The sequence below is a fragment of the Athene noctua genome, unplaced genomic scaffold (genome assembly GCF_965140245.1).
Source record: "Athene noctua unplaced genomic scaffold, bAthNoc1.hap1.1 HAP1_HAP1_scaffold_146, whole genome shotgun sequence".
NCBI lineage: Eukaryota > Metazoa > Chordata > Aves > Strigiformes > Strigidae > Athene > Athene noctua.
The window spans coordinates 17,284-158,649 of NW_027437618.1; the positions used below are offsets into that span (position 1 = coordinate 17,284).

The window sequence follows — 141,366 nt, forward strand, 5'->3', positions numbered from 1 at the left end:
ATTAAAGTTCCTAATCAGATAAAAATCTGCAGGAAATTAAGTAGTAAACACTTTATGCACCTTTTTTTCTGTTACAAAAACTTAACAACAAAATGTACCACATCCTCCCTTTTGTAATGACCGTTCTTGCTTGGGGTTTGTTCTTGCAAGGTGTTGATTGCTCTGGCTGTCATCCAGCAAGACTTAAGCATGTAATTTAAGTTTAAGGATGTAAGTAGTCCCACTTTATTGAAACCATTTGAGTGATTAAAGGTACACAGGTGGATAAGTGCTTTGCTGGATGGAAGCCAGAATGCACAGAATCTTCCAAGATCAAATCCTTAATTATTAAATTGATTTAGAGCAGTTCTTGTATCCAAGGCAACAGGGACAATGAGATGGTCATGTATTAAACTCTCTATACATCTCAGAGGAATTTTGTTAGTTAAATTATGCTCAAATATGGGTGGACATGGTCTGCTGTAGTATGTTCTCCTCAAACAGGCAAAATCTGGCTCGATAATAGCGTGCTGGTGAATACAAATGGAGTAAATCAGTCATGCTATAGGTCCTCTATGTAAATGTGTATGGAGTCTTTTTGTTTGCTGACTGACTTAACTCAAAAACCAGTCTTCATATTACCTCTTCTCTCAATCATTAGGTAATTTGTCTGGATGATTAGCAGGTTTTTTTCATCAGATAGACGTTGCTCACCCTCATATGTTATCTGAGAGCTTTTGAAATACGTGTTTCTTTTGTCTCTCCTTCGTGGATTTCATTTAAATGGGGAAGACTGTTTTCTAGCTCTTTTATTCCACAATTTCATTTACCTGTTAATATGCTAAACTATTAAGTAGTCCAGAACTCTTAAGATATTGAAAGACGAGTAAAAAACCCTACCCCTCCTTGTTCTATTTATGTTTAAAGAAGCTCTTGATTCTGGAACCTGTCTCATTAATTTTTTTCAATACCTAAAACTAGGATATCACTAACATCATAGCTCAGACAAACCAGTTCAGACTGAATCAGTTCTTCAGTATTTTCATTCAAAAACTCAGTTGCTTTACAACAGCTGAAACACAGTTTACATCAATGGCCGAGGCACAGAAGAATGCATCCCAGGGTCTTTCATAGGGAAGGAAAGATGGGGGGAAAATTGACGTTTTCCGCAGTCCTGTTTGGTTTTGCATGGTCTTTCCACCATCAGTAAGATGAAGAATAATCTTGTTTAGGGTGAATACGTTGCAAGAATTTACTGTATCTTCTGAGGTTTCTGTAGTGCCAGGTAGCTGTTGATTTACATCAGTGATGGGTCATTTGTAATCATACACTATGATCTGTGTTTATTTCCAGTTTGCTTTGATACTGTGTTGTATCTTGTGTGACTACATGTGCTGTAGAAATAGCAGACCTATATTTTTTTAAAAAACTAGTAGTGAAGAGAGCAATCGGTTTCCAGTAAGAATGTCCTTTTGTGTCATTTTGTGATTTTAGGAAACAGAAAAAACGTGAACTTCAGAATACCTCATTTGTGATGCCACAGGGGAGTTCACAGTTTGAGAAACCTGGGCATCAGTTAAAACAGTGCAGATACTATCAGACTGTAAGCTTCTGGAAAACTCCAGGTGGTAAAGGTGTGATGAATTCTTCATCATGTGAAGATAAGTTCAAAGATAAAGCTATTTTTCCATGTTTGTGGTCCTACATCACCCTAATTTTAAATTCATTTTTGGTTTAATAGAATATATTCCTACAGAACTTCTACAAACTGTCTTCACTTTGTAGCACTTACTTTGCAAGTAAACCCTGAAGTCCTCATTCTTCCATGCTTTGCACATGGAGCAATGATTCCTGTCGCTGCAGAGGAAAGGCATTTAACCCACACTGGTGTAAATGGTCAGTGTCATGGACAAGGAGGCTGGTTTCTTGCATCTTCCTCTTTGTGTTGGTTCTGCCTGTTTATTGCAAACTTTATAAGAATCGTCTCCCACTTTGAACTGCTGCAAACTTGATTGCACCCAGGTTTCACCAATGAGAGGGGACCATTAGCAAATTTAAGGCGCAGATGCATATAAAGTAGTTCTGCTTGGGGGCTAATGTAAATACAGTTGAATAATATGAAGCAAGTGTGGTGTTCCTTATCTCTAGCAAATGTTGTGATTTGGTCTGGGCTTAAAATGTTTTGTAGATTAGCTGTCAGCTAGAAATATGCTAAAAACCAAAACAACCTCCCACATCATGAATGAAGAGAGCTGTGTTGGTAGAAGTTCTTGAACGGACATAATTATATTGGCAAAGGGAAGGAGGAAAGATCCCTTTGGTATCATCTGGTCCATCTGCGGAGCTGGCAAAAGAATTAGAGGTGTAGATCACACCTGTATAAACTCCCTCTCCCAGTTTGCCAGTAAACTGGATGGGTAAAACTCAATGTTTGTCAGTGTGGGCTCTTCCGCAGTTATTTATTATCTGATAAAACCCAGCATGTGATCCTTGCACAGCGTTTTGCAAGCTGGCAGTGTTAGGACCGTTCTGTCCATAGCTGTGTGTCTCACACCCCAGATCTGTCTGATGCACTGCTGCTATCGCAGGGCAGCAGGATTTTCTCTTGGAAGCCTGGCACAGTGGCCATGCTGCCGATGCCGCCTGCTGTGGTGGGCGGAGGAAGCAAGCAGTCAATTCAATGTGAATGATAGAGCAAGCTTCAATTCTATTGAAAGAAATCACACCTTATATAAGCACTAACTATAATTATACACACTAATCATAAATCTATTGGATACCTCTAAAAGGTTACATTATAATATCCCAGCCCCTTGTGACATTTCAGGTATGTCACAACATCCTCCTTCTTCTGGCCTATTTCCTTCCCAAAGCTGTTTACCATCGTAATCAAGGCCGTTCTGTACCTCAGTTTCTCCCTTTGTTAACATAACAGTCCTTTGTTAGCATAACTGTACCCTGGGTTTTTCCTTTGTTTACCTCAGATGGCTGCAGTCAGCTCCTGCACAGACCCATGGCCTTGTTCTGCAAGCCATTCTCCAACAATTCTCCCTTCTTCTTTTTGTGCAGGCTGCACAAGCATAAATTTACTAATATTTCTCATTATACAACTATATGCTATTTTAATAATTACTACAATCAATAATACTATTCCTAGTCACTGCAATAAATTGTCAAAGGTACCCTATGAAGTACAAAGCATCCCATACTATCCACATGCAAGGGATATGACTAAATACTACAAAATAAACAGTAAGGAAAATACGGTACTAACATTCAGATCCGCAATTGCTAGGGAACCCCGAATGCAGTGAGAATTCAGAGTGCCCTTCCTCACAAACTGGAAGTCCTACGCGATGGGTCCATCCGTAGGTGAGGCATCCAACATGGCTGCAAGCAGGTCCGGCCTCTAAATCAACAGGCCAAAATAACTGGCACTTTTCTTTGAGCGGAAACATCTGATTTCATCCTCCTGTTGGGTTCCACCCAGAGCCTGGCCAGCACTCCAGGGGGAAAACCAAGGGAGTTTCTAAATAAGGTTAAATACTTGAGCTCTTAATTCTTAATATTGCTAAACAAAGAAAGTTGAATACACACATTCTTACAGCATTTCATCCTTATTAATAACTATATTTCATCTAAACTACATCTTTCACTAGTGACTAGTAAGCCTAGATATTTCATTAAGGAGTTGCAATTACTGTTAGCATTTTCTCTTAAAAGAATTGGCAACTGTAGTGTAGTTTGTTCTGTTGCAGTAGCAAACATTACCCAGACATTCTGCTTAAATGATCAGTCGAAGAGATCACAAACAGTTGGTACAGGGGCACCCACAGCACCCACAGCTGGATCCTGAGTGCTGGCTGCCTCTCACCCTCAGGTGTGGTTGCACACACCTTGCTGGTGACCATTGGAGACTGAGACCTGTGGAGACACAAGCATAACCTCTTCCCCAGGTTATTAAAGGAAATGGTCCTTCCCAGTTACCCCTTTCTAGGTTTTTGTTCACTTGAGCTTTACTTTGGACTTCTTGTTGATCTGGTATCTGTGATGAAAGACAACACAATATTGGTGACACCTGTAACACAGGGGAGATGTTTAAAACGTTTGAAGAGATGGAGTCTGTCTGGTATTCAGGGCAAGTTTTAAAGAAAATTGGTTTTGTATTGCCCTGTCATTCTGGTGGAAAAAAGGCATGTGTTTTTCATCCCACTGAAACAGCAGAGCATATGGCTGACCTGGAGCCAAGATCTCTCCCCCCTTTTTGTTTTTGCAAAAGCACTTGTGCTCTTTCTACAATGGCTTGTCCTGTGGGGGAATGCAGTGTACTTGTGATGCTTGTTAGCTATGCGGTGAAGATCTTGTTTTGCTTTCTCTGTAAGTACTCTGGGTGATGTCAGTGAAGGATCTTTTCACAAAATATCAAATAAGCTATGCAGATCATCATGAGTTAGGCCCACAACGGCTGTATCTAATTTATGGTTCCTAACAGTGCCTGTAAATCTTTTAAAGTCTTAATAACAGTTTTAAGTTGTTGCAGGACAATACACACAGGTGATTCGGTTCACAAGGTGAGTGTCAGGGTGGGTTTCAGGGTGGGTTGTGCTACAGTGGTGATTGAGACAAATTTGATCCAATTTGAGTTCCCCATTGAGTCATACAGTCATGACCCAAAAATGCAATAGGGGTTTCCAATATAAATGGGTGAATATTTGCTACCCAGCTTTCTGGGCCTCTTACATGAATGAGATCCTTGCTTTAAATTGTTACAGCATGACACCAACCCTGAAAAGCATTTGAGTTACCGGAGCTAACAGCCAGTCTGCTCACAGATATTATGGTCACATCTGCACCAGTATCTAAAATGCCTGTCAGCTCGACAGATTTTTTAGTTTTAATGAGAGTGCATTTTACCAGAAGTTAACCTTGTGTCACATATAAGCCCAAAAAATATTTAAGGGGTACCTGCTGATCCAAATCCTGAGTAACTGCGGCTTCTTGGTATACTGTTAGGGGGAGCCACAGTAAAATTAACAAGTACAGACCATAATTTTGATTTTTCTCTTCATAATCAGCATCTACGACCCCTGGTAAAACAAACAACCCCTGTAAGGTTGCAGATGATTTTTTAACAATATTTCCATTGGGCAGATGGTTCAGAGGTGCACTCTCCCCGCAGAGTATGCACCTAAATTCAAAACAACAATCAACACAGAATTACTGCCTCCCGTTAGAGGAGGTATTTCACCTGTAACTCTGAGAACACTGAGCCCAAACCAACCGCCGCACCGATGCCCCAGCGGGCGGGCACTAGGACCCTGCAGTTCCTGGCCGGCCGCTTCCCTGGCCGGAGAACTCCGCGGCTGCAGCGGCCGGCGCGCTCTCTCTTCTCTCTCTCTCTCTCTCTCTCACTCACAATCACACTCGCTCACAATCACACTCGCTCACAATCACACTCGCTCACAATCACACTCGCTCACAATCACACTCGCTCACAATCACACTCGCTCACAATCACACTCGCTCACAATCACACTCGCTCACAATCACACTCGCTCACAATCACACAACTGCACAAAGGAGCTCCTGACACTCATCACTCACAGCATAAAGTGACAGCTATTACCAATACGAGGACTCCGTTAAGAACACTAAAGCCTGTGCCGCATCCCCCTGCCGCTTTTGGCGGGGGGTGCCGAGCGCGCAGTGCCGGGCTCAGCCGCAGGCGGCCGCTCCGCGGGGGGGTCGGGGAGGCCCCGGGCCGCCGCCGCCAGCTCCGAACGCCGAGCACGGAAATGTACACATTTGGTTTTTCAGATAGAGTACTGTGCCAGCGTGAATGCCGTTTTTTTCTTAAAAGTGTTAGCCAATTCTTATGGGGCCAATCGATATCCCTGAGCCATCGCCTCCAGTACAGCTGTTGTAGTCTGAGTTTTTGCAGCCCGTTCTTATTAATGCTTTTCTCTAAATCTTTAATAACAGAAAAATTCCGTTTTTCCCGATGTGGCTGATGACCCAGCTCATAGCTCACAGGAGTAAGAATCTTTCTTGCCATGTCCATATTCCGTTGTGCCAAGGTTTTTTCGCCTCACTTTTACCTACGGATCATCCTCAGTTAAGGGAGGACAGAGGACAGATTCTTTTTCAGGATTTACAGTGTCAGGGTCTAAAAGATTATCACACCATTCTGCTTCTTCAAACAATAAATTTGGCTCTTTAAAGTGTCCCTTAGCCTTGCCTAGACTAATCAGCGCAGCTAAGTCTTTTATCAGACCTATTCCTCGCTTTTCTAAAAAGCAAAAAGTTTTTGGGCTACCTCACGTGTAATATTCCTGCCTGGGCAAATTTCCTTAATTTCCTGTCCTGAATTGTGTAGCTTGACGACCTTCTTTAATATCCGATCAAGTAGCTACCGACCAGTGCTGGCTTTTCCTAGGTTTCCCCAAATTCAGCCTTATTCCTGTAATTCCTTGTGGCCTTTCCTGGTTATCCCACTGCGGCCTTTCCGGGGTAGCCCTTCTCGGGTGGCAATATCTCCTGAAGCAATAATTTGGATCAGCTGCTCCGATGTCAGTCTTATGACCCTGGCGCTTTGGAGATGGCACACATCTGCTGCTCTTTCTCAGCGATCTTGTCGCCTTCCTGCTCCGAGTCCGTCCGCCGCTTCCCGGGTTCCGTGTTCGGTGTGCCACTTGCGGAGGAAGCAAGCAGCCGATTCAATGTGAATGATAGAGCAAGCTTCAACTTTATTAAAAGAAATCACACTTATATAAGCACTCTACAATAATCGTGCATACTACTCGCAAATCTATTGGATACATGTAAAAGGTTACATTATAATATCCCAACGCTTTGTGGCATTTCAGGTATGTCACAACATCCTCCTTCTTCTAACTTGCTTTCTTTCCCAAGGTTGTTTACCATCATATTCAAGGCTGTTGTGTACCTCAGTTTCTCTCTTTGTTAACATAACAGTCCTTGTTAGTGTAACTGTACCCTGAGTTTTTTCCTTTGTTTACCTCAGGTGGCTGCAGTCAGCTCCTGCACAGACCCATGGCCTTGCTCTCTGCAAGCCGTTCTCCAACACCACGCATCCCTCTGTTTGTTTTTGAGCGATCCAGACCCCTTTTATTGTTCGGTCCATCGTTTTCACAAAACACATCCACACAGAGCTTAACATCATTAAAAGATTACAATGACAATCAAAACTGTGATTCCATATAAAACCCAACCGTTTAACCATCTAGTAATTGGTAACCTTTTAGACAAATCATTATTAAATACTCTTCCTTCTTCAAGATGTAAACTCATTGTGTAAGCATCACTACAAGTGATTACTTTACAAAGTGTCATTTACTGGTACTGCTGAAGGAGTCACATTTTGCCATCCTAGCTAGACTGTCTGATTATACCAGCCATGTGTCAGAGTTGTATAAGGCCAATGCCTCCCAGATCTCCCCTTTCTTGGTTTTGTGGTGGCACCTGCAAGGCTTGTTTGAGAGCTGTATCAATCAGGGCTTAGACAAACTTCAAAACATAGCGTACTTAGAATAGTTCCACAGAAGGCTAAAACAATACAGCAGTTACAATTACTAGTTAAAAAGAGTAGGCTAATTTCACTACCCATAATTAAGGGTTATGACTAAATACTACAAAAAATAAACAGTAAGGAAAATACAGAGTAGCACACTTAATTATTAGGAGTACTAACATTCAGATCTGCAATTGCTAGGGAACCCCAAATGCAGTGAGAATTCAGAGTGCCCTTCCTCACAAACTGGAAACCCTACACGATGCGTCCATCCGTAGGTGAGGCATCCAACATGGCTGCAAGCAGGTCCAGCCTCTAAATCAACAGGCCAAAATAACTGGCAACTTTCTTTGAGTGGAAACATCTGATTTCATCCTCCTGTTGGGTTCCACCCAGAGCCTGGCCAGCACTCCAGGGGGAAAACCAAGGGAGTTTCTAATAAGGTTAAACACCTGAGTTCTTAATATTGCTAAACAAAGAAAGTTGAATACACACATTCTTACAGCATTTCATCCTTATTAATAACTACATTTCATCTAAACTACATCTTTCACTAGTGACTAGTAAGCCTAGATATTTCATTAAGGAGTTACAATTACTGTTAGCATTTTCTCTTAAAAGAATTGGCAACTGTAGTGTAGTTTGTCCTGTTGCCGTAGCAAACATTACCCAGACATTCTGCTTAAATAATCAGTCGAGGAGATTACAAACAGTTGGTACAGGGGCACCCACAGCACCCACAGCTGGATCCTGAGTGCTGGCTGCCTCTCACCCTCAGGTGTGGTTGCACACACCTTGCTGGTGACCATTGGAGACTGAGACCTGTGGAGACACAAGCATAACCTCTTCCCCAGGTTATTAAAGGAAATGGTCCTTCCCAGTTACCCCTTTCTACTTTTTTGTTACCACTTGAGCTTTGCTTTGGACTTCTTGTTGATCTGGTATCTGTGATGAGAAATGACGCAATATTGGTGGCACCTGTGAGACAGAGGAATGTTTAAAAGGTTCATGACATATAATGCCTTATTTAGCCTTTCGTGAGGTGTAGATTGATACTGTGCATCTCCCCTTTTTTGTTGTTCTAACAGATGCTTTAGCTTTAGTGAGAGTACATTTTACTAGTAGTCAATCGTGTCACTTTCTGAGCCCAAAATATTTAAGGAATAGCTGCTGATCCAAATCCTGAGTAATTGCGGCTTTTCGGCATACTATTAGGGGGAGCTGCAGTAAAGTAAGCAAGCTGAACAATTTTTGACCCTTTTGTTACAGAACACAGGGGTTCAGCCCATAATTCTCATTTCCCTCTTCATAACCAGCATCTACGACCCATGTAAGATTGTAGATGAACTTTTGACAATATTTCCATCAGGCAGATGGTTCAGAGGTGCACTCTCCCCGCAGAGCACGCACCTGAATTCAAGACAACAGTTAACACGGAATGACTGCCTCCTGCTAGAGGAGGTATTTCACCTGTAACACTGAGAACACTGAGCCCGAACAGACAGCAGCACCGATGACTCTCTGCAGCTGGGTCGCGTCTCACACACACGGAACAATCACACCCCCACACCAAGAGGCCCCTGACACTTATTACTGACACAACATAAAATGACAAGTACTACAATCTTGAGAACATCCTTAAGAATATTTAAAGCCGTTGCTGCATGACAGCGTCAGCACCTTCTCTGTGGAAAAACTGCCGCTTTAGTCGGGGGTGGGGGGGCCGAGTGCGCGGTGCCGGGCTGGGCCGCAGGCGGTCACTCCGCGGCGGGGGGGCCCGGGGGAGCCTCGGGCTGCCGCCACCAGCTCCATACTGCGCACCCCAACCACTGCCAGACCCCCGCGGACTCCTCTGATGCCGCCTCATTCCCCTTCTGACGGCATCAGGTGCCCTTCTGGTGTGCTCAGCTCTGGCCGCGCAGCTTTTGGTTTCGCCCCCGCTGCCCGCCACGGATCCGGCGGCGTGACTGGCAAAGTAAACAGGTTTTTCCTGAGCTAACGCGACGGGAGCCGCTAGGGGCGCAGGCATCGGAGGCGGATTGTCAGAATGAGATGCCGCTGCGATCCCTAAAGTCTCATGGATTTGTTTCCAGAGTGTGCTGTAGCTGCTCACTTCTTTTGCTGACCTTCCTCCATCACGGATCGAATCCCAAAGCTGTTTCCCTATAGATTCCCAAGTAGATACAAGTCCCTTTTCTAGGCTCCACCTTAAACCTTCCAGAGTGAATATTTTCCCCCTCATAGAGAGGACACACTGGAGGAGTTTCACCACTGCCTGTTTGTCCTTGGCAAGGTAGCCCCATTGCTCCCCGGCCGCCGCCTTTCGCGGGTCTGTTATCTTCAATCTCTCCCTCTATCTCTCCCTTTTAAAGTTAGAGTGTGCTGCTTCTCACCTTCAGACACCGGGGCAGTGTCTGGATATGTCAACCGGCTTTCTCCCCCTCAGACTGCACTCCGACGAGTCCTCCTCAGTGAAGACTTTGTGCCAATCTTGAGGCCCCCACCCAGGGACGCCACTTGCGGGAGAGCTGAGCACGCACACGACCAGTGTGATCAAGCAATGCCCGTTTATTACAACTCAGAAAGCCCTTTTATAATGTTCTCCCGCACACGTGAGTAACATGCAGTACAAGTCCTCAAGACTGGACAGGTAACTTAGCCCGCGCTTTAAACCTTCTTACGATTGGATAAAAAGTGCCACATCAGCCTTGCCAGGCTGCCTGCCTTGTGGAACCTCCTCTTCCATCCCAACCCCTGCCGGGAGTTGTTTGTCTCATCGAGTTTCTCCCCCCTCATTCAGGGTCACATCCTTATCGCATTCTTGCTCGGCTGAGGCTCTTATCGATCTTGTTCTCACGCAGGATTGCTCACATGGCCATTCTCTCGCAGAAAGTCCTCTAGAATCCCAACAGTACCTGATTTTCCTGGAAACTGACAGCAGTCCAGGAGGCTCTCTAGGTCTTAGAATAGAATTGTTACAATAGGTGGTACTTGCAAAGTAAGTCCAACAAACATGACTTCTTTTAAGTGCACTCTATTCTCCGCTGGATGGTATGAAATCTATTTTCTTTATTCATACAAGATATTTTATAAATTGAAACATATTTAATGTAGTAATTCCATGTATCTGATGCAATTAATTAAAAAAAAATCCACACCTTTCAGATAACTCAGCAACATACTTGTTTTGTCCACCTAGCTGAATAACTTGGCATGCCAAGGGCTATCTAGTTGTTCTGGAGTGTAAAGGAAGACTCGTTACTATAGGTTTTGCGGGTCTAGAATCAAAGCTTCAGTTACGAAACTTGTATCCTTTTCAGTAACAAGCGCCTTTTGTTTGACATACTCTTTTCTCAAGGAATCATTCACCCTTTCTAAATCTCCAAAATAGTAAGAAATACAAAGTCATTTTTATTTCCAGCTCAGTACAGGAACTGCCCTAACTGTAATGCTTGGATCCACTACTCTTGGATCACACTGTTGTGAGCGCCCAATTTTCACTCATCTTTAGAGTCAAAGTTTTTGTATTTATCTTACGTCTGCCTTGGGTGGGTATGCTTTGTGATAGATACAGTAGAATAACTGTTGTGTCTGTAGTAAGCTAGACTATTCAGTTCATCTCCCTTTGAGTCCAGTGCCATGTGTCTCAGACTGTGGCTTGTGCTGACTGCATAGCGCAACCCAGGGATCAATAAAACACCGCAGGAAATAAACACATTTCTACTAACAGCTGTAGTTAAATATACAGGCAAATGAGTACAACGTTTTTCTGACAAATCAAAAGGTGAAAATGATACCCAGTTTCTCACTGTAATTCAAACACAACAGAATAAATGTGATTGTGTGACCAAAGCTTTTTAACAGGAGTTCACTGGAGGACAGGGACTACTGAGGTCTTGATCAGACAAGAAAGGCCCCGTATCTCTCCTTATGACCATCACAAAAAGCTTCAAGATTCCTTTGATAAAAGTATTTCTGAGCCTCAGTGTGGACCCACTCTCAGTGAAAGCATTTTGTTCTTAGCTTCTGTCCTGTTCAGCGTACGCTTTTGTTTCAGCTTACTTGTATGCCTTTCATCAACTAATTGAGGGAATCTAGTTAGAATAGGTTGATACTTGGAAGTTAGTTTGCTTGAGCAGGTTGAACTAGATGACCTCAACCAATTTCTTCCAACATGAATTACCTTGTGATACTAACTTTGGTGAAAGAAATCATGGCCCAGTCATCTTTTCAGACAGCTCCGATTATTACTTATGCAGTCATTTGCAAGAACAAAAATAGGAACTGTTGCTATTAAAAAAAATCCCAGCAACAAATTGCATTTACTTTCTTCAGTAACATCTGAATGTAAATCACATACAGTTAACTATGCTGACTGAAACCTCTCTCACTGAAAATTAATTCTGAGACCAAAATTCTAACCCAGTTATGTTTTAACTCTGCTAACAAAAAAAAAAAAAAAAAGTGTACAAATGGTAGTTGCTTTGTTACCCCTTACCCACATTTGGCAGTTTGGTTTTAAATCTAGACTTGACAGCTAACAGCATGCTAGAAACAGACCTAACTCGTTAAAATATTATTCAGAAACTTTCACAGCTGCTATGACAACAGAGAAACACCCAGAAGTCATCTAACCCAACATATTATTTAGTTCAATTTAGAGATGTTACCATCTGCACAGCACTGTTTCTGTTCTACATAGATATGTGCCAAATTCAGCCACACGTCACTGGTATCTGCTGTTGCCTCTCTCACTTGGGCAAAAACTTCATGAGCTTCACAGAAATATCCTTTATGTGCCAAGACAGCTCCTAAGGGGAGGGTAATATTTACAGTGTAAGCTTCCAGGTTCATGTACTATGTACTCTTACCAAAGAAAACAAAATATTGACTGAATGAGGTTCCCCATTAAAAACTAAGTGGCATAAGTTGCACATGAAAGCCATTTTTTCCTGTGCTCCACTACATAGCATTCAGGCCCTGCAAAAACAATTCTGTACTAAAGCATGAAACATAAGAATATCATCACCTCTGAAGGAAAATTAGTCTAATATTCACGTATGCCATCAGCAGCATACACATTCGTTGGATCACTTCTGAGTACTTGTGTGTAGATCTCTAATGCACCATCTTGATGACGCTTCTCCTGCAGAATGAAGTACCTCAGTTGATCCCTCATGTCTATAATGGGGTATTAAAAGATCTACCCAGAAGTTTGACAGCCTACAAGATGCCAAACAGGCATCAAGGAAAGGCTCTGAGTAGCTAAGAGCCTGCAAAAGTTAAATAAATAAAACCACACACAGGGCAGACAGACGCCCATTACCTTTTCTCTGTCCCTTGTGGGTTGATGTAGCGTCTGGAACCAGATGTTGCCAAGAGCCAGCATGGCGTAAGTATCATTTTGTGTGGAGGGCTGTTTCAATATCATTTCAAATTCCTTCTGTACTGGACTCCATTCTTGTTTAGCCAGATGAAGATTGCCAATGAGAGACCAAGCATCTGGATGGTCCTAAATAAAAATGCAATTTGCAAAAGTATTATTTTCCCTTGCAAGGTTACTTTTTCAAGAATAAAATGCTGTTTTCTTAACTAGAATTTTAGAAAAGAACAACAAAACACACAGACAGCAGATTGCAGTGGTTTTTTCTTCTTCCCCTAGTTTATGTGAACAAAATCAAAACGTAACAAAAGGAAAACAAAATTTGAAGGTAGTATTTCAAGTGTTTTAACTGTAAACACTTAAAGGGTTACAAACCAGATTTATCCAAAGTACTTCTTTAAACCACTCAGAAGCCTCATAAAAATTCCCTTTATCCCTAGCCATAGCTCCCAAGCGCAAGTAGCCTAAAAATAGAAAGGGAAAAGAAAATAAGAATCAGGAAACAGGTTAAAGTTATCTCAAACAAAGAAAATATTGGCCATGCATGAATTTCAAAAGCAGTCTTTTTCTTGGTGTGCCAAGGACAGCAAACATCGAGACACCATTCATACCCTATTCACCATGAGACACACCCTGTGAAGAGGAATGTCCATCCACAGTGCTGATACAGAAATTGTAGATTTCTGACAGTTAAAGTAATGTGAATGTTTTTCATTAGTTTCATAACTTAAAGACGACTGAGAAACCTCAAAGAATGGAGGAACTCTCTCTTATCACTTTAAACGGCTCTCCCATCTCCACAGTCTTTAGGAAGAGTATCAGTCAGCAGGCAACAACAGAAAACAAACAGGGAAAAGGCTGTAGATGAGGCTGGGGCATGCTGTGTGCTGCAGCTTGCTGAGCGAGGGCTACCACCCTGCCTTTGCAGCAAATACCACAGGTCAGCTACTTGAGGGCAAGAGGAAAAGCAATGTTTTGCGGAGAAATCACTCTATAACTTTTGGAGTTATAAAGTGGGTATGTTTATTCAGCGCCGGGCGCATGGGGGATCGCTCCACCACCAGCATGCGCATCGTTTGCAGCTCCCGTCCGGCTTATATGTTACAGAACAGTGCATGTTCATAGAACGCCTGTACATATACAGAGTCTACCCCGCCCCCCCTCGCTTCTCATGGCAATCAGGTCTCCTCCCCTTGCGCCTGCGCAGTGAGCTCCTTTGGCCTTGTTCGGTGGTCGCAGATTTACGGGCGAGGGTCACATAGATGAAGTATCTCCTCTTCCTCGCTGATGAACTTTTCACCTCGTCGTTCTGCGCAGTCTCAGTTGTTTCCCTGGGCCCTGGCCAAACCGCCAGGCCCGTTTGTGCTAGAATCTAGGATGATTTGTTGCTGGAACATAAAACTTCAAGGACCATAAGAAACTTCTCTTTGGGCTAGGGGATAGTCGCCTAGCAACATTATCAGCACCTGGTATGTCTTTTGTGAACAGTCCCATACACCTCCCCTTGTTTTTGTGCAGGCCTTGCACCATCAGTTTAAGATTGTTTAGACTCCCTGTCTCAGCAGAATGAGGAAGAAAACCAGGATGTGCCATAGAAGCTGTGCTAACACCCTCAACAGCTCTTCTTCCCTGGAGGAGGGCCAAGGTCCAAGACAAAATGATTCTCCCAGAGGGTCTCTACTTCCACCCACACAGGCAGGGTTGCAAAGCCTGGGTGTATCAAGTGGATGGCCTTGATTGCACCCGAGGGCTGAGGTACTAAGGCTTTGTTAGGGGTGGGGCGCAAGTAAGCAAAGGCATGCAAGTCTAGATAAGCTAATTTTGCTAGAGTTTTGGAGTACAGTATGATTTACCAAGAATTAGAAGGCTTAAAGCTGAATATTAGACTATAAGGATGATGCAGGCCTTCAAAAAAGGAAAAGGTAGGGAAATAGCATGTAGGTAAGCCCCAAAACTACTCTGAAAAGAAGCAAAGACAGATATAAGGTGACCTGAAGACACTAAATGGGAAGAATTTTTGATATTAAAAGGAGGACTGTGAAACTAAAGTACCAAATGTTTCTTACAATCAGCGTAATTGGGATGGTCTCTTAAAATGTTTTTATAGAGATTTTCTGCTTCATGAAATTCAGACATCACCTCATAGATTCTGGCAAGGTTATAGTTCGCTGTTACAGTGATAGCGTTGTAATAATGCTCATCATGTTCAGCTTCTGCTTTTGCACGATCCGGCAATGCCAAAAAGTATTTCTAAAGTATAAAAAGAAAAAAGGAATAAAGCACTCCAGAATATTCTTAAAGGCAACCTTCTAGGTGATCGAGAAACTCAGTTCAGACTTTGAGTAGTTACATACCTTTGCTTCTCCTAGGTTTCCCAGCCTGAAGTGCAGGGGTTGCAGGGGGGATCTGAGATTCCTGGGGGTCCCAGGGGTACCTGTCCTCCCCCTGCAGGTGCTGCTGCCCCAGGGGTACCCCGAGAGCCTCAGCCCCGACCCCCTCCAGTACCAGTGCTGGGACGCCGTGGGGGTGGGGGACGGTGCCTCCACATCACTGGGGCCACCCTCACCTGGGTGCTGCAGGGTGAGTTCCCCCAATCCCAAACCCCCCCTTTTCACCCCAAAATGGCCCTTGGTCTCCAGATCAATGTTTGACCACCGAATTCCCCAGTTTTACGCCAGAATTTCTGTTTGACCTGATTCGCGGAAACAGACTACAACTCAGAGAGATTCATAAAGCACCAGTCTGCCGCCGGGGTGCAAGGGGATTTCTCCACAAAGCTTGCACCATAACAGCACATTTTACCTAAAACTTATGGAGTGTGGATATCCATATTCATTGGGTTACATAACACACACATCCATATGCATGAGTGAGGCTGGGTGAGGTCTAGAGGCTGGTGTCAGCAGCTGATGTTCTCTTTGCACCTGCCCATTGCCTCCTGGTGGGTGTCTCTGGGGGTCTGTTGGAGGAAGGCTCACAGTCCTTCTCACCTTGTACTTTTCCCCGGAGCATGCGCAGATTCTCTTGACCATTTTCTTGAATAATTAGTGTTTTCCAGCTGGTTTATTCATTCTGTCTTAACTAAGAGAACCAGTGGGACTTCTGTCGTCCGTACCTGGCTATCTTTACTCATTACCAGGACCCGACAAGTTAGAGCACTCCTGTTCCCCAAGGACAAAACCATAATATTTTGCTGAACACTGCAGTTCTTGGTAGATTTTCACAGTTTTGATGGACGCAGTAGTCCTTGGGAAAATTCCACAGAACAGTCAGGGCAAGCAGGATTCTTAGTAATATTCAAAAATACTATAAGTAATACTATAACTTGCTATAAGTAAATAAATAAACTGCTAAGCATTGTGCTATAAGTAAATAAGTCTCAAAGCAAGTAATCATTTCTCTGTATCCATTGAGCCAACTTTATTCCCTTCTTTCTCAGAAGAAAACAAGTACAAACCCTGCTTGGATTAGAGAGGATTATGAGCTGCCTATTCGGGAATTCATGATTGGGACTTCATGATGATGCAGCTGGGTAAGTGATCTCACTGCAGTTATTTGGTAGGAAACCTTTTGACAGCATCTAAAAGGCTTTGAGTGTTGCAGTCAGTCCCTTCGCTGAACGCTGGAGTTCTTCCTTCATGGGTTAAAACGGGGGAAGGGAACGCTCCCATGGACAGTGTAAGGTGTCTGTGCCAGCACTGCCCTCCTCGCCCTGGGGCCTCACTGCAGCCCTTGTCTTTGCCTTTGCTGCAGCTCCGTGTCCCCTGCAAGACACCAGCTGTGCCCAGTTACTCTGTGGGTTTGATCTGGTGAGTGCAGCGCTTGATGCCAGGACCGATGTTTCTGATGTGCCTGTGTCACCCCCAGGGCTCTGGTCCTGGTGTCCAGAAGCTGGCAGTGCCTGTGCTGGGGCTTTGTGATCCCCTCTCCACGCCCTGGGCTGCCCCACATGTGTCCTCTTGGAGTCAGAAACGCAGGCAGCCAGCAGAGAGCCAAGTGTGAGCTGGGAATGATGGCTCCAAGCTGAGCTTACTGGTGACAGCTGGATATTGTGCAGGAAAGCAGAGGGAGGTCATGGGGCAGGGAGAGTGTTGGCAAGGGAAGAGGGGCTTGTGGGTCCCTGAGGGAGGAGAGGTGGGTATGTCCCAGCCCAGGAATGGAGAGGGGGCAGCGATATAAACCCCATAGCTCCTCTGACTCCATGGTCCTGAGCATCCACAGTGGTGAAATTTCAGCTTCTGGGCTCTCTTTTTGAAAGCGTGGGTGTTCCCTGGGGGCGATGGCTGATGCTTCATTTTGTGGCTGGCTTGAAAGTCTTCTTGGAACCGATGAGGCCGGTCACTGCGAAGGAGCCTGTAGGAGACTTGGTCCTCCTGCACTTCCCTGTCTCAGCTGCACCTGTGTACCTGGGCAGGGAGCTCCATGAGAGAGGGGTCTATCTGAGGACTTTTCCATCTCCAGGCATGGTGAGGCCCAGGAGTGGGTCAGAGAGTGGAACGGGGTCAGCGAGGGACTGTCTGTAGCCGCTGCTGCGAGCCGGGGTGACGTACCCGGGGCTGTGGCTGTGCTGGAGCCGGGCGGTGTGCTGGAGGCGGTCTCAGGGCCTTGGCTGTGCTCACTGGGGGCTTTGGGCACTGAGCATCCCTGTGCCCTCTGCCCCCATGTCACAGAGCTGCCCCCCCAGCCCCCATCCCTGCCGTTGCCATGGTGGTGTTGGGGCTGGCTGTGATGCCCAGTTGCCCTGGCAACGGGGGCAACAGCCAGTCTGGCAGTGGGGATACCAGCCAGTCTGGCAGTGGGGATCCTCCCGTGAGTGTGTCCCCACAGCCCCCGCGGAGTGAGAGAGGTGAGGGATGCTGCGGGGCGGTGTCTGCGTCCCCTCCACGGCCAAAAGCCGGAGGGTGGCTCTGGGTGCCGGTGCTGCCCGGGTGGCTCAGCTGCGGGCGGGGCGGCTTGGGAGCTTGGCGGAGCAGGGACCGGGGCTGCGGGGGAGCTCAGGGAGGCACTGACACCCCCTGCCCCACGCCACGGGGCTGGGGGCATCCCTTGTGCGAGAGGGGGGTACCTGGGGCAGGGGAGTGCCCGGGGCAGGGGCCCTCGGTCCTGCATTTGAAATCTGTAGGTGATTTTCTGAGCAGCAGCTCCTGCGTACATCCAGGGAAAGGACCGGTGGGCTTGGCAGTGCTGGGTCTACAGCTGCCCTCGATGATCTTAAAGGTCTTTTCCAGCTTAAACGGTTCTTTGAACTGTGGTCCGGATGCCAGAAAAAGAGTAAATAAAAAGGGAGATGCAAAGTTGCCAAGCCAGAAAAGCAGAGATCGGATGCTGGGAAGGGGAAAATGGTACTGTAATGACTTAAGGCAGGAGCCACAGCAGTAAATGATAGTATGTGGAGCTGGGGACTCTCCATCAGGATCCTGGAAGGGACCCTTGGTGCATCTCACTGTCAGATGACAGCTGAAGTTCATTAAATGACAGGAAGGTGTAACACTGGGTTCCTATTCATCCTCTCAACTATGGCAGAGCTTTTGTAATAAATTGCAGGATGACAGTACCAAAGTGATAAAATTTAGAGGGTCTGGAATATCAAGGTGACAGGTGAGGCTTCCTGGGTAGCGAGATTTGATTTAGAAAGCACTCAGCCACTTAGTAGTGGGCTGGAGGGCCAAGAGATTCATCCTGGAAATCCTCCTCCTTTCCTGGCTCCCTTGAGATGCTGTTTATATGGTAATTATAGCTAAGCAGGGGATTCCTAGGCAAGAAACGTGACCTTTCTGCTTAATCCTGAACAGGGCAAGATGATGTAACTGAACAAAATTGTTCAACAGCATCCTGAGTCTCACTTGTAACAGATCTCGTGTCTTCCTCTTCCAGCAAAGTGTAGTAGAAAGGCAAATTAACCAACTACTCCAGAGGGAGATGGTTGATCTTTGTGGAAGGAAGAAGACAGAGGATTGATTGTGCATACTGAAGCAAGATTCAGACACACCCAGTCTGTGATCCCACAAGAGCAGCTGGGTGTAGTGTATTGTAGGGCAGAGTGTGCCCATCTATCCCCAGCCTTTAAGTTTGGAGGGCGATCAGTTGGTACCAGACAGCTCTGAGGCTGGCGCTGCTGCTCCGGCACGAGTGACGTGGGGTCCCTTGAAACGAGAGCTCTGGCACGTGGCACAGTGAGAGGCACAGGGTCTGTCCAGGCCTGGAGCTGTGCCTCCGCATGGAACTGGCCTTTTTGTTCTTCATGTCCTTTAAGCACTTTGCTGTTTATTCTTAATTTCCCGTCCCTGTCAGCACAGTCTCATCAGAGCTCTGTTCAGTTTTATTGTACTAAGGGAAGCTGTCAGACACATGCACAAAGGATTTGGGTGCCTTAGGGCCATATCAAAGTGCTCACATCAGCTGCATCCTCAGCACAGCTTTTTGCCAAGCTCCTGGGGGCCCTGAAGGCCTTTAATCCCAGCTCTTGCTGCAGCATGGCCTTGTGTCCATAGGACAGGGCTGTGCTCTGGGGTTTCTTGCAAACACAAAAGGAACTGGCAGCCTTGTCCTTTCCTGGAACTGTAAAGGTCCCAGTCCTTCGGACATGTGCAACACTGCAGCTGTTCTGGAGTAAAGGAGTGAAGTTACTGCCTTGCTTGCAGGGTGTGTGTAAAACTCGAGGGCAAGGGAATGTTAATCATTGCATAGGTGGTGTGGAACAGAAGGAAGCAGGAGGGAATATGATCTGTGATTCTACTCAATGTCAGGATGTAAAAAATTGTAGAGCTGTGTTTGAGAGTGCTGGACTTTCACGTCCCAGAAAATAAGTGGGAAAATCCATCTGTTCCTTGATCCAGTTAGCCAGAAAGGGAGGGAAAATGATTTCTAGTCCAGAGTAGTGTTTACTAAATGTGGTACGTGTTTATCTCTGATTTTTGTTGGTTTGCAAAGTAGGAAAGTGGTCTGATTTTGTTAACACTGGGCACAGCAGCGATCCCTGGGTTTAAGGCTGTTCATAATATTCTGAGCACTTCGTAAAGTCCGGCACAAAGTCACGTCGGGTCAGCTGCTCTCGTGAAGTGAAGCAGCTGAGTGACGTTTATCTTCCTTCTGTTCCCACCAAAAAAATGTCAAGAGTAACAAAGGAGAGTTTGGCTATTAATAGCGATTTAGTTCATCATCCCTGTAAATGGGGTTCCAAAAGTCATGGAAGCGGGGGGAAGGTGAGAAGTGCCAGCAGGCCCTGGTGTGTGTTTGTGGCCCGACCGTGGCTCATTTTCCTCTGTGCTCTTGCCAGGCAGCCAAGCCGTCCTGTTTGCCTGGTTGCAGAAGCATCTCTGGCCTTGAAATGAACACAAGGGATTTGAGCCAAGCTCAGCAAGGCCTGACCTCCTCTTATCCCCGAGCCAGCCCCTGCACAAGGGCACTGGGCAGAGGCACTGGGGTGCAGTGCATCTGCCTGAGCAGAGCCCAGGGGGCTGGAGCTGCTGGGTGAGGGCGTGGGGGGAGCCGGGGTCCAGTCAGGAGTTAGTGCTGTGCCTGTCGGGCTGCGCTTCGCAGGGTTAATTTATGACACGGCGTCCCCGAGAGGGACAGGGGTGGTTGTGCTGGTTTGTGCATCGGTGTTTGCCTGTGGCAGGGCTAGGGGCAGGCTGGGAGCTGTGAGGTGGCAGCAAAGCAGCTGAGCTGATGGAACTGGGATCCGGGTTAGGAGCAAGCGTGGGGAGAGGGAAGCAGCTCCTCCCTACGGAGGGGGGTGCTGGCACTGCTGTGGGTTGTGTGTGAGTGGCTTTGCAGGCACTTTTGCCCCCCTGAGCGTTCCCCAGTGGTATGTGGCTCTCTCCGCAGCAGAGTTAATTAACCCTACACTGCCCGTGGGCTCACTCTCTTCAGGCTGGGAGAAGCCCTTTGGGTTCTGCCGGGACTGTCTGTAGCCGCTGCTGCGAGCCGGGGTGACGCATCCGGGGCTGTGGCTGTGCTGGAGCTGGGCGGTGTGCTGGAGGCGGTCTCAGGGCCTTGGCTGTGCTCACTGGGGGCTTTGGGCACTGAGCATCCCTGTGCCCTCTGCCCCCATGTCACAGAGCTGCCCCCCCAGCCCCCATCCCTGCCGTTGCCATGGTGGTGTTGGGGCTGGCTGTGATGCCCAGTTGCCCTGGCAACGGGGGCAACAGCCAGTCTGGCAGTGGGGATACCAGCCAGTCTGGCAGTGGGGATCCTCCCGTGAGTGTGTCCCCACAGCCCCCGTGGAGTGAGAGAGGTGAGGGATGCTGCGGGGCGGTGTCTGCGTCCCCTCCACAGCCAAAAGCCGGAGGGTGGCTCTGGGTGCCGGTGCTGCCCGGGTGGCTCAGCTGCGGGTGGGGCGGCTTGGGAGCTTGGTGGAGCAGGGACCGGGGCTGCGGGGGAGCTCAGGGAGGCACTGACACCCCCTGCCCCACGCCACGGGGCTGGGGGCATCCCTTGTGCGAGAGGGAGGTACCTGGGGCAGGGGAGTGCCTGGGGCAGGGGCCCTCGGTCCTGCATTTGAAACCTGTAGGTGATTTTCTGAGCAGCAGCTCCTGCGTACATCCAGGGAAAGGACCGGTGGGCTTGGCAGTGCTGGGTCTACAGCTGCCCTCGATGATCTTAAAGGTCTTTTCCAGCTTAAATGGTTCTTTGAACTGTGGTCCGGATGCCAGAAAAAGAGTAAATAAAAAGGGAGATGCAAAGTTGCCAAGCCAGAATAGCAGAGATCGGATGCTGGGAAGGGGAAAATGGTACTGTAATGACTTAAGGCAGGAGCCACAGCAGTAAATGATAGTATGTGGAGCTGGGGACTCTCCATCAGGCTCCTGGAAGGGACCCTTGGTGCATCTCACTGTCAGCTGACAGCTGAAGTTCATGAAAACAAATAGTTGTGGCTCTTGGGACTGCACCCACAGCTAAAGTCTGTTTTGGCTCAGGGAGTTTTTTTATGGAGTTTGACTTCTATGAATCTTAACTCTGCCACTTACCTATGGTCTAATCACGAAACAGTGTGAGGCAGCCTTACGTTCTCCACTTAGGAAGGATGCCACAGCCTGGAGACACAGGTGTATCCTTTGGGTCTGCCGTGAATGGGATTCTGGATTTTTAAAGTCTCACTGTTACTCCTTCCAGATTTTCCTAGTCGTGGCCACTGGCAAGATTCATCAGTCCATGGGATCCCCCAAAATGGCTGATGGACTCCAGAGAAAGGTGGCAGTACGCTGTTATCCGAAGCTGGTCAGAGAGGCAGAGCGGCGTGTGCCTGTAAGTACCTGCTGGGGGCCGGGTAGGAGCTGGGCTAAGGCTCCTTAGGGAAGCTGCCCCTGCCCCTCCTCTGCCTTCCCCTCCCGTTGTCAGGGCGCTGTGGAGCCAGGCACCACTCCCCACCTCTTTGCTGCCGTGCTTCTGTTGGAGGGGGCTGTCATGGTGCGGGGGGGTGGGCTGTGTTGCTTCAGGGGAAGTCCAGGGTCTTGCCTGAAGGTGCCAGTGGAGCCGAGATAAAGGAATGTACTGGGCCTTGCACGGGAACAGCTGAAGCACAAATGTGCTGCCTTCCCTCCTCTTTGCTGTGTGGGCAGTAACATCTCCTGTCACAGGGGCATACCTGCCAGTGCTGCCCTGGCCACACCGCTGGGCTGCTGGGCATGTGGTGGGCTGCTCAAACCTCCTGGAGCCTTGAGAGGACACGGCTGTCCCAGATAGAATAGCTTCCAAAAGAGTTGTTTTATGGCATCCCGTGTCCTGTGTGGAGCACAGATGCAGCCCTGCAAACAGCAGTGGGGATTCAGGGCGATTCCTCCTTGCCACCCACAACTGTCCCATTTGCTGGCTGGAGCTCCCTTCACTGGAGGTGACCCAGTGCTGAGGCTCTGTCAAGGAGACATCTCTGTATCCTCCTGTGGAGGGGTCTGTGAGGCCAGAACAGAGAGGAAGCAAGTGCTGATGGAAAAGAAATAACGAAAACTTGGACCCATTCCTCTCCACCTCTGTCTTGGCACAACACTGCTCTTCTGCTTTCCTCTGACTCACCCAGCAGTGCCATCTCCACCTGCGAGTTGGTGTGAGCACTGTGCAAGGGTGGAGTTAGGGGATTTCTGATAACTCCTCCCCGCTCTCTTCAAAGGTCTCTGGCTCAATCCAGCAAAACTCAAGAGGGGACAAATACCCAAAAAGCAGAAATCCCCGAACATGTCACATCACCTCATGAAGGAGATGCTAAAGGGACAGAGCCACTTGCTTGGAGCGTGTGTATTCAGCTCTATATCATTAACTTACTGATGTTAAATATTTCAGCAGGTAGTTTACAGGACTTCCAGGACTATCCTAGTGGCTGTGATCACAAATTATTGATCAGTGGTACTTGAACACAAAAATCCTTCCTGCAGAAAAGAAAAAAAAGTAAATCCTTTCTGCTGGTGTTTTGCATTTCAGCTGACTCCCTCTGCCTTCCTGAAGGAGATGTCTCTGACCACCCAGCAGAGGCTGGCCAGCACCCGGGAGATGAGGCGGCCCCGGATTACCCAGCTTCTAGACATGGGAGAAGCCTCCCATCACAAGGTAGCCTTTTCCTGCCCTTTTCCGTGCTGTTTGATGTGACATTTGAAGAGGGTGTGTGTTTGTGACAGGCGTGCCTCTGGCTCATCTGAATACCTCAGCGCCTAGGGCCTGTTGTCTTTTCAAACTGCTGGTGGTGGTGGAGTTCCTTCTGCTGGGGAAAGGTAGAACGTTTTTCCCTGGTGAGAGGTTGGAAGTCCTGATCTGTGCTAAATCAATATAAATAACCTCTGCTGAAGTTGGTGGGTTTTGCTGGAGTTTAGCTGATACTGGGGGAAGGCAGGGGCAGGCCACAAGGGCCCGAGCTTCCCATTTTCCATCCTCCTGGTGAAATAGCCACCTCGTGCTTTGGTGTAGTCACTGTCAAATGCTTGGGGTCATGGGACTCCTTTGACGGTGGCAGCATTGGCCTTTGAAGGCTGAGGGCCTATAGTGATTACTTGTTTTGCTTTGTAAAAAGATTTAACAAAACCAAGTGCATGAATGTTTTGGGTTGGAACAATGCGTGGGACCTTTACAGGGTGTGAGATTTTGCAGGCTGCCAGATATACAGATATCTCCTGTAAATTCTTGGGTTTCGCTTGCTCCATGAGTGCTGGTGGCTCTTCAGGAAGGGCTCAGGAGCTGTGTGACCACGTCAGCACAGGGCTCTGCTGGCAGTAAGCGCTGCCTTGCCTTCTGGAGAAGGAAACCTGGAGGAACACCTGCCAAAAGAGCTTCTTAGCTTGAGCCTGCTTAGTGTGGTCCAGAAACTTTTGATCAGCTCAGAACAGAGGTGGGGGGCTGTTTCCCTAGCGTGAGCTGTGCGGATGTACTCACCGAGAGACTGTACTCCACTGGAGATCGGTGTAGGATTCTGTCGTGAATCTTTCTGCCAGCAGCTGACCCTCCTCTCACCGCTCTGTCTTGCCTCTCCAGTTCTCAGCAGTTGACCTGGACCAGAGCTTGTTTCAGCCTTTTCCTTCAGAGGTGGTATTTCAGAACTACGTCCCCTTCGAGGTCTATGAAGTGCCAGTGATTCTGAGGAACACTGACAAGGTAAGTGCTGGGATGCAGAGGTTTAACACTGTGCTGGGAGAGCCGTGTAATTCCTGTGGTTTACAGCATAACAAGTTATCTGCTGCAGCACAGCACACCCAGAATAACATGTCTCACCACCTTTATTTTGCAAGACGGTGGAAGTCTTCCCATGCTGGGAATCCTCCCCCTGATTTTGGCCACGCATCGGTGGTATCTAACGTAAAGGAGCTTTTCTAGTCAGCGTCCTTCCCCTTGAAAGCCCTGCATTGATGGGGATGTTGGGGGTTGTACAGTTGTTACCTTCTCTCCTGCTTTCTCTCGAGTGTGCACCATGTGCTGGTGGCTCCCTGGTTAGTCTCGGTTTCTGGCAGGGCACCTCTGCCTCTCACAGCCTGTTCAGCTGCCTCTGTGCAGCTCGCTGTCAAAGCCCAGGGCTTGAGCCTTCTCCACTTCATGCTGGAGGAGGTTATGGTTAGTGGCATTAGCACTCCAGGAAGGGTGTTTTGAAGCAGCAGGGGAAACGGACTGATCTAGCAGAAGCGGTGGGAGGCCTTCGGCGTCACTTTAGGCTCCTGCTAAGCTTAATGCAGTTCTGCTCAGTTTTCTCTTAGCAGCGTGGCTCTCTGCTTTCCCTTTGGAGAACCGCAGCACATCCAGAGTAATATTCTCTTGAAGGTCTCCACCTTTACTTGAAAAAGTTGTGATCATTTTGAGATTTCCCAGAAAAGTTGAGAAGGGAGAAGTTGAAAAATGTCAGCCATGTTGTTGCACTATAAGGAGGAAAATTTGAATTTCAGCAGGGGAAATGTTTGCTTGAATGAGGCACGTTCCAAGAGCAGCTAGTGGGAAAAGACAGGAGAGAGGAAAGGAGCTGAGTGGGAAAGTGCTCTGGGAGAGAGCATCGTACACACAAGGGTTTCTCTTGACACGTAAGAGTGAGTGTGCTGGAAGCAGAGAAAGTTCCGAAAAAGAAAGGTGTAATTAAAGATACTGTTCTGTAATGAAGAAGAAGATGTGTATGTGAGAGGAGGGCAGGATGGGCAGATGGACGTGTACTTGAGAGCACGTGAATTAATCCCCCTCCAAATCTACCAGTCTTGTGTGAAAACAAACAAGGGGACAAAAAAATCTGTCAGGGCATGTTGCAGGTGGGGGAACAGCAAGAGAAGTCAAAGTATATTCCGAGGTAACGGGTTTTGACAGGGACATGGTTGAAAATGGAAGACCCTTTGGCAAAGACAGTTTCAGGGTGGTCCGTCAGTTATTCCTGGAGAGTCCTGCCCCGTTCCTGGCCTGGTTTAGCTTGGGAGTACTGGAAAGAGCAGCGTGGGTGCCCCTGTCCAAGGGACACCCTTCATGGGGTCCACACTGATTCTGGGCACTCTTTGCTGTAGGTATCCTCTTTCCTAGTTTAAATGTGCCTCAGTTTCTCTTGGTTCCTATGGCTCTGCTTTGTTCCCATTAAGTTTTTGGGCTTCAGCTGCTCCGTTATCCAGAGGCACTTCAAAATATTTGTCGTTGCCAAGTACCAGCCAACAGGCAAACAGTCAGTTTGCTCTGTTCATGCTTCCTCAAGTGGAAAACAACATCTGCATCCGCATTTCTGCTATTCCCAGTAAAAAATAATAAACTTGTGCAGCTGTACCTTGTGATTTGTATGCCGTGTAAAGGGGAGGCAATGTGTGAGCTGTTGATTTTTTCCAAAAGGAATTAGTTTTGAAGCTAGTAAGTCCTCAGCCATTGGACAGCTCTGGTGGAAAAGCAAGATCAGCTTTAAGGGAAATCCTTGGCGTATTGAAGTACACAAACATAGAGATGATAATCCCAAGAGAGGTGCTTATATTCTAATTTTGTTGGCTTTTGGTGATGTCCAGCAACACTGTACTCTGTCTCAAAGTTTTCTCACCGGTTTCACAGATCCCTCCAAATCACGCTGACCTGTACTGCATGGTCGCCTGAGGTTGTCTGATCCATAAAAATCCAGCTAACAGCAAAGTGTATATTCCAGATAGAGGCTCTGTAGTCATTCAAATAGAGAAGTGCTCTGCTGTATAGTGACTGCTCTTCCCTGTGTGTTGTAAAATTGCTTTTCTGTCTTCAGGCTGCTCCTCACCACTCTCAGCAATGTTCTCGGTGGCTTTTGCTGAAGGTCTTAGCTCATCTCCCAAGGGTCTTGGTGACCAAAATGTTTGTCTGCAGTGTAAAATGTTCTCCTGGGTCTTGCTGTCCCAGGGCACTGCTGGGAGCAAAGGGTGTTTGGAGATGTCAGGACTGCCTTGGCCGTGGGTTATCGGGCTCGAGCGGGTGGTGAAGAAAGAACCTCCATTTTGCCCAGGCCTCACATGGGTTATTTATCAGTGAAGCTGCTTGTCAGTCAAAATTGCCTGTTTTAGACTTCCTGAGATGAGATTTGGTGCTCAGGCGTTGTCATCAGTGTGCTAGAAAACACCTCTTTGCTGTGTCTGTGCTTGTGGTATCCCAGAGGGCAGAAACCTGCAGCAGGGTACCTGCCTGGACTCCTGGCTGTGGGGAGGAGTGCCCAGAAATCTGCCTTGCCTGCACTGGCAGCTGCCTGGCTACAGGCACCAGGCAGCAAGAGCCTCCAGAGAGCCAAGAGTGGCTTTTAACAAAGAAACCACACCGTGAGTCAGTGCTGGTCACGTATCTCAAGGCAGAAAATGCCTCTGAAGGCCATAATTGATAGGCCCAGCCTGGGGGGCTGTGCGGCTTTCCATCATTTTTGGCAAGTTGACCGCTCTCTTCTTCTGCATCAGCCTTTCCCTGTAGTGTATTTGGCTTCTCCCTTGCTTCTTTACAGCCCACTCTAAGTTCCCTTAAGCCATCTCCTTGTTTCTTGTCTCGTTGTCTTCCTATGTTCCTCCTTTTGCTCTCCAGGTTTCCTTTTATTCCCAGTAAGGCCACAGTGTCTGTGGTCTCCTCTTGCTGGTCTGCCTGCGTGACTGTAGCAGTGCAGCTTGACTGCCCCACTCAAACCCAGTATGTTAGAAGTGAATTTCTTCCTCCCCCCAGTATAGCAGGTGCTGTTTTGCCTTCGGGTATTTCATCCCCCTCCAGAGGCGTGACTGCTTGGGTGTGTGCAGGCAGAAGCCCGCAGGTTCTTTGGGCTGGTTGATATGCTATTGTGCCCTGGCAGAATGGATTCCATCCCGGTGTATTCCTCTGTAAGGAACTGAAGGCATTGATGCCTCAAACATTCATCGACACAGAAAACCTCCAGGACCAGCTGTGGCCTTTGGATTAGTCTAAGGAATGTCACCTGAGGGAGCGGGAGTGTATGGAAGGCCGCACCCCCCCACTCCCTTGTAGTTGTGTTGACAAATGCCTTATGTGGACCTCAGAGGGGGGAAACTGAGTGAAACCAAAAGTTTCCCCTCGAGCACCAAGACCGCTCATCACTGGCCGCACTGTGTAAGCCCGGTACTGTGTGGCTCCATTGTGTCAGCCAGACACCATGCTGGCCTTGCTAACGGCCTCGTGCCGTCGCCATTGAAGAGGCGGCAAGGCCTGACAAGAGGTGAGCATTTCTGCCCCAGAAGCAGAAGTGTGCTAACCAGCTGGTAAGATGAACTGAAAAGGGGACAGAAACTTTGTTGCGTCTGCACCCACCAGCCAAGACGGTCGGACCTGAGACAGTGCTGGATCCAGGGGTGCTGATCCGCATTCCTCTCCCTCTCCCTCTCCCTCTCCCTTTGTAAGACACCACATTGTTTATTATCCTTTTCCAAGTTTAAATTGTTTTCTACCGCAAGTAAAACATTTTAACCGGTCGCTTGGTGTCGTTTCACCTTAATTTAACCCAAGGGGATCACAGAACTGTTGCGACTCTCTGGGCTTCCAGTCTGGGTTGTGACAACCTTAAGAGTTAGAAGTGCTTTGGAAAAGTGGTTAAGGAGGGATGTCCCCAGGGCACGGCCAGGTATTTTCTCCTCATGTGTCCGTATGAGTGGCAAAATCATAGTTTCCTGTCTTCCCTGCAGGTTCCTCGGCTGGTGAAGGTTGTCTTGGAGCCGTCGCCTTACTTCAAGTTGACCAGCCCCAGTGGTGTGTGCTGTAAAGTAGCACCTGGCATGTGCTCAACTTTCCGCGTCCTGTTCACCCCGGAGGAGAACAAGGTGAGACTGGAGGTCCAGAGAGGTCGGTGCCTTCAGTGTAAGCTGAACCTGCTGGGCTGGATTCAGAACAGGGCATCTGCTGTGGGTTTTGAGGACTGTCCTGGATCTAGAACCAGGGGAAACTCCTTCCCCATGGGGAAGATTATGCTCTCATAGGCTGGAGGCTCTTACGTGTTTCAGATCACTTTTGTCCTTCAGTGATGGAACATTTAATGTCATGTCTGCTGGTTTGAGAGAAAAGAGAGTGCCGTCTGTAGTGGGGCGGCCTCCCGAGGTGTTGGTTTCTGGTATCTGTCCACTGCTGTGTGATTATGGGTTTGCTCCACTAACGGTAGATACAGAGGTGTGTTTAAAAGTGACTTGTTACTTGGAGGACCTAAAGTGAGCCTGATCAGAGTGAGGACTGCCACCCGTGGAAACTGGAGTCACCTTAATGCCTCGCGTGTTGGCCATGGTAGCGAGACAGCAGAACATTATGTCTGAAGTCATGGCGGATTTTACGCACTGGTTATAGCCCACAGCCTGCTGTGGGGTCTGCTCCAGGCTGTGGTCGGGCAGTCTGCAGCTGGTCTGTTAGGATGCTGTTAGCTGCTGCAGCAGGGACTGACGGGCTGTGCTTTCCCTCCCTGCGCTTCCTTGAGTGTTCCTGAGGGAAGATGCATGTGGAACTATAGGAAAATGGCAGGGTGGGGTATTGATGTTTGACCATCTCATCCCAACAGTAGGGGTTTAATTATTGTGGAAAATACTAGAGGAACAAATAGATCCAGAGAGCTTTTCTGTTTCCCATCGGGCAGCCACTTCCCTGCCTCACCCTGGACTGGAGCAAAGATGGTGCTTTTCCATCCCCTCTGTTTTCAAGCCTTGCAGCTGGGCTGTCCCTGAGGACACTTGTCTGTCTGCGATGCAGCTGGGACGCTGGGGCAGAGGGACCGCTGTGCAGGTGGCAGGGAGCCAGCCTGGCACAGGCACACTGAGCTCTAGATGTCCCTAACTCGGCAGGAGGCTGTTGGGCTGCAGGTGGCTTTGAGACATCTGCCTGAACGAGCACACAGGGGAATAAACGGGCAGGTACAAGCTGCAGGCAGACACGTTACCCAGAGCCTGCGCTGTGGCCGTCACGCGTGTTACTGTGGCTGCTCTGTCAGCTGGCACCTCTTCCATGCCAAACACGCCGTGCCTTTGCTTAGAGGTTTGCACATCAGTGCTGTGGCCCTGGCAGGTCTGATTCTCAGTGCTGTGATGTGAAGGGTCAATGCTGTTATCTGGAGGCTTGTTAGTGCAGAAGAATTTAATACCTGGCATGGACAGGAGGAAGCACTGCAGGGAAACAAGGACAGGCATGCTGAGTCCTTTCACCACCATCCTGCTACCTCTTAGCACTGTCCTTCGCATGGCTTTTTTGGAGAGACGAGGCCAGGGGACAGCTTTGAGCCAGCAGATGTTTCTGCACCGGGCCAGCGGTGCAAGATCTCTTTGGGCGTACCTGCTTCTTCATCTTTCACTTGCTACTTAGATATAATTTAACACTTTGTCCTATCCTCAAACAGCACGGATATAGAAAACTGAAGAGAAAATGCCCTGTGGTCCCTAGCTCCCCATGCTTGTGAAATAATCTGTTCCTTTGGAGGGATGAGAAATTATTTCACATCGTTAATATTTAGGGTTAAAATTCTGTTGTCCTAGGGCAGTTCTCCAAACTACTCAAGTGACACAAGAGCTTAATCTCATTGAGGTAGGCTTTGCAAAGTACACCGGTGTCTTCAAACTCTGATTTATTCATATTAATTAGCTTACTTTTGGGGGGTGGCAGAGGTATATTGGTGCCCGTGAAGGGCAAAGTGCTGCTCTTCGAGTTTAGAGAGGCAGCAGAGCAACACGTGAACATCACCACAAATACAAGTGGGGTGAGAGAGCCCTCAAGAACCCCCATGTCCAATACTTTGTCCCTTGTCTTGCCCTTGAACTGGCGAGTGTATGGAGCAGGGAGCTCTGCCAGCAGAGCTTCAGCGACACTCCGGTGGTTTCTGGTGCACTGGGGGTTGTGCAGGGCATGGGGAGAGGGATGCCTGCTGCTCAGCGAGGAGCACGTGGGGATTTATACAGCTGAATCAGAATTTTGTACGAATTGAGCATTTTGTCTCATACTTGATGGAGTGTGGGGCCAGCGAAGCACCAGAGTGCCGTAGCTCAGCTAGAAACGCATCAACAGCGCAGCCAGGAGGTGCACGGCGCCTTGAAAACCCCTCAGCAAAGAGGCTTTGGGAAATGGTTCTGCAGAGCCGCCTGCGTTGGGCTGGCAGTGGCTTGCACGCAGAACACCTGTGTGTTAGTTGTGGAAGGCTGACGAGCGCTGCCTTTGAAGAGGCTCTGCCCCTCTGCTGCTCCATCACCTGCAGGGAGGGTGGATAACCCCGTGAGCTGGGACGCAGGTACAAACCCCTCTGCCAGGGCTGGGCACTCCTGCTGTGGAGCTGGTTTGAATCTGTTCTTCCCCGGGGTAAGTCTGACTTCAGCAAAGTCACTCCTGATTCAAGGGAGTAAAATTGCAGCTAAGCCCTAAATAAAAGGACCACGTGAGTTGTTAGTGGCTGAAATGCCACGTGCCATATAGCGCTTGCTTGAAAAATGAGCAATTTCCTATTGTCTTGCAGTCATTTGGGAATGTGCCACAGGATGGGACTGTCAGAAGGTAAATAAAGAGCTGACATGTCTCTGTTTATTGGCACTCTCCTTAGAAATAAGAAATGCTAATTTTTCTGTGGGTCAGCGTTTCCAGGTAGTTACTCTTGCTGCTTCTGTCGTACACATTTCGGGTTTAGGGCTTCAGCTGCGTTATGGTCTGACAGTCTCTGCCTAATTGGAAACCATCGTGGAACTGACTGGCAATAGACAGGAATACCTACCTTTGTGTGTGTCCTTTGGCTTATTAATAGGTTATCTTAAAGGAAGAAGGAAGCAAGAAGCATATGAATACATAGCACAGCTTATTCTGTTTTGTCCTCTCGCTCTTTTTGCTGTAGCAATACAATATATTCAAGCAATACACGTTCAGTCTGTAAGGTTTGCCAAATTCACTACTGTTGCTCAGTGGAGACTGAATTAATGCTCGTTAATGTGAATTATGACAGGCTGATGAGTTATTGCATTACTGAAATTAGAATTCAGTCGGGCGCTGTTAGATGTTTGGTAGCACACTGAAGCTATTCCAAGTATCCTTTTAAGATGACTTTTGAGGGGAGGAAAGGGGCAGAAAATCAAGGCAAATGGCCCTGTGCAAAATGAACCTGGAGCCAAGTGACCGATTTCAAAGCCTGCTGTGAATTGGTGGCTGAGGAAGGCAGGAGAAGGGCCACCCCTTCTCATGGGAAGCTGTCTTCATCCTCCAGTCTCTCCTCTCTTAATGGCCCTTCTTTTCCAGCCTTCATGATATCCTGGTTTCAGCAGGGAGCTTTCCCTGCTCGACTTGCTACGTTACTTTGTGCTACAAGGATCTCTTCTTTGCAGTTGTCTGATGCAATGGGTTCAGTGAGGTATTTAGGGTTGGTTTCACAGCAAAACCGCCCCCTGCGTTTGCTGGTGTGCTGGGCAGTGAAGGTTGCTGTCACTGTGACAGTAATTAATGTTAACCTGAGCTTGCAAAGAGCCTGAACTGACACCTCTGAGACACAAGCAGTTCTTTAATTTCATTGGGTGAAATTCAAATGCCAGTGGTGATACTTCGCAGGCCAGAGCTTATAACTTATTGCTTCTCGAAGGTGAATAGGAGAAGAGGAACCATTGCACAGTGACAGGTGTTTTCCTTGAAACTGGGAGAGGAGTTGTATGAAGGATGAAGTTGTATTTTCATGAAAATCTGTAGACTGAAGCTGGTGGGTCTAAAAAGAAACTTTAAAGTGTGGAAGCGATGCAACCCCTCTCTCACCCAGGCATGTTTGTTTAGAAACCTGGGTTGAAACCGTCTAAGGGTTTGCAGTTGCAAAGTAAAACAAGGCTGTGAATTGGTTCCAGCTGTACCCGTAGACTGTAAGTAAATGCCTAGCAGAGCTGGTAAGGCAGGGCAGTGCTGCAGTGGAGATCTGCAGCCCCCATCTCCTCCCACGGGAGGGTTATTCAGCTTGTAGATGCTCACAGGACTGTGGGTTCACAGCAGCCTGCACAGCCAGCTTCTGCCTGGCACCCCTCTTCCCTTGGCTTTCCCCCGGTTTGGCCTGAGGCTTTGTTCAGCTTGGTGCAAGGTCCCATTCTGGTGGGTCACGGAGCGTGGCTGAAGGTCAGGGCACTCTGAAGAGCTGAGTCCAGCCTTGTACGGGATGCAGCGTCCCAGGGCGTCCCTGGAGAGGGGGCTCGGCACGCAACGTGCCTGTGCATGAATGGCGAGAGGCAGTTTGCTCTCTCAAGGTCATGGTTGTCTCTGAGGCCAAATCCTTGTTGCTTTAGCCTTGCCTTCATGTACCTGAGATTAGTCACAGGAAGAACTCTTTAAGTCTAGTGTAGAGCTGGAATAGGCTGCTGAGGGCAGGGGTTGAATTGTTAGTGCTTTTAAGTACTTGTCAGACATCTTGCAGGAGTAGATTGGGTGTAGAGCTGAGCCAGTTCTGCGGTTGGGAGATGGATCAGCTAGCTTTTTAAGGGTGTGTGACCCCAGCCTTGTCCCTATATTGCTCTGGGAAAGGGTAGGAATTACACACTTACCCTAAACTCACCTGACATTAAAACAATTCCCATGTCCAGCTTGTTAAATATTTCACCAAAGACTGAGTGTTGGTCGTGCACGTGGCAAAGTCCTTTTGAAAAGGCACCTGAGCATCCCCTCCCTGGCCAGCATCAGTGAGGTCACTGTGTTGCTGGGATTGGAGTTAGTACTGTGGCACAGTGGGTGCTTAGTGGAGCCTTTGATCATCTGCGGTGGGGATGATCACGGGTTCTTGTTACTGCTGTAATCCCTTCCATGAAATTGCTCTATGTTGGTGCCTCACATGAATCAAAGTATCAGAAAATTTCGTCAGGTTCTGCCAGCTTGCTGTGAAAGCAGGCGAATCAATGGGATTGTTTCTTCTTTGCAAGTTAGCAGCCTTGTTCACACTACAGGAATGAAATGTCCCTAAGGTAAAAAGCCCTTTGACGTTACTGTATGCTACTGTTAGAGTCATAGAAACCAGCAGTTTTTCTTCTGCCATGGGATGGTACAAAATGCACTGTGCTGAGATTGTTTCTTTCCCTGCAGGATTATTTCCACCAGCTCACCTGCATCACAGAAAGGGAAAAGTTTATTGTGCCAATCCGAGCTGTAGGTGCCCGAGCTATCCTGGACTTCCCTGACCAGCTGAACTTCTCCGTCTGTCCAGTCAAGTACAGCTCCCAGAAAACTCTGCTGGTTCGCAACGTGGGTAACCGGGAGGCTCGCTACCGCATCAGCACTGAGAGGTAAAGGAGCTCATCTTCTTTGTGCAAAACACTGTTGCATGATAACACGGTTGGTAACAACAAGGAACCAGAGCATCTGAGCTGCTGTATTGCGGCTGTAGCTGCAAACGGGCAGGACATGTGGGTTTTGCTGTTGCTTGTAGTGTTTTAAGTATGATGGAACCTGTGATAAAACTCTGCGTGCTGCAGCGAGGTTTTGTACTGCAGTGGTGTCTCCAACAGAGCATCTCGCAAGACCGATTCCATTAGACTGAAAGAGCACATGACAGAAGGCAACCTGGCTGCCCTTGGGCTGTGTAAGGTGCTGCGTGGCAGGCAACAGCTCTAGGAGCTCGGTTCCTGTAGACCGAACACAGTGTTAAGAGATGGGCAAGCTGTCAGCTGGTGAGAGAGACATTTACGAATTTACCAGCAGCTGTGTCTTTATATGCAAGTGCCATTAGAAATCGTAGATCAAAGCAATTGGTATTGAGGCCCTGACAAAGGCCAGGAACTTTGTTTTCCAGTGGGTTTGGTCTGGTCCGTGAGACCAAATATTAAGTAGAATGAGCTTTTAGGTGGAGATGAGCAGACACTGGCTTAAAAACTGCACCACAGCCCCAAAGCAGCATGCTAATGAGGGCACAGGCAAAAGATGCAGCAAGTGTCTGGTGCATGGGTTGGGGGCCTTTTCTTTTAGAGCTTTATCTCTCCCAGATTTCCTGGAGAGTGCTCCAATCTGTAAGTATCCAGCTTGCAACCTCCTGATCCCGAGTGCCTTCTGAAGTGGTTCCATACCAGTGTCGGCCAAAGACAGCCATGCTCTGGGAGGCTGCAAGCGCGTGGTGTTCCGGTGGTCCCGAATCAAATGCCTGACATGAGTTGTGTTATGGACAGCCTGTCCTGCTCCTTCTGGTCTCAGAAGACAGTCACTGGTTTCCCAGTTGGCTGAATGGGAGAGGGTGATGCAGCTGCAGGGAAACTGGTTGAGTTGGCTGGTAATTCGTGGTGAGTTGCTTGGTTCCGGAGGTCTTGGTGTAGGAGCTGAGGTCAAGAATGCAGCAAAGACCAGCGGTCTGACTTGGTGCACCTGAGCTGCTTCAACTTCTTCTCCAGGAAAACAGGGCTCAAAAGGCCAGTCTTTACTTTTCTCTTGTGAAACATGAGGGTTCAAGAGGAGCTTCCACCAAACCCTGGCAAGGCTATTTAAGCAGACTTCTAGGATGCTATTTAAGGAGGCTGCTTCTTTTCCCTGTGGAAACACGTAGGCAGGAACTTGTAAATCACTGCACAGTTTTCCTCTGGGATTTCCAGATCTAGCTGTTGTCACCAAAATAAATACTCAGTAAAATCTCAGTAATCATCTTTTTGCAATGGACTCTCCAACTCTCCTATTGAGTGATACAGCACGTCGAGTCCTCCTTGATACGGATTTTAAGAGTTTCTGAGCTTGAGCAAATATTTCCGCCCAGATTTGCAATAAAGAAATGGGAGGCATTGCAAATGTTTTATTTCAAACTACACACAAAAAAGTTCTGAACAACTGGACTGCATGTGTACAGGGATGGGAAGCTGATATGATTTCCCTTGTCAGCTGAGGGCATCTGCCATCTCTTCCATTTCATGATAAACTTTTGAAAGCTGCTTTGAAATTTCAAACAGATGATTTAAATCTTTGAATATAAGTAGCATTTTATTCTAATTAAGTTGCCCTGACTTTCATTCAGATTTCTTTTTAAATACTCTTAAAAGAGTATTTAAAAATACATGCTTGCATGTGAGAGGAGGAGGAGGAGGATTAGTGGAGTAGAAGGGAGTGAGAGATCTGTCTAAGCTTATAGATCCATCAAGTGACCTCTGTGTCCTTTATTCTCTATCTAAACAATTTAAACTTGTGTTTTCTGGCCTGAGCATATTCAGGCTCTTGCCCATTCACAAGTCATTTGCAGATGCCACCATTTCCTAGTCCATCGTGCTGCTCATATCACGTTTCCTCGCAGCTTTTCTCTGGATTTCCTTCTCTGTGGCATCAAGCATAATCTGTCTGCCTTCACCTTCAGTGCATTTTTCAGCCCATCTCCAGTCCTAACCTTTCCCCTCAGCTCTTGCATCTGGTCACTTCATGATGACTTTCCCTGCCTGTTACTCATTTATCTAAAGGCTTTGATGTTTTCTGTTGTGCATTTCCCTCCAGGGAAGAGCTCTTAAGTGAAGCCATGGGGCCAATTCAGCATCCTTCTGCTGTTCCCGTTTGGAGCTCTCCCTTGCCATGGTTTCTACCAGAAGCATGGCCGCATATTTGATCACTTTTCATGGAGGGAGAAAACCACCAAAGCACTCCCTGTTATGCAGTCTGGCTTCGTGCCTCTCCTCCCTCTGCATGTCCATACCCAGCTCTTAGCTGCATAGCATGGTAATAGAAAGTAATAATAGTATAAATAGAGAAAGTCTCTTCCTGTTGTCTCATTGTTAAGGCAGGATAACCAGTTTCTGCTTCATGACATTCACAGAGATAAATGTCATTCCAGTACATCCGAGTTGAAAAGGGTGTCTGGAAGCAGATCTCAGTGCAGCACTGCCTTCTCCTGACATTGCTGACGTTGTGCTGTGCCATGCTATGGGGCTAGAGGGGATCAGTCTGAGATAAGATCCATTTAGGAATGTCCCCACCAAGCTCTGAAGGCTCAGGAAATTATCCTGCGAGGCACAGTGCCTCGAGCCCCGTTGTATCCCTCCCTGTAGTACCCATACGCTACATGGAGGCGTGAGACTGGCGAGTTCCCGTAGGACGTGCAAAGACCATCCAAGGACATGAAAATTGAGCCTAGGTGCAGTGAAAGAGGGAAATACAGACCTTGCGTGATGCTGACAGGATTTTTTAGCACAGAGATGGAGTCTTGGATGCTTTGACTGTAGCAGACTGGGTTTACTGGAAAAGATACATTGCTTGAGTTTGGTTGTTATACCGTTACTGTAAAATAATATATGCCAAGATGAAACTACCAAACTACCTTTTTTTTTTTTTTTTTTTTTTTCCCCTGCAATAGATCTTAGTAGACAGAAGAGGCAATTCAATCACCAGTAATTTTACTGTCTTCCTTGGGTTTGGAGGTAGCTTGTAATGAAATCTATTTTCCCAAACTCAAATGATTTTATAAGGCCCCAGTAGACCAAAGAAAGGTTGGCTGCAGGAGATAAACATGCCACGGCACTTGAAGTATATTGCGGCCTCCTTGCACACTGCGTGTGCCAAAGGTGTGGTTCAGGAGAACAGGCAGCATGGTAGTTTGAGAGCCTGGGCCACAGAACTGCCAGCTTTATTCACTTGTCAGTCGTATTTCTCAGTTCTGTCAGGAGTATTTGGCCTTTGGTATCATCACGGGATGCCCAGCTGTCAAGATGGGGAGCTGTTGCCTGGTGAAAGTAAGCAAGATGTAAATGCCAAAACATATCATGATGAAATTGCTTACGAATCTAGTGTTGCTTTCTTTCTGAAGGGCAATAACAGGCAAGATCTCGGCAAGTACTGATGGGCAGGTCTCTCCTAAGTTGGTGTGGCTAGATGTGTTTATACAAGCTGCATAAGGGACTGCAAGGTGCCATTGGGAGATCTGGACATGTGAAAGTCTAGATGTCGTACAACAAAGCAAACCTACAAATGGACATAGTTACAAAGCATGTCAGAAGAAAACGAGCTATTAAAAAGCCTCCAAACCTTACCTTTTCTGTCTTTCAGGAGCAGTAGTGATTCATTAAAAGGGTAGATCTAACAGGATGCAAATTATCCCAAAGAACAGCTCACATTTAATGGGTAAAAAGCCAGTGTCTATCCCGCTAGTGCCATCTCTCAGCAGTGGTTTTCATTTGGCTGTGACAGTGTGTCAGGGATGTCTCCTTAGCATCTCGTCTGTAGGCTGCAGACAACAGCTTAGTGATGGTGACTGAAATTCAGGGGAGTTAAGTTAAACCATGGAGCTTACATCTTTGAGTCTTGGAGAACCAGGTCCATGTGAGGGGTAATGAGCTCCCACTACAGCAGGAAGAGTTGTCTCATGGGTACGGCGTGGGGTAGGATGTAGGACAGGCAGTATCTGATTTGTGCTCCATTTCTCAGCCCTGAGAACTGAGTCCTGAACTTGGCTGGATCCTCCTTTCACAATTTGAAAAGATGAAGGTATCTTTGGGAGGGTTATTCCCATCCATCTGAGGGCAGGAGTATGTAGACATGGGGAAGGAGCAGGAAGGTGATAGGATGGGAGGTAGTGCTGAAGTGTTGCCCAGGATCCCCCTTAACTGGCAGCTTTTCTGTTCTGGCAATATTTCTGAAAGAAAAAGAAACAAAAAACAAAACCAAAGAAACTCCAAAATCTCTGCCTTTCTCACACCAGGCAATGATCCCACCCAAGCCCTGGCAGAGACCTGCAGCAGTCCTGTCAGTGACCATCAGTGCGGGTGCAGGACCGTGTAGAACAGCCCAGTTCTGAGGCTGGTGGTGCCTTGTCTTTCCTCCTCTCTCCAGAGTCTCAGGCCCAGCACACAAACATTGCAGGCCCCGTGCTTCGGTGGCAATGCTCCCGTGGTTGTAATGGGAGCAGGTCAGGCCCCTAATTGCAGTGACATCTCCTTAATGAGCAGAAACTCCAGCAATTTCATCAGCTGTCACTACTTACATGAACAAAGTTCAGCTTGCGCATGGCTCCAGTTGTTCTCAGTATTTTTGTGTGTGTTGCATTCTCTAATGATGGTAAAACTCTCCAGAGCATGTTTTTAAGGTGACAAATTGACCACCAGCAAAGCACTAAAAGCAATAACTTTTGTTTTCTAAGTGGGGCTGTAGAAGAGCCATGAAGCCCAGCTGCAGAAGCATGTTACACCTGGCTTGTCCCTTTGCATTAAAGCACTGAGTTTTGTGTCTGTCAGCCAAGAGCCGTTTATCTGGTGACAAATCATAATTGCTCATATTAAATCCAAAGTACCCCAACACATTTTCATAATTCTTTCCAATGCATTGCACAGAACTTGCCTGGTGGGCCAAGCAAACAGTTACCGAGCTTGGATGACAACCCCGAGTCCCAGATTGCAGTGCTTGTGAATACACAGAAAAACCCCTGTTAAACCCGCCTTGATGTGCTCCTGGTAATGGCACTTCATGTAGCCGGGGGTTTAACGGTTCAGGCTGTACAAGGGATCCTCCTGCCGTGTCTTGTTTCCACGTCCTTGTATCGCTCTAATCCGCGTTTGCACTTATTCAGCTTTTTCTGATTGTTCCTTTTCTTAGAGCAGCTTTCACTGTAATGCTGACGAAATGCACCCTTTCTTAGGCTAAACTAGGATGTTTTCAAGGTAAAAAATTGAATTCTGCAAATTAAATCATATTTATTCTGTGGTCTTCAGAAAGACACTTATTCTCCCTCCTGTCTGATTGCTAGGCTGCAGTCTCACTGGGACAGGTAGTGCCCTGACATTTGCATCTCCTGAGGTGGAGTTTATAGGTGGCAGGAAAAGAGAGATTCCTGCGGAAGTCAGTGTCAGGTTGTGCAGGCAGATCGCTCTCACCCTCTCTGTGCTCCTCAGAACCCATCCTCTGGCTGTGCTGCCAGCAGTCGGACTCCTGAGCCTCCCTGCAGAGATGGGGATGCAGAGTATGGGGGAGGTGAGGTCGTTTGACACCACAGGATGTTCGGAGAGCCGGATCTCTTCAGAAGTGAGAGTCTGTAGCGCCATTTCTGATCCTCTATGTTCTGTTTTTTCTGCTGGCTGTGGTTTGTTTGCTTCCTGCTTGCCCAATGAGCTGAAGTGGAGTAGGCTGCAAAAGGAGTGTAGTCCCCGGATCGCCCACAATAGCCCTGATGTGTCTCTTTCTCTGTGTTGCAGCCCCTTCTCTGTGGATCCCTCCATCGGGACTCTTGGGATTGGTGATGCCGTGCAAGTGACAGTGGAGTTTCACCCGCTGAAGACCGGGGATCATTCCGGTTCCCTGGTAGTTCACTATGACACAGGTAAGTGCTGGGCACTGCGTGGTGCACGCTCTCTGCATCCTTCAGAACAGAGCCCCTTCTAGGCAGAATAACGTTAAACTTTCTTTGCAAACTACTTCTAAAAGTTTTTCTTTCAAAACCTCTGCACGTCTCAGTGCTTAGAAGGGAGCAGTTAAAGGGCAAAGGCTGAGCCTGTTCTGTGTGTCCTGTGTGGCTGTGTGCTGGTCCATCCCTGCTGTCAGCACGGTGTTCTCCCCCCAGCACGCCCCATGACAGTCATCTACCATCATTGCCCGATGTTGCAGCCACCTTAATTCCCTCTCCAGGTGTACCTCCCCTGTCCTTTACCTCGGGGAAAAAGTGACAGTGTCACTTTAAGAGTAGGTGGGAAAAACTCAAGAAAAGGTGTGATGTTAAAAGGCTTCTGTCTGCCTTGGTTCAGCAGAGGTATCTCGTGATGCTGTTCAAAACACTTCTTCAGTTGCCTGAACGCATTTGGTGTGCATTTTCTCTTGCCTGAAAGAGAGGTTTGTTTTGTCCCTGTTCCTGAACTTCATTCCTGGGAAGTGTGATGTCCTCACCTAGGTGCGACTGCGATGCTTTAGCCCAGCAATGAGCGTTTTATTGTCTTGAGTTTGTAGAAGTTCTGTAAATTCTCTTATATCTTCCAAATGCTCTTTGCAGCCTTCTGAGTTATCACAGCTTTGTTTAATATTTTTCAGTCAATGACACATTCACAGAAAATTTATGCTCACTCAGAGAAGCTCATTGGTTTGGGTAACACTTTCTTGACAGAACAACTGACATTTCAGAGAACGACAAAAGGTGCCTCATTTGTATGCGTTTAGGGAACCTATAGGATAAACTTCAGAGGGATAGATCTTTTCCTGGGTTGGATGAGGGCTAACAGGTCGGTGGGGTTTATACCATGTGAAATGGAAAGTGCAATTGAAGAATCCAGGGCCGGGATCTTCACAGCTTGCTTGGAAAACCTGAGCCTTGTTCTTAACACCTGATCCCTCCATGGGTAATCTTTGCCAAAGTGATTTTCATGGACAGGCCACGGGGACCAAACTATCTGCTGGCTCTGGGGTGGGCAACCTCCCCGTAACATGGTGCAGCTGCCTGGGAGATGAAGGCAGGATTTGTTCCTGCCTGTCAGTACGGCGCTGCAGTTATTTTTTAATAAACCACAGACTGAGAAGGAGAGCAAGGAATAATTAAGGGATTATTTCTCACACTTTGCAGCATACAAAGAAGTAAAAGGCTGCTGAGATTAATTGCTGAAGTGAAACCAAAGCATTTAATCAATCGGTCTTAAAAGCCGCTTGTTTTAGGCGTAGTGCAGAGCACCAGACCGTGTTACCCAGCCTGGCGGGGAGAGCCCTGGCTGCTTTGTCCTGCGCTGTCAGACTCCCTGCGACTCGCATACAAAAAGCAGCTGGGCTGCTCTTTCAGAGTTGCCAACAGACTGTTTCTTATGAAGCGGAGGCACTAAGAGCAAAATATCAGTGTAGGGTGTTGGGAGGCGTTTTCCTTGCCTTACTGTGTGTCTGTATGGACTTGCTCACAAGTGGCAGTAGTTCTCAGTGAATCCCACTGGTTTTAGTGTGACTGATGCAGGATCAGGTGCGTGTTGCCTGGCTTTAATTTTAATTCAAATCTGTCCCTAGCATTGCTTAAGGAGACACGAAGCTCTTCCCTTTGCCTGCTATTTGGCTGATTAGAATTGTGCCTCCTTTACACTGTCCTGGTTAGGAGTGCAGGTGCTGTCCCCTGGACAGGCTGTCCGCGTGGTGGTAATTGTGTTGCTACAAACTTTACAGGTGAGTGTGAAGAAAATGTCTTTGCTGCTAAGAGCATAATGATTTACAGTGAAAATTTGATCTTCACTGCTTTACATGTCCCAACTCCTCCATTTCCCCCATGTACATGGGTCTGGGTGTGAAAAAGTCCAGCTCATACTCCATCTGGGAACGTAAACATGTTGGGATGCTGAATCCTTTTCCTTGGCTGAGCAGGCTTACTTCGGTAACGAGGCCACCCATGCAGGGGCTTGGCGCTGTGTTAGTGGTTCCTGTACACATGCAGGACACTCATGAAATCCCAGCCCTGGCTGTTTATTGCTGTTTGAGGCTGAACAAGTAATGGTAGCGTGGATGTGCCAGCACCTCTGAACATCTCAGCTACCACGAGGATAAAGCATCTGAGAAAACACTGCCTTGTTGTGATAGTCATCTGTGGTTTGGCTTTGGAGAAAGCAACCACCTTTGCAGAGCTCTGTTCTCTTTCCTCTAAGAACCCCCTTTCGACCAAGGGTCTTGTCATCTGTCTTGCAAGGCTGGCATTGCAGTCACTGAGTTCTAGGAACTCGTTTGAAAATGAAATGAAAATCCTATTGATTTAGTCTGTAGACCAAGTCTTTTCCTTCCTCTTTTTTCTCCTTTGTAAATTCACTGATGCATGTGGACAGGCAGCAGGGTTTAACTGAGGTTTAGCCCTTGTTGTGCTGCATTTTCTGTTCCTGAGATCACTCAGACAAGTTGCTGAGTGTTCTCAATTTGAACTGACTGCAGCCGGAATGGAGGAGGCTCAGTACTTGTCTGAGCAAACTCCCTACCTCAGTACATCCTTGACTCGTCCCTGTATTGTGCAGGATACCAGGGTGGGAATACTAAAACCAGTTTCTGGCTTTAATCTTAGTCTTGTGCCAGTGTTTACAGGGGCTCTGGTGCTTCTGTGAGTAGCGTTAAGCTACTGTTGAGCTAAATTCATGGCAACAGACCGTGAGCTTCTGACGCCCACCGCTGTGTGCCACTGCCACTCCAGTCTGCAGCTGTTCATCTTCATGCACTTCTCCGTTCCTTCCACACCAGGAAGATTTACGGTAGCTGCTTAGAGGTGCTAAGAGGTGGGGAAATCTTCCGCTTCCTAAGCAACAGCCCCTTTTGAATCCAAAGCTTCCCTGTAGTGCTCTAACTGCTGCAATTCTTTTTTATTTTGTGTTTAGTGCTGGCAGATGGTTAGAAACTGACATTATTCTGTGAGTTTTTAAAGAAGATCTTGTTTCCCATGTTAGATCCTAAGGTGTAAGCCAGACTGATGCTGTACAAGAGGCTTCTCTAGATTTTCCTTGGGCTATGAGGCATTAAAAAACTTTGCAAGGGGATTTTTCTTTCCGCCTGTCGTAGGTGGTGAGTGCATGTTGTGCTTTTTTTTCCTTCTCTTGTGAGAATTCCCAGCAGTATGGCTGGTTTCTGTCAGACTTTTATGTTCTCGTACATCTGCTTCAAAGTGAGTGGAGGGAGTCGTATATTGTAGGCAAAAAAGGTGTAAATAGGAGTTTGTGCAATTATATGTTGACTTTGCATCCTAACAGTAGCAGCACTGCAACAGACCGAGGGTTGGTAACTATACAGCCGATTGGTTATATGCTCTTATAGTTCAAATCACTTAGATTGATGGGTGAGTCTAGTTGGTCTCCAGAGTGTTTGTCTCTATCAAAACAGGTAATAGGTAACAACTGTTTCCTGTCTTTGTTTCCCCTTTCCTAGAGCTGCTTGTAATAATGAATTTTTCTCATGCTGTTTTTGGTAAGGTTGTTCTGCTCCTTGCAGAGTATGGCCCCTCTCCAGGGCCTTGTGTTTCAGGAGAGCTGATTTGTCACTTTGAGGGTAGATGAAGGGGAATGAAGTTTGTGCTTCATTTGCTTGAGGTTTCTTTGCACAGCTTTGTAGCTCCACAACTACATAACACCCCTCTGAAGAAAACCCCTGCTCCAGCAACCCATGGAGCTGACTGCGTGAGCACAGACTGGGATGTATGTACTAGGAGGGTGGCTTGGAAGTTAGAAATCTCCTTCTGGCTGTTTTGTTCATCCTCAGGCATGCACAGAAACAGACATCTGCGTGACGCTGCATCCCCCATTTTTAGCACGTGAAAGATTTCTGGAAGAATGTGGTTTTCATCTCTCTGCAGGTCATCCTTGACCACAGCTTGTCTACTCTTATCATCAGTGGAAATCACTGACGTGTTCTAAGTGTCATTACCGGTGGAGGTGTTTCAGGACAGAACTGAACATTCATTAGCCTCCTTTCCTTGTGGATCGATCAGCATCTGCTGAGAAGCAGAAGCACAGCTTGAAGGGTGACTGATTTATTAGGTGGTCTATTGAGCATGTCTTTGCCAGGCAATCAGAATGAAAGTTCCTGCACCATTTTCTCCATGGCCAAAAGCAATGTTTCAGCCAGTCGGGTACCCCAGCGTGTCGTTACTGTGGTAGCAATAACAATTAAAAATAGTCCGCGGCATCCTGGGTACGTGGCAGTGGTCTTCCATCCTCTGACGGTTTCATCGTCCTTTTCAAAACATTCTGCAAAGCTCCTTCATGCTGGGCAGGACAAAGCCTCCGTGCTGGCTTCTGGATATTCCTGTGCCGGAGTATTTCATCCTGGAACCAGGCAAACAGTTCTTGCTAAGCACAGTGCAGAGGGGTGCTGGGGAATGCGGTGGGTGCTCGGTCACAGAAGGATGCACGGCGGGAGCCTGACTGCAGGGAGATGGCTCAGCGTGCAGGAGAGCTGTCTGAAGAGCCTGCAGCCTGTCCTGTAGAGCACTGCTGCCTGGTCACTGCTTTCCACCTCCCTTTTCATCCCCATCTGTTGTCTTATGGCTCCTTGTAGGGCCTCTGGGGTAGAGACCCTCTGCTTTCACTGTGCTGCGTGGGCTCAGTGGGTGCTTTGCTGAGGTCGGGGCCACGCTGGGGACTCTGGCCGTTACAGCAACAACTGTGGGCACGGTCATGAGGAGGATGCTCTGAGCTTCGTTGTAGCCTGGGAGTGGTTCTTTAGAGACACCTGTGTTGCCAGCAGCAGTTTTTTAGTGGTGAGGTTTATAAAGGAGGTCTGGAGTAAATAACGTGATGGTTTAATGATGTCTGAAGGCAGCTCCTGAACACCGCCTCGGAGAAGCACTTGCAAATGACTGTCGCTGCTCCATGCTTCGCTCTGGGGCTGGAGATACAGGCGTGGGGACAGACAGACGCCTTTCTCAGGCCGGCGGAGACTCGGCGCATCCTGTAGGTGAAGCCATCAGCTTCCCAAGAGCGAAACAGCTCAGAGGAGCGCTCCTGACTCTGATCTGGTGGTAGCTCTGTGGGAGACGCAGCAAAAGGCACATGGTGGGGCGGCTGGATCAGGCTGTAGGTGACTTCTCCAGCTTTCCAGAGATCGCTCGGCCTGGTGAGGTGACTCGCTTCTCCGGCGGTGAAGCGGTAACAGAGACCTCTGCACGCTGCTTGAAAAACAAGAATATGCCGGCAGTGGAGGCAGCTGGGTATGATAGCAGGAGCAAAAGAATTACTTCTCATAGGTCGATATGGGGGTACAGTCACATCCTTTTGAGTGAAGAGCTCTCCTTTCATTGCTTGCTTGTATTTTCAGTGAAAAAGCAGCAGCAGGAAGGCACTGTCTTCTGACAGACTGGGCAAATGAAATTACACTTGCTTTCCATGCTACCTAAATATTCCAAATGTGACTGTCATTCACTCCTAAAAGATTTTCAATCCAAATTCAGAGAGAGAATCTCAGAGAGAAACCCAGGGATAGAGGAAGAATATGTCGTGGCGAAGACAAAATGCATCAGGGTGCTGTTTTGTTTCTCTTCAGTCTAATCGACCTGGCTACCAGCTTCCCAATGTTTAGAGCAGTAATCAATGAAGGAAAGTACCAGCTCTTGGACACTAGGAATGTGTTCTTCATCAAACCTGAAATTTGTTTTGAAATCTTGTTCAAGGGCTTGCTCATCTATCCTTTCTGTTCAAGATCAGTTTGTACTGCTCTGAAAATTACTCCCTCTTGTACCAGGATGCTTGTGTAGTATTAGAAGAATTCAGAAAGATGCTTTAGCTCTTCTGTAAATTCTCTCTTTGTCTGTTTTCCTGCACAACAGGAGTCCCACAGATTTCTCACTTCAAGATAGTGAAAAGTTACCGTGGTGTGCTGATACCTGTGTCTGTAGCCATGTGGATGGATGCTGGGATAAAACACAGAGGTGTTTCTGCTGTGTCAAAGAGCACCACTCAGGAGTGCACAACCCGAAGCATCTGTTCTGCTGCTCTGTAAAAAGTCTAGCGTTTAATTTCAAGTTCAGGCATTGCTTTGTTCAGGTTGCAGAGTGAAAGCTGTGTCCTGCCACCTGTAGGAAATGTATCAAAAGCATGTAAGAATGAGAGAGTTGACAGTCTGCAATAAGATCACGTTGTGTAAATAATGATAGGGCAGACACATCTAGATTCAGTAGATGCGCTTTCATGGCAGCCAAGCATCCCAAACCACACGCCATGGACACTGCCCTGCCAAGTGAAATGCCTAGTGCTATGTCGCTGTTACAGTACAGAGGGGTTTATTGAAAAACAGCCAAGAGTCTTAAATGAAACGTCACATCTGATTTTGACACCCAAGACATGAAGCCTGCAGCCGCCCGTGGCCGACCCTGGCCGGTCCGCTCTCCGTGTCAGCTCATGGGCCTGGCAGACAGATCCGTGGCTTCCTCCTGGCTCGCTGGCAGCTGTGCGCACTCTCCTGGACCCGGCGATTTGTGGGTGTCTGTATTCAGCACGATGCCAAATGCTCTCGGTGGTAGAAGGTGCTCCGGCAAACCCTCCAGCCTTCAGAAGAGTCCTCAGTGCCTGCAGCCAGGAGCGCAAGGGTGACTGCATCCCCAGCAACTCCCCGCGAGAGCAGCAGTAGGGGATGTTTAGCAAATTGTGTAGAAACAGGCGGTGCACATGCTTTCTCCCTCGCGGGCTCCGGAGTTAGCATTTTTCTGTGCTGGAGGCTTTATTCTCATCTCTGTTGAATAGCTTCTGATGCCTTTATCTTCTAAGAATTTGTCCGGTTTCTCCCTGGATTTGCAGCTGTTAGCCTCTACAGCCTCCTGTGGCAGTGTGTTCCAAAGGAAGGAATACTCCCTGGAAAAGTACTGCCACTTTTGTGTAATTTCTGTCTAATAACATTATTTCAGGCCCTCAGGTTCCTGTTTTATGACAAATAGTGACAATTTTTTCCTTATTCACATTTCCCAGGCCATCCATGCTTTTACAAACCTCTCCCATCTATTGCCCATATGATTTCTAGGATGAGGAGTCATAGTCAATCTTCTTATAAAAGCTGCTTCATACTTTAAATTGTTCTTTCTGTCCTTCTCTATTTAGCTTGAGATGCTTCAGCTTGTTTTTTTGAGATCAGAACTATACCCAGTATTTCGAGACGCACGTGGCCATGGGTTTAGGCAGGGAGACGATGATAATTTTCATGGTGTTTATTTTGCAGTAGTTTGTCATCTTGATCGTTGTAGAGCGCTGGCTCGTGTTTCCATAAACCCAAGCTCGAGGCACTGTGCATGTCTCCCATTTCTTGGCTCCTGGCTCCTTTGCTTGCCAATATATGCCAAGGATTCAGTGGAGGGAGAGGCAGTGCTCATAAAGCATACCCGCCTCTGTAACTCTCCTGAACATCAGTCATTTCTGTATGCCAAGTTGTCCATTATAGAAAGCAGATTGTCAAGTCACTGTAAACATTGCTGCTGTCCTTGCAGCATAACTCTCATCTCTGACCACAAATCCCTACCACTCCATACTCCCTTAAGAGCGGAGAAATTGAGGCTATACAGGCATGAAGGCTGGGTTCTCTGTGTGTGGAGATGAGTGAATGACTCTGGAGAACTAGTGTTTTAAGGGTGAGTCAATCCCCAGTGCCCCCCCAAAAGAGGGGGCTCCTTTTTTTTTTTTTTTTTTTTCCCTGGAATGAATGTGATTCTGCTGTGTTGTGTCTGGCTTCGGATTTCAGGAGTGCACCCAGCACACATCCAGCGCTCTCCCTGTGTTGTTGCATGGTAGCGCTTTAAAGGCAGGTCCATTGGCTGGCTGCCTTGCTGTGACCTGTGCAGAGAGGAGGAGGCTCTGCCTTTGCAGAGGGATGCTCTCCAGGCTACGGCCAGGCTGCTGCACTTGTCCGTTGGGGGTGGCTCTGAGGCTTTAAGCACCACTCCACAGAAATGCCGTTTCTAGAGAGCATGTCTGATGTTGGCTGTTTGAGTCTCACCTGGGAAACACTTGCCTGCAAGAGGAAGAGTGAGCTTGGTACTGAAGTTTGATCTCAGTTGACTGCCCGGAGTTACTTGGCTGGGAAGAAGGAAGGTTTGAAAACTCTGGAAAGGAGGGAGCCTTTGGGAGTCTGTTTGGGAGGGTGACGTGCTGGCAGGTCCTCCAGCAAGGCCCCAGTCGTTGGTCAGTTGATGTGCACAGCCAGGGACACTCTCCTCTTCAGCGGGCTCTGAGGTGGAAAGCAAAGATGCCCTCGCTCTGGTCGTTGAACGGCTTGGGAAGACGCAGCGTAGACTTGCAGACTCGGGCATAAGCAGCAGGGTCCCGGCTGAGGAAATGGGCTTGCAGGGCTGTAATGGGCAGGTCGGGGTGGGCCGTGCCCCACCAGTCTCTTCTTGACACGTGTTCACAAACCCACAGCAAGTGAGGGCGCTGCTTCTGCAACACAGTGAAGCTCTCTTCTGTGTCCCATCCTGCCCTGGGCTGTCACTTGTTCCTCTGAACCTCCCTTTCCTGCCTGCGTGCCCCCAGGCATCTTTGGGTGTCAGCAACAAGGGATCAGGAGAGACACAACGCTGGGCAAGCCCTGACTGAGGTGGGACTCCTCAGAGTCACCTGAATGACTTGGATGCAGAATTCTCTATGACTCGAGTGGGATGGCAACCCAAAGGCCACCTGGGCACATCGGAAAAATCTCACTGTAAATACTGTCACCTTGGGGATAGATCTCTACAAATGCACCCAGAAATAAGGTGCTGACGGTGGTGCCATCCTCATTCTGTACATGGGCAGCTGTCAGGATGTGATGAGTGTGCTGATCTGTGGAACTGCCAATACAGCTAAAAGCTGTAAGAGTTTATTCTGTTACTGGTGGTTTGCTTTGTTCCTCGTACTTCCATCAGCAAGTGAGATGAGCAAAGACTCCCCTGTGCTTTTTTCCAGGTGAAGATATTCACACAAGCCTCTCTGGGGCAGCTGTAGATGTCAACATCGGTCTGGCCAGGAGCTCCCTGACAGTTGAGAAGACTTACCTCACACTGTCAAACCACAGATCTGTAGTCATTCACAATCGGAGTGAAATCAAGGTTCACTTCCAGTGGAAGGCTTTTTCAACTCAGGAAGAGGAGGATCATCAGAGGCTGAGGTTCGTTTGAAAGATTCATTTCAGTAAGATACACTGCCCAAGGGTAAAACTAACATGTGGCCTCAAGAGGTGTGGTGCATTGAATGGTTTAGGGCAAGTAAACCATCTATGGCATCAGGTTAGGTGTCCCTGGGCTTTAGGGTAATGGAGCTCAGTGCCTCGCATTCCAGCTCCATCCATGGTCCAGCTGAGGATGGTGTTTTGTGGAGGAAAGGTTGATTGCAGTGACTGGATTCCCTCAGAGAGCAAATTTGCATTTTAGGGAGCCCCAAACCACTGATATCCAGAGACCCCTGGGTTATGGGGGGTCCATGAGGCTGAGGAAAGTGTCAGCACTCGTTCCCTGGGACTGCACTGAGTAGCAGCACTTAACATAGCTGCAGGTAGCATAACTGTTGTGATATTCACTGCAGCTTCTTCCACTCCAGCTTTGATAAGGTGGCAGGCTCCTTCTCCAGGAATGTGCAGGGTCAGGTGCTGTGTTGGCCCAGCAAGTTGAGGCCGTCCTGCTGTAGGATGTTGAATTGCCTTGCACTGTCCCGGTTTCCAGCACAACGAGGTGTTTCTACCCTTCCTCAGAGACTGGGGAGAATTTGGAGGTGAAGGGTTCTGCAGGGAAGGCAGGGCAGCACGGGACAGAGCGCGTTTGGGCTGCAGCAGCCTGTGTCTTCATGGTGCTGAGAGATGGGGCAGGTTCTTCCAAGGGTGTCTGTGGTGAAGCTTTGACATTCCCCTTTCAGGCAGCAGAGACACACTTATAGCCCGGGGGGATGAACTGGAAATGACACTTAAAAGTTTGGGTGATTAAGGGAATCCTTGTGGGACTTTCCAGACTTGCGTGGATGTAGGTGTATAGGAGTTAGCTCACAGCTGATCAGGAAAGTGCCTTAAACTGGAGCACTTTTTAAAGGCTTCTGAGCCAATAAAGTTCAACATAATTAGGTCAGAAATGCCTTGAAGGCCAAAACTAGTTTTTCACTGTTCTCTATTTTTAATTACACAGTGTGTGACTTCCATGCAAGCTGAATGTGTTAAAAGAAAACCTCATTGCCTTCTCTGGGCACTTGCCTGGACCCTTCCTTTACCGCTCTCTCCTCACCTGCCTGTCTCAGATTGGACCCTGAGTGATCCTCTTTCCCCTCAGAAGCAACCGGGCTTCCCCACAGTTCACTTCAACCTGATTCATTTCCAATTACATTTGATCTCATGCCAGTTTATGTCCTGAGTCTGACCAGGACGTTCTGTTCTTCCTCCTTGCAATCCCAGGGGTGGTCATAGCTCCAGGGCCACTGTCCTGCTGCTAGAGAAGCTTTAGAGATCTCAGAGCAGAGAGGACTTTTTCCATGAGAGGAGGCAGTGCAGGACCCTGCTCTGGGCTGTGACCCCAGAAGACCTGGATCCTTAGGTGGTGTATCCAGGGGTTTGCTGTGTCTCCCTCCTGTAGGACTTTCTGGGATGTAATGGTGGAATTATTGTCCGCTGATGGAGGTTGAGCTGGGGGTTGCTCATCGGAGGCGGGAAGCCCTCCTCACGCGCAGAGCTGTAGGTCAGCCGTGGAGAAACATTCCCCCCTGCACTCCAGGGGGGGCGAGCCAAAGCAAGTGCTTTTGGTGCTGGTGCCAGCCTTTGCCCCAGGCTCTGTCTGTGTACAGCTAGTAACATCCGTGACCGTATTTCCGTTGGAACTGTATTTGAATTTAGCTGGGTGATGATTGCTATCCTGGTTTTACTACATTGCCTTGATCTGCTGCTACACATGGAGCCTTCCACTCATCCCCCCAGAGTTGTCACCTGCTGGTTCTTCATGGCCGGGGACTGGAGTGTGCAGAGGGGACAGCGATATGCCAGCTAGGAAGCAACTGCTCTGTAGCAGTGCTCCCTTATCTCTTGGTTGTGATCTTTAAACTCTAGAATGATTTCTGCTACAGCTGCCAAGTAAGGGAGAGATGAACTGCGTCATAGCCCTACAGAGATGGCCAAAAAGAGGAAAAAGATAAGGTGGTTCAAGGCCAGACGCAAGGGTTTGGATTCAGAGATGCTGGTCCAGACTTCTTTAGTGGGTGATGCCAGGAAAAGTGCCTTCCCCTCTCAGGGCCTCTGTTTCCATGCACATATAGACATTGGTGTCACCGAAGTGATGCAATGCCTGAATTCATTGGTTTGCTTTTACAGTGCTCTGGGATCCTCTGGTGAGAAGTGGTATAGGGCACAGAGAGCACATTTAGCTTGCTTACCCCTGCAGGTCCAAAGGGGAAGGAAAAAGGAGTGATGCCAGTAGCCTGCAGCTGAAACCCAGCTGCGTCTCCCCCTGCCAGTGAAGCCCTGCAGTGGGTGCTCCTTCGTCTTGATCTGGCTCCCCCAGGCAGCTCTGTGGTAGGAAAAGCCAGTTGGGGTGGTCGGTGGATTCTCCATCAGTTGTGGCAGAGGCTTTGAGCCAGGAGGCTCTCGAGGGCTGCCGGCTTTCAGAAACCTCTTCTGAGCTTGTAAGCGTGGAGTAAACCTGCGTGCCGTGGTGGCGGCCAGCAAGTGATAATCTGACCCATGGGGGACCCCGTGGCTTGGGGTCAGCCCCTCGCTGAGCTGCTGCTGATCCTCCCCGAGCGCTTTGCTGCCCCTGCGCTCACACGAGTCTCTGCAAATATGTTGCTCATTAAATTATCTGCTTGGTTTGTCTCTCCCCGTGGCTGCAGGCTGCAGAGGTGGAAAGGGGGCAAGATGGACCGTTGTCTGAGGGAGTGCAGGGTGGACTCTGCTCTTGGAGAACACCTTCCCCTTCTCTCCCGCCCCTTCCAGAACCAGCGGGCAAAAGTGCAAGGAGACTCCATGCTTTTCTCCGACGATGTGTTCAGCCTTGAGCCAATGGTAAGTGATAGCTGAGAACCTCCCTTCCTTCTCCTCCCTGGCTGAGGTCACTTGGCAGGTCCCTGTGTCAGCTGGCTTGATGGGCCAAGAGATAACACCAGGTTTCTAGGGAGGCTGCGAGAGCTTGTTGGAAAAAGCATCTCTGTGGGCTCCTGGCAGAGCGAGAGGCTGCCTAAAGCTGAGCTCTGCTGCAAGGGCTATAAATTAAGGGCGCTTGGTAAGTGTCCTTACACTGTTGAGAGCCATCAATAACGATGAGTGAGGGCACAGCTTACACATAGTGTGTGGGGATTAACAAAGGACATTAGAGCGCTCTCAGTTCACATATTGACCTGAGGAATGAAATGATCCTCTGTGGAAAGGAGGCCAAGTTCAACCCAAGTTTGATCAGAGAGATACCAATCTCTTCATATAACCTGGATGGATACCACGGCTCAATCTCCCTTCCAGTGTCATCTGTGAGCCTGGACACAAGGCTGGCAGGTTTAAACGGACTTCCTGAGTTTCATGGCGCATAGGTACAGACATTTTATTGCCTCTTCTGTTTATGCAAGCAAAACCCCATATCCTGCAATCGGCCAGATCCCTGGTTCTGAGTATTTGCATGGTCTGAGATGAAGAATGCCCACTGTCCGAGCAATGTAAAATCCCTTTTCATCTTGGAGTAAATCCTAGGATAATCTCAACCTCTTCTTCCTTTTAAAATAGGTGAAACTAATTTTTTTATTTTTTTTTTCAAGGAAGGGGATCATCTCCTCTTCTTAGTTGTTCCTATATCCCATATAAGGCTGAGAGCCACCAATGTTGGCACAGCGGCAGTTTCACACCACTGTAGCTGACAGCAGCATGATGTGACCAAGAGATTGTGTCAGAGCAGTGGGAATGTTGTAGAGAGAGGGAGCTGATCAGCTGAGCATTAAGACCAGCCTGTGGTGTGTCAGAGCTGATTTTGGAGTGTGCCGCAGGGCTCCTGCTGCTTTACAGTCAGACTGTCTCTACAAGTAGCTTAACCTGCTCTTAAGCTCCTGAATGCTTTGAGGTGAGGTCCAGAAGTCTGGCTGCCCACAGCGCCGAGTCCTGGCGCTCCATGTAGTGACATACAGACATAAAGTGTAGCCTGGCCTCAAGTCTCGAGGGGAAACCTTTCCTGAATGGAATGTTACACAGGTTGCTCTAGGACTGACTATAAGTGGGCTACCACATGAGTCTCTCCCCTTCTGTTTTGTCCAGCATTATCAACCTTTTGATTTCCATGAATTCCATTATTGATGGAACAATCAATTTCACATTCACTTTTGCTCATGCCTGTCTTTCCCCCTGGCATATGGGTGTCTTTACATCAAATGGTAGTAAGCATTTTCTACTTTTATTAAATGTAGAATCTAAAACTCTACTGCTGCTGGCTTCCACAACCTTCTTTGCGGTGACAGCCCTGTAACTTTTAGCCTGGACAGACACCCTTCGTGCACTGCCATGTAAAATCTGCTGGAGAGGCCCCCCAGAGATGGGACCTTATGTCAGTGGACCGTTAGCTGCCAGTATTTTCAGGTGCTGCAGTCTGTAGAAGCTGCAGCAGGTCACTTCAGTCTGTATAGGGTTTACTCGCTGATGGAAATAACAGAAAAGAGGAGGTGTGATTTTGGAATTACCATGTGGATGAGAACATTCTGAGCAGTTGCCCAAGCTTGTGGGAAACAAGCTGATACGCAGCTCTGACTTTCTGAGCACATCTCAAATTTGGTTTATTTTTGCATCTACACATGATGTGTCAGCAGGGGCAGCTGTGGTAGAGGCCCAGGTGGCTCCCAAGGGACAAAGTCCTTGCTGTTTGCTGCATCCTCCCTGCCCCAGCTTGTCTGTAAGTCCCATTGGAGACCTGTGGGAGCTGACTCCTTGGAAATGGCAACCAGAGGAGAGGGAGGACGAGGACTTACTGCTACACTGACCTTGACAAGTCCTCACTGTCCTGTCCTTGCCTGGTAGTGACTCCTCAGTGCCACGTGTGAACTCTGAGCTGATGGAGGTGGTCGACAACATGTCCAGGTTACGAAGGTGCTACTGTTGTTGATCCAGAGGTTGGGCCAGGAGGTGACAGTGGTGTTTGTTGCTGCAAACCTGCACCTCAGCTGGGGAACCAAGCTGGTCCCCATCCACATGAGAAGCTACTGCAGAGCACTTTGTTTTTTGGCGGAAGGCACCATCTCCAGTGGGAGCTGTGGTCCATCCCACAGTTCCCTGTGGGCTCTGTTATTTATGGAAAGAGGCAGATGTTAGCTGTGGCACTGCCTTTCTCCTAAGTGCCCTGAGCTGAGAGGATGCACTTTGAGTGTCATTTTAGTACTTCTGTTGCCAGCTCTGTCTTGTTTTCTTTGACTGCTTTGAGTGTGATTTCCTTCCATGGATTGCCTTCCCCCTCTGCAAAGCAAAGCAGGTGATTTGACCAGCAGTTGGTGCCTGGCTTTTCAAGACCAGCTTTTTCTGACTCCGACTGGTGGAGATCTAGCAGATCCTCATTATTTAGGGGCTGAGGGAGGAGAGATAGGATCTGCCATGTATTTACGGTTGGGCTCTTGCAGAGAGATCACTTGTGTAGCTGTGAGTCCCGGTGTGCCATCCCCTCCTGTATCACCGTGCTTTATGCTGTAGCAAAGCCAGGGTAGGACAGCTGGAGTGGTGGTGCTGTACCATCGTACATCCACCGTCTGTATTTTATGCCACCTGCCAGTTGCAGCCTGTCTGAGGCCAGAAGTGTTTCAGCCAGAAGTGTTGCAATACCATGTTCACAGCACTGCATAGTTTTACATCTGTCCTGGTTACCATCCACGGTGGCTCTCCATGCTCTGACTCCGCTGCCCTCCTATAGAGAACACGTCGCCCAGGCACGGGGCTCGCTCCTGAGGTGCCCCGAGGCTCGGACGCGTGTAGCAGTAGCCTGCAAGGGTGGGTAATGAAGCATTTCCTTCCAAGCAGCAGTTCTTTTTTCCCCTGTGGGGTAGCAGGAATGCAAGGAACCTCTTCAACAGCCCATTTTCATTTCCCAGGAGAAATAACTCACAGTATTTTCTGTGAGTTATTTCACAGTTCTTCCCTCTGTTCTGTTGACTCTGAGCAGGCTGTGCCTTCGGGAATTCTTTGCAGCTGCAGCCCAATAACTCCCCATGTCATAGCTCTTCCATTGTTGTGGGGGCTGTCCTTTGAGCTATAAGGGCTAATTCGATGGGAAGTATTATAGTTACTTAATATTTATGCTGCAGGAGTGCCAGAGGCTCCACTCCGTTCAAGGCTCTTCTGGACAAAGCAGCGAGGATACCCAGCAGCATGCAGAATCAAAGCCTCGCTTTGCTGATAGAAAAAGAACTCTGTTCGTCTCCTTCTATAAGCTGATATTTTCCTTCCTTTGTGGAGTGTTATCACAGTTGTCAGAGGTGCCTCTATTTATGTCAACAAACACACAAGGAACATTGGTAATGCTAGGGGTTCAGGGGATGTAAGTGGTGTCTCACTTGCAAGAAGTGAGAGCCTTTAGAACCCAGGCATGCCTCCGAAACTGTGCGACAAGGCTCCCTGGGACTGAGCGCCAGTGCCAGGACTCTCTGGGCGAGAAGCAGAGAGAGAAGACCCCGAGGAAGCAGCAGAGAGCTGCAGACACACTGGTAGCATGGCCCAGACTTAAATCCCTGAGCAAGAGCATGACACGGAAAAGAGCCTGTTGGTTGAAAGAGGTGTGGAGCTGTAAGCAAATCCCATCTCTTCTTCTTTGAGCCTGTGTTCAGGGACACAGGAGCGTGTGCACCTCGCGGAGAGAAACAGGGTGCATCTGTCTCTCAACTCCTTTCCCAGATCATCCGTCAGCTGGAGGAGCCTGCGTGCTGGCTGGCTGCTCACGGCTCGGGGCAGAAGCAGCCGCCAGCGAGCAGGAGCCTGTTCTTCTTCTATCCCCAGGCAGGAGGGCTCGTTTTGCTTGGTGCTGCGTGCCCCACTCACCGCAGTACGTTAAATACTTAGGGGCATGTACAGGTGAAGGCTATAAGAGGCAGCACCTTTGTAACTAAGAATGGGAAATTCTCTTTGATTTGTTAAATCTCTCCTGACCTGAGTAAAAGTCGTCATGTAGCCATAGTGCTACAGAGATACATGGGAAGGTTTGGAGGTGAGAGGGACCTTTTTCTTAAACTGGCTGGCACCTCTGGAGAAATCCTGCTGGATTCACTGGAGCGTGAGCCAGTTTGGTGGCTTCATTATAGCCCTAATTTAACAAAATGCCTCTACCAGATGCCAGTAAAGGTAAGAGACTTAGAAAGTTCTTTTGAAGCTGCTTCCAAACCCCCCTAAATTTTGTTGATAAGTGTTGCTTGTTCCCTGCTCTTCACTGATGCTCTACATAAAGGCTACAGGGCTGTGGTTGAAAACAAGAAATGTGACATTTGAACCTAAGTGGTTTGCTGTCTTCTTCTGTTTCAGGAGGGAGATATCTGGCCAAATTCTTCAGCTGAAGTTAACGTGATCTTTAGACCCCGAGAAGCCAGAGTCTATCAACAAACGGTCTACTGCGACATCTCAGGTACGGCTCCTTTCTCCTGCTTCTGTTCCCCACCGTGGAGGCGCAAGTAGTCTTGCAGCCCCCTCGGTTCTCGTCTAGTTGGTAGGAAGGGTCAGTGGTCAGCAGGGTGCTGGCACGTGCCCACTGCCCCTGCGGTTTCCAGGCGGTCTCCTGTCCAAGGCCAGCCCTCAGGATGTGTGGCTACAAGCCTGGGTCACTGATCCCAGAACAACCAAGGCAGTGAAGGGATAAGTTCTCATACCGTGAGTTTGCCAGCATTTGCTCTGCTGCCAGGTGCCTGTAGAGGCCAAAGAGCTCCAGAGCTAAACAGCTTCAGTGGGCGAGCACCACGTCCCTGTAGACCATTTGCCTCCAGGAGGAGTCTTTATTACACGGATGCATCATCAGACTCCTGAGGCGGTAGGAGCTGAGTTACAAATGTGCTTCCAGAGCCTGGATCCCCTCTCACTACCCCGACACTGCCAGACCTTGGGTGGCTGAGCCCTGCTGAGCACGGGCTGTCTGCAGAAGGACACCTCTGGCCAGCACGTGAGAATTGTCACCTTGTGGCTCTGAGTCTGTGGTGCCTCCGGGTACGCTGCGCAGGGCTTGCTGTGCTCAGCGGGGTGAGCGCCCTCCCTGGAAATCAGAGTCCGAGCAGTCTGCTAGGCAAGCTTTATGCTCATCCTGTCTGACAGAAGTGCCGTCGCGTCTTTTGCTGGGAGCAGTTATCTCTGGCCCACGTGAGCTGCACCTTCTGTGCCCTGGGAGAGGTGATGGCTTTGCTGTGCTAGCACGGGGCAGGGAGTGCCTGCAGCAGGCTGCGGGGTTCGGGTCACCTCATCCTTCCTCTCTGTCTCTGCGTGGTGCTGCTTAAGGTGTTTTTCAAGACTGGGAGAGTGCTGTCAGGCTTCCATCCAGGGAATGTGATGGTTTTTCCCTGTCTGAGAGGAAGAGGTGTGAGGCCCGTGGTCCTCCAGCAGCCAGGCGCCTGTTCTGGAGTGTGCTGAAGTCACTAACCCAGCTGCTTTGTCGCTTTACTTACTGCCCTAAGCTGGGGGATACAAATGTCACAAAACAGCTTTTTATTTATACTGTAATTGTGCAGGGTTTACTTGGCAAATGCCCCCTACAGTCATTACCCAGGGCTTGTGTTCACAAAGTGTCTTCCTGCCTCCCAGCTGCAGCTGCTAGAGCTGTGGAAGGAAAGGATCGATTTAAAAAGTTGCGCCTCAGGGATTCCTCGCTCAGTGCTGTGCTTCTGGCTCTGGGATTTTTGCTCTTGTGATGGGGGTGTCCATCATTTTGCTGCAGGCATCTCCAGGGGTTGTGCCAGGAGAGCGTTTTTGTTGCAGAGAAATAGGAAGACTACTTACATGCAACCCTTGAGCTGGTCTGAGAGTTACAGGAAACAGAGATGAGCAAATGATCTGTTTAGAAAGAGAAGCCTGCTCTTGAAAAGGTCCTGATGGACCCTTGGGAGAACTGAACTCCCCCACTGGCTCCTTGGAAGAGAACCTCAAGGAGGTCATTGAAATGATGCACCTAGCCCCCTCCCTTACAAACCAGAGCTGACCCCCTGTATTATCAGGGTGGAAACTGTCCCAGAGTCAAGGTCCCTGAGTGCAAGAAGAGTTTAAAGAAGAGAACAGTGATCTTTAACTAGAGAGTCAGTTACCTTTGCTTCTTGATTCCTCTAAGAAGCGTGACTGCCTTCCTCATGCACTGGCATGCCAGTCACAACGCCTTTGGAGGATGGTTTGCAGAGGGTGTGTGTCCCTTGCTGGGAACGCTTGGGAGCTTTTCCCAGTGCAGCCCCATGAGTTGTGCAGCTGGATCTCATGCCCCTCTGGAAAGGGGCTTTGCTGGCCTCCACTTTTTTGCAGGTGCCTCCTTGAATTGCCAAGCAGATGCTTCTGCATGCAGTGATTTACAGAACTAATCAGCACTGTGCAACTTGCCAAGCTGGCAGTTAAGAAGTGGTTTGAAATTTGCCCTCGTCAAATATTGAATCTCAAAATGAACTTTCTTAGTTATTCATGCAAATAAAGCTGTGGCTCTTGAGTGCTGGAAGGAAGCATATAGGGGGGTGCTCTGACACCTAAAATTCAGTTTTAGGTTTGTCTGCACACAGAACTGAACTGGGTTACACCTTGCAAGACCCTTTCTTAAGCCACTCCTGCAGGGAGCAGCAGAATCCCACGTGATGATCAGTCCCTTAGCTTGTGACAGAACTGTCCTGCATCATGTAACACTATTGATGTGGTCAGATGAGAATCATGTTCAAAACCAGTCACAAGGGACGGGGACAGTCTGTGAGCAAGCAACTGAGTGTCAGAAAACAGCAGAAGTTAAGGCCTTTGGCAGCAGAGCCCCGTGCTGTTGGGCCACCTAGACCCCTATTTATTTGGAAGCGAGGCAGCAGCGCCACCCTGTGCACCTTGTGACCCGCCGCTGTGTTATTCCTGCTGAGATCCCAGTGCTCGCTCCACAGCACCAGGGGTGGGTTTGGGACTGAGGACAAGGCTGTAGCCCCTCCATGCCCTTGGCCTGTGTGCTCGGGGACGTGTTCCGGTGGGAGCGTCCCAGGGCCACAGCCCAGCTGTAGCCAGGCCTTGGGCAAAGGCTGGATGCTCCTGGAAGCCCCAGGGAGCAGGAGGACATACTCTCTCTTTTTCCCTCTCAGCTCTCCTGAATGCTGCCTGCAGTTGAGTCTGCTCCTCCTCCTTTGGGAAAAGCCCGCTCTGTGGTTCACCTGGAAGGAGGAAGAGCAACATTTCTGGTATTTCCTGAAGTTTTAAGTTCAGCGTAGGGGTAGAAGAAAGGATGGTTTCCAGAGACCACCTGGAGAGGGTGAGGGCCTGCTGCAGAAGGGGAAGAACCGCCACTGATTTTTTGATTGCAGTGGCCAGGGAATGTGTGTCTCAGCATGATCATGGACAAAAGCTTGTCACTTGGAAATCTTTGCCATTACCTAAGAGCTTTGATTATTTAGACCTCGAGTTTTTAATGAAAATTAAGCCACATGTGATGCAAGGTGGAGTGATCTTCTGACAGGTAGCACCCAGTACTGCCTCTCTTATGGTGTCTGGGAAATAGAAATACACAGCCTTCCAATTAATGCCTGAGCTGTGCAACCTGTCATCTCTGCTGTCAGCTGGGCTTTGTCTGGAACCACTTGAAAAATGTTGAATTCGACAAAAGCTCCCACGCTCTTCCTTTCTGGCTTGGACATTATCAAAGGTCCTCATTCCACGGTTGCAAGATCAGAAAGTCAGCAATCACTGAAAGGGCTGTTCCCAGGGAGAGTTTTTTCAAGTTGTGATCGAGTCACTGTGTTGTCCCACCTGGGCTGCTCTTTGCAATAGGAAGTAGTTTTGGACATTCTGGAACAACTATGCAGCAGATTAAAAAAAAAAAAAAAATCAAAAAAAAAAATCCACCTTCAATCCCTAATTTTTAATGAATGGTGAGCATTACACAAAAGGAGAGAGGAATATTTCTGCACAAAAGCTACACTGAAGGTTAGATACAACTTCTGGGCCTTTCTTTTCCCCTTGTGCTACTTGCTTTCTGTGCAGAGTAGGATGGGATGGCAGGGAGACCCAAGCCCAAATTGGAGCCAGGGTTCAGGCACTTGAGGCTGCTGCAGTGGTTCAGAACAGCCTTCGGACTGCAGGATCCCACCCTGTCATCTTAGCATCTTCTTATGGAAGAAAGTGATCATCTTAGAGTTTAGCTATAAGCCTTGCCGTCTCGGTTCCCTTTGCAGCAAGGGCTGTGTGTATTAGCAGTATGTTCATGGCTTCTCTGACCTCAGCAGTGAGGTTTTCCATACCTGTTCAGCATGCCTCAGGTAAGGTGTCTTTACAAAGCTGAGCTCTCGGTATCATGGTGGGCACAGGCAAGTGCTGCTCTCTGGAGATCACAAAGCCCTGTCGTATTTAGGTGCCGCTGCAGGAGGTGAGCCCTGGAGCCCCGGGCACGGAGCTGTGTGTCAGTGCTGAGATGCTCTGCCTGCTCTAGGCAGCTCTCAGACGTGCACAGCGCCGTTAGCAGGGAGCTTCGCCTTGCCTGGGCTCGTACTTGTCGGCTCCTGTGCTCTTGTCTCTGATTGCATCAGTACAGATGGCATATTTAGATCTTCAGTTCTGTTTCATGAGCTTTGTGCCTTCACTGAATGGATTTCAGAGCTCATCTAAGAACACGGGAAGAAATTCAGATTGTGTTTTAAACTCAGCATCGCTAACTGATGGCTAAATGAGAAACCAGCCCGTGGCGTTGGTTAGAAATTAGAAGCCAGCCCCAAAGCATATCTCCTGAGGGCAGGGAAGAGTCCTGTGTCTCCTCCTGGAGCACCTAGAGCTGTTCCCATCCAGGCCAGAGTCAGGGAGGAGCACTGAGGCAGCCTGGACAGTCCGGGATAACAGAGGCAATTACTGTACTGAAGTGGAAATCTCTCCGCAGGCCGTGAGACCAGGCTGCCCCTGCGCATCAAAGGGGAAGGCGTAGGGCCTCGGCTCCGCTTCAGCTGTGAGCAGCTGGACATTGGGAAGGTGTTTGTTGGATTAAACCACAGCTATGAGGTGAGTAGTCGGGATTCTGAGGGGCTGGGGGGGATCGTGATGGCTCCCGGGGCAGCAGTGAGCCTCGTGGGCCTGTGGGATTTCTGGCAACTCGGGTCATTGTCAGCAGGGACTGTTTGACATACTAGTCAAGTCTGGGGGCTTTCCCAGAATCTGGATACTTCTGATGGGATCTGAAAGGTGCCTATGTTGTTTGTGAAGTCTTAATCCGTGGTTTTTGGCAACCTTCCTTGGGGATCAGCTGGGAGGCTTCATGTGAAAAAATACCCCCTTGACAGATGAAAGCAACACTGGGACAAAAAGATAAATATTCAGAGGCTTTTGTTTCAGCCCTGGATGCAATGCACCTTTGTACTCGGGCTGTTAAAAAGCAGCTGGAACAAATGTACTGAGTTTGAGCTCCAGGCCATTGCAGCCAGCTTTCGGGTCAGTGCGTGCTGCCGGTCCTGGGAGCTGGAGGAAATCTGTCCAGCCTCTGGCTCAGAGCTGGGTCTGGCCGCGGAACTGGGAGTGCTTCCCCTTGCTGACCAGTCTCTCGCCGCTCTTCAGATTTGCTGCATCTCTATGAAGAGCAAAGCATTTCTGGAGATGAGGCAAAGGAACTTTCTACGTATTTGCCTCCCCCTGCCAATGGTGTCTTCTGCAAAAAAATGAGATAGGGCAACTGAAAGAGGTAGGAAATGAGGCAATACTTTCAAAAGCTTGACTGGGCAGGGAAGGATGCATTAAGGTGTTTTCTTACCAAAATATTGTGCTCTCTATGCATTTTTAATGGTGATACTTTATTGATTATCTTTTTATTATTTTCATTACTTGAGAAAATGTGACTAAGTAGATGATACTGCTAGTGCTGTGCTGACTGAAGGTAAACCTCAGCTCAGCACAGGATCCCTGAGTGCAATTTGTAACTGAGGTGTAAAAGACGTGAGAGGAGAGAGTAGTTTCCAGGTTAGCCTTGCAGAGCTTGAATACGTGAATATCTTTAACAGCAGCTGCAAAATTAAAAAATGCTTCTGTCTCAATTTTTCTACCAGGTTTTACAAGGACAAAACTTAGGGAAAAGAAATCCAAAGCAGATAGTTAATTCCATGGAAATGGCAGGATTTGACCCTGCAGCAATCAGAAACTTTACTGCTTTGCTTTGGGTGGGTGTGTTGGTGACTGGCAGCACCTGTGGGCATTGCTCGCCCAACGTGAGAAGAGCTGAATCTCAACAAGTGCTGCGGGATTATGTCACTTGTTTGAGGCAGTAGATCTCTCGAGTGTTCAACAAAATACGGCTTAGTTTTAAATTTGTAGTTTATTCTGATAATGGTAAAGTCTTAGGTGGTGGCTGTGAATGTTTAGGAAAGAGAAATTCTTTGGAGTAGACGGAGCTGCTGTGCACCGCACGCTCATCCTTTCCTGACACGTCTGTCTGAGCAAAGACTAAGAAAGTCTCCCATTAAAGACAAAATAAGAATCCTAAATGACATACCGTAGGAGAGCTGGGGAGTGCTTCTGAAGTTGGTGATAGTGCTGCCCTGAGGTGTCTTCTCCATGCAGTAAACTTGTTGGCTGCAATGTGTTGTGCCCTTGGCAGGATCGAACTCGTCGGGAGCAGAATCAGCTGTGTGATGATTCACTAGTAAAGCTGCAAGTGCCCTTCATTGCTCTTAGGGACAGGTCTGAATCGCCTTGGTGATGCTGAGCGGCTCCTCTGCGCTGCAAGTCGAAGTGGGTTGCTCTGTGTCAGTGGAATAAATCTCGAGTGACTGTGTCTATGAAGCTGTCACTGCTTTGCATGAAAAACCCAAAGGCAGAGCTTGTCCTGTTGCATTTTGTTTGGCTTCTGCCAAGCAGCAGGACACAGCATCTTCTGCATTTTACAGATGTTAATTGGTTAATCAGAAAACAAATCAGCCTTCTGTAAGAAAGGAAGATTCCTTATGTATTTCCCTTATGCTTTCTTGCTGCTGCAGGTGGTCCTGTTTAACAAAGGAGCCATCGACGCTGCTTTCAACTTGGTCCCTCCAGCTACAGCTCTGGGCTCCTGCTTCACCTTCCTCCCCCAGGAGGGCATCATTTCTCCAGACGGGCTCCAGGTCGTCCGGATCTCCTTCAGTTCCACCGTCCTGGGGAAGTTCACAGAAGAATTCAGCTTCAGTGTGACTGGATCCCCTGAGCCTGTGACCTTGACGATCAGGTGAGGAGGGTTATAGGAGCTTGGTGTATGCATCTGTAGCTGTTGGGTAATCATCTCCCACCTACCTCATTTTAGGATGAAACAGAGAAAAAAAGGTGTTGTCTAAGGTCTTAGTCTTGGCTTGGATCCTAGCATCCTCACGCTAAGAGTCAAGGCTTTTTAACCTTGACTCCAGTCTGAACATTGCAGTTGCAGCAGCAAATGAAGCGTAATTATCTGCAAGAGGAAATCATAGAATTGTAGAATAGTTTGTGTTGGAAGGGACCTTTAAAGATCATTTAGTCCAACGCCTCTGCAATGCGCAGGGACATCATCATCTCGATCAGGTTGTTCAGAGCCCCGTCCAGGCTGACCTTGGATGTTTCCAGGGATGGGGCATCTACCACTGCTCTGGGCACCCTGTGCCAGTGTCTCACCACCCTCACTGTAAAAATTTTTTCCTTTATATCTAGTCTGAATCTTCCCTCTTTAAGTTTGAAACCATTACCCCTTGTCCTATCGTGACAGGCCCTACTAAAAACCCAGTCAAAATCTTTCTTACCAGCCCCCCTGAAGTACTGGAAGGCCACAGTAAGGTCTCCCCGGAGCCTTCTTCAGGCTGAACAACCCCAACTCTCTGGGCCTGTCCTCGCAGGAAAGGCGTGCCATCCCTCTGATCACTCTGGTGGCTTCCTCTGGGCCCGCTCCAACAGGTCCATGTCTTCCGTGTGCTGAGGAGCCCAGAGCTGGACACAGCCCTGCAGGGGGGTCTCACCAGAGTGGAGCAGAGGGGCAGGATCAGCTCCCTCGAGCTGCTGCCACCTGTGACCATGCCTCCTGTGCCCGTTTATCTTTCAAAGTCTTGGGTTCCTCTGGGAAGCAGCTTTGCCTTCATGGTTTGGGCGAGTGGCTCTGTGACTTTGCAGGACGCTGTTTGCACAGAATTTGGCAGCAGCAGGTTCCAACACGTGTCTGTGTGAGAGCCCCGGGGCTTTAAGTGACTACCTGTGCTGGAAAACAATTTGCCTGGAGGCTGTACAGGAAAGGTGTGGAGATGCCTGCTGCCCAGTCCGGGTACCCAGGAGCTGGAGTGACTCCTTCCTACACGTAGCTCATTCCCCCTTGGGCAACGTCAGACAGCGGGATGGCATCAGCTTTGGGCAGTAGCTGGTCTGGGCCACCCCCCTGAACACACAGCACGGCCAGCAGGGCTTTGGGGATGGGCCAGCCTGGGTGGCTGCAGCCAGAGGCAGTGTTTTTAAAATCCTCTGTTAATAATCCATCCCAAATGGGCAGCAGCAGCCTCAGCATCACCTCTCATGCTCATGGGTTGGGACAGGCAGTCCTCTTGTGCAGCCAGCGCTGTGGTGGTGCCTCCTCTCTGCAGCCAGAGCAGTGCTGACGGGGCAGACGGGGAGCTCTGCGGCTGGTGCCACGGCAAGAGATAATCCTCACCAAGCAAAAGGGAGAAGGGGGTAAAAATCTGATGATAGGAGAGGCAAAGCTCACTTGTCAGGACCGCAGCAGCATGCAGACTTGTCCCAGCTGGTCTTTAACCGCGGGCTGGTGGGATGACGTGGTGTAGGCAGGAAAGCTGGTGCTGGGAGCCCTGGAGCTGTGGGGCTGGCTGTGCCTCCTCGGCAACCAGCCTCCTGGGCTGCTGCTGCTGGGAGGCTCTAGACAAAGGCAGTAAAGCAATGGGAGGACTCTGCGGTCGACTTTACCAATAAAATGAGGGAAATGGATAAAAAAGAACAGAAAGGTTATTACTTTGCAAGAGAAGAGTGGTGAATAGGTCTGTTGAGCTCAGTAGAGAAAGAATTACATTGGCTTTGTGTTTGGAGGGAAAGTGCTGCTTTTTTTTGGAAATCAAAAGGGAACATTTCACAATCAAATAATTTGTTCTCCTCTGTTCCTCCCCCAAACTGGTCACAGGGTGTTATTGCATGAGCAGCTTTCTCCTTGAGCAAGGGCAGGTTTTGCTGGTAAGGATGCATTTATTCCTTGGATACTGCTTGGACAGTGCCCGCTGCCTCTGCCTCACAGTGGCCTTGCTCCTGGGGAAGGAAGGAAGGAGCTGTCAGAGGGACGGTTGTGTTTTGGCTTCCCCACAGCCAAATGAAGTGGTCCTTTTTTGCCCAGTGATGCCCTGATTCTCAGTGCCCATCATGCCCTCCCCTTCTCTGTGGCCACTCTCTGCCCTGTTTGGCCAGCACTCCCCTGGGCTCAGTGTAGACCTTCTGTCTCAGTGAAAGAGGATTGCTGGTCCTTTTTTATTTATTTCTTCCCCATCCTTGTACTCCTCCTCCCTGGATGGTGGCTCCCATGCAGCCCATCTGATGGCAGCCCAGCACACCCGCCTGCTCCCATGCAGCTGTCTCTCAGCAGCAATTCCCATTGCAGTCCTCTCCTCCCTGAGATGGCATCTGCCTCCTTGAGCAATGTCTTGCTTTTCAAGGATCCCTCTTCAGCCCTTCTGTCATTCTCCAGCCCCACAGCTCAAACTGTTTGTTTTCAAATGCCCTTGAGATGTCCACCCACCAGGTCCAGCTGAGCCTCCCTCTTCGGAAGGTTTTGTGCACTGGATTTCATCCTCCATGGAGAAAAGCTTCTGGTTCTTTCGAACAGAGGAAAGCTGGCTGGTGGGACACTGGGATGCAAAGGAAGGAACGGGGATGAGAGTTCAAGCAGTTCCATTCCCACCTTGTGTTGTTATTCTTCCTGCTCTGCCAGGATCCTGATCTCCCTTCACACATGCATTACTTAATGCTACTGTAAAACACAGTTGTCAAAACCACTGCCTATTCCCCCCTTCTTTTGCAAGCTGTACTGTTACCAGCTCTGGGTTGGCTCCTTGCCTGAGCCTTCTGGGCAGTCATTCCAGTTTAACTTCCCAGAGCACAGATTCGGTGCACTCAGGAGAAGGGGCAGTCATTTCCCCACTTGCTTGGCAAGGCTCATCCTTGGCAGTTTCCTTATGTCATCCCCAGTCGTGGCTGGTTTGGAGGTATTTTTCCATCATCTCCTGGCAAATGCTGTGATGGAAAGCATATCTGCTCCCTTTGCTCCGTCTGGAGTAAGCTGTTAGGGCTTGGGAGGTCAAGTCTGGTTATGTGAGGTCCCTGGAGAGGGAACTTCGCCATCAGCAGGGGTTTGGTACCAGGCTTATTCTTAGGAGCTGATTCAACTGCAAGAATCTAGAAGTAGCGTTGGATTGAAACTCCTGAAAGTCAGTTTTTGAGTGCTCTTTGACTATGCGGTCAGAAGGTGTCAAGACCATAGGTGATTACTCGTTACATGGAAACCAACCTTAGGAGGTGCTGGATGCTTGTTTCCTTGGTGTTTGGAAAGGGATGCTGGAAATGGGACAGCAGGGATGGACGCAGGTCCCTCCCGCGGGCTGCTGGGGTCTGTTCATGTGCAGAACCTGTGGATAATGACAGTGGCAGTCCTGTGAGTAAAATGAGAAGGCACTGTTCACTGTGGCCCTTGATTTTTAACTGAGGCAGAGCTGGCATTGATTGTCATCAACCATGAAGTCAATTAATGTTTGTTGTGCAGCTTCGAGTACGGATTTCAGTGGATGTGAGTGAGTTTTGGAGTTTGGAGCCTGTCTGCTGAGTTGAGGGACGGGCGAGGTGGTGCCCTTGGGTGTGTCAGCTGGTGCACTGGTGACAAGCTGATACTTCTCCAAGATCGAACTGTCCTCTGCGTAGAACTGTTGCTGCTCTTCTCAGTGGATGTTTGGGGCTCCCCTGGATTCATGTGTCCTGCATGTGTAATGATTGTGTGCATCAGGTCTTCTGAGAAAGGTGTTCATATACTCCATGGAAACACCAGTTCCAGCTAAGAAATACCAAAGCAGGGAACCCGTGGCTGGGAAGGCTCGTTACAGTGAGTCCCCTTTTGTGTGGACACCTCTGTCCATCACATGCCGGGTGGGGAAACCGAGGCACAGAGCCATCACTTGTTCCGGGACCTTCCTGGGGCCAGCGGCAGCCTGGGGGCACACCCTGCCGCGGTGCCCTGAGCCTCAGCAGCAGCTGTCGGGTGCTGACCACTTTGCTTTGGCTGCGTGCTGTCCACATGGGTGCTGTGCTGAGCACGGGGGTGACAGGTTGATTTGAAACCCACCGTGGTTCTGAGAGCAGCTTTTACCCACCCGAGCGGTACGGAAAGCTGAGCGCTTTGCCATTCTCTCTAACCGAGCCAACATCTCCTCTGCCTGTCTTTGTCCTTGCAGGGGCTGCGTCATTGGACCGACTTTTCATTTCGACGTCCCTGCCCTCCACTTCGGTGATGTCTCCTTCGGTGAGTGTGCCCTGGGCTTGGTCCACGGGTTGAGAGCTCTGGGAATTACCAAAATGGAGCATTTTAACATAAGACCATCTGTCACTTGTGCTCCTCCATAGCAGCCTTCAGGGTGTTAAAGCCAGGGCTGCTGGTTGCTGAGGCAGTCCTGTGCCATCGTGAGATCAGTAGGACCAAAGGGATAGAAAGTCAGTATTTTTTGGTGTCCTTGTAGTCTGTTCAGCCCCAACCTCTCAATCCTTGACAGCAGAATGACTGTGAAAGTCCTTGTCCCAGAGGGCCCAGGGGACGGGACTGCAGCAGAAGGGAGTTTAAGGCACATACTGGCCTGTAGCTGCTCTGGGTCAATGTTCCTGTTGCAAGGCAGGGATACCATTTACCCCCCTGACCTTTAGTGCCAGATGTTAATTAGCGCTGTGAGGGCCCCTCGTTGTCACCCACCAGGTAACATGCCCAAGCAGTAGCTCTGAATCAGGCACTGATGTCCTCGGACCACGGGCTCCTCCTTCCCCACCACAGGCCCAGCTCTGCTGACAGAGCCTGGGGCTGAGCATCCAGAGCGTCCCCGTTGAAATGCAGCTTCTGGTTCTCCATCTCAGTCTCACAAAAGGCTTTTGACTGACACGATCGACAGTTTAAATGTGAAATCCATTGTGGATTGATTGAAGGGCCATTATCATTCTGTGCCCAGGATGCCTCTGTGTTTTCATGCTGTTCATGGACTTTTTAAGAAGACTCATTGCCTTTCCTGAGCTGCTTCTCCCCTCCCTCCATCACCACTCTGCTACTTCTTTACTTCCTTTTGAATAAAACAAGAAGAAACACACCAGACAGAAATGTGGAGATGTAACAGGAGATTCATCCTCCCTAATGTAATTTCATTAATAAGGGCTTTTCAGCTGAAGGCAGCTATTGTGTTGTGCTGCTGACTGTTGACCTGCATCTGGTGACTTTGGTCTCGTTTGGGATTGTGAAGTCTGTGTTTGTCCTTTTTGTGCCCCTCCTGCCTCCCTGCTGGAGTAACTGCTGGAGGTGGGCAGTGGTCACTGTTGTTGGACATGGAGAACCCCCCCGCTGTGGCTGCAGTTGGTTTTCCTCCCCGTCTGTATTCAAACGACGCTTGGTGAGCAGGCCACGGGAGATGTCTCCTTCTCGCAGAGCTGGCCAGCTGAGCCAGATGTCCAGGCCAGAGCAGGCTGTGGGCTGATGTCCTGTCTCTGCAGAACACCCCCCAGGTGTGGCTGTGTCACTGCTTTTCCATGAGGGAAGGCGAGTATCACAGCTCAAGTGATGCCGACCTGTGCGGGGCAGTGTGCAGTGTGGAAGCCGTGTCCCGTTTGTTAGGTGGGGTGGAACATGGCTCCTGCTGATTTCTGAGCAAGCATCAGGTTTGCCTCCAGTGCGGGGCCATGAGTTGTCACGTGCTCAGTCTGGTAGCCCCAGGCAGGAGATGCCTTAAGGGTCCTGCCTTGAGAAACTGCATTAGAGTGCTTTGCGTCATGCTGTTGTTCCCAGTTTCATCCTTCCCTCCTTTTACTGCAGCTTCTCCTCGATGACAATACCCTGCTTTTATATATTGAAAACTGTGGGAGTGTTCCCAGAGTCAACAGGGCATTGAATTTTGAGAATAAATGGTCTATCTGGATGGACACTTGTAAGTGAGAACTAATTGGTGCAGGTTTGGGGGCAGGCGAGAGAGCTCCTCACAGCTAGAGAGAGAGAAACTTCTGGGGTTCAGCATCGCCAAGAGTGGCCATTTCCAAGGAAGGAATCTCTGCGATCAGCGTAAAAGGGAGCTTAAGTGACAATTAATTCCTGGCGTAACTTCTCAGTTAGCTGTACTTCAGATTGAAAAGAGCTAAACTCCAAGCCCAGTTTTATCGTAACAGGCTATTCACACCAGGAATCATGGGACAGTTGGTGCATAAATTCATATTTGTGTTATTTTCCTAGGCTTTCCTCACACCTTGTCATGTCGCCTCACCAACAACTCCTTGGTGCCCCTCACCTTCAACCTTCGCATTCCTGGGGACGGCTTGGGAGAGCCCAGTGTCAGCAGTCTTGCTCAGATCACAGAAAACACTCGCCTACTCCAGAGAAAGGGAGCCCAGCGTCAACTCAGGCCAAGAGAATTCAGCATAAAGCCCCGCAGAGGGACCATCCGCCCCCTGGGATTCCTGGATATCCAGGTATGGGAAGAAGCGGGTGGAGCTGGAGCTTCACTGAGGGATGGGAGGGCTTTAGCACCGCTAGCTCTGAGCGTAACGCGGGGAGGATATCTGCACTGGTGTTGGGCTTTTGTTAGCTGGGTTACTCTGGGGCTTTTCTGGAGGACCACTGCTTTGTTCCCAGAATGGTCAGCTGAAGATCATGTCCCATATGGTCAAGTGCAGAAGCCATTCATCTGTTTCTGAGAGCTGCTTGGAGCAGTTTCTTTGATTTAAAGTGGGCGAAGGAAGGGTGAGGACAGAAGGTGGCTGTTAAAAAGAGAGATGTCATTGTATAAAGCACTTTGCTTTTCTTCCCAGTCTTATTTGTCCCCTCCTGATGAGCAGAATGAGTTGTATTCACTGCCGTGATCTCCAGTGGGGACTGAAAAATCTCTGGCAGCCATGAACTGACAGCACCTGCTGGGCTGCATTTTGCCCTCAGCTTCCCAGTGTAAAGCTGAATCTGTTGAATTCAACAGATTGCCTCTGCATTTATGCTGTTGTAGTTGAGATTAAAAATTAGTCCTTTAATTTTAATACAGTGGGGAGTAGAGCATTAATCTAATCGTGGTTACATGTGCCCTGGTAAGCGCAAGGTGTATTTAACAACGCAGATATGTCAGAAGACTTTTGTTACTCCCAGCAACTGTGCTCTGTCTGTGGACCAGCAGAAGAGTTAGGGCAAAATCCTCCCTTTCCTGCCCGTGGAACGAGAACCGGAGGACAGCACAGGTGCACGATGGCTTTTGGGAGTGATGAAGTGTTCGATGCTCTTCTCTTCCACCAGGTCACCCTGTGCTCCAACACTCTGCAGAGCTACGAGCTGGCTCTGGTGGTGGACGTGTGCGGTGTTGGCAGGGCGGTGTCGGCGCTGCTCCTCACAGCCAGGTATCGGCGCTTTCCTTGCAGCTCGTCGTCTCTCCTCGTGCATCCAGCACCACGCTGCCTTGCACGTGGTTTGCTGGCTCCATCTCCCAGTGACAAGTGTTGCTTAATGACGTAGTTCTGCCCAGCTAGATGTGAGATGGGCAGTGTTCTGAAAGCAGCACCTGTGCTCCACGGACAGGCGTGGCCCTGAGCCTTTTTCTAAAGGGAACAGTAATTCTATTCATTATTGGCCTGGGTTTTGGTGCTTGAGGTGTAACAAATTTCCAAAGGGCCATCTTTCCTCCTTCCTGCAAGTGGCGGACTTGTGCTGGGTTGCAGCCAAAATACAACATCCATTTGGGCCGCAGTGAGCAGCCTGCTGAGAGCTGGTGTCTGGGTCACTTAACAAAGGCGCGTGGGAAGGGGAAAGGGGCTTATGGCAGGACTGGTGAGGGGAAGCTCAAAGCAAGATCTTATGAAGGGGAAAATAGTCCTTGATGTGAAAGGTGAGCTCAGGTTTCTCTGCTTCCCTCTGGTTCTTTTGAGCATTAATGTTCTCAGACTTAAGCCAAAAGTTGTTCTTGCTGCAGGCAGATTCAGCCCTGTTGTGCTGCGGTGGGTGTCGGTTTAATTCCAAGAGGGATGAGTTCACTGTGCTGTTCCCTCTCCCAGTCAGTGCCTGGGCTGCAGTTTTGTAAAACAAGTGCAAATGGGGACAGAGAGTGCACGGAGCCGTGGGGTGCAGGAGCTGGGAGAGGGTGATCCCCCACTGCCTGAGGCAGGGGGTGGCTTGTGCCCTCCATCGCCGGGCAAAGGGCTGAATTCTCAGGCAGGGCAACAGCGGTGTGGGAGAGGAGGCAGTCGTTCTCACTGAGACACTGGGGTCTTGTGCCCTTTGAGCCTTGGTGAGCACTCGGGGGGAAGGCGGCCCCAGAGCTCACGCCTTGCCGGGACTGTTGGGAGGGTCCTTGCAAGCCTCCTGGGGCAAAGAGCGGGCAGAGCTGATCAGGGAGCTCTGGCACAGGGCACCGTGCGCTGCCCGGGCACCTGGCAGCCTCTGCGAGGCCGAGTGCCGGGGTTTGCCCCAGCTTTACAGGCGGTGGTGGAGTCAGAAGCAGTTAAAGGCCGTTTATCGCTGTAGGGGTATTAAGTGTCTATTTGACAAATGTGCTATGCTCTGTTTCATGCTATTTGGGGAGTAAACGAACTCCACATTCTCTCGTATCTCTAATTCCCTTTTGGTCCTCTCTTTGCCTAGATGCGTGGTTCCTGCGCTGCGAGTGCTCAACCCTGTCATGATGTTCGGACGGTGCTCTCTAAAATACCCTTACCAGCAGATGCTGACCCTTGTGAATGACAGCGATCTCCCAGGCTGCTACAGGGTTCTTCCTCAGGTTTGGCATTGCATCCGCCTCCTGCCCTCAGACGTTACCAAGGGTTTATTAGGGAAAAAAAGGATTTTGGATAAGGCCTTGCTGGTTTATATTGAAACCTAAAGGTTGCTGAGAAAAGGAAGCTACCTGAATATAAACTTCAGGAAGCAGTTTAAACTTTTTAGGAAGCAGTTTATATTCTAGTCTTTGGGGTGCTTTCATGCAGGAGAACTTAGAGGGTTGTGAAAAGCTTCTGCAAGGAGGCTGCCAGCACAGGAGTGGGTGTTTGTGGGTGCAGCAGGTTTTGGACCCTCTGAGGATGCTAAGCCCATACAAGTCTTGTATCTTGCTTTGTACTTTTCTGCTTTCTCCTAGGGGTTTTTGAAAATGTGTGTGAATTGCCATTGTGGTAGATGTTGAGGAGTTCAAAGTTTCCCCCAAGGTCACTCCTGTGTGTTGCGTTTGACTCTGTCCCTTACAGGAGCACAAGGAGGACGCTTCTGTGTGGTACTCCAGCCCCGTGCCGTGGGGGATTGTCCAGCCTCGCAGCTCCGTGGAGGTCCCGTTGACGCTGGAGGCCCAGGTGACGGGAGAGCAGGACACTGTTGCTCATGTTGCAGTGTTTGGGAGTGACGGATCCCCTCTGGTGAGTTCTGGGGGACGTGGGCCTTGGTGCGACTCCTCTTGGTGGGGTGTGAAGCCTCAGGCAGGGTTGCTAACTCCGGGGATCCTTCCCGGGAAAACAAAAACTTGTAATATATGCTGGTGCGGACAAGGAAAGAAGGGGTTTGTGGCACACGCAACAGCTAATGTCTGTGAAACAAAGAGCTTCACAGTCAGAATTATGACGGTTCAGCAGGGATTCTTTATTCGCAGCGCTGGGCAGCGCTGGGGATCGCTCCACCACAAGTGCCGCAGCTACTAGCAAAGCTCTCTGACTAATATACAGAATTCATTTACGTAGTAAATGAGCGTGCATTGTAAAAATAGACTGAGGGTCTTCTCCCCCCTGGTGGTCCACATCGTCTTCCTCACACTGCCCGCTGGCTGAACTTGAGGTTTCCCGTGTCCATGCATGGTCATGGAGTGACCTCACCATCCTTCAGCTCCTGTTTGTTCCGAGGGGGTTGGTGTAAACCCGCTCCCAGTCGCTTTTCGTGACACTGGCGTCTTCTCAGGCGCTTGTCTTGCGTTCTTAGGTCCCTGTTATCAGGGATGTACTCAGGGAGTTTACCAGGCTGTCTAAGGCCTGTTTTGTCTCCACTAGGCAAGGGTTTACAGGTTTCAAGATGTTTTACAAGTGGGTGAGATGTCAGAGGGTAGTTAGGAAAAGAGTATAAATGAAATAGTATACATTGCAGTACAATACAGGAAAAATAAAAGCTAGTGAAACACAAGTGATGGTTAACGTTAAAACTAAGCATCCTACTTTACTGGTTCCTATCCATTAACAAGGTCAGGAGGTCTTGTAATCTCAAGTATACTTGCAGCCACTCCCCTTCACCTAGAGAAGAGGAAGGATGGTATCATCCCAGGTGGTAATCTAAGTGTCTGACACAGCATTTAATTACAGCTAGGTCAGACAGGATAAGAAGGCCAGTCTGAAGCCCAGAACAACCCCTGGGTCTCGTACTCTGCTGTGCGATTAGATGAAGAGCTCTGGTGCTTCGTTAGGCCTTTTGTTCAGGAGCACACAGGGACATCCCTGAATCCTGCTAACGCAAGCGCTGTGTAAGAGGCCGTGCTGGAAGTCAGGCCCATCGCGTCTGAGAAACACCCATCATAGCTCTTTGCCGAGAGCCCCAGCCAAAGACTCATGAGTCTCCACGCCGCTTGCACCTGGAGCACAGAGACACTTTTTTTTCTGCCAAGCTTGGAAATGGATGAGGCAAAGCATTCCTGGACTAAAGCTTCCTGAAGGCTGATGTTCACAGTCAGGCATACACAACAGCAGCAATGACCACAAAATGTAGGCAAGAGAATGTTGTCTGTAGTGTCCTGGCTTCATTTAGCTGAAATCAAGATCAAATACAGTTAATTAAGCTTTAATTTAAAAGGATATCAACTTTTGAAGCAGCTGTTTTAAAATGTCTTCTCATCTCTGAGCATGAAAGAGGATGTCGGAGGGCTCCTGTGAGCCTTAAGCTTTCTGTAACAGAAAGAAAGGCTGACATTTTGGAAGTAGTTACAGGGATTTAAACTTTTAATGAAACAAGTGGAAATGATGCTGCTAAATCTCCTGAATGCCTCCTGAATATTTTTACTGATGTGAGGAGGTGGTTTAGCAAAGGGATCCACATTCCTTCCCCAGTAGTCTGTGACGGTTCTTCAAGAACAGAACTTTTGGGTCTCAGACTGTCAAAAGGAAAAAATACTGCTTGAATGATGTAATTAATAATTAATGCCCATTATCCGTATAATACCAGGAATAGACGTAAGTGCAAATCAGAGCAACTAACTTGTGTGATCTCTACTCTGAAGGGCCTGCTTTGCCTCTGGCTGGTGCTGGCTTTCACAGGCGTAGCTTTGGGACTAAAGCCACTGTCCCAGTGTGCTGTGCAGCAGCAGGAGTCAGGGAGGGTGCTCTGGGGCAAGACTGAGCAGTAGAAGGAGTGGGAGCAGGCACAAGGTAGAGGAAGGAGAGTTACCAGTGCGGAGGAGGTGTGAAAAAGCAAGCATGGGAAACAGGGTTTCTTTATCCCCTGATAACGGGAGCTTGTGCCTTTCAGATGGGATCAGTCCAGGTCCCACACTGGCTCCAGGCCTTTGGTTTCAGTTTTACAACACTGAAAACTTCAAACAGCCGTAATTATCCCCCAGTCTAGGAGTACCCTTAGAGCCGTTTAATCATTTTAAACTTTCTCTCTTCTTTTTTTTGATCTTTCCTACCTGCTTTCTGGAGCAGAAAATCCATCTAGTGAGCACTGGAGAAGGACCAGTTGTCTACGTGCATCCAAGCAAAATAAATTTTGGCAGTATCCAAGTTCTGCAAGATGCCTCCCAAACTCTCCACCTCTCCAATCAGAGTGTCATCCCTGCATCCTTCAGGGCAACAATGGTAAGTGTCTGTGGAGCTATTTTCCAACAAAAATGACTGACGAGCAACCTGTGACTTAATTATTGTATGCAACATTTGCATATCACTAGATGATTGAGAAAGCAATGTATTCCATCACAATGCAGCAAGAGGAGCCTGGTCTGGGGGCAGTTTTAGCTGGGGGACCCCTGAGTAAAACAGAAAATTTGCGTAGATGCTTGAGCAGAAATGAGTCTGGATCAGTGTTGCAAGTTCTCCCTTTATTTTGTGGAAGGTATTTAGCTCTAAGACTCATGTGTTTGGAGCTCTGAGACCAAGAGAACGCCGTGGCCCTTTGCTCCTGAAAGGGCATGGGTTTCCACACGGTTTCCCTGTTAGATCTGCATTTGCTTTGTGCCGAACTGCTGGTAATGACAGAGACTAGGGTGTGAGGTCTGGCCTCAAACTGCTCGCAGTGAGGTGAGTTTCACACCTGCTGGGTGTCAAACCAGCTGGGTTGTTGCACAAGAACATACGTGTAAGGGTGGTGTACCTACGGTGGAGTCCGTCGCGTTGCAGAGCACCTCTGGAGACTGGCTGCAGAGAAAGGCTCTTTAATCCTGGAGGCTGCGTAGGGTGAGAAGCTGCACGGCCCAGGGAGGGTGGGTTGCTCCTGGCAGGGGGAGCAGGGCTGATGCAGCCAGCACGGGCTTGTGCGCTGAGGCCAGGTGGGGTGTGCTCCCCACTGGAGGGGGGATCTGTGAGGGGCTTGAAAGCAGGGTTCGGAGGGGGTTTGTTCTTCTCCATGTCCGGTGGGTCAGACTCCTGGGGCTGGTTAGCCCAGGCCTGGCAGTGTGGACTGGGTGTTGTGGATGGAGCATCAGGCAGTGTGTGAGAGTACAGGCTCAGCCTCCTGGGCCGAGGACGGGGCTGAATTTCCCTCACGCGGCTTTTCCAGCTGTTTGGGGGATAAACGTAACCTCAAAGTGGGGGATTCCCAGGGCAGCTTGCTTTGATTCCACAATGAAAACCTGCTTTCCATCTCTGCAGAGAGCAAGCCACCTGGGGTGGGTGGTGCTGGTGTGTGAAGGACGGGGTTTGCGTGCTCATAGCAGGCCCTGACCCGCAGAGCTGCTCCGGCACTGCTGTCCGGCCTCACGCCTGCCCTCCCTCCCCGGGCAGCCTGTGTGTCCCGGGGGGCTCGCAGGGTGTCTCTGCCTCTGCATTGCCTCAGGGCCCTAAGGCGTGGGGCTGGGCAATGAGTCCTATCCTGCTTCACTGCCATCTCTGCAAATATTGTGGCTAATCAATAAATAGAACAATAATAGCAGGGGGGTCAGGGATGGTTTCTTGCCCTGCAGTAAGGGTGGGCTCTGCTGCTCCGTAGTCCCCCCTGCTGACCCCACAGGCTTGACTTACCCCACCGTGAGCATCTCGGCTTCTCAGGACAGCTGCTGCTATCACGGAGGTGTTCAAGGGAGCAGGTCCTGAGAACCTGCTCGATCAGTCGTTTCAGCAAGGGCTCTTCAGACTCTTCATCCCCCCGATGCTGAGCTCCAGGGGAGCAGCACTGCGGCAGGCGAGGTGTGCTCCAGCTGCTCCCTGCCCCCAGCAGCTGCCTCCTTTGGTGCTGCTTTGCTGCCTCAGTTGAAGTTTTGCCCTTTGCTGCTGCCTTAGGCTGCCTGACCGTTTATTGAGGGGAAGAAGAGAGGACTGAATAATTTTGGAGATAAGATCTGAGATGCAGTCAGGTGCCAGGGTGAACTGCACACGTACCTCTGAGAGCAGAGGCAGTCCCTTAGCCTTGCTGGTGGGTGACTTGGGCATCCTGCATCCAGTTGTGCCCCTGAGCCCAAGTCTTGTGTTCTCTAAGACAGAAAAGCTGCTGCTTTGATTTCCTGCCTGGAGATTGCTGCAGGTCGGTGAGCTGTGATTTCCCTGTCTCCTGTTTGATGGCTGATCTCAAAACCGTGGCTGTTTGCAGTCAGGCTTAGAGATCACGGTCCCTGATCAAAGGAAGGAGCTATGATTGAAATTTTCACAGCAGCATTGCATCAGCAATGTTACAGCACGCTGACTGGCAGCTCAACAAACCGAACAAGATTAATAAAGGGACAGCAACAGGGCAAGTATAAGTTTAGTATCTTGTTCGAAACAGGAAAGGAAAATGCTGTAATGCAGATGGCCATGGTGCCACCTTGGTGGTGGTATTAACCATCACCTGCAAATTGCTGTTCCTGTCAAGTCAAGATTTCTTCTTGCTCTATGGGAGAAAAGAGCATTATCTGAGCAAGGCAAGATGCTTTTTTTGTGGGTAACAGTGCTGTGCCCTTCAAATGATATCTGTAATGCTATTTAGAAATGAGTGTTGAATTAACTTTCCAGGATATGGGCAACACTGGCCCTGAATATGGGGTCTCTTCCAAGGTGAGCAGAACTTTTGAAGATAAGATGCTGTCCTGGTTCAGCTAGGATAGGGTTAAGTTTTCCCCAGCAGAGAGGGGGAAGGAATCTCCAGCCAGGTTATTCATACCATGCTGACCTCAGGTCCAGGCGCGGGAGCGTGGGAATTCTTTTTCCTTTGTGGCTTTGGTGGCGGGGAGCACGGGGCTGTCTGTAACCATTGCGGTATTTCTCTGTATATCTTTTGTCTTGTTTACTGTTATTACTGTTTATTGTTGTTATCATAGCTACTGTTGTTGTTCAGATTGTTTATTACACTGCTGTATTAAATTTCTTCTTATCTCAACCCGGGGTTTGTGCCCTACTTGTATCCGAGGGTGGGGGAGTGACAACAGCAACGTGGTCTCCGGTCCCGGCAGGGCCTAAACCATCACAGCCTTTTTGGCGCACCAACGTGGGGCACAAGAGGGTTGAAATAAGAATCAAAAAGGGACAGACCCTGACCAGAGTGTGCTAGAGCAATCTGTTGGGTGCAATTTTTCTGTTTGTATTTGTACGGTTTGATAAGACAATGTTTTCAATGCTGGCCCACTTGCTTGCGTGGTGGAGCTGGATTATTCCTTATATCCACTGTGTGTTCCCAGTGCTGGTGTTTGTTATCAGTGGAAAATGTGTAAAGGGTCTTATTTTGCTGTACTGGCTCCTGACTGCTTATAATGTGTTTGTATCGCTGGGGGGGGGCGGGCCGGTACCTGTTTGCCGTTTGGGCTTTTGTTAGGGGTCTCACCCCCTCTGTGGGTGAGCCAGGGGAAGAGATCCTCTCAGTTTTTGAGAGTTTCAATTATCCTTGGAGCCTGCAGGCCACTGTGATTGCAGCACAATGCTTTCTGAATGCCTGCCAGATCTTGTTTTGGCCATGCGGCACTTCTCTAACAATAGCAGTGCCCGGAAACCTGCCCTGTGGTCAGATGATAGTGAGTGGCAAGGGGTGTGGGAAAAGATGGGCGAAGGCCTGAGTCGGTGGGCACCCCCAATGCTTCGGAACTTCACTCCTGAACAAATGCAGAGCCCTGAGAAGCTGATGGAGTGCTTAGAAAGGGTGTGTTACCAAACTGGCAAAACCCAGGAGACACAAATCGCTGCAATGTGTTGGGGACTTGCCCATGCCTACCGTGTCCTCTTTAATACCACCCACTGCCCTCAGGGGGGAGAAAAGGCTACAGAACCTGAGAGTGAAGTTACTGGTACAGTATCCGGGCCGGGGGAACAGGCAGAACCAGTGTCAGTCGCCTCCACCAGCACAGCGACTGGGCCAGAGAGCCAGGCAGTGCCAGTGTCAGTCGCCCCGATACAGAAAACAAAATATACCAGAATGTCAGCTGGCAAAGTGAGGGATGGGGATGAGCCAGGCCCAGCACGGGAACAGATGCACAGGCTTAACTCTTTGCAGAGCTGTCTCACCAGAGCCTCATGGTGCTCCAAAAGCTCACCTTTTAGTTTAGGTTTTAAAGGCCATGTTTTGCTAATACAGCAGTACCAATTTGCTGATTTCCAGCCAGTTTGGTCTTGCCAGAGCTGGAGGGAACCATTCATTGTAGCCACCTGTGCCTGGAAACACACGGCATCAGTCATGAGCAGGGGTCATGGCCAGGAGCGTCAGTCTTGCCCTGGTGACAGGTTGTACCAAAACCCGAGGAAGGTGGAAGGCTGCGTCCCTCCCAGTGTCGCACAGGCTTAGGTCCAGCAGGCTTAAGTCCAGAGCATGTGGCTCTTAGAAAGGGGAGCAGAGGTGTGGAGGAGACCTTGGAAAAGGTGCCTGAAACCTGGCCACAGGGGGGAGTTTGGTTTTTATCACGTAAGGTATCTTATATGAGTTCATGCCCTTTCAGAATTGCTGTTTTTTAGTAATGGAAGAAATTATTATCCTGCTTGTCTAGGGAAATTAAACTTGTCGTATCATGCTGTACCTGTTGGCTAAATGAATTAAAGAAGGGTAGAATCTTCAAGGCAGTTATGCTCCGAGAAGCAAGAGTGACTCAGGAGGGTGCTTTTCCCAAAGGAAAAGCAGGAGGAGTTTGGTTATCAAACCAGGTGGCCCTGATCTCCCCAGCCCAGCGAGGAAGCGCAGATGGGTTCTGGAGGGGTGAGCTCTGGACCAGGGACACAAATGGAGACAAGTTTAGTTAGCTCGCTCAGCAGTCTGCTATTGGCTGAACCAAGCTTGACAAGTTAGGCTCTGTTGTCAGTGGCAGTGAGTGCCACGCTACTTTTTTTTTTTAGAGGCTCTGCCTTTTGATTTCATAAAACATCCCCTTGATGGTGCTCTGGGGCAGAGGCTAAACCAAAGTGGTCCCCATCCATGCTTTCGCCGAGGAGATGCTGGTGCTGAGGTGCCAGGAGGCGGCTGGTGGTTGGTGGGAGCATCCAGCCAGCCTCGTGCCCTGACCTCCACCTCCTACTGGGGCTCGGGGCCATCTGGGGCTCTCTTCTGCCACTGGCAGTTTGTGCGGATAAAGAGTAGCTTTGAAATGAAGAACGCAGGGTCCCCCACCTCAGGACTGCTGAAACACCCGGGAGGAGGCTCTGTGCACAACTGATGTGGGACGGGGTTTTATTTCCCCTTCATGTGCAGCCTCCGTGAGGAGCGATGGGTCGGCTGACAAAGGTGTGAATGCTCCCTTGCTAGGGCTGTGGCTTGGTAAAGTACAGCTGCATTTTAATACTGAGTTCTGCTTCCTCTTTCACTTGTGCAAGGCCAGAATGACCAGATCACTTAATTAACTAGCTTTATGCAGCTTCAAGAGAACTGAGTGTGGTGGCTCCTCAGTCGTCCCTTAGGGCATCCATCCCATCCCAGCCATCAATGCCATTCCATCCATCCATCCATCCATCCATCCATCCATCCATCCATCTCTTAGATGCACAGTGGTGTCTTATATCCAAATTCTGGCAGCTCTTATTCGCAGTGGAAATCTGTCCTGGGAGAAGCTAATGATCTCAGCATTGAGCTTCTTGAATAAGTGATTGATCCCCACCCTTGCCCAGCACTCAGGGACTCTGTGCAAGCTCCTGCAGGGACAGAAATAGCCACTGTTTTTGTCTATCCAGTGCACAGGGCTGCTGGGTTGTGTTCTGGAGCATTCAAGGATAAGCGAGTAGCAGGGACGTTATCAGAAGTTAGATCGTGGTCTTCAAAGTGGGGGGAATTTTTAGCGTGGCTCCAAGAGATTCCTTGTCTCTGGGACGCAGCCTGGATCCACGCAGGCAGAAGCTGACCTGGAAGCCTGAGTGAGTCTGGCCCGGCAGAGCCTTTTGGTCCCGGCAGGTCTCCTGTTCAGTGGTGCACTGTGCTGCCCCGTGCTGCCCCTTGGACCCACACCAAATGCTAACGGAAAGAATGAGGACCCGATGCCATTCCTGCTCCTCTGGAGTGGGCTGTTGGCCCTGGCTCACCCTGGGAAATTCAAAGTCTGGCTCCATCGAGACAGCCTGTCATTATTCCTCAGTCATAGTTTCTTGGGTACAATTTACTGCCTGGCTTGTTGCCAAGCTTTGATAAATGAGCTTTGCCAGATAGCAGACATGCAGATTCACCTCTGGGGTGGAGCTATCAGGTCTCCTTTTCCAGTGAGCTACCATGAATCAGAGGGCAAAGAAAAGCTAACAGCCACCGGCTTGGTGTGAACGCCTTGGCTGGGTAGCCCTCGGCTGGTGGCAGCGCAGTGGATCCTCTGAGGCTAGTGATGGGCTGTGCACGGGATGCAGGGGCAGCAGAGGAGGGGTGGTGGGATCCTGTGTGAGGCCCCAGAGTTTACCCTGTGCCAACAACCTTCCTTCATCCCATTCTCATCTTGCTTTTTTAAAGACTTTCTTTTGCAGCTCTAGAGGACAAATTAAATGGAGCAGAGTTGATTGATTTTGCCAGCACTTGGAATAATGTTGATGCCTTTGGCATGCTCCACCTGGGACGCAGGCGTGCAGACCCGACCTGCTCTCCATGCAGGGCACAGCCAGCCTAAGGAGCTATCCTAGCTGGGGCATCCTACACACGCTGCTGGGACGCTGCCTGTCAGCAAGTTTTTGCTTCCCTGGCCGCAGAAAGTCTTACCCTTGCTAGCAGAGGTCGCTTTGGGGGGTTATTTAAAATGCTTCCCAAGACTTCAAAGTGCTGCTTGGTTTTCTGACACTCTTCTCCCTTGGGCTGGCTGGTGTCCTGTTAGAGCTGAGTGCTGCCAGCCTGATGGATGGGAACTCGAGCTAACCTCATCTGGATCGAGCATTTGCTTGGATCGTGTCAGGCCTCCAAGCACACTGTTGCTTTCCATTAAAAAATAAAAAAGGCGGGGGGAAACCTCTTCTCTTACAATACTGCAGGGTTTTGGGTGAGTAGTGCCTGTCACCCCAAACACGGCACTGAAGTGTGGGGTGCAGGCACCACCACCACCGTGATGGACACTTGGAAGCTGTACATCTGCCTCCCTGTGCATTTCCCGCTGGCCAGGGAGCACGGTGTGTGTTTCCTCTCTGCAGGCTTGCTCCCTGGGAACGTGGTTTTAGAGGGGCTGGGGTCCAGCACCTTCACTGCCGCAGCTGTGGAGGGAGGTCCATGAGAAACCAGAGGGAAGAGAGTGCTTGGAAGCCCGGGCCATGCCTACAGGGCACGTGCCTTCCAGTTTGCTTTCTGCTTATTGCTTTAGTGCCCTGCTATGAACATTTATAGCTGAATTTTCCAAAGCAGAAGGCACTGGGGCACCTCACTGCAGCTGGTGATCAGTGGGAACCGAGTGCTTCAGTTCTTCGGGGGCTGTTGAGAAGCACTGAGTAACTCTTGGGAAAGAAGACGTTGGTGTCAGGGTTTTGATCAGCCGGTTTTGCAGAGTTACTCTTCAGGCTCTCAGCAGTATCCCCCAGCCGTGTGGCTGCTGCAGTGGGATTTGAGCAGTCCTGGCTTCCTCTAGCCTTGAGCCTTTATGCTAACCCAGCGCCCATTGTCAGGAAGCCAGGAGAGGTGAAGTAGCTTCCCTTGGCGTGCGCTCCGAAAGAGAGACTGGAGGAGGAATAACCTCCTCCTGAGGATGAGCATCCCTTGGGTTGGGCAACACTGGGTTAATGAAGTGAGTCTGTTAAAGGAAGGTAAAATACAGGTTGTAGAAGCTCCTGCATAGTTGTTGTTTCCAGCTTGGATTTAGGGAAATGGACCCTCTCTGGTTTTTATCCTCATATCTTCAGCCCTTCCTTTTCCTGCACCCCACAAGAGCCCAGGTCCGTGGTTTCCATGCTAAGTTAGTGTTCGGCTTGTCTTACAGGCTCGTGAATGCTCGTGCTGGAGGATTGAACCCAGTGAAGGAGTGATTCCTCCTGAGACAGAGGTGTCAGTAGCTGTCATAGCAAGCTTGGATGACACGGAGAAATTCAAGGACGAGGTGAACCTGTTCATCGAGAACAGCCACACCTACGTGATCCCCGTCCAGGCTGTTGGCACTGGCACCACGATTGTCACTGACAAACTCTTTGCGCCGGAGCTCAACTTGGGACCCCACTTCAGGTAGGGTATCTCTCAGCTTCTGCCGTGGGCTCAGCAAGGGGCAGTTTTGCTGTAGTCCTTCAGGCTGGTTGTTCTTCAGCGCTCAAGGTCCTGGCTCTGTTTTCCTGAAGCCCCAGGGCTTCCTTTAGAAACCTTCTGTGGCCATTTGAAAGTTGTTAGATACCCTCAAAAGCCACCAAAATGGAAACCAGTTGTTAAATTGTCACTGACTTGTCTTTAGTTATAATACATCTATTTCCTCACTTGAACAAAAAGAGATTTGGAGGAAAACAGCAGGTCCTGGAAGCCTCTGGGTGGAAGATGCTACATTACAAGTATAAACACATTTCCCTTTGCAATCATGTTGATTGTTTTTCCCTTCCCTGTGGAGTATCATCTCGCAACAGCGGAACACCTTTGTGGTAGCTTGTTAGCAGGTCCCTGACTAAATGAATGGTGCTGTTTTGTTTGCCCTCTGCCCAGCGGTCCTGAGGAGCAGCAGAATTTCTTTGCCCCGTGTCATCCCTCATTTGCTCGCCTTCCCCGTCTCCCCTGCCGGGCTGCTCTTCATCAGATATAGTCGCTCTTCCCTCGTCTCTCCCACCGGCTTTCCTCGGCGTCACCGCCGCAGCGGAGCCTGAGGTGCGGGCAGGCGAGGGTGGCACTGGACCAGCTCTGGAAGGGAGAGGAGGAGAAGTCCACTGAGTTTGGGCAGGATAAATGGAAGGTGTTAATTAAAGAGCTTGGCTCAAAGGAGGGGGTTCACTGGTCCTAACGCGTCTATCTGACCAGGCCTGTTCCTGTAAATGGGAGAAAAATAAGCCTTTTCAAAGTGCTGCCTGCTTTGTGTTGGACACCTCTTAGGATGAGAAGAACAGTCTTTTTGAGGTGCCTGTTCCTTTCCCTGGCTGCAGAGTGTCCACAGCGGTCCAATCCCTAAATTTGGGGGTAGAAAAAGCAGGTTGATCCTACTCTGTAGGATAGATTTTGGGGGGTTAAATATGCATGCACAAGCCACCCACATACGCAGGGACATTGCAGGGGGTTGGTGCTTGTCCAGCGTGTCCTGTGCTCTGTGCAGCCACAGACTGGCTACCCAACGGAGTGGGCGATGTCAGTGTGATTTGTGTCATGGTCCTCTGCCCCCCTTCACGTCTTGCTCTGCAGACTCTGGAGTTGTTGCCTTTGCTGTCAGCTGCAGAGCTGCCCCAGGTGAGCTGAGACGGGACCCAGGTAACATCTCAGATGAGCTGGGCTTTCCCAGAGCCACAAATTCTGCATCCACGCAGAGCTTCTCCAAGCTTTCGTCTGTGCTGTCCACCACAGAAACCATTTCACACTAAGCTTGTACGCATCATGTTTTAACAGTCTGTTTCAGCGGCTGGTTTGTTCTATTCTTGGCTCAGGTCTGTGCATTTAGCTGCCTGGGGCAGGCATGCATTTTGTAAGCCGTGTATTCTGTCCTTTTCAAAAAACCAGTAACTGTTCCAGGAACAATTCACGTCCTGGTCATGCTCAGATTTATAGAGGGTAAAATAATCACTCCAGATGAGCCTGCAGTTAGTGTTTCCTTACATGAAGAAATCAATTTCCCTTGAGTATTCATTTTGGTTTATATCTAGCTCTAGTTATTCATCTCTCATCGTTGCTCCATCCCCTCAGCAGCCAGACCTGGTCTTGCTGCCATGTTTGATTTGGGGAAACTTCTGTTGATCCTGTGTTCTCACAGTGCATTATCTTCCTAAACCACAACAGCAGCTGCACTGTTCAGGCAAAGGATGATGTGTTGGGGGTGATGAGGTTGGATGCTCCCTAAGGGGCTGGGGGTGCCAGGGCAGGGGCCCTGCCAGCGAGGCAGGGGGTGCCCAGGTCACCGGAGGGTCTCTAGGCTGGTGATGCTCTGTCTGCAGCAGCTGAGATGATGATCTTCATGCAGCTCTTCCTTGCTGTACGCAAACAGAGCAGCTGCTGGATGCTGATAAACTTTGGGGCAACCAAGGTCTGGCTTTTGCTGAAGCTTTGAGCTAGGTCAGCCTTTTTGGAGGTGTTTTTATTGCTGCGTGTGCAGTCGGGTAATGCCATCAGGGTGCTGAAGCCGGGTGACCACTGGGAGATAGCAGCTCCCATGACTTTTTCCATCTCTTTTCCCTTCCAGCCTGGATCCCTGCTGTTACCGCTTCAAGATAACAAACAAAGGACGGCGCACCCGTTGGCTCTACTGGTCAACAGCAGGTTCTGGCTCGTTTCGCCGGCGTCATCGTGTCCCTGCTGTCAGCACCACCGAGGGCCAAGGTTCCTCCCAGAGCCCCAGACCTGCCTGCCCTGGGTTTAAGGTTCAGCCACTGAGGGTGGAGCTGATGCCGGGCAAGACTACGGAGATGGTGCTGGAATGCTTCTCCAGCACTCCTCAGGTGAGGTCCCCCCCGAGGGCTGAGCCTTCCCCATCAGGAGCAAGTGCTTTCAAGAAACTGTTCTAACAGCACGAGCTACCATGGCAGCACCAGCTTTCCTTGCTGGCCACTGTCAGTTCCTAAGGCTTTTTCATGTTTCCATGGCTACTGTAAACCCAACCTGCTGATAGCAAAACACGGACTGAAGGAGATATTGCTACTTCGGGGGCAAATGGCAGGTTACAAGGTGTCATGTGCTGAGGCAGAAAGGAAGGGCAGAGAAAATAAGTTACACTTAGACTAGGAGCACAGGCAGAAAGTAAATAACAAAGTGCAAAGTAATGTATTTGGGGGAAGCAGTGAGTAAAACAAAACACCTGTGAAGGGAGGGAGTGTCTGGGAGTAGCATCATTTTTCCTCCGTAGACAAGCATGGGCAGAGGGCTCGTCTAGCACTGAGTCCTGAAGCAGAAAAATGAACACAGTGTGTCAGCTGTAGCGATCGGGTGATGTTCATCCACGTGGGAAACTGTTTGCAGGGATCGTTACAATTGACAGCTTGACTTTGTCAGTATTTCCATAACAGCTCACCTCAGTCTCTCAGCCAGTCCCAGGGTCCCAAGGGCAGCCAGGTCTCGCAGCAGCCTTGGATGGCAGCTCAGGGGGAGATTTCAGCAGGGTCACGGGGTGTTCTCCTCCCTGGACTCTTTATTTCCAGGGGAAATCCTACTCTGCAGAGAAACTTCCAGCTAACCCTGGTGTGCATTCCCTCTCTCCAAGACTGCTGGGCACAGATGTTTAGGCAAATGTGGAATAAATCTGCATCAAGCTCTTGCTGATACTTGTGTTTTGAAAGGTGTTTTAAAGGGCTGCCTTGGTAGGTAGCTTGAGGAATACTTGATTACTCACCTAGTTGACTGCGATGGGACTGTCCCTGTGCAGTTCGGAGCCCAAAGGTTTTGTTGAAGCAGGGAAAAGAAAGGAAATAAAGTGATCAGGGTGCTGGAGAGGCTGTCCTGCCGCGAAAGCTGAAAGAGGATCTGTGAGCTGAGCTGTGGCTACCTGGCTCCTGCAGTCAAAGCCAAGACCCTGGGAGTGGGCTTTCCACCTTCCTCGGGTCTTGAGAACTTAATACTCTTGATGTCGGTCAGAAGCCCAACTCCCTGCATCGCACATGCAGCACAGATGGTTTTGAGTCTGTAGGCTCTGAGGAGGAGCTGTGGTGTTGTAGCAGAGGGAAGAGTGAGAAATGAAGGGAGGATTTTGGGGAACTGAAACCATGAGAAATCAGGAAAAAGTCTTAAGAGCATCCAGCTTAAGCAGAGGGTTTTCATGTAAACTGCAAGACCTCTCTTTCCTGGGGAGGTTTCTTTTAAAACCAGCTCTAGGAGGGCACAGTACCTGCTAGGAATGGGTGGCCCCCTCTTTACCTGAAGGCAGTCTGCCTGTTTGGGTTTTTCCCATGGATCCTGTCCTCTAAGCTTCCAAGGGAGGGTTTGCTAGCATTGGCCCTTCTGTCACCTGTTTCCCTTAATATAGTTGCATTTTTAAAAATTTTTTTTTAATAAGTTCCTACAGCTTTCTGTAAATATTATGCCTGGCAGTGGGACAAATCAAAACAGTAATAATTTGGGGCAGGGACTATTACAATTGTAGGCAGCACATGACTCACGAGGGCTTTTTGTGGATAGTGGGGTGTGGCATTACGGACGTTTGAGAGCAGAATAAATGGGATGCAGCATAAAAAGAAAAGGGGGCTGTTGAGGAGCCCAGTGGCTGTAACTTGATGGCGGTAACAGGGTCTGTGGTTGGGTGGGCAGCAAATACAGTGCGTTTTGGGGACGCCCTGCTGGGCCCCGCTGGGTGACGGGTGACTCCTCCGTGCAGGTGGTGAAGGAGCGGCTGCTGTGCCACGCCGTCGTGGGGAGCAAGGCAGAGAAGGCTCCGATAATGGAAGTGGATGTCACCTGCGAGTTCATCGCTCCCATCCTGAAAATGTCCTCCAGGGAAATCACTTTCCGGGTGGAGAAGGTAAGTCTCTGGATTTCATCCTGGCACTGAAGAGCATGGCTGGTGACTGAAAGCCTGGTGGGGGTGTGCTTGTGTTCGAAGGAGGAAGTTAAATGGCTTCTCCAAGTCCCTGGGGCTTTGACTATTGAGCTGAGCGGGACCAAGATTTTGCCATTAACACTGAGATCAATATTTCGCCCCTCTGGGATCGGGAGCAGTCCCACCAGCTGTATTCTGCCTTTTTGATGTGGAGACAGAGTTGAGCTGCTGAGCCAAGGGCACAGGGCGAGATGTGTGGGACCCACGAGAACAGCGTGGGCTTTGCCCAGCCACCTCGTGTGCTGGGGCTGAGGTGGGCGAGCAGAGTGCTGCAGCTGAGCGATGCTAAACCCCCTCCTCACCCTTCCTGAGGGGCTTCGTAAAGTAAGCGAGGGTGTTTTCAGAGATGGGACTGGTTTTTAACTTCACCCAAGTAAAACAGAGAGAACAGCTGCTCTGCCGAGGGGGATCATGGCTACTTCTAGAGAGACACCAGTTCCTGTACTCGGGGTGAAGGGAGGCTTCTGGGGATCCTCCAAGGCACGGTGATGTCTGAACACCGATCCTGTAGGGAAGCTGAGAAGAACTGAGATTCCTGTCAGCTCTTCAGGCTGATGAGAAAAACCTGTCATTTTGTCTGTTTGCCTTCTCTGCTCTTGGCATGGATGGTAGCTCTTTGCAATTCCCCAAGCTTCACCTTCTTCAAAGGACCCGCAGACATCCTTCAGCTGCAGTGATGATAACGCCAGCACAAAGCAGGTGCCCCTTAGCCTCTGGATCCTGACTCCTGCATCACCTTCCCTCTCCCTTGAGGTGTCTGAAAAAGAGAAGATACTTCATTATTTAGTTTCTGTGTTTTCAGGCCTCTCCTCTGGTTCCCAGGCTTCCAGAGAAGCACAAAATCCTGTGAGCAGGCAGTTCAGGTTTAATTAGAAGCTTTTCAGCTATCCCTGATGTCTGCCTGTGGTCTGCTTGATGCCATGTGCTCGGATTTATTGAGTGTTATGACGCTGCAGCTGTTTGATATCAGTACATCCAGAACAAGTTGCCCAAACACTGTCTAGTTTATATAAACCATGCAGGAAGCCCAGAGCAATGCATAAACAGGAAGAAATAGCTTAGGCAGAGCCGAGCTTTGAGGCTACAGACAGCTTGTCACTGGAGCAGGGGCAGCAGGACACCCGTTGCAGCCCGACTGTTGAGGTTTCTCCTGGCTGTATGTGCCTGTAGATGCTCAAAGCCAACCTTAGGCTGCTGCAGGCTCTCTGCTATGGGCCAAATCCTGCTCGCTTTTCTCCTCTGACCAGCATCACTGCTCTTATGAGGCTACTAGAGCTGACAAGGTTGTAAGAAATGACTATGTGAGTGAAAATCATCTTGTGCCGTTCTTCTCGAGAGGATAGAAAATGGAGACAAGTGCTCTGGGTTCACTTTCTGCTATTGGTCTTGTTCATGCAGCTGCCTCCTCTCAGGGTCCTATTCCCTCCTCTGTGTGCCAGAGTGTTTCCCTGTCCCCGGGGGATGCTGTGGTTTCTAAACACGGAAGGATCTGATATACTTAGAGAAAAACCACCTAGAAGGATAGAAACTAACAAAAATAGTAAATAGAGGTGTATGCACTTCTGGGGTTGGAAAACTTGAAATGCATCAGAAAGGGAAGGACTTCCGTGGCTACTTCATGTTGTTTTTTCCCCTTGTGTCCTGTTTCTGTAGCAACCTGGTGATGTCCTAACTCTGCAGCACCAGTCTCTGTCTTTAAGAAACGCCTCGGCCCTGCCACTCAGCGTCGTCCTGGCCTTAGAGCAGCCCTTCTTAATCTGTGATGCGGAGCGGCAGCCCCTCTCTGCAGACGCTCAGGTGAGCAGCCGTGGGCCCTCCCGCTGTGGGGTTTGAAGAGGGGGGGTGTGGTGGTACGTTTCTGTTGGGAGGTCCTCTAGCAGAGAAGTTTATTCTTTAGACTCAGCAGTAGACTGGCCTGAACTAAGTCAGATTTGAAACAAGCTGCTGAAGGAAACGAAATATCATCTGAACTGGGGAAATACATCCTGGCTCTAAGACGTGAGGAGAGGGGAGCAGGCAGCTAGGCCTGGGCAAGCCGTGTATAACGGTGTCTCTTGGAAGTCACTGAGCTCTCCAGCAGCCATTCTCAGATACCCTCCAGAGCAGCTGGCTTTCCTCAGGGGCAGCCCTGCCTCCAGGAAGGCTGAGGAGGCTCCTCCAGCCGCTGCCTGGCCCCTGCCCTGTTGTTGGAGGAAGGGGTTGGACATGGGCTCTGCTAAACGTTGTAGGCACGGCCACCGCTTCTGTGCTGTGCCAGTGACTAGCCCCTGCAAGGGCGAGGCTGCAGTGCCATGCTGCTTGTGCTGGGAGGGCAAAGCAGTTCCTCTAGAGCTGGGGCAAAAGGCCCTGGTGTGCCAAATGCTGATTTAGTTGTGTATTTAGCACATCGCTCCTGGGGGTCCCGAATTCAGCAGTAGAATATTTATTTTCCTCGTGTATTGATGCAGAGCACAGTGAGATGAGCCTGAGATAGTCTCAGACAGAGCGTGGTGGGGCTTGCAGTCAGGCACACACTGTGAAGAAAACACAGGATGAACTGAGAAGCCTATGCTGGGGTCAGACGTTGAACATTTCCACGTTTCGTGCTGCCAGACCTTGGGACTTCATCACACTGGTGATTAATACTCTTCATTTCCTTGCAGCCCATGAAGCTGGAGATAGGGGAGGAACTTCTTCTCTCCATCAGATTTAACCCTGCTTATAAAGAGGATTTGTGTAGCCGGGTAGTGGAGAAGGTTCTAAAGATACAGTTTCTGGAGCATCCTCATGAGGAGCAGGTCACCATTCGGGGAGAAGTCTACTTCCCAAATCTCCGTATCCAGCCCACGGCCCTGGACTTCGGCTGCATCTTGAACGACACCAAAGATGTGCGTTACATCGAGCTGACCAACTGCAGCCCGCTTCTTGTCCAGTACCACTGGTCCTTCCTGATGGACAGCTGCGTGAGCCAGATGAGGTATGTGCCCCTTTGCTCTCTCCTTGAAGCTCTTCTCCTTCCTCGTGTCCTGTTTGTGCTTTGCAAAGACCAAGGCTGTTTGCCTGTGATCTGACAAATTGCTTTCAACTTTCCCTGGGGGAGTAACACCTCCCAGCCGTGGTCGGGCTTAGGTGCTCAGGGAATAAGTGATCACCAGTTTGACGCTGGGAAGGAAACAACGTTCTCCAGCCAAGCTGGGGCTGTGAGATGCTACCAACACTTCCTGCATTGTCCATAACCTAGAGTCCTGCTTTATTTCTGGAGCTACAAACCCATACCTAGGCACTGGGACAAGCAGATATATGATTTTTCTTCCCTGCCAACCCTATGTGTTGTCATTTTACACTAAGAACCTACACAGTCTCTTGCTGCTGCTTTACTGTAGCCCCCATACTGGTTCCCCTGGGAAGGAAGGCTGGGGTTGGAAAGCTGCTTTCTCAGACCTTTGTGGCCTGAGGCGAACACCACACTGGTGCAGTGAGTTTTCATCTGTTGAACTGCACATCACATTCCCCAAACAGCCATTTAGTGTCTTACAGGGAAAGGGCAGGTTCTGCTGCAGCTGTGGGTGCAGCTGTAGGCGTTGGTGGGAGCACTTGTCTGAACGTCCTGGGAAGCAGGGCCAGCCAGCGCTGGGCTGTGGTTTACAAGCTCCCTTCCCCGGAGCACCGATCGCTGCTGCTTCGGCGCTCCTCAGGGATCAACGGGCTGTTCAGCCGTGTCTCTGCCGGAGTTTCTCAGCGGGTCTTTCCACGCTGCCCCGCGTGTGTGGGGTGTCCCGTGCCGGGCTCCGTGGGTGCCCCGCACGGCGCTGGGCTCTGTCGGGGTTAGGGCGCAGCAGGCTCCGGGCTCTATCCCTGCTCCTGCCTTACGTGCTTGGAGAAAGCCTCGGGCGTTGCTGCTTGCTTGTGCTGACCTGCAGCTGCGGGTGGTGTCAGGGGAAATATTCCGGGTTAGCACCTGGTGGAGCTGCAGAAGTTCTCGCCTTGGCCCTCTGGGTGGGGGAGGCCCAGTCTGCAGCTGTGGGTGCTTTCAGGAGGGCACTGGCGGCTCTGCACTGGCTTGTTGCTCTCCGGATCTGCCCCTTTGTGTCTCAGGCTCACCTTTTTGCACAGTCTGTGTGTGTCTTCCTTTCCTGCTGTGATTTTTACCTCCCTACAAGGTTTTCACCCGTGTCCTCTTCCATTTCTCCTTGCAACCAGTTGCCAGCTGCCTGTGCCGCCGCTACAGCAGCGTCATCCCTAGGCAGCCCCGTATGCTGACCTGCTCCATCCTGGTTTGGGAGCTGCTGGCTCAGACCCGTTACTGAATTCACACCCGCAGTGCCCAGCCGGGGGCCGCATCCTGCTGAGGAGCTGCTCGTGCAGGCTTCCCTCCCTCCCACTGCAGGTCCACAATCAAAGTCATGTTATTTTCCAGGTTCAGCCCTCCGGTACCGAAATTTTTCACCAAACCCCAACCACCAAAAAAGGAGGGAGCCTGGTTGGAGCGCTCGGTGTCTGCAGGGAGCAGCTGCAGGGGTGGAGGTGTGGAGGAGCCAGCTGAAGCCCTGGGAGCCGCGGGGGATCCTGCCCAAGAGCCAGCAGGTGCAGATGACTCCCTGGAAGCAAAGGTAGATTTTCTTGTACACCTACCGCTTGCGTTGCCTCCCCCATCTTGCCACTGAAAAGCCGTACTTGTGCCAGTCCCCCTTTTTGCTGCCCTGCTGTCATGTGCCCTGAGGGTGGGCTGGGCAGCAGGGCCAGCGGCTGGACATGGGGCTTCTGGGGAGGGAGAAATCGGGTAGTTTTGCTTGGAGAAGCCCACTGAGATCCTACAGACCTATGCTGAGTTTGGGGTTTTTTAGCTTGTTTTTACACTGTAAACTGAGCCTTTTATCTGCATCATGATGTGAAGGCTTCCAGTTTCCTTCCTGTATCAAGCTGTGCCAAGTACTGTGATCTCCAGGTACCACCTTCTCACCCCCAGCTGGAGCTGCATGTTTTTATGTCTCTGCCTTCACCCGAGACCTGCAGTATCGCAGGGATGGCCACAGAGCCATCTTTGATAAAATGAGACTTTTCAAGGTCATTGTCTCTTCCTCCTGGCATGAAAAATGGCCTTTGGTCTGCTGACCTTCCTGGTGAACCTCGGTGCTTTGGAGCTTGATGTCCGTGCTAGTGGGAACTGGCGCCTTGTTCTGCATCGTGTGGGACAGAGGCTGCTCCTGGGGCAATAAAAGAGGATGCAAGAAAGCATGGGAAGTTCTGAAAGCACTGGCGTTGACATTAAGGTCAAGGAGAGGGGTTGCACCTGCTCACATCCAAACTTCGGTCATTTTAACATTATAACAGCACATTTTTTCTGGATCAGGAGAAATGATACCCCGTAGACGTAAAGAATGGCGTGGCTGAATGTTTTTGGATAGAAGCGTGGAATCTTCTTTATTTCCTGCTTTGTTGCCATGTATGCAGAAACAAACCAGAGAAAATCCAGTAGGTGTGGCTAAGTAGGATCCAAAAGGCTTCAAAGGATACGCCTGGATTGCAGCTTCCCCTTCTGCTTGTGTGACTGTGTCAAGGCAATACCCACATAACCTCCCTGGGGAGGCGGGAGACCATAGGCCTAGGAAAGGTGCGGGTTAGAATCTTTGGGAATAGGCACTTGGCAAAGCTTTGCTAGGCTTGAAAATGTGGAGATGAGAGAAAGAGCATTGAATCTTCTGATTCTGAGCTTCATCTACCGGGGAGATGTAGCCTCTGATTAGGTGTAAAGATGTCCCATAAAAATTCTTGCAGATTCTGCTGATGCCAAGGCCCCAGCACAAAGCCCTTCTTCACGTTACTGAAGAAGCAGGTATTGCCACACTTCAAAAGCACTCACAAAGCCCTCGCTTATTAAATAGGGGATGAGGTTCCTTTTGAAAGATGGCACCGCTGAGGTCAAACACCAGCTCTCAGCTGCTGGGAGACAGAAGAACATCTCTGCCGCCTTCTTCAGGAAGGTGTCATTCAAGAGAGTGACTTGGTGGAGATCCTCAGCTCTCCAGCACTGATGGGTGCGCGAGATGAAACCTAAGCACTCTCTGAAATGGGATACTTGTGCCAAGCCCTTATTTTCCTGGTTTGATACTTCTCGCTTGCAGCTGTGCTCCTGCTTTTGTCCTGAAGAACCTAACCTGTCGAGGCATGGGGTTCTGGGCACGTTCCCTGGGCAGGAGTGAGCGAAGCTGGTCTGGCACAAGGGTGCAAAATGCCCTTGAGGTCTCTGCCAGGACTGAGGGCTGGGTGCACTCAGCTTCCCCATGCACGCTTGCGCGTAGGAAGCGCAGGCGGAGCCCGTGTCTCACCTGTGGGTGGGCTTGGACCCACTCAACGGATGGCACGGACATACCCGTACTTGATTTGCACCCAGGTCCCATCTCAGCTGCTCCTGGCTGTGTGAGGTGGCGGAGCCTGCAGCAGAGTGCTCTCGCCCAGACCAGCCAGGTGCTCGCTGCAGCCCATGGTGCTTGTTTTGCAGGTGCTGCCATCCCCTGCTGAGGAGCTGGAAGGGGCTGTGGAGACACAGGGCCTGGTGGGGATCAACAGACTGATGCAGTCTGTGGAGGCAGAGCCCGTCAGCTTGGGAATGGAGGAGGTAAGTGGGAATCCATCTTGTGCCACGTTTCCGGTGTGGCAAGCAGTTCTGTAGCCCCCCCTCCCCACTGGTGGCCCTCGATGCTGCTCGCAGAGTGGCCTCGCGTCCCTCCAAGCCCATCGCACAGCGCTGCTGAAGCAACCGGTCACTGGAGAGGCCACGCAGGACGTGTCGTAGGGCTGACCTGTGCAGCAGCTATGGAGGGCATTCTTCATCTTGTTGCTAATCAAGTGGTCAACAGGAAATTTCTGCGGTAGCTTTTGCTGTAGCATCTTGAGAGCGCGCAGCATGCGAATTGGAGAGAGTGGAAAGCATCAGGAGTCAGATGAGCTGGGCTGGAGTCCTCCCCCCAGCTCTGAGAGCTTTCACCTCTGAATACGGTGTTTTGCTTAGGGCAGTAAAAGGTGCTTTTAAAGGCAAGTTCTGCAGTGGAGAGAATTTCTTGCTGCCAGGCGACATCCCAAATTACTTTTAATATGTAGTGTATTAATTAATGAGGGAGCATGGGAGAAGGTTTTCCCCGTGGCCCCTCCACTGGTAAGTGGAATGGGTACAGGATGAGATTAGGATGATTTTGCCTGTGTTTGAGGAAGAGCCCCCTCCAGCCACGTCTGTACTTCGCTCCAAGCCATGGCTGCTCTTCTGCATCAATTTCCATGCTTGACATCTTGATCTCTCCTCGCCTACCTCCAGGTTTTCGATGTCCTGCCGCTTTGCGGTGTGCTGCAGCCAGGCAAGAGCCAGCGGGTCATGTTCACCTTCTTTGGCCACACAAATATCGTCGCCCACGTCACGGCGCTGTGCAGGGTGGAAGGAGGCCCGACCTATGAGATCGCGCTGAGCGGGGAGGCTTCGCTCATCAACTACCTCCTAGACGTCACGGAGATCAACTGCGGGCTGCAGGTACCGCACGCTTCTCTTGGCAGAGGTCCTTGCCGTGAAACCATCACCGGCGTGTTGCTGCCACCTAGGGCTGGGGCTCTCTCCCCTTCCCAACTACTTTGTTGGCTCTATGGCTTGGAAGTACAACCTTGGAGTGATATGTTCTGCATCCAATCTGGTTTTTAATAACCATGTCCGCCCCCCTCCATCTGGTAATTCCTCCTCCTCAAGGTAACTAACGCCGCCTCCTGGGGCAGGCAGGGTCCCAGTGGTGATCTCCAGAGGGACGTGCCCCAAGACGTCCATCTGCTGATCCGCTCCTAAAGCCTGAGGTCCCAGGAGGTGCTCTCTTTTAATGTTCTTGATTAATCAGCAAAATAAACCAGGGAGGAAGTTAACTTGGGCTTCCCAGTAGCTGGAGAGAATGTCCTAGAATAATCCCCACTTCCTTTCGGTCAAAAACCCCACAGATATTTCCAGCTGTTGGCCCTGTCTCCCATTTTGCTGTCACTGCAGGTGCTTTTTCTTCTGAAGTGTCTTGATGGCACCTCCTTTGTCCCAGCTGGGTGTGAGATGACACACCATGAGGTGCAGAGAGCTTGTCTCCTCTTTGCTTTCCTTATGACTGATCTCTGTGGTTGGCATTGCCCCTCTGCGTGCCACCATCAGTGTCTGTTCCTGTGTAGGGCTAAGGGGTGCCCTGTGGCGGTGGCTTACCCAGGTTAACCAGGGAGACTCAAGTGCCCGTATCTCCTCTGCCTCTGCTTTTCTCCTGCGTTGAGTTCATTTGCTCACACCCCAGTGAATGCAGAAGGAGGTTCCCAGTATCAGGCCTGTGCCTTCATCTTGCCACTCCTCTGTCCTCTCTCCAGCTGTTTAACAAAGTCACCGAAGCAGAGGTCACCCTGCAGAACAGAGGGAAGATGGGCTTCAACTACGTGGTGCTAAGTCCCGGCGTGGGGACCGCAGAGAGCCCCCTGCCCGGCGTGCCCCTGGTCCTGCCCAGCACGGTGAGTACGGAGGTGGCGCCTGGACCCTGGCTGTGGGTCAGGCTGCCCAGGAGGGGGTTGTGGGGGAAAAACACAAAATTAAAAAAAAGAAAGCAACCCACAAAAGCAGACAGGAGAGACAGGGCTGTAAGCATCTGCTGCTGGGGGGCAGGGGTGGTCCAGCAAGCACGGTCCTAACGGCCCCCCTTCACGGCCTTTGCCGGCGGGTGACCCTGCCGTCACACAGCAGCCACTGGCCGGAGGCACCAGCGCTTCGGTGGCTCTGGGGACCCCAACTGCTGAGCGCTCCGGCTGTGCGGGCACCGGGGCCGCGCTGTGCCGGCTCTCCTGGGGGTCACCGTGCCCAGGCTGTGTGATCGGACAGGGCTTAGCCCTTGTCCCTGCCTGTAGCACACCCTGCCAGGCCCCTGCCAGCACTGAGCGGGACTTAAATCCTCTCTCACTTGGGCATGAAGCTGCTTTGGCAGAATTGTAGCAGCCCCTGTGCCGGTCCCCCACTCCCCCATCTTTGCTGCTCTGCAGGAGCTCTGTGGGGCAGTGAGGGGGCCAGGCAGGAGCAGGGCTGGAACAGCGAGGAGAGGAGTTTGCAGCATCCCACCGTCCGAACTTCTCAGTCCTGCATGGCTGTCTTTGGGCTGGAGCAGCATTCCTGTCTAGTCCCTTTTTGCAGTGGGAAGAGGAAGCCAAACGGCATTCACATTTCCTCATGCCTGTCTCCTACAAGGGGTGGCACACTGACGCCCTCTTCCTGCCAGCTTCCCAAGACCCAGCTCTGCTTGTCCCCGCACAGTCGGTCGCTTTAACAGCCCCGCCGGCGCTGGCAGCTTGGCAGGGCTGGCTTTCGCTGCAGCTGTGTTCTGCGCTGCACCAGGGGCTCAGGGCACCAAGTGGCAGGATCTGTCCCGCTCAGCAGCTTCTCCCTGCAGCGTGAAGGGGAGCGGGGAGCCGAGGGTCCAGCCCAGCGTGCAGAGGGTGAGCCGAGGGAAGCTGCGGCTGTGTCCCGTCACCCAGGGCTGTGTTGCTGTCCGCTTGCATTTGCTCTCAGCCTGGCTGGCGTGAGCCTAGCCTGGGGCTGGGGCAGCCTTTCTGGAAGCCCGGAGAGGAGGTGCCCTGCCTGGCAACACCTTCCCTAGATGTCATCCTAGTCTCTGCTCCTGCCTTTCCGGAGATGCATGTTTGCAGGTCACCGTGAGTCTGGATAGGCTCACGCAGCCCGGTGTAACCGCACAGGCAGGAGGTGTTTGGTTGGGATCATTGTAAGGGGTCAGGCCCTTCAACACCAGCCTGGGAACCGCTGGTGTGCTGTGGCAGGAGCTGCTGGCCATGATGAGAGTGTGGGCACTTCCCTTATTTTGTGTAGTGGCTGCTAAAAGATCTTTTATTTCTTCAGTCTGGCTCTTGCTAGCAGAGGGTAAACACCATTAGGGGCAGAGCTGTGCTCATGCTGAGCAGGGGGTGGTCTGTGGGTCTGTCCTGGGGGAATGCATCCCTACGGGCCCTCCGAAGGACCTGGTGTAGGAGACCTCAGCTTCTGTGATTCTATGAAAGCGAGAAGGCGATGCTGTCTGATACTTTGTTATGTACGAGAACCTGCCTTCTCTTCTCGGCATGTCTGTCGTCTGAGCCGTCCCTCCGCCAAACCCTCTCTGGTGCATTCCCTCCCTCTTCTCCCACACCCTGCAGGGTTACGTTGGACCTGGCAAGGAGCAAGTCCTGAAAGTCTACTACCTGCCAGGAGTGCCTGGAGCCTTCCGCAGGACTTTCCAGATCCAAGTGGGTCACCTGGAGCCCGAAGAAATCTCCCTGAAGGGAGAGGGGAGCTTTCCCAGCATCTACTTGGACCTGCCCAGGAACATCAAAGGTGAGCACGGCCTGTCTGCTCCCCAGGAGGGGCCCCTGTTTCTCCCCCATGTCAGATGCCCGTAGGGCAGCTCAAACTGCCTCCACCAAGCCTGGAGGTTTCAGGGCTGTCAGACCAACACTCAACACCCCGGTTGCTTCCTGAAGCTCTGGCAGATGAGCCCGTGTGGGCTTTGCCCCAGGAACCATCCTGCAGAGCTTGCCAGCAGGTCGGAGTCCTGGGAAGGTGATGGCTAGACAGAAATGCTCTGGAAAGCTGAGCACAGGCTGGCAGGGATTTTGTCAGGGTTGGATTTGCAGCACATTGCAGGGGATGAGATGCTCCCATGTGGGGAGGAAGATGGGTGGGAATGAACATCAGGGTTGATAGAGGAGAAGCATCTACTTTCCATACATTGCTTGGGGAGGGTGTTTCTGGGAGAGGCCAGAGTCAGGGGAGTGGGGCTTCCCAGCTTTGAGGGGAATGGCTCTGTGCCCCGCTTCTATTTGTGGATGTTTTCTTCCTTCAGGAAATGAAAAATATGAGAAGGTCCTCAAGGAGGTGATAGAAAAGATGGAGGAAGATGGCCAGAGAGAGGAAGCAGCAGTTCTGGGGGCGGCTGTGGCTGCGGAGCCACCCCCAGATCCCTTGGACGCCGTGGTGAGAATGGCTGCTGCCCCGTTTGACGCGTGCCACCCTCCCCCGGTGTCACTGGGTCCCTGGCAGCCCGCAGCAGGCTTCCCGGGGCCCTGCTGGCACTTGGGACCTCCCTGCCCACACCTGCCCGTGATCCTGCACAGCTCAGCAGTGCCCCCGGGGCTGCCCCAGGGAGAGATCCTGAAGACCCTGCTCAAGTGATGAAATTTATGGCACTTCGTGATGGGATGTAGGTCATCACTGGGGGATTTGCTGCTCACAACCCAAGCCCTGCCAGGTTTACAGAGCTTAATAGCAGCAGCCTGACTGTGCTCTGGGACTGTGCTGCCAGTGCTGATCTCTCAGAGACAGCAGCCTTATCATGACTCCCTTTACAAGAGAGCTCTTGTCCGAGCTGCTTTGACACTGGCTGGGGGCAGGCAAAGACTTGGAGCTCTGTAAGGTTCCTGGCTTGTCTGTCTGTCTGGCCAGATCAGCTTTTGTAACAGTGACTGGGCAGGCGAAGTTGCTGGAGTTCGTTGCCCTTGAGATGAGGCCCTGCCTGAGAGAGCAGGAGGTGTCACAGACACTGAGCAGCGAGACAGAAGGACCCCATCACCCCTCCAACACGAGCAGGGGGGAGCCTTGGGAAGGACCGTTGCTAACCAGCCGCTGCCTTTCCTTCCCTCAGCTGGACCCTGGGCTGCAGATGCAGATGGAGCAGCTGCTGATGGAAGAACACGCCCTGGAGCAGCAGAAAGCTCTCACCTCTGGTCCCCCAGAGGCCACTGCCTTTGACCAGCGCGCTCGTCAGAGGCTTCTCAAGTTAGTAGGGGCTCCCGTACCCTGTCTCCAGGTGCCCCGAGGGTAGCACCCAGCAGTGCACCCCTGCTCCTGAGAGCTGGGGGTAGTGGGGACTCCAGAAAGGGTCTGATCCTGGTGGCTTTGCCGTGCTCCCTGTGAGCAGCTGAGTGTCCTCACTGCCACAGAGCCACCCTGAGCTTTGGAGGTGCTCAGCTCCCCACAGGCGCTGGGTCCTGCTCTTAGGGCTGAGGGGGCCAGTGCAGAGCATCAGGCCCTTCCAGAGAGCACCAGCACCGTCCCTGCTGACCAGATCTGAAAGAGGCAACTCAAATCTTTGTTCCGGCTAACAGACCACACTGAGCAAAAAGAGTAGGGAACCGCAGAGGCTGACACACCCTTGACAAATCCGGTGGCTCGGATGCTGGTGGGACTGCAGGGCTTACCTCGGTATCTTCCCTCTGCTCCTCCATGAGGAGGCACGGGCACGGTAGGCTCCAGTTCGGGAAGATGCTCTGCAAAACAGATCACGTAGGTGCTTTCCCGAGTGAGATCGCTCTGGGAAAGGCCCCTCCCATGAATCTTGCAGGTGTTGATTGCCGCATTTGTCCGTGCTGCTTTGGGGACAGATCTGGTTGCAGAGCAGTGAAGATTTCCTGTGCAGGCGAATCCCATGACAAGGTCCTGAAGCACTTTCAGGCTGGGGCTGCACATGGGGCATAGCAGTTTCACTGAGACCGGTGGAGGTCCACTGGACTTACCTACAGTGGCTTCCCGTAGCAGAGGAGCTGTGATAAATGATAATTCATTTTAAACTAATTTTATTTTAAGGCCCCACTGGTAGCTGATAAAACCTAGGTCCTATGCTCCTCGTGACTTACCAAAGTCTTATTACCAGGTGGTCAGGCCTTGGATTTCATGGTCTTGAGTTGAGTTTTTACAACAGTGAATCCAGAAATATTTTATTTGCATCTTCCATGCTCTTGGAAATGCAGCCAGGCTGTGGTTTAAGGATTGTCCTTACTCCTCCTTTCAGAGCTGAGCTGCCCGAGTACCTCCTGGACTTTGGGTACGTGATTCTCGGTAACACCCCCATGCACGTCGTGAGGATCACCAACACCGGGCAGTTCCCTGTGTCCTTCTACGCTGACAGACAGGTCCTGCGTGACACAGGTAACCAGTGCTGGAGAGCCTTCACGTGGGCTCGAAGGAGCTGTCTCTGACAGTTTAGCTTAAGCCACTGGATAGAGGGAGGTTTTATGAGTGCTTGTATGTATAACTTTTTCCTCCTTGGGACCCGCTGCCTGGTGCTTTAGAGCCTGAGTTCTCCAGGCCAGCAGCACTCAGAGACCCGGCCCGCCTGGGCCTGCCCTAACGCTTCCCTGCAGGGGCTGGGTGGGCTGATCACCTTGGTCACCTCTCAGCATCTTCTGCTCTTGGCTACCATGAGCATCGTCTGATGGGCACTCCGTGAGCTTGTGTTGCAAACAGATGGACCCTTTGTGGTTTGGAAGTGCTTTGTTTAAAGTTCATCATGCCATAGCACTTCTGTTCAGCCTTTAGTGAGGAGACAGCCTGTGAGGTCCTCTGTTGTATCAAAACAGGCTTCCGAAACAGGCCGTGACGGTGCCTCGCCGTGTCTGAAGGGTGATCAGGTGCCTCCTCTAAATCGTTTTTCAGAGAGCACCATGGCATGGGGGAATCTTAGTTGGAAATTCTCCTCTGGAGAGGTCTGGGCATCCTTCCCTGGGATCCCTAGTGAAGGAATGGCTGGAGCTCCTCAACTGAGATGTTTCCTTTTTACCATGTGGGTCTTGGATTCTGGCTGTGAAAACCCTTTCTCCTTGTGCGGTGACAAGGGAGAAGGAGTGGCAGTCTTCTCCACAGGTACAAAGGGGAACTTCACAGAGCTGCCAGCCAGGACATACGGCCTTAACGTGCTTGTGACACGTTCATGTCGATTGTGTATCTCAGCTGCTTTATTTTCGTCTGTTCAAGGTTTCAGTGTGGAGCTGGACCGCGTGAAGCACCTGCCCTGCTGCGAGAGCAAGACATTTGAAGTGTGCTTTGACCCACAGAGTGCCAACCTGCCGCTGGGAGAGGTGGACGTGCTCCTGCCCATCAAGGTACCTGCGGCGTGCTTCCTCGCCCCGCTGTGCCCGTGCACCTCTCGGGGCAGGTCGGGGACAGCAGCAGATGTCACCGGGGCTCTCAGCTGGATGCTCTGTCCTTCCCTAGGTAGCAGGAGGCCCCACGTTCCACGTCCGCCTCCGTGCCAGCGTGGCCATGCCAGCCGTCTGCGTCTCCAGGGACAGGCTGGAGTTCTCCACTCTGCAGTGTGGGCAGTGCCAGGAGGAAACCATCCAGCTCCACAATCAGGTCCAGGTCCCCTGTAACTGGCTCATCACTATAAATGAGCCTGTTAAGAAGGTAAAGCACAGACCATGTGTAACACGTACCTTCTCGGTTGGGTTTTCTTTGCCTCTCTTGCCCTTTCTGCCCTGTGGCTGTGTGAGCACTTGGGCTGCAGCTCGTCTGAGGAAGCTTTGGAGGTACAGAGCAAGGCTGGCTCACCTGGACCTGGGCATTAGCTGGTGCTTCACTTCTCTGCCACCTTCCCCCGCTCCTCCTCTTCTGAGGACGGTGCCTCCCCATCTGCCTGCCCTGCCGACGTGTTTTCCCTCCAGTTCAGGCCAGGGGTGGCCTCGGCTGGTTTGGCTGTGGGTGCCCTCAGCACCGTGACGGTGTCTCAGAGCACTGCGGGGACCAAGGGTCTGTCCTCGCAGACCGAGGAGACCTCACACAATTGTTTTCTGTGCTCAGGTGGACAAGCATTGTCCAGCGGGGCTGCGTCAGAAGGTGCCCCAGAAGTTGAAAGCCCAGCCGTGTGTCTTCGAGGCGCTGCCCTCGGCTGGAACCCTCGCTCCGGGACAGCGATGCCACGTCCGAGTGAGGTTTTCGCCCACTGAAGAGGTGAGATGGGCGAGTGTCACCCCCAGGAGATCTGGCAGGACAGTGTGGTAACGAGAGCCCAGCACGGGGAGGAGGAGACGGCGTCTGCCTCCACAGAGAGCTTTCTGCAAGCCCTGTACCCACTGTGCCTCAGTTTCCCCTGCAGCACACTCTTCTGAGAGGGGCTTTGAAATCCCCCTGGGGAGCTTGCTCAGAGAGCATCAGGGCACGCTGGGCTGGCTGCCTCTTGGTGCATGGGGGGAAATCTGCCTGTTTGCCCTCGTCTCCCCCTTGCAGGCGCCTGTTTGAGGCTGCAGCGCCCTGGTGCAGAGCAGCTGGCACGCTCACAGGGGATAACCCTGCAAGGGCCAGTCTAGGCAAGTCCTGCTGCTGGTACCAGCAGGCAAAACAGCCACCGGGCACCTTCCTGGGCACGGCAGGACAGTCGCCTGGAGTGGTTGCTGCCAGCAGTCCCTGTGGCTCTGGCTCAGCCTGCCTGCGCGTTCCCAGGCACTCTGGGAGTCAGCTGCAATGACGGGGCGTTCCCAAAGGCAGTTTGCCTGTGGCCACCGTGGCTTGGAAACTGGCAGTGGGTAACAGGATGGACACAGGTGCTTCCGTGCCTGGGAACAGTCCCAGGGATGTTTTAATTGCTGTAGAGGTGTAACCATCTTGTGTCTGGCATTGACCAGAGCCAAACACTGAGCAGAGAAGTCGACCCTTATTTCTAGCCAGTGAGAGCTCACCTGCCTCATTCATCGAGCTGATGTTTGCCTGATGCAGCAGTGCCAGGACTGTGTCTGGGCAACATAACCCTCAGGACCTTTCTCATGAGCATCACACTCCCTTGTGACTAGGTGAAAACATCTGATAGTGCGTTTTAGATTCATCTGACACCAAAATAGCCAGTTAGACTTCACATTAGGATTCATCCCAGTTCCTCAGAGCCAGCATGCAGATGCTGTAGCCCCTGCTGGAAGTAAACATCTGTTTTCCATTCCCCTTAGAGGTACTGGTGACACCCCTGCCCTGGGGAAAGAGTTGAATTTGAGGCCCTGTCACTTGGGACTTCATGGAGGAGCTTTCTGTGCCTCTCTCTTTTCAGAAGTCCTACAGAAGTGAGATGAAGATTACTGTTTGCCAGAGCAGCCAGAACCTCCAGCTGCAGGTCTCGGGGCGTGGGCTGGAGCCACAGCTGGAGTTCAGCCCCCCAGTGCTCGAGCTGGGACCGTTGCTGCCGCACAGCCGTGGAGCAGAGGGGACGGTGGTGGTGAAGAACCCATGCGAGTTCCCCATCGAGTTTTACTCGCTGGAATTCGACCAGCAGTACCTTGCTGAGGAGCAGGTGAGAGGGAAGCTCTGGTCCCCATGTGCACGCTCCCGTAGCTTCACAGTGCTCCAGCGTTCCCGGGTTCGTGCCAGGGAGATGGAGACAGTTCCCAGGGCAAAGCCTGGTGGCATTTCAGGGTTAGCCAGCTCTGCTGGCAGACTGTGGAGGGGCCTGGATAGTCCGTGTTGTTAGAAACACGTCCTGCATGTGTCTTCTCTTCCCTACATGCACAGGTCCTGCAGATGCTTAAAGATTATGACTGCCGTAACACCTTATTGCTGCCTCCACGTGCCCCGGGTGAGAAGCTGCCCCCAGAGGTGCTGGAGTACTATCAGGAGCAGAAGAGGCTGCAGGATGAGGAGTCCAAGACTGGGGAACCAGCAGGCCAGGACAACGGTGAGGGTTTGGCATTGGCTGTCCTGAGTGTGGACACAGCGGGGAGTCCAGCCCGCACACCCTGAGCTCTCCACGGGAAGCCCAGGCTTTCAGCAGCCACCCATTCCCCAGCTTGGTGGAGGAATTCCAGCGGGAAAGTCTGTGCCTTGTAACACGCAAACTTTGAAGATGTCCAGTCTCTGTCAGATCAAGGAAGAAAGTCCTCTGCTGGGGTCATTCACGCTGTCTCATCCCAGAGCTCATTCGTTTTCTCCTCCGTGTTTGATGAAAGCCAGTCCAACGAGGTGGACTCTAAATCTGAACACAGAGGAGAGGGAAGGTGTTGAGAAAAGACAGGGGATGGGTATTGTTGCAGACAGGACAGGGACAAGTGAGAGGCCAGAGAGGTTCTCCCCAGTTTTGCCAAATGAGCACCTTTTTGCCCCAGGAGCTGCTGGGATCAGGGTGATGCTGTTCCCTTTCCTAGGCAGGGCAGCGCGCTCTCTGTCCTGCGTGACACTGCAAGCCGAGATGGCTTTTGGTGACCTCCTAAGGGCAAAGGTGGGAGCTCTTTGCAAATGTGTTATGATGAATTCAGAGCCCAGCTACATCTCCTGGAGTAATATTCCTAAAGCATCCAGCTTTTGGATAATCGCTCAATGTGCAAATGGAGCCTCTCCCTTGGGACAGTGTAAAATGCCTGGTTCTGCCTGTCCGCCCCTTACTCAGCAGGACCTGGGACCACGTTGACAGGTGACGGGACATTTGGCCCAGTCCTGTTAGGTATTGCCAAAGGCTTGTTCTTTCCTCTTTCTGCCAGCCCATTTCCTATACTCTGAAGAGGCACCTTGACCACCACCTAGGGCAGACCCTGATCTGCACAAGCCTAAAGGAGGGGCATGGTGAGACCTCGGTGTGGTGTTGGTTTCAGCAGAGTCTTCTCTCCCAGGATCTGAGGGGATGGGGAGGATGATCAGGGTCATAGGTAGGCAGGAGGCTGACTTTTCTATCTGGTTCCGCACAGCAGAGCATGGGCAGAGCGTCACCAGCAGCAGGGCGGCCGCGGGAGAAGTGACCGACAGCCCTGTGCATAGGGCCATCGCCCGCCACCTTGGCATCGATATCTCTGCAGAGGGGCGCGCGGCCCGAGACCGCAGAGGGATCGTCCTCATCGTCCATGGGGCACCCCTGACAGGTAGGTGAGCTGAGCCCGTGGCTGCAAGGAGGGCGGGGGGAGCAGGAGAGACACGTCCTGGTGGGCCGTGCTGCTTGGTTGACCACTTGAAGCGAAGCGAGGTAAGCCACAGCCCTGCTGGTACATGAAATGGTCCCAGGCCTTCACCAGCTGGGGCAAGTGCTGTGGCTCGCCCCGTGTCCACAGAGCCAGGCTATCCTCCCCCCACACAGGGTGGCCGTGTCCCCGTTGCTTGGTGGGAGCACGGTGCCTAGTGCCCAGGTTGCCTCATGGGCGCGGTCCCTCGCCCACACTGACCCCCAGCCTGTGCCCAGACGTTGCCTGAGGCAGCGCCGGCCAGCGCAGGGGTGGCGGGACCGGGCTCGAAACAACGTCCTGGCCCAGGGTTGAGGTCCCCACGAGGGACAAAACGCTCAGCTGGGTGTGAGGTGGAGGTGATCCGCCTGGCTCTAGAGGACAACGCTTCCAGCCGTGCTCAGCTCCCTCCCTCGTGGTCTCCCCTAAAGGGGCACTTGATTTCCCACTGTCCTTGAAACTTTGAAATCCTGTCTGGGGACTTTCTAGAGCCTGTCCCTGAAAACGCTTCACGTGCAAGTGTCACCAAGCAGTCTTCCTCTCTCTCAAGGAAAGACAGCGGCAGCGGTTGCCCTGTCCAAATACTACGGCGCTGCCTGCTTGTCCATCGACGCCGTGGTGACAGAAGCCATCTCGGACAGGAGCAGCTCGGCAGGGCTGCGCGCCCGGGAGCTGTGCATCGGGGCTGCCATCGAGCAGAGCTGCAAGGAGGCAGAGGGTGCCGGTAAGGAGACACGCTGGACCCAGAGCAGCGCTTCAGAAACCCACCCTGACCGTCCGCTTCTGCTTGCTCCAGAGAGGGAGTCTGACAGCCCTTGGGTCTCTTAGGGAACATGGGTGCAGCGTGCAGAAATGCAAAGCCATTTCATAAAGCATTTCATGTTAGTAAAGAAAATAATCTGTTTTAGGGGCTCAGACAGGGGCACTTTTACTGCCTCTGGGCTTCTCAGCACATACTCCTTTTCCTAGGAGTGGTGAAGCACACCTGAATTTTTCTCAGGGTTTTTTTACATTTCCTCAAAGCTGAATCCAGCTGACTCCTCGTGGCCATCAGGCAGAACTGATGCCCACTTGAACAAGGAAGAAGCCCTCTGAAGCTGCTCGTGAAGCACTAGACAACTGACTTTGAGTGTGGCTTCAGAAACATGAGAGGAAGGGAAGAATAACCTCCCAGAGTTTCAGATGAGACTCTTTTCTCCAGAGGTTTCCCTATACACGCTGTCAGGTCACACAGCTCGTGCATGTGGTGCTGTTCTGCACCTGAGACCAGAGACTTTTAGAAAACCTGGTTGGGCAGTTGGTGCCCCGAGCTCTGCAGGGTGAGGCCAGACCCTGGTTCTGGTGGGGGAAGTTTTGCATTGCTCAGCTTTGAACCTGGTTGGGTTGGGAGCTGGCGGAAGGAAGAAGGGTCTGGGCCCCAGGTGGGGTTAGCCCATGCGGAGGATTTGGCTCCAGTGGAGATGGGGATGCAGCTGGGGCAGGGCCGCATGTTACCGTCTCCACGTGAGAGTGCAGGATGGGCGCAAGGTACAGAAATGATGCTCCTGGAGGATGGAGCCTTGGCTTGATCCATAGGGGAGCTACTGTGCGGCGTCACCTGCGTGCACATTTGTGAGGAGGGATGTGGAGCTGTGCCTTAAAAACTCTCTGGCTTTAAAATCCAGTATCAGGTGGTGTGCTTTACCATGCTAAAAAGAGAAGCAGGGCAGGAGCTGCTTCTGGAGATGGGTGCTGCTAGTGCCCGGCAGGCTGGGGGACGAGGGCCGTGTCCCTGCCAGGGCGCAGGGCTGTGTCCGTTGGGGTGGAAGGTGCCTGCTTGCTCCCCACTGAGCGTCTGTCCCCTCCGCAGGTCACAACGAAGATGAGTCCCTCGGCAAGCAGTTCCACGCCAAGGCCAAGCGCAGCCTAGAGACGAGCCGGTCCAGCTCTGTGGACAAAGTCAGCCGGCAGTCCGTCAGCTCCCGAGGCCAGGTGAGCGCTGCAGCAGGTGAGAAGAGGGATGGCCCCACAGCCCGATCCCAGAAGCAGCATCTGATGGATCTGACAGGCTCCCAGGTGAAGCACGGCCTGCACTGGTTGATGCCTGGGACCTTTCTGTTGCCTCTGAGAAGTGAAGGGGCCGCTTCCAGTGGAGGCTCTGCGTCACCCAGAGCCTGGTGCGGGGGTCTGTAGTGCAGAGAGCCAGCTGGGCAGGCTGGGCATGGCTCGGGCTGGGAATGAAACCCTGGCAGAAACATTCTACGGCATCTCAGCCGTTTGTTGGCAAAGTGCAGTCCTGGCTAATGTGACTGCAGCCGTGGGCAAAGCTGCTGTATGCTGCGCTGGGGGCTTGCGAGCTTGGGTCTCTGCTGGCCACGCACGCACCCTCCAGCGTGCTCCCCCGGAGCTGCTGGCCTGCAGTTTTGTTCTAGTCTCCTGCTAGTGAGAAACCCCAGCTCCAAGCTCAGCAGCTGGAATTGTTTGGGGGTTTCCAAAGCGGTTGATTTTTCTGGTGGCGTTCAACATTGCAAGGCTCATCAAGTTCTCACCTCTCTCCCCGTCCTTGCTTTCCTGCGCAGCGATCGCTGAGCATCGGTAGCAGCACATCAGAAGAGCTGGGCTTTAGGAGCTGCGTGCTGCCCGAGGACCTGCTGGTGGCCATCCTCTCTGACAGGCTGCAGGTACGTGGGGTGGGGGTGTTCTTGCTAGGGAGAGACAGGCAGCGAGGTACAATTCAGAGAGGAGGAGGAGGGCTGTGCCTGCTCTTGGAGGAGTCCTGGGCTGCGTGCAGGGATCCGTGGGTGAAGCTGCAGATGCCATGAGCTGGCAGAGCGCGGGAGAAGATCAGAGCTTGTCTGAGCTGCTGCACTTGGAGCTGGGATGGCTGGTGATCTCTGACGACAGGCTTTAGTGACTGGCTGAGAGCCCAATGCGTGTGACAGCTGACTTTCTCTTCCTTTTTGGCTTTATCTGCAGCTGAGCGACTGCTACCAGGGAGTGGTGTTTGATGGCCTGGAGACCCTCTTTGCACGCAGCACGGCGTCTGCTCTCCTCTGCCTGCTCAAAGCTGTCAGAAATCGGCCTTACATCTATTTTGTGAACCTGTTCCAGGATTATGCTTCTTGGAAAGCCAGGGAGATGGCCGCAAAAGAGCAGGAAGGTGAGACTCTTCGTCTCCGTAACTCTGACATGTTCTCTCTCAAGCCTTCAACCTTACCCGTGTGTATCTGGGTTACCAGCAGAACTTGTAAGAGGGGTTTTTATTAATCCTTCCACCTTCTGCCTCGGTGTAGCCAGCACTCAGCTCACAGTTGCTTAAAATACAGCAATGCTGAGGCTGACCTCAGTCTCTAACATTAAAGCTTGGGCACAAGTGTAAGCTGCTGTGGCTCAATAACTAACCACCGGCCAGCCGTCCACGGCGCTGGGGCGTGTGAGCCAGGCAAGGCACGGGAACTCACTGAGCAGCGATAGTTTGGGGGCTTGTCTGAATTTTGAAGCGGGGATGTGAGCTCGCCAGTATCTCCTGGCAGGATGATAGGCTGGGTCGGGACAGAGTTGTGAATCCTGGCAGCTCACCCAGAGCAGCAAGCTCTGCTTGCAGGCACTGACGGTTTCTCCTCTGGTCTGTGCTGAAGGACGGGAGCGGGAAGAAGCTGCCAGGAGGGAGAAAGCCCGCCTCTGGGAGATGGACGAGGACGAGTATGATGCCCTCACCGAGGAGGAGAAAATTCAGTTTGATAACAGTATACTGCAAGTCAAGCGTGAGAGGAAGAAGAGGTCTGTAAGCCTTCTATGGGTGCCTCCCCAGGATAGCGTCCCCAAAGGGTTTCCCTGCTCCGGAGACCTTGGTTGAGCTCAGAGGGGTTACCAAGGCCAAAAGCATTAATTACCAGCAGCACAAGGACTGCCAGTTCCACCTCCCTGGTTCCCAGCAGAGGAGGCACCTTCCTCCGGTGAGATGAGAACATCCTCTCTCCGCTTTAGTGGTGAGCCCTTCGGCTTGGACACAGGCTGCAGGGAGCTGGGCTCTGTGCTTGCCTTGCCACTGTGCTTACAGGTGTCTCTAGTTAATGATGTTCATTCTCATCTTCTTCATCGCCCTTCTTCTCCAAACCAGAGGGGTTGTGGTGTGGGTTGGTGTGAGGCACAGCTGTGCTGGCTTGGTTTAGATCCCAGTCCTGGTGTAGGTGAGGCCCTTGCACTGCTGAGCTCCCAGGGTTTTCCTTTACTGAGTGACACCAGCCATAAAGCTGGTTTCTCCTAGGCTCAGCTTCAGCTGCAGCAGCAGGTGAGCCTGGGGGAAGCTCTGATCCCGCAAAGCAGCCCTGTTCAGGAGGATACACAGGATAAGCTTATGGCTCTCTTAACTCCTGCCTGAAACTTGGGGAGGGACTTGCTTAAAGCGAGCCTGTGTGTCAGCACTTCTTTCAGCCCCAGCTGAAGTTTGTTTCCCTGGATCAGCCAGTCTTTGGCAGCATTGCTGGAGGTGTCCAGGTGGACCTTACTGGAGAAGTAATGCAATTTAGACCTTGTGACAGCAAAGCCTAGATTTGGCTGGCCCTGGAGGTCCCCTCCCGCCTTCCCTCACTTTGGATGTCCCAGCCTCCCCAGGTTGAGGGAAGTCCACAGAGCTGGTCTAACGGTTGTGCCTGGCCTCAGGGTCAGTGAATGAAGTGCGGGACCAGCTGGGATTGCAACGAGCCCAGATTTCTGGCAGTGACTCTTGGGGATGTTTTGTTTGTCTTGCTGAAGGGAGATGGAGCGGCTGGCTCAAGAGCTTGAGGAAAAGCACCGGTGGGAGCTAGAACACTTGAGGGAGGAAGAAGATCTGAAGAAGTCATCTAAGTGGGCCAAGAGAAAGCCTGGGAAAGATAATGCTGCAAGGAAGAAAAGCCAGCCTGGAGTCGGGCAGGTGGGTGGTTGTGTTTATAGAGATGAGTAAAAGCCCTGGGGCCCCTCCTGCTGAGCCGAACCATTCCTGGCGCAGCCAGCAGCCACCCGCAGTGCTGGGGATGAGCACCTGGCCGTCGGTAACACACGGGGCTGTGCTGGGAAACAGCAGCCAGTGTTTGATCCTGCTGCTGCTTCGCCAGGGCTATTTTTGGCTGGGTTTGTTGGGTAGAGCTGCTCTTCTAGGGTCATGCTGCCTTTGAGTCATGGCTTCACATAACTCCGAGCCCTAGATAGTTTTAGTCCAGCATTTGTCCCCGTTCTGCATGTGACTTACACCTCTGAGCCCTGACCCGCCAGGGATGTGGTGTCTTTTGCTACCTGTCTGGCAGGAGATACCACCAGGCCCTCTAGGTATTCATTAGCAGCCAGACTTCCCAAAGTGTCAGTCAGACATAGGGATGGATGCTCAGCACACCAGAAACGTGCCCGGAGGACTGCACAGGAGTAAGGAGGTGTCTTAAGTTTGGGTCGGGGAAGCTGTTTTGTTTCTCAGCTGGTTTGCAGGACTCCTCATCAGTCTGACGCTGGGGAGTTTAGTTTCAGTTGAGCTCAACTGGGTACCAGCTGCGCTCTGAATTGGGATTTGTAGAGCACCTAGCACAAGCCTCAGATGAGACATGGGGTGCTATTGCAAAGATCGCCGCTGTCCTACAGCATTTGAGTTGGTGCTTGGAAATGCTCACCGCTTTTTCCTGCTCCTCCTGCCCAGAATACGAACGCATCCACCAGAAACACCAGAGCATCCCTTGGCAACCTGTCCGAAGTCACCGAGGGGGGAGAGAGGAAGGGATCTGCAAAGGAGCACCCGGACTCTCTTGCAAGTGACAAGGAAGATAAGAAAAAGCAGAGCGAGGCTCCCCTGGCAGATGTCTGCTCAGCAGAGGTTGTACAACCTGCGGACCCGGAACAGGGAGAAACTAAAACCGAGGCGCAGAGTGACAGCGAGAACTTGGCCCTGAGGTTCAAGATCTACGAGGCATCGCAGAAGGATGTCACACATATTTTGTCATCCTGGGACAGGGCTCAGGGTATCCTGCTGTCCCCTCTGAACCAGGAGGTGGTACAGCAGCAAGTCCAAGGCCAGCGCCGTTGCAGGAGCCGAAAGGACAGAGAGAAGGAGCACCAGGAGAGGCTGGAGAAGGAGCGTCTGGAAAAACTGAAGGCTCTTGAGGACTCCAAGTTATCTGGGCTGGAAGGGGAAGGTGCAGAAGGGTCATCCAGAGGCCAGGACGTTGGGGTGCCCTGCCTGGACATCCAGGTGCTGAGCTCTGCAGATGTGACGAGGGCGATCCTGGAGAGTGGCAAGCTGCCAGCGGCAGAGCAGGTAAAGCCCTGTGAGGCTCAGATGCTGAGCCTGCCATGGTCTAGGCCCTGGTGCATTGTGTCCCGCCAGGTGACAACAGCACAGAGCCTTGTCCAGGCCACTGATGATGTTCCACGATGGCTTCACAGCAGCCACGTGGCTGGGGAAGTTCTTGCCATCCCTCAGGTCGGGCAGAAGAGCGGGGGGCTCTCATCCTCTCTGTTCAGAGAGTTTCCCAGTCTGGAAATCACTTAAAATGGTCCCAGGGCAGGGCAGCTCCTGGTCATTGTTTCCTTCAGCCGAGTCACTCAGATTTCTCTCTAGGTCCCACTTGTAGGTCCTGGCACTGCTCTGGAGCCTGCCCACCCTGCTGGGCATAAAAAATCACTGTACTCCATCTACATAAAAAAAAAACATTGCCAAAAGCTCAGTGTCTTTCAGGGAGTGTGAGGATGAAGGCGACGGGAGCATAAACAGGGTTTTCTCTTATGCTTTAGATCCTGGATGACTTGGGACTGGGTCCCTCGGGGCCTCCCATTCCACCTACGGCTTTCTACTCCGTGATCCGCTACCCGGAGAAGCGGATGGTCCCTGCAGCAGGAGAAGCCCTCGAGCACTTCGCCTTTGTCGTGCCTGAAGGTGCCACTGCAGAAGAAGAAAAGAAGAACACCAGAAGTCTCTTGGATGTGCCTGCAGTGGAGGTGCCAGGGCAGGGTCCAGGCTGGGTGGGGGCATGGGGGGCGGGTGGAATGGAAAAGGATCGCTGTGGAAGGGCAGTGAAGACATGACAGGGCCCCATGTCTGCAGGCATCCCTCCTGTCTGTCTGAAAGAGACAGCTCTGCTTGAAACATGGGGCAGTTCTGTAAGATGAGAGGAAAAAAAAATCAGCTAAACCCTTCAACTTCCCTTGAGGAGAGGGTCCTGGGCAAGGAGGGGTGTTGTAGGCAAAACAAAGTCCCATAAGGAAGACCAAATCCATGGGCAGAGGTGGTTGGTGGTTTATTCTCTCTCCCGTCTGTTAACAAACCTGCAGCTTTCTCTCTGGGATGGGGGTGTCTCAGGGCAGGTCTCACCTCTCTCCCTTTCCTCTCTGCCTTGGTGTGAAGGTGTCAGAGGAGCAGGTCACGCCAAGCAGGGGCCAGTCGGGGAAGGAGAAAGCCGCGGGCAGGCCGGAGGCTGTGAGGAGGAAGCGGAGCTCCAGCCGGGCGAGGTCTCCAGGCAGGAGAGGTCTCCAGGCACCGGGCACGGGAGCACCCACGCAGCGCCCCGGGGCACACCAAAGCGACATGGACACGGCCCCATCCCCGGGGAGATCCGTCAGGTGAGCCGTGAGGGAGGAGGTGATCCCTCTGCTTCACGTCCATCTTGCCAGCGGGGTCCATCGTCCCCAGCCCCTCAGGGACCCTCTGCCGGGGCCTCCACGGGATGGCGAGTCCGTGAGCCGCCTCCTTCTCTCGTTTGCTCGTTAGCAATGTCTGAAGCCTCCTCTTTCATTGCCAGGCTGAGCAGCTGCCGGTGGATAGTGCCTGCCCACGGCGAGGTGGAACTGAAGGTCCAGTTCAGCTCCACGGTGCCGGGGCAGTTTGATCAGACGCTGCATTTTGAGGTGCTGGGGACAAACCGACAGTACCAGGTGCACTGCAGGGGTACCTGCCTGTATCCCACCATCAGCCAGGACCCCCACGGTAAGGCTGGGGCATGGGAGCCTCCCACACTGCTCCTCCCTGAACTCAGAGCCAGGGCTGCCCCTTGTGCCCCAGCGACCTTCTGGCTCGGGCAGAGCATGCTGCCTGAGCCGCCCAGTGTCTCTTCCCGTGCTTGGAGCTGGGAACCAGTACTGGTACTATGGGAGACCTGGGCTGGTCTGAGGGATCAGAATGTAAGTTTGATACTGACTTTGAGCAGATAACCACGTACCCTTAAGAGACGTGAAAGTCCCGAGAAGAGCTGAGAAGATCAAGGAACTGCCAGACCAGAACTGCCTGACCGCAAGGAGAGGAAGGTCATCGAGGCTGCAACAGAGAAGAGGGCATCCAGCTGTGAACTGTTAGTCTCCACCAAAACCAGTCGTACATGGACACAAACGCTGCATAAAGTCACTAAAAGGCTTGTTGGAACAATAAAGTAGCCATTTTGCACAATTCGGTGTTTGTCGTGTCCATCTCAACAACGACAAATGGTGGCCCCGATGTGATCCCAACACCGAGGAAATAAATAACGGCGGCAGGAAGAGCTGCGGAGATGGAGCCCAGCCAAGCGCAGCGGCGGGGAGAGCTGCACAGTCCCGACAACCTTTTGGAATTTGACACCGTCCAGGTGAGCGGCTGGGAACAAAGCGATGGGTGCCATCCTCTCTAAGGAGGAGGGTATGATTCTGACAATGTGGAAGTTGGTGCTTCAGCGCAGGGGAGTCAAATTGGATGATGTAGCGCTCCAAAAAATGTTGTCGTGAATCAAAGCGCAAGGGTATGAAGCTGGCACTGCCACTGCATTTAGTGTGAGCAAATGGGAAGAACTGGGACAGAAACTGCTGGAGTGTGCCTCTCGCGGTAATAAGAATGCAACCAACCTCCTTACAACCTGGAGGTTTTTAAAAGAGACTTTAAAAGACTTTAAGGCGGAGAAAGCAAGCTCAGGGGAAACACCTTATAATCCAGGGGTGTCCTCGGGCCGGGTCCTGGTGGCGAGAGGTCAAGATATGGACCTAGCGGGGGGAGCCCGTCCCAAACGTAGACGCGGTTGAGGGCGAGGGGATTGTGTGAGGACTCTGATGAGGAAGCACAAGATGAGTTGTTTCCTCCACAAAGACGGAATGAGCAGAAAGCCCCTCAGGCAGTGCCCCCTCCACCTCCCATCGTGGAGCCCTCTGCTGCCACCTCCCTCTGACGAGGGGAAAGCCCTGCGCACTTTGCTTATCTGGTGCAAAAGGAATGGGGTCCCTGCTGATGCACGGTCTGCTCTTGATCTGGAAATATGGAAAGGGGCAGGGAGCGCCTTATTCGAGGCGGCCGTAAGGAAGAACACCATCGCTGTGTCATCTTCAACTGCATGGCGACTGGTACAGGAATTCCTGAAACAGTTAAAAACTGATCGGGCTGTGGCGGCAGCTGCATGGCATGGAGCCAAGGACGTTATCCGGGGGGGGGGGGGGGGTGGGGCGAGGGGTTTTTAACTGTGGTAACATAACGCTTTTCACTGTCCCACTGTGTCTGTTAAGCATTGTTAGTGTTTGAATTCAGGTGCTATTCCTGTTTTCTTCCCCTAACAAGTCTGTCTTTTGCCCTGACTCATGGGTGCTCGAGCCACCCCTCTCTGTCATTATCTCCCTTCCTGAGCTCTTTGCTTCATTTCTCCTTCCCAGCTCTGCGGGGAAGGGGTGAGTGAGCGGCTGCGTGGTGCGCAGTTGCCCTCTGGGCTCAAACCAGGGCAAAATTTAAGGATGGTGTCCACCTAAACAGGCCAGAAAGTGAAAATCCCCCAGGAGCTATGGCGATTTGATGTAGCGTTTTTAAATGGTTGGAAATGGCCCGGGACATGGTGTTCGATTTGTCGAGATTTGTAACACTGGTGTAACAGGGGGTTTGTGCAGCGTGAGCGTATCGAGTCCCAGAAGGTTTTGTCCTGCTCTCAAAGCTAAAGAAGAATTTTCCTGCTTCCATGGGAGCAGATGGATTTTTGAGAGCTCTTTCTAGTTCGTTAACCGTGAGTCTGGGAACTAATGTTCTGATTCAGCATCTCCACCCAGAGTCATAGGGGGTTCCTCATGCAGTGGGTGAAGCGGTGGAGGGTCAGATCTACACACGGGTCAGGGGCTGCATTGGCCCCCCGCCTCCCGCTGCAGGGATGAGCCCAGGCAGAGGCGCTGTGAAACGCACATCGAACCTTTAATGAAGTGAGAAACAGAGAGATGGGAGAGGGCTGGGGCTGGGGCGGGCGGGCGCAGGCTGCGTGCGGCGGGGATCCGGCTCCACGTCTTCTCTGCCCGCCTGTCGGAAGGGGTCGGGGGGCGGCGGCACTCTGTCCGTGGTGTCCCTCAGGTTCTGGCTCGCTTGCCGGGCACGTGGTCGGCATCGGATGCTCTCCGCTTGCTGCTGCCTGCTGCTGCCTGCCGCCACGCTGTGCCTGTCCGGCTTCGCCTCCCGCGGGGTTTTGGAGTGTTTTCCCACCCGTTGCTCCACCATCTTCCTCCTCTTGGGTGGGATGTTGTCCCGCAAGGGTTTTTCTTGCTTTTTGATGTTTAAGACTCCTTTAAGGAGCTGCTGGACTATGAGATCTGTAATTTTTTGGTTTCTGCTGTCATTTAAATCAACCACCTTAATTCCACATTCCATTTTTTAATTTTTTATTTCTAAAAGCATTGTGTACGAGTAGGAGCAAAATGCTGAGCATGGCTGAGTCCTAAATCTATTTGTAGCTGTGACCTAATCAAAGCAGAAGACCCAAGCTCCTAGAAGTGGCTCCTCTTCCTCCCTCCTGCCACCGCCCCAGGGCATATTCTCTGCAAACAAAGTCATACCTCGGTAAATGAAAGGGCTGCTGTGCATTGGCTACGCCCCACTCCTCCCATTCACGGAGGTGATGTCGGATTACTTAGTTGAGAAAAAACTGCCAGCACTGACCATTATCTGCTGAAGTAATTTAAATTAAGCCCAGGATATTGCCACGAAAGATTGTGCCTCCCTTGTTCCTGCCTCGGTTTCTGCAAACTGCCCTGTCTGTAGTGAGACAAGAATGTTCTCAGTGGAATGGTAAATCACCTGTCGTGGTAGTTCGGGCAGAAACTGAATGCTTACATTCCAGAACACACTTTTATAGTACTGATTGTACTCTCCTGTTGGTAGACTCAATAGAAAAATAAAATCTGAGAACTATTTCAAGTTTAATAAGAAGTAGCAGAATGGTAGAAATGGGAATTAAATCTTACTGGAGTTCAGTCATCTAATATCCAGCACAGGTTTGTCTTTTAATATGCATTAATATCACCCCTCAAAAAATTATTCCCAAATCGTAGCAGCAGCTATACCAGCAAAGTTAAAACCAGCAAGTTTTGGTTCTCCATCAGATTCAATAAAATAAGATAGGAGGTGTGAAATTCAGTATCGAGATAGAGAAATCAAATAACAAAGACAATCTCATTTATCCAACAACATGAGTAGAGGGCTTGGGCCTTAGGTGATATTCAGTCAAAACAGCATTCCATGACACCCTGCCTTTTTTTTTCTTTTTTTTTTTTTTTTTAATCTTTTTCCTTAAGCAGGAGCTTTGTCTCTCTGCAATCCAAAAATATTCCAGCTGCAGTAGTCCTGTGTTGAGGTAGGGGTATTAGCTGTCTTTTTCTATCTGCCAATCCGCAGAGGTGTGGCGCTCAGATCACAGCTAATCCATGCAGGAGATTATGACCTTCGCGGGAACAAAAGCACAGATGCCAATATGGTGGTTGCTTCTTGTTCGATTTATTAACTGCACAATTGCTTTATATATGCCTTCCCGTACATCGCGAGATCTTTACTTCCCTATTCTTTCTGTACATCGTGAGATCTTCCGAGCGCCTCTCCCTACACTTCCCCCTCCCCATGCTATATAGCTATATTTGAAATAATTGAAGACTTGTTGTTCTATTTCTTCATGTGCAAGGGTGGGTTTTTTGGTGTTGGTTTTTTTGGTGTTGGGTTTTTTTTCCATTCTTTCTCTGTATTAACCACAGCTGCTGTATGCTTCTCTGTAGTGCTTGCCCATATGTTGGGTCTGGGCGAGATGGTTCGTCTAGCAGAAGATCCAAGTAGCCAAAAGCCACAGAAAATCTGCAAAAACTTTAAGAAGAAATGGTTATTTCAGGTTTTATACATCGGGCAGGTATCCATTTAATTAAACCATCTTTTTCCACTGCTGCATACCCACGCCCAAACACTCTCAGTGACCAGCCTGATTCCCACTCTATCGCTCCCGGTTCCTTGACCTGAACCAAAGGATAGTTTTTTGTCTCCTGGGTTGGCATAAAGTGTTTCCACAGGGCAGGCGTGGACTCGTCGCCTCTACAAAATGATTTAAAGCATAAAGGGCGCGGGACAGTAAAGTCTGTTGCCGGTCTATGGGTATTGTCCCCTTATGACCTTCCCCCTCCCCAAGCTGTTGTAGTTTGGATTTTAGGGTGCGATGCGCACGTTCCACTATTGCTTGCTCTTGACTGCTGTAAGGAAGGCCGTGTACTAACTTGACGTCCCATAACGCACACCATTCTTTCGTACGTCTCGCGATGAAACAAGGGCCGTTATCTGTTTTAATCTCTTGTGGCTTCCCTAATAAGGCGATGACGCCCTCCCAATGAGCAATAATGTGTCTGGCTGTTTGTTTGCAAGCCATCGTGGCTAATATTGTAGAACTCAAGGTGTGAATGGTTACTATGAGGTATTTATTTGGTTTTAATAGGTCAAATTCTGTTATGTCAGTTTGCCATATCTGATTGGGGGAGATACCCCTTGGATTGACCCCTGCTTCCCACAGTGGGCCCTTTTGACAGTAGGGACAAAGTGCCACTATGTTTTTTGCCTGTGACAGAGAAATATGACATGTTTTTGCTAAGGCTTTTGCTCCGAGGTGTAGAAAGGCGTGTAAATGCTTTGCAGCATCTAGTGACCATACACCCCGTGCCGCCTGGTCAGCCTTATGATTGCCTTCTATAATCGGACCAGGTAAGGATTGGTGACTGTTCACATGTGTAAGAAAGGCCTGTCCTACGTGTTGTTGTAGAGCGTCATAAAGCAAAGTCGATACTTCCGTCTGCACAAATCCTACGGTTACCATTTTGTGTACAAGTTTATAAACATAGAGAGAGTCTGTAACAATATTAATTGGATTCTCTGTTTCCTGCTGGAGTGCCGTCTGGACCGCTTTGGCTTCCAACCATTGTACTGATTTATTAGTCTGAGTCCACAACCTCTTTTCCCAATATCCTTCAGCTTTCCATACGACTGCAGCTGTTTGTGATTGCGATGAGGCATCTGTAAGGTATGTTGTACCGTTAAGAGGGCGCATGACTAGAGGTAGTGTAAGTTGTAGCTGAAGTGTCTTCAGGTGTGTAACCCATTGTAGACCCTTTCCAGTTGTCATGGACCCTGGAAAGTCAAAGATGGCACGTTGTAAGTCTTCCGAACGTGTAACCATGTCGTCCCACACTTGCTGCTTCCAGGGGATGAGTATTGTGTCAGGTTCCTTCCCAAAGTGTTGAAGGGTCATGTTGCGTAGGCGTCCTATGAGGTCCGCTACAACAGCGACTGTGGTAACAAAGGCGGCCTTGTTGGTATTTTGACAAGCCCAGGCTAAAGGCACGGGTTTGCCATCCCAGCCAGACTGTCTGATGATACCAACCATGTGTCAGATCGGCTTTTTGTCCACCAAACTATATACATCCCCAGGCCTGACCTCGCATGCTATTCCCAGCTACTGGGGGAAGAGAGCCTCTCAGCTCTAACTCCAATCAAACAGGTCTGAGATGGGTCGGCAGCAGTTGCTAAGCCCAGGCAAAATGCCTGCTGTCCTGATTGATTTTTCCCTGCCACCTTGGCACAGCTCAGCAGTTTCTTATCTATCTTCTGAGGCCTGCTCTTCATCAAAGCCTAGCTGTTTGTCAGAGGCTGTGTAAGGCCGATGCCTCCCAGATCTCCCCTTTCTCGGTTTTTGCAACGGCACCTGCAAGACTTGTTTGAGAGCTGTATCAATTAAAGGTTAGACAAACTTCAAAAACACAGCATACTTACAATAGTTCCACAGAAGGCTGAAACAGTACAGCAGTTACAATTACTAGTTAAAAGAGTAGGCTAATTTCAGTACTGATAAATAAGAGATATGACTAAATACTACAAAATAAACAGTAAGGAAAGTACGGAATAGCACACTTAATAGAAGTACTAACATTCAGATCTGCAATCGCTGGGGAACCCCGGATGCAGCGAGAATTCAGAGTGCCCTTCCTCACAAACTGGAAACCCTACGTGATGCGTCCATCCGTAGGTGAGGCATCCAACGTCGCTGCAAGCAGGTCTGGCCTCTAAATCAACAGGCCAAAATAACTGGCAGTTTTCTTTGAGCGGGAACATCTGATTTCATCCTCCCGTTGGGTTCCACCCAGAGCCTGGCCAGCACTCCAGGGGGAAACCAAGGGAGTTTCTAATAAGGTTAAACACTTGAGCTCTTAATTCTTAATATTGCTAAACAAAGAAAGTTGAATACACACATTCTTACAGCATTTCATCCTTATTAATAACTGCATTTCATCTAAACTACATCTTTCACTAGTGACTAGTAAACCTAGATATCTCATTAAGGAGTTGCAATTACTGTCAGCATCTTCTCTTAAAAGAATTGGCAACTGTAGTGTAGTTTGTTCTGCTGCAGTAGCAAACATTACCCAGATATTCTGCTTAAATGACCAGTCGAAGAGACCACAAACTGTCAGCACAGGGGCACTCACAGCACCCACAGCTGGATCCTGAGTGCTGGCTGCCTCTCACCCTCAGGTGTGGTTGCACACACCTTGCTGGTGACCATTGGAGACTGAGACCTGTGGAGACACAAGCATAACCTCTTCCCCAGGTTATTAAAAGATATGGTCCTCCTCAGTTACTACTTTCTAAGTTTTTTGTTAACACTTGAGACTTGCTCTGGACCTCTTGTTGATCTGGTATCTTGCATCTTCCCCCTTTTGTTGTTGTTGTAACAGACGCTTTAGCTTGCTAGATGTATGCTCCACCATGGCCTGACCGGTCGGTGAGTGGGGAATGCTGGTCAGGTGCTTGACTCCCCACTGTATGGCAGGATGCAAACAGTGCTCCAGAACAGGCATCAGCAGACACATGTACATATTTTAACATTTCAAATGCAGCGGAGTGAGTGACATCAGATTGGCATAATTCTGAGGAGGTGAGTCCCCAAGGGTCGACACCACTTCCCTGCTGAGGAGATGGAGTCTGTCTGGTATTCAGGGCAAGTTGCAGTGATGTCTTTAGCCTGATGCCTTGACAAAGAAAACTGGTTTTGATTTTGCTCTGGCATTCTGGTGGAAAAAAGGCATGTGTTTTTCATCCCACTGAAACAGCGGAGCATATGGCTGCCCTGGAGCCAAGATCTCTCTCCCTTTTTGTTTTTGCAAAAGTGCTTTCAAAGTTTGGCGTGCTCTTTCTACGGTGGCTTGTCCCGTGGGGGAATGCAGTGTACCTGCGATGCTTGTCTGTTTGAGATGGCGTTAGCTATACGGTGGAGATCTTGTTTTGCTTTCTCTGTAAGTACTCTGGGTGATGTCAGTGAAGGATCTTTTCATAAAATATCAAACAAGCTATGCAGATCATCATGAGTTAGGCCCACACAGCTGTATCCAATTTATGGTTCCTAACAGTTTCTGTAAATCTTTTTTAAAGTCTTAACATCAGTTTTAAGTTTAAGCTGTTGCAGGACAATAGTCTGTTCACAAATCCTTCAGCCCAGGTACTGCCTGGTGATGATATCTGTACCTTTTCAAGCGGTATTTGCAACACCATTTGAGATAGTGAGTGCTTGGTTAAAGCCAGAGCCTTTTCCATGATCTCCTGTGTTACTGCTGCTGTAAGGATGTCATCCATATAATGATATGTAACAGCTTGGGGGACCTGGTGGGACTTTTATGTCTTATGGTAAAATAATGCAGTGGTATTGTTTTGCAGGTTCACTAACATCAATAGTGGGAATAGAAAAGGTAATTGTAGGTGCATCGTTCGGATGCAAGGGAATGATAAAAGAAATCAATCCTTTAGATCAATTACTACAAGATGCCAGTTTCAGGTAATCATCGTTGAGGAGGGCATTCATGGTTGTAAAGTATTTTTATCCTGTGTGGTATCATTAATATGCTGGAGATCATGTAAAAGTCACTATTTACCACTTTTCTTTAAAATAAGAAACTTAATCATCCCTGAATTAAGTCATTAAGGTGGCATGACTTTTTCCTTGGCAAGGGCCACTGACCCACCCACACCGGTGATTCCATTTTCCAGGTGAGTTTCAGGGTGGGTTTCAGGGGGGGTTGTGCTGCAGTGGTGATTAAGACAAATTTGATCCAGTTGGAGTTCCCCATTGAGTCATACAGTCACAACCCCAAAACGTAATAGGGGTTTCCAATATAAATGGATGAATATTTGCTACCCAGCTTTCTGGGCCTCTTACATGAATGAGATCCTTGCTTTGAATTGTTACAGCATGACACCAACCCTGAAAAGCATTTGAGTTACCGGAGCCAACAGCCAGTCTGCTCACAGATATTACGGTCACATCTGCACCAGTATCTAAAATGCCTGTCAGCTCGACAGATTTTTTAGCTTTAACGAGAGTACATTTTACCAGAAGTCAACCTTGTGTCACTGTCTGAGTCCAGAAATATTTAAGGGGTACCTGCTGTTCCAAATCCCGAGTCATCGCGGCTTCTCGGCATAGTAGTAGGGGGAGCCACAGTAAAATTAACAAGCTGAACAATTTTTGACCGTTTTGTTACAGAGCACAGGGGTACAGACCATAGTTTTGATTTTTCTCTTTATAACCAGCATCTACGACCCCTGGTAAAAAAACCAACCCCTGTCAGGTGGTAGATGATCTTTCAAGAATATTTCCATTAGGCAGATGGTTCAGAGGTGCACTCTCCCCGCAGAGCACACACCTAAATTCAAGACAACAATCAACACAGAATGACTGCCTCCTGCTAGAGGAGGTATTTCACCTGTAACACTGAGAACACTGAGCCCGAACAGACAGCAGCACCGATGACTCCGCAGCTGCAGCTGGGCTGCGTCTCACACACGCAGAACAATCACACAACCACACCAGGAAGTCCCTCACACTCCTTACTGACACAACATAGAATGACAAACATTACAAATACGAAGACTCCATTAAGAACATATAAAGCCTGTGCTGCATGACAGCATCAGCACCTTCTCTGTGAAAAACTCGTTGCTTTTGTCGCGAGGAGGGGGGGGGCGGGCCCAGCGCGCGGTGCCGGGCTCAGCCGCAGGCGGCCGCTCCGCGGCGCAGGGGGCTCGGGGGGGCCCCGGGCCGCCGTTGCCATCTCCATACTGCGCACCCCGACCGCTGCTGGACCCCACGGACTCCTCCGACTGAGTAGTCTCCTCTGAGAAGCGTTGCAGTCCCCTGTGTGCATCCTTAGATGCACGTTGTTCGGCTTGGGTGGCTTTCATCAATGCATTTGCCTTATCCCAAGTCACCAAGTGCTCTGGATTTCCCAATTTTGCCTGCTCTGTTAAATCAGCTTTTATCAGAGGCCAGAGCTCTGACTTCATGCAATCCATCGTCTCGGCCAAAATGCCGAGCTTTAATAATCTTTGTAGCATAGCTCTTAAAGCGCTCGACTTCATGGAAGTCTTATATTGCATTCCCCATGTTTTAAGTACCTTGATTGTGGCCTCCACGGCGCGCCGTGGAGTCTCCCGTCCTGCGTGGAGCTCCGTCACCTCCTGCCGTGTGCCGCCGACCGCCACCGGTCCGCACACCGAAATCACCACTGCCATCACGTCGGGGTCACCATTTGTTGTGGTAAGGCATCAGCTGTCTTTTTCTACCTGCCAATCCACAGACACGTGGCGCTCAGATCACCGCTAACCCTTGCAGGAGGTTAAAACCTTCACGGGAACAAAAGCACAGACGCCAATATGTGGGTTGACTACTTGTTCAACTTATTAGCTGCGCAATTGCTTTATATATGCTCCTTAAAGGCATCCACCTTAAGCATGGCTGTGTTTTGGTAGCATTCTTCTTTGGCATGTTTGATTGGTTCCCTATTCTTCCCGCACATCACGAGGTCTTCCGAGCGCCTCTCCCTGCAGACCGATGAGCTACAGAGCATCTTGAGCTAACAGTGCAGCAGCATCCTGGTACCCACTGAAGCATTTGCAAGCCAAACCCCCTGAATTTATGTGGCTCTGCATGCAAACTTTGGGCGTATTACTGCAGGAATTGCTGCAGAGATTTCAGGCAACTGCCTAGAGATTCTGGACGCCCCTGCGTTGTGCTTATAAGCATGGCCTTGTTTGGGGGGGTGATTTAGATATGTCTGCTTAGTGCTGTCTTGTCACTGCACCCTCTGTTTCTGGTTGGACGGCAGCCTCTCCTCGTGTTGTAATGCTGCCCTGAAATGAGAGGACAGGTGCTGCTAGCATCGAAGATCAAACGAATACCTACATGTGGGGATAAGAAGGAATGGCACTGCTGTTCCAGCACTGACAATGAACCAGGCCGATTGGCTTTCTGATCCTTCAGCTGCAAACATTGCAGAAACAACGGGGAGAGAGGTGAATGTTTGGGAATGAGGAATGTGTGCTGTAACAGCGGAGGGGCCTTCAAAAACGCATAACTCGCCTCGTAGTATGTTCTTCGAGGTAAATGGATGAAGAAATTGCTGTGTGGTAATCTAAAGGGTTTCCTTGGCCTTCCCCACCCTCAGGAGCGGCTGTGTTCGCGGGGCTGGTGGTGTTCTAGCGGTGGGGGAAGCGTGAGCCTTTCTACTTGCCCATAAATTCCACAGCCGCCTTTGAATTGCCCCTGCTCATGGGGCACTTTGAAGTATGGATTGTTTGTTAACTGTATCAGTGGCTGCGTGTCTGATTCGTGACATGATGAGTGGCATGCCGATACAGTTCAGTGAGCATGTGGAACCTCAGCAAGTTTTCAACTGTAATAAACATTTCCTAAAATATTGCAGCATTTTCAAGATTATCTTAAAGCAAATTCTGGCAATTAACACCTTTTTCTTTTGTTTTTTCTTTTCTTTCCTTTTTTTTTTTCTTTCTGTCACAGGGCTCCTAAATCACACAAAATCTTAGAAACTGCTTTCAGGTGACATTTCTACTACTAGTTTTACTCAATATAGCCTATGTAACACATGGAGTATTTTGGTACTTTCATGGCTAAGTATGGTAGATATCTGAACACAGTGCTGGGGCTTCCACAAAGGAAGCTATTCCAAGGACTGTGCTGCTGACTGTTTTGTTATTTCTTTGTCAGATGACTGTTTTCACTTAGGTAAACTTGCACTTCAGACTGTCTAGACTCTCACTGTTCTTTCTAAGAAGCTAAAGTACTGGTACCTGGTATTTGGTACCTATTTGTATTACTAGGGATATACAGATTGGCTAAAGTTGCCTTCCTGTTTTGATGGTTAATTATTTAAGAACACAAAACTGCAGTACAGGTCCAGCTAATACCAGATTTTGACTCCTGTAACAATCCTGTCATGACTGGTGTGATTCCTATTTTATATCTGACTAAACTCTATTGATTGTCACGTTCTGCCACTTCACCCCAAATCAATACTACTTAGAACTCTTCTTTTTTCTCATCCATAACCCTGCAGAGAATGACTGTTTATTACATTCTGACTTTCTCAAAAGTGGATCTAGCAGAAAATTTGCAAATGAACAAACCTTTCAGCTGTCAATATATCTCATTCCTCCCTGATGTATTTAACTCTGCTGATACCAAATCTCGCATACTTCAGCTTGTGACCTTCATCTAATCATCTTTGTTCATCTTGCTTTTTGCGATAATTCCATAGTGTGGGGAAAAAAAAAAAAAAAAAAAAAAAAAAAAGAAGAAGAAAGAAAATAAGGAAGTAGGAGCAGGGTGGGAAGGCTCATAAGAGGAGAAATGTGGATGGAACTGATGACAAGTTATTCTGGGCTTTTAAGGCACTGTACAGAGTTCACTGTCAAACCTGTAGTATGGAGATAATAGCTGTGAGAAGATATTTTTACCCATATTTCAAATTCCTGGAGTTATATTAAAACTCTGTGTGTGTGTGTGTGTAGGAATTCTGAAGGGAGAGGGAGACAAACAATTCATTCAGTTTTAAGATTTGTTCAGTGGCTGTAGAATTTTGTCCTTGTACACGGAGGTCTCCTGGGCGTGTGTCTGCTGTACTGTCCCAGGGCAGCGGGGTGAGCTCTGTCCTTGTGCAGTGTCTCTGCAGGGCCCCGTGGGGAGGCTCAGGGCTGCCACACGCAGCTCCGTGGGCTCGGCCGGGGCCGTGGGCTCTCGCCTCGTCTGGCCTCCTGGCCTCAGGCAGGGTCAGATCTGCTCGTGTTCTTCTTGCAAGGTGTTTGTTCAATCTTCTTAAAAAGTCCCCACCTCTCCTGTAAGCACCCTCTGCCAGCGCTTTATCAGCCTTTACACTGGACAGTTTTCCCTGAGCTCTAACCTGGAGCATCCCTGCTGCTGTTGGAATCTGCTGTTTCCCACCTTGCTCAGGGCCGACGTTCAGCAGAGCTGCTGCTCCTCAGCTTCCTGGCTTTGTGCTGTGTTCCGCCGCTTTGGTCCTCCGCTGCAGAAATGCAGACCCCAGCTCCTCCCAAGACTGGACGGCTCCGTTGGCTCCAACGTTGGCTCCAAACTTCTCCTAAGTGCCCATCGCACTTTCTCGGTTGCCGGTGGATCAGCCCGTGAGCTGGCCCCCGTGGAGCCGAGTGCCCAGCAGCCTCCTCGGTGCTGGGCAGAGCGGAGGGGCGGCCGCTCGTGCCTCGGAGGCTCTGCTCCGGCTCGGACGCCCCGGGGACCTTAGCTGTCATTTAATGAGACATGGTGTGCATCCAGCTTCTGATTCCCTGCAGCTCCCAGGCTGTTCCTGCAGGGCTGCTCCTGGGCCAGCTGTTCCCATCCCGTGTTACTGCTTTTTTTTGACGTTGCAGGCAATGTGCTGGGTCCCTGGTCGCATTTCCTGCAGGCAACATCCCTTCACGTCGGTGTGGGCTTTTAAGATGGGAAGTGTTGTGCATCGTGCGTGATGATGAAGAAATCTGGCATCTGGTGAAGCCTTCAGACATTATTTTGAACGTTAGTGATACCATGCAGAATAGTGGTGGGCTTTTTTCTAGACCAAAGCTGAATTTTTACTGCTCTGTGATTTTATTGCATTTGGTTGGTGTCTTGGCTATGCCTTGCTTACAGTTCCTAACCACAGCCTTTGGATGTAGTGGCTGCTAAACCCACATCCTTCAGGTTTCTGAGGGCGGGGGACTTGTTTCCTTGGGGTAATAAACGTTTGTGTGTGTGCTGATGGGGCAGGCCCACCATAGGGCTGACTTTTTGTCAACCTCCAGTTGTTTTTGGCAAGAGAAGCCGGCCAAAGATTCCCCATAATTCCAAAGATTCCCCCTAACTGCCTTGCATACACTTTGGGGATCATAAAGAAGGTTTTCTGAAAAATCAGAATGTTTTCTGATACCCTCTCACTCAGGCTGTAATTAATGTATTTTACTCCCTCCCTCTCAGCGTGTCTGCTTTGCTTGTCAAGCAAAATAGACACTTCAGCCTCGAGTTCTCTGTATATTTGATGAAATCATCAGTGATTTGGCAGGATTGTTTTTAACCTCCAGCTTATCGGAGAAGCTCAGTAATTGGGAAGGAACAGATTTTTCACACTGTGATCCGATCTTTTTCTCAGTCCCAGCTCTGCCTCATACAACCTCCGTTCCCTCTCTGCAGACTTAGGTCAGCAGTTCAGTACCATTTTGTCAGTGGATTGCAAGTGGCAGGGCCAGTGACACCGTCGGACGGCAGCGCCTCGTCTGTCTTGGTGGCACATCCTTCTGCCTGCAGCCTGGTGAGGGGTGGCCGTGTTTGAGAGATTAATCTGAAATCGGTTCCTTAGCACCCTGCAAGGAGGTTTATCCCTGATTCACCAGGAGATTTGGAGACCGGGGTTAACATCGCTTCTCTGTTTCGCTCCCTCACTCCCAGAATCTTTGATCTCTGTGTTAGGGATGACTGCAGCTTTAGAAGGATGAATTAATTACGCTTTGCTTGATTTTCTCATCTGTAAGGGAGAGAAGTGATGTATTTCACAGGCATGTTATGAGGTAGCTTGAGAACCTCTCAAAGAAAATATTACAGGAGTGAGAAATAGGGATTTTAACCAAGTATAAACTAAAGTTTGCCAAAGCAGAAGGTTCTTTAACATTCACTATTTTTATTTGTTATGTGGATTAATAATTAAATATCCTTACCAGAAAGAGGAAGATGTTGTCGCTTTTGACTTTTACAGCTCTTCTGAATTTTTTTCTACAGCGCTGATCGTGTACTCCATTTTTTTTCCCAAATGTTGTCTACCTCTGTGATTCAATTTTCGTACAACAAAATATACATTGTTAAAAGTAGAACACCTTGCGGTCATGCTGTGCATTTCAGTGAGGTTTTAGACATGAAAAGGGCAACCAAGTGTGGCCAGAATTCATATTTGCTATATCCCACTGCAAACTTCGTGGTGATCATGACTTAGTCAGAAACTGAGCTCGAGGGATAAAGCAGTGTGGTGTGTACAGTTTGATTCAGTGAGGGTAAAAATTTGCTCTGCTCGCGTATTAAGGGGACCGAAGGTCCATGTATCTTACCAAATTCAGCAACTTAACTGTGAAAGCAACACCTCCTCCCTTGGTTTTACCAAGTCTCAGCTACTTTCTTCGACGTGGCACAAGCACAGCATGATGAAACCAGTCCCAGGCTGTCCATCGACTGGATTTCACACCGGAGGGGTTCATAGCAGCAGTTTTTAACGTCCACACTCACCCTCTGGCTGCCTCAGCCCATTGTTTCTCTTGATATCGAGTTTGGCCGCCGGGCTTTTCCTGAACAGCCGGGCTGCTGATGGGGTTTATCCGAATCTGGGTGTTTCTTTCTCCACGTGCTGAAAGCAGTGGAAGAGGTTCTTGGTGCCGTCTGTGCTCATGGAGCTCCTGCAGGGAAAACGTGTCAGATGTGTTTCCACGCTCGTGATGGGTGACCCCTGAATCGTATCAGCTTTTAAATTGGGTAGAGTCCGTCCTGGGTTGCTCTTCTGCTCCTCATGAAGGGATTATACACAGCTTTTGCTCTGTCAGGAAGTTCCAGAATTTATCAGGAACATTTCTGTATTAAACAAGCCTTGTTTTTGTCAATATGACCAACTGTAGAAAGTAGTATATAGGGCTTTTCTGCCAGCATCACTACTTACTTTTGAAAAGTATGTGTCATTAAACTCATAATTTGACAAATCATCATGTTAGGTTAATAGTAACAATCGTGATTAAAATCTGACTCTTTTCATACAGTCCTTCTCATCCATAGAATTCAAAGCACTTTATAAAGGACAGTAAGGTTTTTTATGGGGAAATGACTATAGAAAGATGAAATCACTTAAAGACACATTTCATGTAAGAAACTGAGCTTGTCATAGACAGTGACTATGAGCCAGCACGGTGCACTTGCAGCCCAGAAAGCCAACCGTGTCCGAGCTACATCAAGAGAATTGTGGCCAGCAGGTCAAGGGAGGGGATTCTCTCCCCTGCTCAGCTCTGGCGAGACCCCCCTGCAGTGCTGTGTCCAGCTCTGGGCCCCCAGAAGGGGTCCCGCAGCTCAAGAGGGTCCAGAGGAGGCCTCAAAGATGCTCAGGGGGCTGGAGCACCCCCCTGTGAGGACAGGCTGAGAGAGGGGGGGTTCAGCTGGAGAAGAGAAGGCTCCGGGGAGACCCTGGAGCGGCCTCCCAGGGCTGAAAGGGGCTAAAGGAAAGGGGGGAGGGACTCTTGGTCAGGGGGTAGGGATAGGATAAGGGTAATGGTTTTAAACTGAGAGAGGGGAGATTTAGATTAGATCTGAGGAAGAAATTCTTCCCTGTGAGGGTGGTGAGGCCCTGGCAGAGGCTGCCCAGAGCAGCTGTGGCTGCCCCCTCCCTGGCAGGGTTCAAGGCCAGGTTAGACGGGGCTTTGGGCAACCTGGGCTAGTGGAAGGTGTCTCTGCCCGGGGCAGGGTGTGGGACTAGATGGGCTTTAAGGTCCCTTCCAACACAAACCATCCTGCAGTTCTCTGAAGGGGCAGTGATGGGTTTGCCAGGTCTGCGTGTAATTCTGCATCTGGGTCTGTTGTGATCTCCTGGGCTGACTGGAGCTGGGTTTGGTCCCGGCTCTGGCTTTCTCCAAGGGCCGGCAGTGGGGCCTCTCGCTGGGTTGGAATGACGGCGACACTGGAGATTCATGGGTTTGTAAATACTCCGAAAAAAGGCAATACAGGCAATCTCGTGAAACTGCAACCAGATTCTCAGCCAGTGAGGAGCATTCAAGCCCCTATCATCGTGTTTTCACTGTGTTACTCCACGGGCTTTTCAGGAGAAAGCGCAGGCTGTGTGCAGTGAGGATTGCTGCGATTGCCACCGGAGGCACCCCTGGAGAAATGGCTGTAACCTGTTAGTGGAAGGGGCGGCTCGTCACAGCACAAATTGGCTTCATACACAAGAACAGCCTACCAAACCTCCAAGCAATTATTCCTCTCATGGGGTGTGTTCTAGCTGATTTGTAGAAGGGAAAAAAAACCCACACAACAGAAACCACCACACGGACTTATCATGTCATGTTTAAGTGTAGGTCGAAGAGGTGAAATTTATCAAAGTAGAGAAGAAACAGGAGGGAAGATGTTGTCTGGGCTTGCTGCTGCGTCACCCACGCGCGGGGTAGCCGCGCTGTGGCTGCTGCCAGGCTGCGTGGTGCTGCTGGCGTCTGGGCAGGTTGTGAGCGACCCATCTGTCGACAGCCTCGCGGACGGCGTCGTCTCGTGTCCCGCCGCGCTCGGCCTGCTCGACGAGGAGACTGAGCTCGGGGATGGAGAGGTCGAGCAGCTCCGTGGACACCCGGGTCACCTCTGCGAAGTGTCGGAGGATGAACGCGTCGGCTGCGTCTCGCAGGTCGGGACAGAAGTAATACCCTGTGAGCCTCCAGATGCCGATACAGTTTTCCAAGCAGAGCTGGAATTTGAGGAACTCGCAGCACAGCCCAACGATGCCCATGACATTGAACTGGTCTGCTGCGATGAGCAAACTCTGCACGTTGTCGACCGTGACCGGCGCTGTCCCGGTGTAGGCATAGTTGATGATGAGGCTCATCATGTCAGGTGAAGTGCCGGAGATTTTATATACTGGCTTCTCGGCGCTGTTCCACCCGCTGCTGAACAAAGCCCTGCAAAACCAAAGCAGCAGGGGGGGTGAAAACCAGCTTTGCTGGGTTAAGCCCAGACACCTTGATCCCCTGGGCTGCCTTCCCTGGGCACCAGCGTGGGCACCCGCAGTAGCCATGCCGGGAGGCCGGGCAGTGGGTTAGTGCCCGTTTGAGGAGCTGGGGCTGTAAAAAGGAGCCACAGCCTCGAGCTGCGGCCAGAGAGCGACAGGGCGAGGGTCCCCTCGCTTCAGCAAGAGCAGCAGCGAGTAACGTCCTGTGGGGCAGGAAAACCTCCTGGCACCGAGGGCAGGTGAGCCCGGCCAGCCACACTGCCAGCCCTGCACTGCCTCGGGGCTCGTCAGGCACCGCCCCGGAGCTGCTGGTAGGCGCTGGGCTGGGGGTGAGTTCTGGTGCTCAGGGAGGGACCAGGACCAGGGGAACTGCTGGGTGAGAGTTTAGTGCTGGTGGGAGCGCTGGAGATACCCCCAGGCGCTGTGAGCCAGGCCAGGAGCTGCCGTCTGTCTCCATCCCCTCCTGCGTCCAGCACCGACCTGAAATAGTCGCTGCAGCTACATAGGACGGTCTCGTGAGCCTCAAACTCGACACCGTCCACGCTGATGACCACGTCACAGCCCTTCCCCTCCAGGCAGCGATCGCTGAAGCTGGGGGAAGCCATCTCCCTCGCCTGCCTCTCCGGGCGTGAGGACGAAGAGCCGGCGGGCGCTGAGCTGTCACCCCTGCTGCAGCCCAAGGCAGTGCCAGGTGCTTCTCCCTGTGGTGCTGCGGAGCGTTGTTGTGGCCCCCCAGCATCACCCTGGAAACCCTGCCCGGTGGTTCTGGAACCACCCCATTATGATGTCACCCCCTCACAACGCCATGGACGCGGGGGAGCGGGGCCGGCCGTGAGCTCCTCCGCGGTGATGGGGTCCTGGTCCTGCCGGCCCTGGCTCCATGGCTGCCCTCGGCCTTTGCTCGACCACAGCCCCGGTGACCCGGGACCCCCATTCCCCCCATTTCTGCCCCATTTCTCCCTTAACCCCTCATGGGTTAAAGCCTCCTGGGTGGAGCCTTCCCGGGGCGGGGTCTGCTGTGCTGGGGCGTGGCCTGTCTCCACCTGCAGCTGTGGGATCTCTCCCCAGTGGGTGGAGCGGCTCAGAGGGTGTGGCCTGCTGGTGGGTGGGGCCAGCCCCAGAGCCCCACCCATTATTATTGAGCTGTGGCTGAGGGGGCCTCTGAGGAGGGCACAGCTTTCCCCTGTAGGGGTGTGGCCTCTTCAGGGGTGTGTCCCACCTCGGGGCGGGGCTTTCCCCACTCTCCCTTGCCATAGTGACGAGAAAGGGAGTTCTCTTGAGGGTGTGGCACCTCCGGGGGGCGTGGCCCCGGAGGGGGCGTGGCCTATTCAGGAGTGGCGTGGGCGGGTCCAGGGGCGCTGCTGTCCAATGAGGCACTGCTGTTCCATGAGATGTGCGGGGCCCTTGCCAAGCTGAGCAATGGGCGCAAGACAGCCAAGCTTGGGGGGGTTCATGTGGGCACTTATGGGGGTCTTCGGCAGCATCCCAGGGGTCCTGGACAGGTCATAGACACTGTCAAGGGGTGCTGGGAGGGTCTTTAGAAGGGTCCTGGGGGCCCTTGAAAGGATCCTGGGGGTGTTATGGGGGTCCTGGGGGCCTTAGAAGGGTCCTGGGGGTGTTATGTGCTCCCGAGGGGAACTTAGAGTGGTTCTGGGAGGTCAGATGGGGGTCCTGAGTGCTCCTGGTGTTTCATAGATGTCCTGAGGGGTATCACAGGGGTTCTGGGGGTGTCTTCGTGAATTATAGGGGTCTTAGGAGGCACCCAGGGTTGGGGGCAGGGCTTGGGGAGAACACTGAGGACCTGATGTCACTGATTTGCCACCAGTCAGAACTAATAATGTTTGATTCCAGTATGAATACAGAAATATTTTAGTAGGGTTACATGTTTACATTTATCTTGCATTTTGCACATCTAACCAGCAACCAATGCTACTACAAACGCCTCTGTATAGCCCTGTACCAAGGCCGAAGAATTGGTCAGTAATCATTTACTAGGTACACCTAGATACTGCTTAGGGAATTAGACTTAGAATTGAAAATAATTCTGTTTGAAGTCGTTAGAGATGTCTAGACACAGAAGTAATTTATTACCTAGAATACATTGGATAATGTCTCAGATGTACCACAACTCGAGATTAATGAGAACTGGGGAGAATGAACTGTCACAGTTTACAGATCTCTGCCAAGGAACAGTGAAACTAGGTAATGGGTAATTCCGGCAGGGGGAGATCGCGACCACCGACTCATGGGCCACCGACCCAAATCACACCCCAGACTCATTTCTAGAGATTTCTAAGCTTTAGTGCGCAGAATCGGAAGTAGGAGGGAAGTATGATAATGATTTCCAGGAATTCTTGTGTTTATGTATGAATACTTAATGAATATGTATGGGTGAATAATACATAAACTGTATGATTCTTGTGACTGGTGTGCGTTGTTGGTGAGCGCACTCACCCGCGCACCCGGCCGTCAATAAAGAAGTGTCTGCTTATCTGCATCACATTGGTGTCGATAAGTTTCTATCCCGGCTCTTCGGAGACACTGAGAGTGCCCTGGGGACATACTGGGTGTCCTGGGGGCAACTGGGTACCCCACAGGATAATGGGGTTGCTGTAGAGCACACAGGGGGTGCGGATCTTGGGAGCCAGCAGGGGCTCCTGGGGGGTTTTGGGAGGGTCCCCTTACACCCCCCCATGACCTGCCCCGGGTCTGTATTGACAAGCTGGTGAACAAATGGCCAGGCTCCATTGAGATGGGGGTGATGGCACACAACCCCAACAGCCTCAAATACCCCACCACTATGACCAACCTCCACTCCAGTGACCCCCACACACACCAGGATACCCCCCCAGACACCTGGGTCCCCTCAGAGTGGGGCTGGTGTTCTGCTGATTACGGATACCAATTATACTCCGACACCAGGGTGAAAAAAGCAGGCGTATTTTACTAGTGATAACAGTGTAACAGTAAGAAAAAGCAGAATAGTGCACTTAAAGCAGCAAACAGGAAAAAACAGGGTAATGCATTAAATCATTACTACACGAGAGAGAGAATGGAGATTAAGAAAAACACATCACCCCTCGCACACGTTCCCATCCCCCAGCCCCGCAGTGGCTGGGCAGCCCCGGTCACAGCGAGGGTTGGCAGAGCCTGTCCCGGCAAGGGGGAAATCCTACGCGGTGCCTCCACCCGTAGCTGAGGCTGCCAGAGTCGCTGCAAACGGGCCCGGCCTTAGATACCAGAGATCGACAGGCCAGAACAGCTGGCACCTCTGTTCTGAGCGGGAAATTTCTGGTTTCATCCTCCTGTTGGATTCCACCCAAAGCCTGGCCAGGGCTCAGGGGGGGAAACCAAGGGAGTTTTTACAAGGCCAGATACCTGGGTTCTCAGCCTTGCAGAAGGCTGAGAAAGGAAAATGGGAAACATTCTCCCCTCACTGCTGACTATATTCTGTCTAAGCTGCGTCTCTCACTAGCGAGTTTACATACTGTGTTCATGACTACACACTAAGTTAGCAGCTTCGGCTTGGGGCCTGTTGTTCAGGCTTCAGTACTTCCATGCTTTATCACTTTTTACATCAGCATAAGTGCGTTGTTATAACTGAGTACAACACCTACTAGCACAATGGTTTCAGTTATAAAATGTACAGGATTCATCTATAGGTTGACTCTGGCTTGGGCCGGTTGTCCAAGCCTTAGCACTTCAGCTGGGGACTCCCCAGGTGCCTGGTTCCTCCCAAGACCCCCCCCTCTGACATTCTGTGTGTGTGTCCCCGACACCATCATGACAAGTGGCTGCAGGATCCTGGCCAATGGGCAGTGAACTCCAGTTCATCCTCGATGAGCTGCAGGCTTTAGTCCCCTGCCATTTACAATCCACACCACCCTCGACTGGTGTGTGGCCCAGGAGAGGGGTTGGAATCACACCAAGCGCCAGGCGGCCCAGCAAGCAGGGGCGGAATTACCACAGCTGCTTCTCCCCTCTCGTACAGACTGACGAGGACAAAGCCCGCCCATCTTGTTCAATAGTTACTACAGTGTTCACAGTCACGTTCTTGGAGAGGCTTGGAAAAAACCACGCCTGAGTTAAGGCCGAGCACACAAGCATTTCCATAGCAGTTTTAGATAGGACCAGGTACCCTGACCGTATTATTATATCGGATAAGAAAAGGGGATCCTGTGTTCATGGAGGTGCTGGGAATGCCACAGCATGGCCTGGAAACACGGAGGAACGATGGTCATTGGCACTAGGAGTCAGCAGGGGTCCAGCAGGAGAAAGCCTGCTCGCCCCACCTAATAACCTTCCGTGGTGAAATGACCGGCTGGGGAGACGAGAGGAGTGTGGTGGCCACTGTCCACCCCGCCGTGAGGAAGGCTTTCCGCAGCGTTTGCCAGAACAGCCCCGTGGAGACGCTGAAGCAGCGTGGGCTGGCTGAGGAGAGGGGGAGGTGGGTAGAAAGTGCCTGAAGAGCCAAGCCCAGGGGTGGTGAGCGGCGGCACCAAGTCCATCTGGAGCCAGCGGGGAAGCCCAAGGCAAGAGGCATGGCCAGCAGGTGGAGAGAGGGGGTGTCCTTCCCTCCGCTCTGTCCTGCGCTGGGCTCCCCAGGGCAGGAGAGGAGGGGCCATGCTGGAGAGAACCCCCAGCCCAGGGCCCCTCCACTGTCCGCTGGGGTCGGGCTGTTGGTCAGTTGGAGCCGACAGCCCCAGCGCCGGCAGCAGCACAACTGGATTCCCAAAACTCAAGATGCATGCGAGCTTATTAAAATTTGATCTTTTTTGTGTAAGTCTTCCTTATTTGCAACTTCACCATTGTTTCCTAACCACCAAGGTACAGAAAACACAGAATTTAACTTACTCATCTTCTTCGTGCACAAACATCTTTCTATACAGACAGACCTACATGGCAGTCTTGATGCTAGGTTTTGCAGAGAGTCACGCACTGAAACAGAGCTGTAAGTGAACCAGTGCTGACACAGACAGCTTGTCCTAAAAACATAAAGCGCTTAATTTGTTGAGCTTCCTCGCCTTCAAAAGCATCCTGGCATATGGCAAAGAGACTGAAATATGAACATCTATCTTCTCCACTCCAGTGCAGCAACCAGAGGAGTAAGTGGCACGCTGTCTCTGCAGATGGCTTTATTTAGAGACCCCAGGGGTCTCTAAATGTTCCAGCAAAGCCATTAGAAGCAGCTGGCAAAGTAATTGTAACTTGTAATGCTCACTATTGAAAGGACCTGTATTTTTAAGAGATTTATCTTAATTCCTCTTAAAACCTTTAACTCACAGCTACATCTCCAGTTCCAGTCTTTACCAGCATAAGCCATATATTTCCAGGAATCACTACTGCCGCTTCTCTTCTATTTAATATGGGGTTGTTCCTGCAAGATGGGTTTTCTACACTAGGAGAGAAAACCACGCTGATCACGTGCACTGACAAACGTAAGAAAAAGCAGCTGCAAAGAAGTGATGAAGTCTTGCTTTAGCATTTCAGGCTTTTCTTCAGCTAATACCCCTAAAAATGACCCATTCTGAGGGCAAAGTCTCCCAGTGGGAAGCATACTCGATCCACAGTGTCATGCCCGCAGCTGGGTTTGGGCTCTAGTTCCTGGCCTTTGACTTATTACTCATTTACTATGACTATCCATGAGACTCTTGACGTGGATTTACTATATATTTTCACAGAATCAGCTAGGTTGGAAAAGCCCTTGAAGATCATCCAGTCCAACCGTTAACCTAGCACTGACAGATCCCAACTACCCCAGATCCCTCAGCGCTATGTTGCTATTTTGCATCAAACAGTAACTGGGTAAAGGCGAATATAATCCCGGGAGCAAGGAACAGGACCCAGCCCTCTCCTCCACACGGACTGCTCTGCTCCTTGGGTGGCAGGAGCTGCTCCCACACGCTCTCCCTCTGCCCATGTCTCCTACTCTCCAGTACCATGAGGTCTGCAGTCAGTGGAGGAAGCTGAGGATGCTCCGCGGGTCTGTGGTTCAGGAACTCCTAGGAGAGGGGTGGATTTGAACTCCTTGGGTCTAAGGAGGGCACTGAACTTGGATATTTCCCCCAAGCTCTAACTGCTCAGCTGTGACACAAAACAGGGGGTAGCACTAGCAGAGGCCATATTTCCAAGGAATGAGACGTGCAGGTTGCCTGCACTGACAGAGAAGGTCTGGCTCCAGTTCAGAGTGAAGCCGACGGCCGCACGTGGGCACACCCAGGACGACAAGCAGGTGCCCAGCCTGGGAGACAGGCGCTCCTCTGCATCTCCTGGGGACGGGACAGGCTGTGCTCCTGCCTGGCACGCTCTCTGCTGTGGATCTCGGATTGCAGCACCCAACCGCCCCCTCTTATTTTCGATAATCTTCAGCCATCAAGCGCTGCGGCGGGAGCTGTGCTCCCAGAATGACGGTGAGAAACGGAGCACAGCAATGCCCGGCATCGCCAACCCTGAGGGTACCAACAGGCAGCCCCTCCCCGTCCCTCCGCGCTGCCCGGTGAAGCCGTCGCTCCCCACTCGTGGGCAGACGCCCCCCCAACGCCTGCCTGTGCTCCCTCATCAGACAGAGCGGTTAATCACAGCTCAGCGGGTTGCACGGCACGGTAAGAGCGGGGAACTGGGGCAGCTGGCAAAGATGCCGTCAGGGCAGACGTGGAGCAAAACTTCCAGTGTGAGTCTCCGTCAGTGGTTCAAACCTGCTGGGCGAGGAGACTTCCAGCTCAAAACCAGACAGACAACTTCGGACAAGAACTGCAGTGTGGATCCTGCTTCCCTGCCTTTAGATCTAACTTGATTTTACTCTTGCCCCTCAGTTCATACTGCTGGTTGTCTGATCTAAACTAATTCTTTCTCTTGATTTTCGCTCATCTAGCTTGCTTACTCTTCTCACTTTGGAAGAAGGTTTGTTATCAAATAGTCAAAATTTAGCTCATGAAGCAGTTTTCTGATCCCATCTAAGTACTACTGTTTTGGTAGTAATGGGAACTGCATTAATGCAAATTATATATGCAGATCCCAAAATAAATACAGAATGTGACTTGTGTTTGCTGTGAAATCAACGATTCAAGCTCTTCTCTGAAATCAACGATTCAAGCTCTTCTCTAAACACAGACACTACAAACTAATTCCTGAGAGTGGCTGAGAGCCGTCATGTAGATTCTGTATATCACGATTCTCTGAGCTTGGGTGTTTCTTAATTGTTTTCAATGCATGGATTTATAGAGCAGCCACAGGCAGAGGTTGGAACAGACAAAGAGCATTACAAGAATTTTTGTTTCCTGCTTTATAGACCTTTAGGAGATTCTTCATACAGAAATCAGCTCAACCTAAATATTTTTCTGTGCTTCTATACGCACTTTGAGCTGTTCTAACACCACCTTAAAACTGGCTCCCATCAATTGTCTCTCCTCAGCCTGAAATGACCTTTGTCTGGGGGAACGGATGTTCACAGAGTAGAAGAGAACAGTCTGGGCAACATATCTTCCTCTTCAAACAAAAAAGCTCTTTCAATAAAAGGTGGAAAGATGCTACTTTGCTACACCAACCTCATCAGGAACATTGAATCTGGAGATTCAACAAATAGTCGTATAACATGATACTCAACCTGCATAAGAGCTTTAGAAAACTGATGTGTAAATCCACCTACAGACTTCTCTTACGTAGAACAGACACTTATCTTTTCTAAGGAAGCACGTAGGGTCACCTCAGAAGACTTTTCCTATACCTGGCACTATTGTGTGTTCTGCTTGAAGAGAAATGGATGGCAATACATTTCAGGCGCCTTGGGGAAGCGATGTACACCTTGCAGTGGCTGGAGGCTGGATTTATGAACAGATGCCAGGCCCACGGCTCCAAAGGGAGCATTTTGGAAACAGCACTCCCCCTGTCTGCCACCTCACTTGGGCAATCCCCGTCTCAACCAGCAAAGCTTCTCAGCTGTGGGAAACGCTTGTTCCTGGCCTTGCCCTAGGAGCAGGCCGGCTTTAAAAGTGCTGAACAGCTCGGCGCCTGGCTCCTCTCCAGGGACCGAGGTGAGTGTTTCACACTACACCAAGGGCATCAGGGTCCACGCAGAAGCAGCCCAAGGAAAGCTCCCTTCTGCTCTCTGCTTCACTGGGGAAGGGATCCACCTGGGATTTGCAGGACCACATTTAACTTTGAACGGGGAGGAGGCTGCACATCATCTCCCCATCGCACCACCTGGGACACGCATCCAGCAGTAAGAACCGGAGGAAGAAACGGGGTTCCCAGCCTCTCAGCTTATTGTGGCCCTCTCCAGCTCCTCCGTAAATCCACCCCCTTTAGGGCACCTGCCTGTCGTCACTACCCGCTGCTACATGGTGGGATCCCAACAGGCCTGAATTTCCCACAGCTCCCGCCTCCATCAGGAGACCCCTACCCAACCCCTGCAGCCAACACACCTGAGAAAACGAAGCTCTACAATCCAAAGTTTTGGGCAAAGTTGATCTAGCTGCTCGTCCAGATGCTGGTTTCAGGTTTATTTTCTTCATTGTGGTTTATTTATTGGAACAGGGACTGGACATGCATTTCTCCCTTCTCCTAGCTGTGGCAACTGAAACACAGACTCTCCATGAAGTGCAAAAGCAAAGACCCTTTATTATTACAATAGGACATATTTATGCTATGGTTAAAGCAAATCAGCAATTTGACAGCTCTCAGCATTTTCTCCTATCAGCACAGGACCACTCTCACAGGGGCTGTGCAGACCAATCCCCTGCTCGCTCAGGCGCTGTTCACGCGGCGGGAACTTCCCACAGTTCAGGATTTTCCCACAGCTCAGTGTTGCCGCTGTCTGTTGTTTTTCCCTGCCACCCGGGCACAACTCAGCAGTTTCTGATCTTTCTCCCAAGGCCTGTTTCTCATCAAAGCCTTGCTGCTTCTCAGGGGCTGCGCAGAGCTGACAGGCCGATGTCGACTTGCCTCTCTCCCACACCTAGCTAAAATTGTAAAGGAATACAAAAAGGTTCCTTTGAGCACATAATACCATAGAATGGGACTGTCAAGTCTGGTTTATGTCTGTTCTGCCTGCTACATTGCTATATGCACATATGAGAAAGAAAAAATAACACAAACCTCTCTCCGTGGGGTCAATTAGAAGAGTCGCTCTCACTAGCGATGTGCAAGGCCGAGTCAAACAGCTCGGCCGAGACCTGCTCATCAAATGCCCACGGTGCCGACGGCGCGGAGGGCTCCTCCTGGGCCTGCAGCGGTGGTGTCTGCCGGCCTTCGCATGGTTCCTGCCAAGAGAATGCCACCTGTCAAACATTCAGACTTCAGCCGCCACTTCTCTGACCTGGAAGAACAACTCAAACAACAGAACGACCGAGGACACGAGTCTGTGCAGCATCTGGTCCCTCCAGCCTCTACTTCTGCAAAAAGCATTCCCAGGAGGAAGTGCTGGAGAGCAGGCGTGCGTTCAGCCTGGGCAGCAGCAAAACCCCCACAGGCTGGAGGGGAACTTCCTCCTCGAGGTACTGGCTTTCTTTGTGGTAGATCTGAAAGGCAAGTGCCTTGTGACTGGCCAGACTAAGCCTTTCCTGCTGACTCAGCATGCCCTGATCTCCAGACACATGGCATTACTGGGACTGCAAATAAAGATGACAGTTAGCATGGGGCAAGCGGAAAGTGCTCCAGGATTTTCTGCACTTTCCAGCATTCCTATTTTCTACCCTGTTTGTTGTAACAAACAGGATATTCTGTATATCCTTATAAGGCAAGAGTGAAAAAAAAATGTGTAAGGTTGAGTTACAGTGAATAATACAGGTATACCTTTCCAGCTTACTGCTGATGGGGAATTACTCCTATCATCCATTGACTACTTGGAAATCACGGCTGCATTGCGCTGCCACTTAGGTTATAAGGTAGGAGGATGAATTTTTGAATTTCAGAGCCTTGCAAGTATTTGTTTAGGGTGTTACCATCATGAACGCGGCTAAGCTAACTGCTTGACTTACAACTGTATGAGGTATGGAAAAAGCTTGCTCTCAGGCTTGTCCTCTTGATGAGCCATCTAGCAAGGCAAAGTCCCAGAGCACAGCTGCTTCAAAGAAACAGTCTACTGCCTTGGTTTGCCCCAGAAACTGCAGATATGGGTTGTTTTGCTACAGGGTTTGTGAGCCTGGCTTTGCCTCTCCTCCTTCAGCTTGCCAGGCCATGGCTCCTCCTTCTGCCAGGCTGCAGAGCAAAGAGGGTGGTTGCTCAAGGTGCACCAAAGCGGGTGGTTGCTCAAGGTGCACGTCTGCCTGACACACCATCTCCCCCTTTATTCCGTGGTCCCCAGGCTCATCAGAACACAACTCTGGAAAGCAAAAGCATAAGGAAAGACACGTGTTGGGGTCTGTTGAGCTTCAGAAGTCATGACTCTGCCTTTTGATTCAGTAGGACAAACTACATCCCAACACCGTGCTGCAGAGTGACTCCTGTGAAGTAAGATGGCAAAAACCTACAGCCCAACTGACGAGGGACATGGTCATGATTGCTGACCCTGACACCGTGTGCTCTGCCAGCCCTGCTGCCCTCCTCGGAAGGACTCCTGGCAGCAGGTGTCACTCAGCAGATGTCAGACACTGCAGCCCAGAGCACCAGGTCTCACCGTCAGAACTGCCCTGGAGGTGACACCACATCTGAAATGTGGGCACTTGGTCTGAATGGTACCTGTCCCCTACAAGACAGCTAAAAGACCCTGCTCAGAAAAGAAGGGCTACAGAGAACACAACACAATCTACATTAGTCAGGTGGTAAGAGAACAAAACTCCCACCGCAGACCACCTGGTTCTGTGCCAACGGAGAGG

The 141,366-nt window shown here is 50.5% G+C and overlaps 1 protein-coding gene across 1 annotated transcript; it reads left to right on the top strand.

The window, feature by feature from the left end:
- Window positions 1-17,221: 17,221 nt before the first annotated feature.
- On the top strand, window positions 17,222-113,549 carry LOC141955232 (hydrocephalus-inducing protein homolog). Its single transcript, XM_074895151.1, is given in 50 exon segments — window positions 17,222-17,359; window positions 22,008-22,139; window positions 23,307-23,432; window positions 24,348-24,467; window positions 28,448-28,582; window positions 33,810-34,009; window positions 39,863-39,987; window positions 49,013-49,214; window positions 51,905-52,076; window positions 56,538-56,637; window positions 61,084-61,202; window positions 63,164-63,387; window positions 67,610-67,677; window positions 69,631-69,866; window positions 70,675-70,775; window positions 72,013-72,148; window positions 72,609-72,773; window positions 75,033-75,185; window positions 82,853-83,091; window positions 85,226-85,481; window positions 87,347-87,490; window positions 89,222-89,365; window positions 90,211-90,524; window positions 91,965-92,157; window positions 94,047-94,163; window positions 94,857-95,066; window positions 95,918-96,055; window positions 97,739-97,916; window positions 98,425-98,555; window positions 99,223-99,356; window positions 100,369-100,505; window positions 101,331-101,458; window positions 101,571-101,762; window positions 102,156-102,305; window positions 103,390-103,629; window positions 103,848-104,016; window positions 104,179-104,329; window positions 104,331-104,353; window positions 105,017-105,184; window positions 105,810-105,983; window positions 107,109-107,324; window positions 107,771-107,919; window positions 108,215-108,398; window positions 108,877-109,018; window positions 109,994-110,153; window positions 110,904-111,518; window positions 111,995-112,198; window positions 112,605-112,819; window positions 112,999-113,183; window positions 113,404-113,549. Coding segments are annotated over 50 exon segments (8,598 nt in total).
- The last annotated feature ends 27,817 nt before the right edge of the window (window positions 113,550-141,366 follow it).